The sequence below is a fragment of the Giraffa tippelskirchi genome, chromosome 3 (assembly GCF_054371585.1).
Source record: "Giraffa tippelskirchi isolate mGirTip1 chromosome 3, T2T-mGirTip1v1.2.pri, whole genome shotgun sequence".
NCBI classification, from domain to species: Eukaryota; Metazoa; Chordata; class Mammalia; order Artiodactyla; family Giraffidae; genus Giraffa; species Giraffa tippelskirchi.
In genome coordinates, this window is record NC_137277.1 from 8,447,154 (window position 1) to 8,569,049 (window position 121,896).

Consider the following 121,896-nt stretch of genomic DNA (forward strand, 5'->3'; position numbering starts at 1 on the left):
GGTGAGTGATCCCACCATCGTGATTATCTGTGTCGTGAAGATCTTTTTTGCACAGTTCTTCTGCGTATTCTTGCCACCTCTTCTTAATATCTTCTGCTTCTGTTAGGTCCATACCATTTCTGTCCTTTATCGAGCCTATCTTTGCGTGAAATGTTCCCTTAGTATCTCTAATTTTCTTGAAGAGGTCTCTAGTCTTTCCCAATCTGTTGTTTTCCTCTATTTGTTTGCACTGATCGCTGAGGAAGGCTTTCTTATCTCTCCTTGCTATTCTTTGGAACTCTGCATTCAGATGAGAATATCTTTCCTTTTCTCCTTTGCTTTTCGCTTCTCTTCTCTTCCCAGCTATCTGTAAGGCCTCCTCAGACAGCCATTTTGCTTTTTTGAATTAGGGCCCACCTTAATGACCTCATCTCAACTAATTATCTGCCTGCAATGCAGGACATCCTGGTTCAATTCCTGGTTCGGGAAGATCCCCTGGAGAAGGGAAAGGCTACCCACTCCAGTGTTCTGGCCTGGAGGATTCCATGGACTGTATAGTCCGTGGGGTCGCAAAGAGTCAGACTCGACTGAGTGACTTTCACTTCACTTTAACTAATTGTATCTGCAACGACCCTACTTCCAAATTACGTGCTGAGGCCATGGGGGTTAGAACTTCAACATGTGAATCTGGAAGGGACACAAGTCAACCCATAACCACAAGTGACACATTTTCTCTGGCCAAAGCCAGCCAAGAAGGCTACCTGTTAAGCTGAGTACTGCCCTGTCTGGGAGGGGATGGGTGTGCGCCCTCACAGGGCAGTCACACAAGGCTCTAATGAAATGCTGTTGAAAAGCAACCGATCTGTGGAATGTTCCAGGCAGATTAAATACACAGCATCCGAGAAGCCAAGTGGCTTGGAAAAATGCATTTACAGCTTTAACAAAAGATGGAGCAGTTGGACAAGCAAGCAAGACAGCACTAATTGGCAGCATCGTCCTGTTTTCTCCCTACAGTTGCCTCATGGATTTGTTTAAAAAAAAAAAGAAGAAAGTGTTGAAGCCTTGAAGTTAAACACTTTAAACAATGGGCTAATATTCTCAGAGACCAGCTTTTGTTCCACATACTGGGTTCTTTTCAATCAGCTGAAAACACCATCTCCCCGTGGGCAGGGGCATGGGAGATAAGAGGGAGGCACCGCCTTAAACGCTTCTAGAGCAATTTTCTCTCCTATCTTATCACCACCTTCAAGACGTGTTATTTTCATCTGAAATGTGGTTCCAATTTGGGGAAGAGAAAAAAAGCCTTTTCATCTCTCCCATTCCTCATTTTTTTTTTTTTCCTCTTTCTTCTGAGGGAAGCTTAGGGGAAGATTTTTCTTCCACTCGCCACGCTGTCGGAATCCCATAAAACACGCTGGCGGCTGGCGTGTTTTGGACTGATAACCCCCCTCCCATCCCACCACGTGACCCCAGCACGAGCTGTCACGGGGCCAGCGTGCGGACCTGGTGGGGGACCAACAAGGTTTGGCAGGAAGCAGCTGGGAGGCGAGCGAGGGGGGTGGGCAAGGAGCTGAGGGTCCCAAGTGTCCTTTGCCCACTGACACTCCCGCGAGCCCACTTCCTCTTCAGGCACCTCGGCCCCCTCTCTCCAAGGCTGCATCCATGTTTCACCCCCCCATCACCAACATAACTGCAAGGCCAGCTTGACCCTTCTGCTTAGGAAGCTCCTCTTCCTTGGAACCCTTGAAGCGCAGAATAAAGGAGATTCCCAGAACAACTTGATGGGTGTCTCTGGGAGGTCATTCTAAGGCAGTCAGCCTCAGGATGGTCTGAGCCGCAGGGACCTCGGAGAACTGCTCAAGGCAAAGGGACGGAGGAGGCAAAGGGACCCACCTGGGGCCAGTCCCACTGCCTCCGGTCTGCAGAGGCCATCTCCAGCAGATGGAGAGAGGGCACACATCTGGGGAGCGTGGAAATACTCTGCTCCCTGCAGCCATGACTGATGGATGGTGTGTGGCAGGATCCGGGTCAGAAGAACAAATGGGTGACGTGTCCCCAGAGTCAGGCTGTCACTGGGCCACAGCGCTGCAGGATTATGGAGAATAGAGTTTGCACGTGAGCACTGACATCTCCGTGGCAGCTTGGAAAATGAGAACTTCTAGTGAGACAAAAATTGGACTTGGGATTCTTTTATTGAGATTCCTTCCTTCATGCATACTATCTCTCCCTATCTCTTTTGTCCCTGCACATCCATCCGTCAGTTTCTCTCTTTGTCTCTCTCAAGCAGTAATTTCAAAATAACATGGAAGAAGAGGTGACTTGTGTTCTCATAGCTACAGGATGACTTCAAGACTTGAGGAAATTGACCCCTGTGGAAACTGACATCTGCTGCTGGTGATGACTCAGATCCACATGTTACCACTGGGTACCACTCGAGAGCTAAGAAGATGCTCCAGTAAGTCTCCCCCCTCCTTTACAGGTCGGCTTTGCTGGTGTGTTTCTATTTTAGAGTCAGGAGATGGGTCTCATGTGGGAATTATATTTCTCCAACCAACTGGTGTCAAGCTGGTTCCTGAAGCCCCCACAGTACTGGAGGCAGTTTCAGACCCCCATGTCTCTTTCCTCTAGTCCCAGGCCAATTGGAATCTGCAGACAATAAATACCAGCTACAGACATGTGGAACCTGGGAAAGGAGGTACAGGTGTGGGGTTAGGGCTCTGCTCCCCTCCAGGCTGGGCATTATAAAGAAGTTCTGCTTCACAGCCCAAAGCACCCACCCCTGCCATTCTCACCACCATCTCCAAACCTAAAAAACAACCACCTGGAAGGCCTTTATACTTGATCTTACCAAAAAGGCTGAGAAGCGATCTGGAAGGCCTTTAAACCCTTTTCACTTGGGGAAATGTGTATATCTTTGCATCCTCAGCCACTGCTTCCCTCTTGTGGAATCAAAAGAAAGTGGGGTGGGGGGAAAGGAAATTTAATAAACGTATAACCTCTCCCAGGGAACAAGGCACTGGGCTGCGAGCTTTACAGACGTTCTCACCTAATCCTCAGAACAGCCCTCAAGACAGGAATTGTTTCTAGTGTATAAAGGAGGAAGTGGAAGTTTTTGAGGGAGGGTGATTAACCTGGTCAAGGTCCCTAGGCTAGGCTGGGACTGACACCCCAAAGCTGATCCTCTTGCTTCTGTAACCAGTTATCCCCTAAAGCTGACGAGATCCCGGTTGCAGCAGAGGAAATTCTAGCTGTTGGGATTGTCCTTCTGTGTGATGTTTAGCCAAACTGCTGCTACGCTAAATTTCTCCATTCTCCCCTTCACCCTCCAACCACTCCATAGGGTCCTGCTTCCTGTTCCCATTTCCTAGCTCAAGCAAGGCCACCGAGTTCAGTTCTTAACACCTGCTCTGCGCTTTCTGCTTTCCTTGGAAAATGCCGCCCTCCAACCTCCTCCACTGACTTTGTGAGAACCACCCTCCCTCCGTGTCTGTGTCCCACCTGCGGTCCTGAACCTCCAGCCACCCGCTCAGTTCTGCACAGGCTCAACAGGGGCACATCACCCATGTGAACATTACCTGTCAGGTGTGAGATGGAGGTGGGAAATTGGTAACTGAGGCATTACATGATTCAGGGGAGCACGCATTTATTTTAGTTTTAAGTTTTTAAAAAAGAAATGCTTTTTAAATTTTTTTGGCCATACTGTGCAGCTAATGGGATCTGAGTTCCCCGACCTGGGATTGAACCCCAGGCCCTCAGTAACGAGAGCATGGAGCCCTAACCACTGGACTGTCAGGCAAGTTCCCACATATTTGTTTTAAAACCGTGCCTCTCATCTCCCTCCTAATACACAAATTAATACAATTTGGATCAGAGATATCAATGTAAAAAATGAAAGCATTGAAGCACTGGAAGAAAATCCTGGGTGGATATTTTTGTTTTCTTAATAAACTTTTTATTTTGTATTGGAGTATAGCCAATTAACAATATTTTGATAGTTTCAGGTAGGGATTCAGCCATGCACACACACACATATCCATTCTTTCCCAAACCCCTGGGTGTATACTTTTAGATTCTCATAGTTGAGAAAGCTTTCTAGGTGTGGTGGCTATAAATTCAAGTCAACAAATTCTTAAGACATTTAAAGAATGTAAAGACATATGTTAAGATTTTAAGACATATATTAATACATAAAGAATATGTCTCTATATTAAGACATACAAAGAATATGGCTTTATTTTTTGTGTGACTTAATTTGCATTTTAAGCAGGCTAGGGGAGCCTCGGATCTCCATTAGTTAAGGCTTGTGCCTCAAGTTCTAGGTCTTTAAACCGTGCTGGTGGAGAAGATAAAGTTCAAACTGGGAAATTTTAAGAAGAAAAGTAGGGAAAAGACCCAGAAAGGAAGCAAACATTTGGTTTCTTTGAGCTCAGAAGTATAAATTCTCTCTTTTAGCAGTATTTCCAAGGTTTTATGGGCTTCCCGGGTGGCATTAGTGGTAAAGAACCCGCCTGCCAATGCAAGAGATGCAAGAGACTCAGGTTTGATCCCTGGGTCAGGAAGATCCCCTGGAGGAGGGCACGGCAATTCGCTCCAGTATTCTTGCCTGGAGAATCCCATGGACAGAGGAGCCTGGCAGGCTATAGTCCATAGGGTTGCAAAGAGTCAGACACAACTGAATCAACTTAACATGCATGCACGCATGGTTTTATAAGCCACATGGATCATACATAACCTGAAGTCAAATCTTCAGAGTGGAAAGGGAACTGAGGTTACACCTCATTCAGGGGGGTTCCAGTGATAAAAGGTGTACACTAGGCCTCAGTGTGTCCTTGCAAACAGCCATCCAACAGAGCTCGCCTTTCTTCTTCCTTTGTCAAAAAAGGTGAAACTGGCTTGTAACATTCCCCCAGGGTAGACGAGCTGCGGTGGAGAGAAAATATGAGGACTGGAATCAGTTGCGTAGCTGGTTTATTGAGCATCTCAGACTCGGGGGCATAAACGTAAAACAGTTTTATATTTTCTCTAATCAATGCCGTCAGCTTGCACTTGGTCAAATTCTGCTTTCCGTCTCCTACCGAGAGCCCAGGCAGATCCCGCTGCTTCCCCGTCACTTTCAGTTATTACAAATCCTTCTGGCTTTAAATCACTACCTCACATCGTGCTCAAAGCTCTCAAGGGTCCCAGGCTCCCGCCCAGCCCAGCCGAGTCTCTGAGACAGGAGTGGAAGGGACTCAGTGCCCATCGACTCCGTCTTCGTCTGATCCATCTGCCCCGGGCAGCTTCTGCACTCAAGGTGGTCTCCATGGAGACCACCATTCCCCTGCCCCCCGAGTTTCCTAGGGTGCTGTTCAGACTCACTCTGGACATCAGCTCCATCCCCTTCTGAAAGGAACATCCACGTGTCTCCTCACACGCTTCCCCAGTGGTCCACTCGAGGGCAGCCTGGACAATCCCTGACTCCCGCCTCTTCTCAGGTCACTGTCATTGACATGGAACCACAGGAGTCAATGAGAACCTCTAGAGTGCCTTCTAGGACCTGTGAAGATACAGGTCGGGGGATCCTCTATCCTTTCTTCCTGGGCCGTCTCATCACAGTCCCCTCTTGCCCAGCCTTCACCAGCTGCTCCGGCCACATTCCTGCCCTCAGAGCGCTCCAGGTGGAAGCAGACATCTGTTTCTATATGTTTTACACACAGAACTCGAGAGGACACAGGCCGAGCTCCCCTGGGCACACCTCCTCTGCGCCCCAGTCTGTCTTGAGAAAGGAGTCAAGAAGATTGCAGATCCACAGGAGCCTGGCTGGGAGTGAGCTGCCGCGGTCTCTCCTTGTAGGGACCCCCAATTCAGAGCTGTCCGCTCAGAGCCCCACTTGTTGAATATTTGCTTACAAGAGAATCACTCCCTCTCTTGGTTTGGGTTGAAGCAAAGAGCACTTCTCTCGCCCTCTACTGGGATGACAGGACTGTAGAATAAAGTCGTAATGACTGCTCATAATTAATAATGATTAACCATCATAGAAAAAATACTTACCATAGAAGCCACCCCATACATCATTTCATTTCCCCAGAGGGAAATATTTTATTGTTCCATCCATCTTACGATGAAAAAGTTGAGGTGTAGGGGGAAATCAAACCATGGCCAGCGGGCCAGACCTAGCCCACCACCTGTCTTTCCATGGCCCACGGCTAGGAATGGTCTTTACATTTTTCAATAGTTTAAAAAAAAAAAAAAAACACCTTAAAAGCAGAATACATTGTGACAAGAATCATGTGAAATTTCAATTTCAATTTCCTGGAACTTCCCTGGTGGTCCAGTGGCTAAGACTCTGAGCTCCCAATGCAGGGGGCCCGGGTTCAATCCCTGGTCAAGGAACTAGATCCCGCATGCCACAACTACGATTGAAGATTCTACGAGTTGCAACGAAGACCCGGTGCAGCCAAATAAATAAATAAATTCTATTAGATCCAGCATCACTTATTTGTTTATGTACTGTCTGCGGCTGCTCCTGTATCACAATGGTGGGGTTGAAGAGTTGCATCAGAGACCGATGGCCTACAAAGCCCAAACTATTTACTCTCTGATCCTGTAAAAGAAAGTGAGTCACCCCCACCAATGTTTCTTTTTCTAACAGCTCTCTGGGGCGGCTGGGACCATCTCCAGGCTGCAGGATGGGTTTGGCTCGGCTCCACCTGCATCCTTCTGGGACTAGACTCCCTGAGTCTTCTTCTCAGGGAGATGGAGGACATGTAAACCAAACACACCACAGCCTGAAGCCGTCAGCTGGACAAGGCTCCTACACTCTGCTCACTCTAGCAGGATGGGCTGCAAAGCCAAACGGCCAATTCAGTTCAGTTCAGTCACTCAGTCATGTCCGACTCTTTGCGACCCCATGGACTGCAGCACGCCAGGTCTCCCTGAGTCTCACCAACTCCCAGAGTTCACCCAAACCCATGTCCATTGAGTCAGTGATGCCATCCAACCATCTCATCCTCTGTCGTCCCCTTCTCCTCCTGCCCTCAATCTTTCCCGGCATCAGGGTTTTTTCAAATGAGTCAGCTCTTCGCATCAGGTGGCCAAAGTATTGGAGTTTCAGCTTCAACATCAGTCCTTCCATAGCGGAGGTGATGGAATTCCAGTTGAGCTATTTCAAATCCTAAAAGATGATGCTGTGAAAGTGCTGCACTCAATATGTCAGCAAATTTGGAAAACTCAGCAGTGGCCACAGGACTGGAAAAGGTCAGTTTTCATTCCAATCACAAAGAAAGGCAATGCCAAAGAATGCTCAAACTACTGCACAATTGCACTCATCTCGCACGCTAGTAAAGTAATGCTCAAAATTCTCCAAGTCAAGCTTCAGCAATATGTGAACCGTGAACTTCCAGATGTTCAAGCTGGTTTTAGAAAAGGCAGAGATCAAATTGCCAACATCTGCTGGATCATCAAAAAAGCAAGAGAGTTCCAGAAAAACATCTATTTCTGCTTTACTGACTATGCCAAAGCCTTTGACTGCGTGGATCACAATAAACTGTGGAAAATTCTTCAAGAGATGGGAATACCAGACCACCTGACCTGCCTCTTGAGAAACCTGTTTGCAGGTCAGGAAGCAACAGTTAGAACTGGACATGGAATAACAGACTGGTTCCAAATAGAAAAAGGAGTACGTCAAGGTTGTATATTATCACCCTGTTTATTTAACTTATATGTAGAGTACATCATGAGAAACGCTGGGCTGGAGGAAGCACAAGCCAGAATCAAGACTGCCAGGAGAAATATCAATAACCTCAGATATGCAGATGACACCACCCTTATGGCAGAAAGTGAAGAAGAACTAAAGAGCCACATGCCCAAAGGGCAGCAATTTCTCGTTCTGATACTGAGAGGGTATAAAGAATTAGAAGCAAAGATTTCACCGACCACAGTGGCAGACCCATGATTTGCAGTCAGGGCTGTCAGAGTCTGTGTGCTCAGCTCTCTGCTACAGACTTCTGTCCTGAGCAAATTATTAGAGGCACCATAAAGAAAAAAGAATGGAAAAACCATGAAGAAAAAGTATGCAGAAAGATGTTATTACTGATCCAGGCTCATACTGCTTGCCACATGACAGACCAATAAATGGAGAGACGAGTTGTTGGGGCAAAGAATAGTGACTTTATTCGGAAAGCTGGCAGACCAAGAAGATAGTGTACTTGCACCACAAAGAACCATCTTGAGTCAGAATTCAGGCTTCTTTTATACTGAAAGGAGAGGGAGTAAAGTCAAACATTTCCAGTCAGCCTCTGGAGGGAAGGTGTTCATTTCTTCCTCCCTGCAGTCACTGACAGGTGGGTCTGGTCAGAACGTTGCCTATGAGCTAAACAAAGGTGCGTGCATGCATGCTAAGTTGCTTCAGCTGTGTCCGCCTCTTTGCGACCCCACGCATTGTAGACCGCCAGGCTCCTCTGTCCATGGCATTCTCTAGGCAAGAATACTAGAGTGGGTTGCCATGCCCTCCTCCAGGGGATCTTCCTGACCCAGGGATCGAACCCACATCTCCTGTGTCTCCTGCATTGGCAGGTGGGTTCTTTACCACCAGCACCACCTGGGAAGCCCCTAAACAAAGGTATTTTACCTTAGAGGTTATTACCTAGGAGGCAGGGTTCCCAAAGATGGGCCATTATGTGTAATTTAAGCTTGTAGGCAACATCCCTTTAGCGATGAACTCAGAATACAAAGATTCTTTCCTATTACAATATTTCCATCATTCTCTACCCAGAAGGGCTCTTCCTGAGCACCACCGGGTACCACCCAGCACATCACCGTGTATGAAGTCACCGGAAGAGACAGCCACTGTAAATAAAGTCAAAATGGCTGCTAAAGGCCCTTGGGAAGCCTCCGCAAGTGCTCGCAAGAGCAGTATATCCTTCAGGAATACCACTGTCGATAACTGAACGCATGCTGACAGGAAGTAGAAAAATTCTGAAGACTGTCATTTCAATTACCCAGCAGGCATTCACAGTGCAAGCTTCTTTCAGAGTCAGAATATAAATAAGTCATGTGTGTCTGCAAGCCCTTACAAATGAGAAGAAGGAGATGGGAGAATAAAACTTGACGATTACCCCTCTGCAAGTTTTTTTTTTCCCACCAAAGCAGGAAGTAGCAGACCCACTCCAGAGCCTCCTGGTGGTGAAATCTGAGGCCTCGCAGGAGCCAGGATCCATTAAGTATTTGTTGTGGTGAGTGACAAGGCTGGAAGCAGCATAGGAGAGGAGGATGAATAGATGCCCAGGCATCACAGCAACCTCAATGAGCCTCCCGTGGCCCGAAGTTGATTCTCCATATCATAATGGAATCAGACACTTGCCAAGAAATCAACAGGAGGGAGAAAGAGTTTAGAAAACACGCGCATGCTACTTGTCCTGCGGCTGCTGTTCTGAAAGAAAGACGGGAGACCAAACATGGTGAAGAATTCGACGTGTCGTAACACACGGTGAGATGGGGTAGGTTTTCTTTTCAAGCTCCACTGAGGATCAAAGAAGCTGAGAAATGGTGGACGTAGAGGATCTCTGAATAACTACATCAGAAATACAGTTCTTGATGAGACGTCTTCTCAGTTCAAATCCCTACAGTCATTGTCCTGAATTGTGCTCCAGACCAAAATCAGCAAGTATTGGGCAAGTATTTTACCTACCTACATAGAGGAATAAAAATTGTTTATCAAGAATGCATTTGTACCAGGCACAAACTGTTTTACAAACCAGTTCCATTTAACCCTACCTTCAAGGTGGGCCCAACTCAACCCCCAGCACACATGGAGAGACTCAGCCTGAAACAGAAAGGTTCAGTGACTTGCCTGAGGCAGCCCGCGCATCTTAATTTCTGATGCATTGCCAGGTAAATTGCTGTTATCTGTACACTTCCCCTGAAGAACTCAGCATTCGTATCATTAGCTAGAGCTATTTCTTTATATTTTTTTACTTTTGAGATAAAATTTACACACAATGAAATGCCCAGATCTGAAGTGCACACTCACTGTGTCTTGACAAATTTGTACATTGTTTAACCAAACCTCTATCACTCTATGGCGTGATTACATCCATATAGTGGTATTACCTCCCCCCAGAAAGTTCCCTTCTGTCTCAATAAATTTCCACTCCCAACTCCTGGAGGCGAAGATGTGATAATGTGCAGATGATAGACAGTATCAGGTCCATTAGTCTCAGCAGATCCTCCATCATCTGAAAGCATCTGAACTCACAGAGCAGGAGGCTGACTCCTCAGAGGTTCATGGAAGCCACCTGATGAGGAGTAACCTCCCGCAGCATAGCTGTGCTGTCTTCCAGGATTTGGGAGGTGCACCAGACTGATGGCAGATATGTGGTGCTGTGTCCACAAGTGCTGGAACACACAGGCACCACCCAGAGCTGTGAATACAGGAGCAAGAGTGATCGGAGCCATCTTGGAGCTGGCTGTCACACCTGAGTACAACCCAGAACAGAAGTACCAGTGAGTTAATGTCAAGAAGTCAACTTGGACCCATGGGAGACACAAGCCAGTGAAACAGTGCTTCCTGTCTGTCCTCCCGGGCAGACAGTTCTGAGATGCATTTCATAAGGCTCCTGAGAAGGTCCTGGCAAACCAGACGCCAGTCACCACCAGCAGTGGTTAAAACTGATGATGCGTCTTGAATTGGTTTTGACCTCCTCTCCTGTTCTCCACATCCCTCACCCTTGCCCACTGGGATTACTTCCCAAATAAGATTACTTCCCAAGCCTTTGTCTCTGGCTCTGGTGTGAATGCGTGTGTGTGTGTTGTGTTGAGTGGAGAGCAGAACAACTCAGACAACTCTGTAGCATTTGTTGTTGGCTGTTTCTTTATTCAGGTATAATTTTGTACACTAAAACACACAGCTCTTAAGTGTCCAGTTTGATGAGTTTTGACAAATATATATACACCCATGTAACTGACACCCCCCATCACTGTAGTCTTGCCAGCGCCCGAGAAAATCCCCTTGTACTTTTTCAGTCCAGCCCCAGCCCCCAGAAGCAACCACTATTCACATATCTATTCCTGTAGATTCGGCTTGTCTGTTTTGAACTTTATATAGATAGACTAAATAGGCCATATAGTCATTGTGATGGCAGATGGAAAAGAACAGAAAATTATTTGTCACTCTCTGACAAGAGGTCGGGTCTATTTCCCTTTCTCTTGAATCTGGCTGACCCCGTGACTTGTTTTGACAATAGGATGCTGTAGAAGTGGTGCTGTGATCTCCACGGCTGTGATTTAAGGAGTGTGCAGCCCTGGTGTTCTCAAATCTGGATGCCCGCTCCGGGGGGTGGTGCTGGCAGAAGTGCTGGCAGCAGCTGGAGAGGGGCCATGAAAGTCTGAAGCAGCGTGTAGGAGGTGTCCAACAGGACATCGAGACACGGGAGATGCAGCTAACAAGGTACTTAAAGGGTGCCGGAAATCCCTAAAAATAAGAAAGGTGAAAAATATGAGTCAAGCAGGCAATGGAAGGAGCCAGGAAAAAAAGAAGCAAAGTAAAGCTTAAGAAAGTGAGATAAAAGAAATAACAAAGGCGAATGCAAAAACTCATGAAATAGAATATAGAGAGCATCAACAAAACAAGTTTTTTCTTTGAAAAACTTAAGCCAAGAAAAAAGGTAAAAACCAGTATCAAGAATGGAAAAAGGGATCTAACTCCATGTGGAAGACAAAATTCCCTGGTGGTCCAGTGGTTACAACTCTACTCTTCCAATGAAGGGAGCCTGGGTTCAAGCCCTGGTTGGGGAACAAGGATCCCACATGGCTGCAGGTTGTGGCCAAAAGTGGTAAAGCATCTGCTTGCTGAAGCAGGAGACACAGGTTCAATTCCTGGGTCGGGAAGATCCCCTAGAAAAGGAAATGGCAACCCACTTCAGTCTTCTTGCCTGGGAAATCCCATGGACAGAGGAGCCTTGTGGGCTACAGACCATGGGGTTGCAAAAGAGCTGAACATGACTTAGTGACTAAACAACAACAACAACAACTATAAACAACTTTCTGTGACTACATCTACGTCTAGCTGGGGAGATGAGGAGGTATAGACAGCACCAGGCGGTGGACACAGCAGGAGGGCCCGTAGAGGCTGCGGGAGCAGAAAGGCACACCCCACTCCCCGAGAGGGGCTAAATTACAGTTTTCAAAAGTTGAACACAGCACTTTCACCCATAATATGGACATATATAAGTCATTGTTTCCAGCTCATTAATTAATGAGGGAGCTGATAAGATGTTAAAGTGAAGTCGCTCAATCGTGTCTGACTCTTTGCGACCCCATGGACTGCAGCCTACCACGCTCCTCCGTCCATGGGATTTTCCAGGCAGGAGTACTGGAGTGGGCTGCCATTTCCTTCTCCAGAGGATCTTCCCGACCCAGGGATTGAACCCGGATCTCCCACATTGTAGGCAGACGCTTTACTGTCTGAGCCACCAGAGAAGCCTGATAAGATGTTAAGACCAGCTGAAAGGAAAATCTGAAAATCAGCCATGTAGACAGGCAATCTGGAACACCAGACCGAATTTGCTAACAGAACTGGTCAATGAGGCAATAAAAGGTAATGTTTGAGGTCGTCTTTTCCAGATGACAGAAGCCAATCATATCCGTGTGGGATGAGATCCATTTGAATCATTGTGGACAGGAACTGTTTCCATTTTCTACAGCCCAATTTCTCCCCCATCTGAGCTGTAGAACAGCCTCTTCAAAAGAAGGACAAAGGTCCAGGCAACCCCTGGGGACGGGCTGCACCTGGCCCGCCCAGTGTCTCCTGGCCTATTTGCAAGTCTTGGGCAATTTCTGGAGACAGGGGATTCTCTGTTCACACCTGCAGGACAGCGAGTGCCTCGATCCAGGGCGTTAGAATGACCCATGCAATGTCGAAAGATCCGGATCCCAGGCCATACCCCAGACCCTTCAAAAGCTGTATCTCTTGTCAGTGGTGCCTGGCGACAGAATATTTATTTTTTGTTTACTTATTTGGCGGCACCAGGTCTTGGTTACAGCATCAGTTCAGTTCAGTTCAGTCGCTCAGTCGTGTCCAACTCTGAGACCCCATGGTCTGCAGCACGCCAGGCCTCCCTGTCCATCACCAACTCCTGGAGTATACTCAAACTCACGTTCATTGAGTCAGTGATGCCATCCAACCATCTCATCCTCTGTCATCCTCTTCTCCTCCCGCTTTCAATCTTTCCCAGCATCAGGGTCTTTTCCAATGAATCAGTTCTTTGAATCAGGTGGCCAAAGTATTGGAGTTTCAGCTTCAGCATCAGTCCTTCCAATGAATATTCAGTGAAATGAGTAGGTTTAATAGTGACGCACCAGCTGTCCCTGGGACACTTGTGAGCACGAGGTGGGTGGGCTGTGGGGCTGCCCCTACCTCTTTGGCAAGGGCTTAGATTGGGCACTTGGGGGCCTCGGTCCCCAATGGCTCCTTTCACAAAAAGCAGGATGGAGCTGATCTCCTTTCAGACTCCAGATACATTTTCAGCCAGGATCATGTCTCATCCCGGAGAACAACCTGGGGAGGCTGACTAGGAGGGCAGGGCTGGCCTCGACTGGAACTGGCCAGCTTTCCTGGCAGCCAGAACCCTGAGCGAGCTGACCAGAGGGTAGGAGGGGGGAGCAATGGCTGGTTGTAAGTCCTGCCCCTGGAATGACCTTGAAGGCATCCCAGATCCCTGCAGACCGTGATGGCAGTCAGGCAGTTGGGGACGCCCACTAGCATTTGTCCAGTGACCTCGAGCAAGCCTAAGCCTCTAAAAGAGCAGCACAGTAATACCTAGGCCCTGAGGTCACGCTGAAGATCAGATGACATCAAAGACGGGAAAGCCAGCCTCCACAGTATGATCTCACTCCCTCCGTCCCTGGACATCTGAAGAATCAGGGCAAAGGCTTGACTCGCCTGCAGGTCTCAGACAGGCCCCTTCCGTGGTGGCAGCCACACGTGACCACTGAGACTCAGAATGGGACTGGGGCAAACCTAGACAAGCCATGAGTGTAAAATACACACTGGGTTCTGAAGATCCAGTTTTTTAAAAAAGTAAAATGTCTCATTGATAATTTTCGTACGATTGCACATTGAAACTATTTGTGGCACATGCATGCACGTGCTTGCTAAGTAGCTTCAGTCGTGTCCAACTCTTTGCAACCCCATGGACTGTAGCCCACCAGGTTCCTTTGTCTATAGAATTCCCCAGGCAAGAATACTGGACTGGGTTGCCATGCTCGCCTCCAGGGGATCTTCCTGACCCAGGGATCGAACCCAATCTCTGTCCTGCTCTATGTTTCCTGCATTGGCAAGCACGTTCTTTACCACTAGCGCCAACTGGGAAGCCCATTTTTGACATACTGAGTTAAATACATTATTACAAGTAATTTCACATTTCACTTTTTTAACATGACTATCACCAACCTAAAATTTTTTGTGTGGCTTGCATTACATGCAGTACTGTCAAGAGTCCTCAGGGCCACCATGGGACTCTGTTCTGGCCCCAGCTCCTCGGTGTGTCCTGCCAGCTGCCATGGCTGCAGAGCCCCAGGCTGACTCCTTGAAGCCCACACTACACAATGGACCATAAGGGGCCGCAAACTAACCCAACACACCTGGGCTCCTCTGCCCCCACTCTCCCCTCACCATCCCCGAGGCCACCTTCTCTGCACGTGGGAGCAATTCTTCAGGAACTGCAGGCCACACTCTGCCCCATCTTTGCTTTGGAGACTTGGTGAATGGCCCTGGGGACTGAAAGGCCTGTTTTCCAAGAAGTTTCCACTCCCGCGGACTCAGAACTTCCCGGCCCTTGCTCTGTACATCCTGTTACGCTGGTGGTACCTTCCCAGCCCCACACCCACTTCCTCTCACAGGGCTGTGCAGAGGCTTTTGCCTTAGTTAGGGTTGCCAGATAAAATACAGAATACCTGGTGAAATCTGAATTCCAAACCAACAACAGAAATTTTTAAAGTCTTGGTATATCCCATGCAATATTTAGGATATACTAAAAAAAAAAAATTTCATTTATCTGGAATTCAAACTTAACTTGGGCAGCCTGTTTTGATTTGCTAAACTTGGCAGCCCTGCATGGACTACGTCTCTGGAGTGGGCTTTGGGTGTATAAAGAGCGTCCACTCTGGGTTTAGGGTCCGCCTCTGGAAGTTCTGTATCCCTAACCTCAAGGCCTCAGTTCTCTCATCTGCACAGTGGAGATGACAGTCAGGGTCCCCGCTTCATATGACTGCTGTGGGGATGAGATGAGATCGGCCACAGGAAACTTGGCCTGTCCAAAGTACTCCCCTGCCGTGAGGAAGAGGGGACACGGCAGCGGGCCAAGGTACAGCCGTCAAGCCACGGCAGGATGCTCTCCTCCCCGCAAAGGAGGTGTGCGGGGGATGTCAGGTACAAAGGGGCACACTGCCCATGACATTGCAGCATTCAAACTCAGGGACCTCAGGGACCCCAAGGGCAAGAGTCCTGATGGGTGGGTTCGAAAGGCAGCCTTTGTCTGCTGAACTCTGGGACTGCTCAAGCCCCCTGACTTCGGAGTGAGGGCAGACAGGGCCACTCAGAGAGGTGGCAGGGCTTTGCCAGGTTCTCCTGGGCCTCTCTGAACCACTACACTGGAAGAGATGAACGGAAATCACCCAGCTAAGCATCAGGCAGCCCGCCAAGCACTCCTGGGCTTGTCTCCTCTGGATCGTGACTTCTGCAAGTCGTATGGGGACAGAGGTGATGACACAGGAGGTAGGCTTGACAAGGCCAGTGGAGCAGCTTCTGGAGGGCCTTGAATGCCAAGTTAACTCTCTAGAACTCACATAACAACGTGTGCATCACGAGTGTTTGCCTGAACTGGGAGTCAGATGCACAAGCACTGACACCAAGCCACAGATTATAGCTTGGCCTGGACTGGGGACCTTCCTATAATGCAAAAAACTTACGACCACAACAGAAAGATGGCCTGAGAGTCTGATGATGGCACTACCACCATCACAGCTCAAAACACAGGCTGGTTTTCCTTCTCCACATCAACAGAGGGAGATATATTCAAAGACACTGGGACTTGGGAGAATCTCTGCTGGGAAGTATGGCCCCATCCAGTGCGAGCAGAGCCCCCACCTCTGTAACACAAAGCCCCCAGGCCCTGCGATGTGCACGCGCCCTGGGTGTGTGCTGGGGGTGGGGGTCCCTCACCCACTGAGAAGCCTGGGTCAGAGTAGGGTGCTCAGGGACTAAGTCACAGGTCCAGGGCACCAGCAGCCCGGAGGGATGTGACCTTGAGTTACTCTGGTCAGAAACTGAACTGCCCACTGTGCCCCCTGGAGGCCAAGGGCACACACTCAGCAGGTGGTCACTGAGTGCAAAAGCCATGACATGTATGAAAAGTCTCCTTGGGGTCTGACTCCTTTCATTTATATTCATACAAAACAGGATCTTAAGCAGTCAGCATCCAGAAATTATGTAGATAAGAATGAAATCAAACAAACTCAGAAAGTGCTAAAACACAACTACTATATTTCAGGCACAGAGAGAACCAGGCAGAAACAAGCTCAGCAGGTTTTCACTCGGCAAGCACACCCATCTCCCAGTGAACTCACCTGCAAAGAAAGTACAGTGCATCAGTTCTTCGTTCAGCTTCAGCAAGTCTGAATATTCAGAGAATTTAAAACTGTTTTAACACAATAAAACACACTTCAAAACCTAAAATCTACCTTCCACCCAGAACACGATGTGGCTGGTGCCCACCCTGCAGCAACCCAGCGGCCCCCCTCCTTCCAGGTCTACAGGCTCCATCTCAGTGACTTCCTAACAACAACCCCCCCACCACCACCCCAAGCTCACCCGGGCATCCACCCACCACCACGTGGGGCCCTCAGAAACTTGCCCATACCAGGCACAGTAAACCGCCCTCTGACAAAGCCCCCCGCAACTCAATACCAGCCCGTCTATTCCTACATTGTCCTCCCATTCTCTCTCACTGTGCAGTCCCCCAGTTTGGCCCCAACTCTTGAGCTCCCCAATCCTCTCACTTTCACTCTTCCCACCTTCTGTCACATTTCATCAGCTGGAAACGGCCTTCACTTCCTCACAGGGTTACATCCTGTTGGGTCCCACTGGAAACTCACCTTCCTGGGGTGTGGCACTTCCTGCTGTCTACCTCTCTGCACCCCACACCCCAGCACATCAGGGACCACGCTTTTCTTGACATTCCCTCCAAAGCAGAGAGGTAACACTTTGACCGCTGCAGGTACTTCAGTGTGTTGAAGGATCGCTTCTCCATCAGTGTGCTGACAACAAAACAGGCAAAGACAGGAGGAGGAGGAATGATGCTTCATGGAGTAGGCTGAACCACACCAAGGAAATAAAAATGAAAAGCAGTTCCACTAGTAGTTACTGTGTGAGATCCCCAGGAAAGACCAACAGGAGGGTTCTCTCCAGGTGGAACTCGTCTCAGCCTCTGTCCAGGAGGTGAAAGGGCTTGGGTGTCACGATTCCAGTAAGGGTGGCACTGTCCTTCCAGTAACTTCTTAGACCTGCACTGTCCCACGCAGTAGCCACTAGGTACACACAGCCATTTACATTTAAATTAAAATTTCAGGGACTTCCCTGGTGGTCCAGTGGTTAAGAATCCGCCTGCCAATGCAGGGGACACAGGCTCGATCCTTGGTCCAAGAAGAGTCCCACATGCCATGGACCAACTAAGCCCATGTGCTACAACAAAGACCCCGTACAGCCAAAAAAATAAATAAATAAAACAAAATTTCACTCCAGGATTGTGGCCACCCTACTGAACAGCACAGATACAGACCATTTCCAGCATCACAGAGTTCTGCTTGACTGCTGCTCTGTACACAGGGCTCTTTTTGACATAACAGTTTTTAGCACATTATCTTGTTTAAAACCCACACTGACCTCCTATTATTCTTAGGACAAAGCCCCAAATCCTCAAATGAGCCGCAGGCCCTGTGTGGCCTGTCCCTTCCCCACCTTTTCAGCTTCTTTTCACACCTTTTCCACTTTACGTTCTGGGCTACAGTGGCCTTTTCCCAGTTCCTCCACTAGCCATACTAGCTAGGCCACTGGACCTTTGCACATGCTGCCCTTGGCCTTCCCACCAAACTCCTACACATCCTTCAGAGCCCACTCAACGGTCTCATCCTCAGGAAAGCCTTCCAGTCTCCATCAGGTTCTTTGAGACACACATTCTTGTAAGACTGTGCTTTCCTTCAGAGCATTAATATCAGCTTGAATTATACTCTCTTTAGGGTTATCTCCCCAAACAGGCTGTAGTTTCCTGAGAACAAGGTCTGTAACATCTCTGTGTCCCTCACACTTAGCATGGTACCTGGCCAAGGTATCATAAAATATTGAATAAAACAAATATACATCAACACTGTTTATAGGCTTTCTTCTTTCAGCGAACGTTCTGTTTGCAGTATCATACATGATCATCAAACTGCTGCTAGAATGTTCACACCTGTTACTGCAAATTCAAAGCCCAGGAAAAAGTTCTCCTAGGAATTTACTTTAGGTCAGGGTCGGGCTGCCTGGTACAAGGTTGCACCCACAACTGGGCAGGTTCAACAACACAGGAGCCTCTCCCCAGACCATCAGCCTCGACACTGCGTCCCCACCCTTGACCTACCTGGATCCCCCAAACTGACGTCACTCCGAAAGTGCTCTACGCTCACCCGCAGAGGAGCCGCAAAGATTGCAATGTCTTCATCCAATCGCCGGGGGCCAGAGGGCTCTCATCTTCTGATAAAACCCTGGGGAAAGAGATGACTACCACGTGCTCTAGGAGGATACGTTTCTTGGATGTTTACACCCCCCTCCCCCCCAAAACTCATGCTGGCCTTCCAGCCTGAGATCCAAGGCTTTTCTAAGGGGTGCAGCGCCTCCTACTGTAGCCCCTCACCCCGATCCTGGTGCCTGCGTTTGACCTCTTCCGTCCAAGGCCCAATTTCTATGCTGGGAATGATTCCTGCAGTCCGGGTGCCGGGAGCTTCGTCAGCGCCCCAGGACGGGAACTGGTGCCGCGGACCAGCGTCATTCTGAGGGTTTGGGGTTCCGCCAGCGGGTGGGAGCGAGAGAGCACAGGCCCCTCCGACACGAGAGAACACATGACGGCCCTCCCTTCCCAATCTAGACTCAAAAGCAGGTCCGAACACGCACTTCCGGCCGTAAGTGACGGCTTACCACAGAGACGGCAGCTAGAAGATCTCCCTTAGCTCTGAAACTGGGTCCTCCATGGCCGTCTTAAAGGGGCCGCAGCCTCGAGATGTTAATGGAGAGGAGCGCCCTAGCCTGGAGCGGAGGGCCCTCGAGCAAGGTAAGCAGGACGCCAACTAGGTTTCCGGAGCGGAGCTGCATCCCGAGGCAGGGGACAGGTACAATGATCGCTCCTGTTTTCCTCCAGGTGAAAAGAGCCATCCTGCGGAGAAGGTGAATTACTCTCCCAAGTTTGCCCAGCCAGGAAGCCATCGGCCCTCTCTGTGCCCACAACTGGGCAGGTTCAACAGCACAGGAGCCTCTTCCCAGACCATCGGCCTCAGGACCCTGCGTCTCCCCCCTAAACCTACCTGGAACCCCCCAAACTGACGTCACTCCGAATATGCTGTAAGCAGCAATCTTGGAATCTGCCTTTACGCAGCGCAGGCACTCTGGTTAGCCACAGGCCGCCTCCACTCCCTACTGCTTTACACCGGTTGTTCACATGTATAGCACCTGCGGTCCCAGGAAGGTGCTTGAATTTGTGACTTGGGGTCTCCAGGCTAAAACCCCCAACTTACTGGCGTTCGAAGCCTTCAGAATCTAGCCTTGTTTGCCACCGCTCTCTCCCTTCCTCAATTACAGGGAACTTCTCACCGGGCTCCCTCAACTGCTAGCTCCGCCAGCCGCATCTTCCCGCAAATCTTGAAGGACAGGGTTTGTTTTTGAACGTGTAGCTCCTCACAGAGCCCCCACCTGGGTACTGCCCACTCCAGGTGCTGAATGACCTGGGAGGAGGTGAGGCAAGCTGTCAGACAGACTCTGTTTCACTGCTTACCACGTGGTTTAACCTCATGGGCCTCTGTTTCTCTGTACGTGATGTAAAAAGGCTGCAGCAGGTCCCAGCCTTCATTTAGCAGTAAACCTCTGTTTTTAGATGCAATATTTTTCAGAAATCCAGTAGTTAATACAGATAAACTTTTTAAAACCCAACAACAAAGAGACAAAAAAAAAAAAAAAACACCAACCATTTAGAAATGGACAAATAATTCAAACTTATCTCCAAAGAAGACATACAAATGGCTGATAGTCACGTGAAAAGATGGTCAACGTTGGGACTTCCCTGGTGGTCCAGTGGTTGGAAATCCACCTGCCAATGCCAGAGACACGGATTCAATCCCCGGTCCAGGAAGATCCCATGTGCCTCAGAGCAACTAAGCCTGTGTGCCGCAACTACTGAGCCTGCGCTCTAGAGCCCTTATGCCACAACTAAGGAAGCCCGGGCGCTCAGGGGCCCGTGCTGCACGACAAGAGAAGCCACCACAATGAGAAGCCTGTGCACTGCAAGGAAGAATAGCCCCCGCTTGCTGCAGCTAGAGAAAGCTGTATGCCACAACAAAGATCCAGCACAGCCAAAAATAAGTAAATAAATAGTTTTTGTTAAAAAAGGGTGGTCAGCATTGTTAGTCATCAGGGGAATACACATCAAAACCACAATGAGATGCCATTCATATCTAGTAAGATGGCGAGAAGCAAAAAATCTGAAAATGAGAGCTGTTGGTGAAGAACGAGAGAGAGGCCAGAGGGAGGGAGAAGCCAGATGACGATCAGGAGCTCAGTGTGGCTCTTTCCGTGGTGGCTTTCCTGGTGGGGGCGCCTGGTAATTTTCCTGGAGAAACGCCTGGGATGGGAGGGAGTATGCCTAGAATAGCAGGAATGCCTGGGCTCAATGGAATTTTTAGTGATCCAGAGATTTTCTTGCAGCCATGCAGGATCCAAAAGTTACTGTGACCTTCCGGGATGTGTCCCAGAACCCGGCAAAGATGTCGAAAGCAACCCAACGGTTATGAATCTCATCAGTAAATTGTCAGCCAAATTTGGAGGTCGAGCATAAAGCCCTTCTTTTATTTTATCTTTTGGGGCCTCTTTGTTTGTTTTCTCTAGGCATCGTACCCTTCTGACAAATAAAGCCCCTGCTGAAGGAAAAGCAACTTAGATCACCTAATGGATGTCTCAGTAATACGAACCAGTGTACCTCTGACCTTCTTAGGAAGAAAACTAGGATACTTTGAAGATAATTCTTACCCCTCTGCCCCAAATGCAACTAAAACATTTTTTCAATGGTTTGCCGTTAGGGTATTCATCAGATAATGTTCTCTTACTAGAAAGTAAAAACTTTAAACAATTGTTAAACCTTAAACATATTTAAAACCAAATTTTAAAAGAATAATAAAAAAAAATATGAATGTATGGAAAAAAGAAAAACTAGATAAAGTAGGAGATGCTCTGGGGGAACCGAGACAGCCCCGCGAGTCCCGGAGCTGGCCTGGTTCCAGAGGTTTCCCATAACCTCTGTGGGCTGCAGGTAGCTGAGACAGTAAAGGATCTGTCTGCAAGGCAGGAGACCCAGGGTCAATCCCTGGGCTGGGAAGATCCCTGGAGAAGCGAACAGCTACCCACTCCAGTATTCTTGCCTGGAGAATCCCGTGGACAGAGGAGCCTGGCAGGCTACAGCCCATGGGGTCGCATAAAGAGTCGGACAGGACTGAGCGACTAACACTTTCACAGCCCAGAGAGCAGAGGGTGTCACCATGGGACACCCCCAGGACTCTTGCAGCTCTTAGATCCTGGATCTCAGAGTGAAGGGGAGCCCTCCATAGAGTCAGACACACACCCCGGCCTTGGGGCAAGTTATGGTTTAGGGGAAAGGTTTGCATGAAACCCAATGCTAGAAACGCTACAGGGGAATAGGGTTCCCGGGAACTACTAGTGACACGTGACTGTCCAGATCATTCTGCACTATTCCCAGTGAGACAGGACGGAGGGTCTCCAGTGGAACAGTCTCTAGAGCACTGGAGATTAAACAAACACATCTTTGTGTCCTGTCCTATTTCCATCTGCTGAGATGCTACCTGGATGTGGGTTCTTTTTTTAATATATAATTTTATTTATTTATATTTATTTTTTACTATTCTGGGTCTTTGTTGCCGTGCAGGCTTTTCTCTAGTTGCGGTGAGCGGGGTCTAATCTTTGTTACGGTTCGTGGGCTTCTCACTGGTGGCTTCTCTTGTTGCAGAGCACAGGCTCTAGGCACATGGGCTTCAGTAGCTGTGGTTCTTGGGCTCCGTAATTATGATTCCAAGGCTCTAGAGCACAGGCCCAATAGTTGTGGCCCATGGGCTTAGTTCCATCCCAGACTGGGGATGGAACCTGTGTCTGCTGTATTGACAGGCAGATTTTTTTTACCACTGTGCCACCAGGGAAGCCCCTGGATGTGGGTTCTTAACACTGAAACTTCAGCCTTGGTCTGTGCTGCTGCTGCTGCTGCTAAGTTGCTTCAGTCATGTCCGACTCTGTGCAACCCCATAGACGGCAGCCCACCAGGCTCTCCCGTCCCTGGGATTCTCCAGGCAAGAACACTGGAGTGGGTTGCCATCGCCTTCTCTGCTTTGTCTATGACTGCACCTCAAAACAACAGTCTTCATTTTTTCTTTTCCTTTTTAACCGTGTCATGTGGCTTGCAGGATCTTAGTTCCCTCACCAGGGATCGAATCTGGATCCTGGCAGTGAGAGTGAGACAGGAGATAGATAGGCCCCAGGGTGAGCAGCTGGAATTCGTTCCCTGTGGACAGAAGCTCTGTAACAGCAGGAGCAAGAGAGGAGGCTGGGCCCTGTCCCCGATAAGAGATAAAAGACCACATATTCCTCATTCTTGAAGTCAAGGAGACCTCCCTGACTACACATACGCAGAAAGGCTCCTTAGAGGTCAAAAAGGGAGAAGGGCGCTTCCCCACAGTAAGTGATGCCAACCTACCCATGGGCTTATTTGCTAGAATCCATCTTGGTTGAGAGATGCACACTCATGGGAGGACCCTGAGATATGCCAAATACACGCCAGGCAAAGCATGATGATTGGCCAAAGGAAACCTGGAAGAAATGCTGCATAAAAGTGATTCAAACTACCACAAGGGCGCAACTCTCCCTCTCTGAGCCCGCCAGTGTGGCCATCCACTTGTACTCTTTTTCCTCCTAATAAATACTTTCCAGTTTCATTACTTTCTTTCTGTCTTTGTGGGAATTTATTTCTGCAAAGCCGTACAGGCCAGGGCCTTGTCACTAGCCCACTGGTTCCTTGTGGTCTGTGTGTGTGTGTGTGTGTGTGTGTGTGTTAGTTGCTCAGTCGTGTCTGACTCTTTGTGACCCCATGGACTGTAGCCCGCCAGGCCCCTCTCCATGGAAGAATATTGGAGTGGGTAGCCATCCCCTTCTCCAGGGGATCTTCCTGACCCAGGGATTGAACCCCAGTCTCCTGCATTGCAGGCAAATCTTTACCATCTGAGCCATCACGGAAGTCCTCCTGGTGGTCTAGTGGCTAGGATTCAGTGCTCTCACTTCTGTGGCCTGACTTCAATCTCTGGCTGGGAATTGAAACCCTGTTTCAAGCCGCTGCCGGCTGAGGCCACCCAAGATCAAAAGTGCCGAGTCCTAACCACTGGACTGCCAAGGGATTCCCATGACATCAGTCTTCATTAGTTCTCCTACACGATGAGTGTGCTGGGCACCTGAGTGGGTGGTGGAGGGAAACTTCGTGGAGAACACTTCGTGTGGCTGACGGCACACCCGCGTGTGGCTCCTGGAATGTCCCCCTGCTGTCTCCTGATCACTCCGTTACAGCCCCTTTGTGGAGTTGGCCTCTGCTGGTCAAGGTGTGGTGACAGCACGCTTATTTTCCCCAAAGAATGCATGTATGTATATATAATAAGTTGCTGCGTCCTATGGATGAGCCTTACCATTTATGATGTTTGTTCCTCTGGATTATGTAAGAGGGTTGAAGTAGGCAGGACTCCAGTCTTTCAAAAAAGATGCTACTTTAATAGTTGTTGTTTAGTCGTTAAGACATGTCTCTTTTGCAGCCCCATGGACTGTAGCCCACCAGGCTCCTCTGCCCATGGGATTTCCCAGGCCAGAATACTGGAGTGGATTGCCTTTTTCCTTCTCCAAGGGATCTTCCTGACCCAGGGATCGAATAATAGTAGCAATGCATAATTAAACATGTGGTCTCCAAGAAGTCATTTTTCTTATGTTAAAAATGGCCCTGGGACCCAAAAGGACTGTAGCAGAAAACAATAAAAAACGAGCTAAAGAGTGGTTCTATCAAGTCAAGATTTTGAGCTTCTTTCTTTGTCCACTAGAGGGTGAAATCATACACCAGACTGTACTCTCTTTTGTAATTTGGTATAGAGTTTTTTTGGATTCTGTGGGGGTTTCTTTGTTTTGTTTATTTATTTACTTTATTTTTGGCGTTGGTGGGGTTTTTTTTATTTTTTTTGGAATTTAGTCAAGATTTTATTTTACCAGAAAGTTATGCAGAAGACTAACCTGTGTGGTTGGGCTCTTTCTTAGAAATCTGCCAGGGTGTCCCAGCTGCACAGAGTCCCCGGGAAGCATTTGTCATGTCGTGGGCCAGCTGAACACCTGGCTCTTGGGGATCAGAGCACATTGCAATGAAGCTTTCTGGCGAGAGTCACTCCCGGTGACAGCAGGTGGTTCTACTCAGCATGAAAGATTTTCTTTGATGAGGAATCCAGTGCAACACATACCAGAATTTGAAGTCCCAGACAGGGTGTTAAGGGTTTAGAAGTATCTCTGGCCAGAACATTGCTCATATTTGACACTAAAAGGTACAAATCAAGACCGGAAGAAGTTTGTACAGAGCCAGCGTGGTTCAGATGGCTGATTACTGTCTGCTGGAAAAATGCTGTTGATCTGGAAAAAAAAAGTTACAACTCTGAAAGTGTAATTTTAAGTAGAGTACTACATGTTCTCTGGTTTATGAACCTGGTGACAGTTTTCTGATGGATTGAACAAATGTGGAACATTCACTGCTGGCTGAGTGAGGCCAGGACAGAAAGCAAGACAGATAACTCATCTTCGGGAGCTGACATTCTAGTGCAGGGGAGACAGTGAAATCATTAGAGTCCTGGGGTCATGTGATTGTGAAGGGGGAGTGGGGAATGGGGAGAAATCTGGGCTGGGAAGGAGTGGAGGGTGAGGTTTGCAGTTTCACTTGTTTTTTATTTATTCCCCACACATCCCCACACTGCTCAGCCTGTTGGATCTTAGTTCCCTGGCCGGGGACTGAATGCATGCCCCCTGCAGTGGAAGGAAGGAGTCTTAACCACAGGACCACTAGGGAAGTCCCTGCAATTTTAACTAGGGTATTCAGGAAGGGCCTGAATCTTTGATCTTTAACAAAATCCGAAAAGAAGTGAGTGGGTCACGGGACACCCTGGAAGAACATCCCAGGCAGAGGGAACAGCCAGTGTGGAAGCAGCCAAAGCCACCAGTACAATGGACGGTAAGAAGGGTTTATGAGCAGGACTGCAGGGAGCTGGGGACCAGGTCTTGTAGGATCTTGCAGGAAATTGTGAGACTTTGGCTTTTATTCCGATGAGTGTCAGTAGCTCACATGTTCTCTTATCTTTTAGGGACCTTTCCCGCTCCCCTGCCCCCAATAAAGTAGTTAATTTTAGATGTATTTCCTGTTCTTGTACTAACAAATTTGCCTGTTAAGCTGATCCCAGATCAGGGAGAGTTATCTTTGCCTTGGCAGCTGGAGGAGTCTTTCACTCTTGGCTCTGTTGAACTTTAACTTTGGTGTCCTGAGATGAGTGACGTGGAAAAATGTTTAAATGTGATGAGTAAAGTTCCTGGGACAAATGACCTTCTTCACAAATGAACACCCTTTGCCCCTCACCTTGTAGATGAAGTCAGAGGCGACCTGAATGCCTGCCCGTCTCATCAGCAAGGATCCTGGGCCCTGGTCGCTTGTGAATGCTTCCACCAGAGTTCGAGTGCTTTGTGATCGTTTTCTTGCCTGTTTCCACCTCATAGGAACTGTGTACTTGTCTCTTGAACAAAGTGTAGAAGTGTGTCATTTAAATCATTCAATTAAAGTGGCTCAGGTAGTAAAGAATTTACCTGCACTGCCGGAGACCTGGGTTTGATCCCTGGGTTGGAAGATTCCCCCTGGAGAAGGGAATGGCTACCCCCTCCAGTATTCTTGCCTGGAAAATTCAAAGAACAGAGAAGCCTGGCAGGCTACAGTCCTTGAGGTTGCAAAGAGTCAGACACGACTGAGGGACTAACACTTTCACACCACTTTCACTTGACCACCCAGAAAACTAGAAAAAACACATCCCTTTATGATAGTTACAAGTGTACAGGCCAGTTGTGGTTGTTCGTGGATACACATAATGAATGCATTGAAAACAATTAGTCATTCTGACTTTTTTTTTTTCCAATCAGTTTTGCAGCTACAGCAGAAAAGGAGGTCTTTATTGCAAATTTAATTCAAGTGGAGCTGAGTAAGTCATTGGAAGCTCACATGTCCCTTCTGCCTGTCAGCTGTGCAGTTGTGTGATGGTTACACAACACTGCTTTAGGACAGCAGCCACTGGCAGTCGGACATTGAGATTACTGTATGGAGTTAAAATAGGACTCCTGTTTTCTTTCAACAACAAATTCCTTGTTAACAAAACCAAGATGTGGGGTCATTTAAATTTTCTTTTAATTAGAGGGAAATTGCTTTGTAATGTTGTGTTGATTTCTCCCGCAGAACAACGCAAATCAGCCATAATTGCCAGGTGGCAAGGGTGGTAAAGAACATGCCTGCTGATGCAGGAGACGTGAGAGACACGAATTCGATCCCTGGGTCGGGAAGATCTCTTGGAGGCAACCCACTCCAGTGTTCTTGCCTGGAGAATCCCATGGACAGGGGAGCCTGGCAGGCTACAGTCCATAGGGTCACAAAGAGTCGAACACGGACGCTACTAAAGTGGCTTAGCATGCAGGCACCCATACGTATATCACCTCCCTCTTGAGCCTCCCCCCCTTCCCTCCCCCCACCCCTCTAGGTCATAACAGAGCATCAGGCTGGACCCCCTGTGTTATATAGCAACTTCTCACCAGCTATTTTACACATGGTAGTATATGTATGTCAATGCTACTTTTCTCCATTTGTCCCGACTCTTTTCCCCCATTGTGTCCACAAGTCTGTTTTCTTTATCTGACTCTCCATTCTTTGCCTGCGAATAGGTTCAATACCATTTTTCTAGATTCCATATATATGTGTTAATGTACAATGCTTGTTCTTCTCTTTCTAACTTGCTTCACTCTGTGTAACGGGCTCTAGGTTCATCCAAAGATGTGGGGTTTTCATAACTGACTTCCATCAGCAGCTATGTAAGCCACCTGCTCACGGGACAGAATTCCCTTAGAATTCCACCTGTGTGGGCTGTCCCCTCTGAGTCAAATTTCCAACATTTGTGGCCACTTGCAAACTTTATTAGGTTGTCACTTTCTGTCATGACGAATTACTGTAATGAGCTAGGGGCAAAGCTTCCAAAATCCCTTTCACTATTGTGCTGTCTTTGTTCCCAATTACTTGAGAGTTAATTACCTCTTTGTAAGTTAATAGGGAGAAAGAAAAAGAAGATATTAAGAAGTCAAAATGAATTAAAGGCCTCACTTCCTCTGGTCATGTTATATTTATATCAACACTGCTGAGTATTTTTTTTAGTTTAGTTTTTTTTTTTTTCTCCCCTGAAGTGCTCAATAAAGCACTAGTTTAAAAATTCATAGGCTGGAAAGGCTGACCCTGAACAGCAGTTGCCTGCTTCCCGCAGCCCTCTCCACTTGGCTTAGCTCCTTCCAAGTTCCCTTACCTCCCTGTTTCTTTCTTTTTTTCTTTTCCAACCACGTCTCATGGCTTGTGACATCTTGGTTCCCCCACCAGGGATGGAACTCACACCCTTTGCAGTGAAAGTGTGGAGTCCTAACCACTGGACTACCAGGGAATTCCCTCATCTGCCTATTTCTTCCTATTTTTTAAAAAATATTTATTCAGTACCTGGCATATTGCAAAAATTATCTTATTATTTTTTAAAATATCTATTTATTTACTTGGCTGCTCTGGGTCTTAGTTGCAGCACGTGGATCTAGTTCCCTGACCAGGGTTTGAACCCAGGCTCCCTGTATTGGGGGTGCCAAGTCCTGACCACCGGGGAAGTCCTTCCTCTCCCTGTTTCTGAATAACAGGTATGCTGCTCTTTCTGACTCACCTTCTTCATCCTGGCCTGCTGCCTTTCTTCCTCATGGATTCAGGCTGGGCTCTCACCACCTCCCCTCTGCTTCCCTCTGCCCCTCCTCCCAGCACAAGTATCTTATATCATCTCTGTTTTCACCATTCAGAGGTTACACCATTGTGCACGTGCAAAATTACTCTTAGTTTTTAATGTTCCCCTATAGTTGTCTCACCGTTTCTTTGGCTGAGCTTTCTTTGAACCTCTTGCTGATTCTTCCTACATTTACGGTAGCCTCTTAGCATAACTTGACACAAGCAGGTCAACCACAATAAGTAGCCTATGCATTCTAATTTTTAAGTACTTATTTATTTTGATTATTGTTTGCCTGCACCGGGTCTTAGTTGCAGCGTGTGGGATCTTCAGTCAAGGAACATGGGATCTAGCTCCCTGACCAGGGATCTTCAAATCTGGGCCCCCTGCATTGGAAGCATAGAGTCTTAGCCACTGGACCACCAGGGAAGTCCCTAATTTTTTTTTTTTTTTTTAGATGAGTGAAAGAAGACTTAAAACAATTTAGTTATAAGTATCTGTTAAAGTTTTATTACAATCTTGTAGGCAAGGAGAGAGGCCCCTGTAGGGCAAATCAGAAGTTGATTTTTTGGTTGCAACTAGAGATAATCATACTAAGTGAAGTAAGTCAGAAAGAGAAAGACAAATATCATATGATATCCATTATATGTGGAATCTAAAATATGACACACATGAACGTATCTATGAAACAAGAAACAGGGCTTCCCTGGTGGCCCAGTGGTTAAGAATCCGCCAGCCAATGCAGGGGACACAGGTTCAATCCCTGGTCTGGGAAGACGCTATGGGGCAACTAAGCCCATGAGCTGCAACTACTAGGAGCCCCCACACATGGAGCCCATGCTCTGCAACAAGAGAAGCCCCTGCAGTGAGAAGCTGGTGCACTGCAACCAAGAGTAGCCCCCGCTAACCACAACTAGAGCAGGCCTGCGTGCAGTGCAGCAAGGAAAGCCCAAGTCAATCGTTAATTTTAAAAAAAGAAACAGAATCATGGACATAGAGAACAGACTGGTGGTTGCCAAGGGGAAGCAGGTTGAGGGAGGGATGGAGTGGGAGGTTGAGGTTAGCAGATGTAAGCTTTTATATATAGAACGGATAAACAAGATTCTCCTGTATAGCACAGAGAACTATATTCAGTATCCTGTGATAAATCATAATGAAAACAAATATTTAAAAAAGAATGTAAATATAACTAAATCACCATGCTGTACAACAGTGATTAATACAACTTACAATAGTAAATCAACTATACCTCCATTTTATTTTTTTCTATCTTTTTAGTTTTTTAATTAATTTCTTTCTGGCTGCACTGGGTCTTCATTTCCTAAAGGAGATCAGTCCTGAATGATCATTGGAAGGACTGATGTTGAAGCTGAAACTCCAATACTTTGGCCACCTGATGCGAAGAGCTGACTCATTGGAAAAGATCCTGATGCTGGGAAAGATTGAAGGTGGGAAAAGAAGAGGACGACAGATAATGAGATGGTTGGGTGGCATCACCGACTCAATGAACATGAGTTTGGGTATACTCCGGGAGTTGGTGATGGACAGGGAGGCCTGGCGGTTGCAAAGAGTCGGATACGACTGAGCTACCGAACTGAACTGAACTAAACTGGGTTTTCATTGCTGCGCAAGGGCTTTCTCTAATTGTGGCGAGCGGGGGCTACTTCCTAGGTCGGTGTGCAGGCTTCTCATCATGGTGGCTTCTCTTGCTGTGGAGCACGGGTTCTAGGGTGAGCAGGCTCAATACTTGTGGCTCATGGGCGTAGTTGCCGCACGGCATGCAGAATCTTTCCAGATCAGGGACCTGGGAACCCGTGTCCCCTGCATTGGCAGAAGGATTCTTAACCACTAGACCACCAGGGAAGTCTTATGCTTCAATTTTTTTTAAAAAAGAAGCTCGTTTTTAGGTAGGTATATTTTATAAGAAAATATCACCATCAGGCTAAATACAATAAGAATCACTGGCTAAAGGTCCAGACAGTCAGGTGGGTGGGTAGATAACTGGCTTCCCAGATAATGCCTTATGAATTTTATCAGGAACGCTAATCTCTCCCCAGAAGGAGGGTATGAATTATATCAGGCTAAAAGCCTCTGTCTCAAGTCTGGTTTAGACTAATTTTTTAAAAAGAATAGTCCCTCTTTTTATCTTTTTGGCCTGGACATCATACTTGTTTTGGTTAAATACCTGACTTGACCAAGAAGGCCCATCTAGTTGTGTTTTTGTTGTAGGAGCAAAATGAAAGTGTCCTGGTTCCGTGCTGGTATTGTCCTAGTTGAGGATGGCATCACTGACTCAATGGACAGGAGTTTGAGCAAACTCCGGGAGATAGTGAAGGACAGGGAAGCCTGCGTGCTGCAGTCCACGGGGTTCCAAAGAGTCCAACATGACTGAGTGACTGAATTTGACACGAGGCAGCCAAAAGGCCCAGTTCTATTGGGGTTACTGGTGCACAGAGGCCTCAGTGGGGTCAAGTGGACTTTGGAGCTGGGTGGCACTGCCTTTGGACCACAGAACCACCACTAGTTCCATCCTGCGTGTGGCCTCTGCTCTTGCTGTTCCAGCCCCCGGTGGACCTTTCCCTCCACCTTCCTCCACCCGATGCTCCTTGTAATTCTGCTCTCAGTACCAGTCCCACCAGTGTCCCCTCCCCTCTCCTCCAAGCCAAGGTGGGGACCCCATGAGCTCTCTTCAAAGGCGTCGTTTTTGTGTGTTTGACTTTTAGAAGGGGTCTGCTGTCAGCCAGCCAGTCTGTCCCAGGGTGGTGGTGACTGTCTTGTTCGCCCCTCTATCCGCAGTGCCTGGCACAGTGCCTGAGTGTGCAGCCCACATTTGTGAGCGACAGGTGGACACTAGCCTGGGATCCTGGGCAGGCACCAGTCCTCACTGAACCCATGCCCTCCTTGTAACATGAGAGGTTTGAGCAGGTGACATCTGCAAAGCACTTGGGACCTACTAGGCCTGTAATAAATTATGCTTATCATCCTCTTTTCATGATATAATATCTACTTTTCTCTTTTCATTATATAATATCTTTTTATTAGAGAACATTCCAGTTAAACCTCAAAAAGACTAAATGAGGGGACTTCCCTGGTGGTTTAGTAGTTAAGAATCCACCTTCCAATGCAGGGAACATGAGTTCGATCCCTGGCCCGGAAGCTAAGATTCCATGTGCTGCAGGGCAGCTAAGCCCACACGCCACAATTAGAGAGAAGCCTGCTGGCTGCAACGAAAGATCCCATGTGCTGCAACAGAAACATGACCCGGCTAGATGAATAAATAAACTTTTTTTTAAAATGACTAAATGAGGGTAATTTTTTTTTAAACAATGGATTTCACTTTTTAAAAAATTATTCATTTGCACCAGGTCTTAATTGCAGCATGTGGGCTCTCAGTTGTGGTCTGTGGGATCCAGTTCCCTGACCAGGGATCAAACCCACATCCCCTGCATCGGGAGCATGAAGTCTTAACCATTGGACTACCTGGGAAGCCCCCGAGGGTAAATTTTGACAAAGATTCTTCATTTGACCAAACTTTCCTCGGGCCCGGACCATCCCCTAGGCCAGTGTCTGCACCTCCCTGTAAAATCTAGTTTTAACAAAAGTCTTGCTGAGTCACTTTAATCACCGCCCCCCCATCTTGATATGTGATCAGATTCTTGACCCTTCACCAACTCCCAGGTGATGTCTGACCCCACCCCCATCCTGCCTGCCTTCAGTAAGAAACCTGTTAGGTCAGTTCAGCCAGAACCCCCCTTGTTCCTGACATAGTTTTTGCTTTTAGTAATTTTCCATACACTCCCACTTGCCCACACTGTATTCCTAATTGAGCCTAGTCTCTCTCCCCCACTGCAAAATCCCCTTGCCATGGTCTCATACCCACCGTGATAGTCTGGAATCAGTTCTCTTAACTGTGTCTAACAAGGGTTATTGAGTATTTTTTTCTTTAACAGTTAACAGTAAAGACATGAACTCCAGTGTCAGGGATGAAAAATGTTTATACTACCCTCTTAGGTTTATTACTTGGGGTCCTGCAAATTAAAGACCATTTATTGAGAGAAAAGACAAATTTTTAAAATTCACCCAGGTATGCAGGAGTTCATGAAAAATGTGACTCAAGGAGGTGGTTAGAACTGGGGGCTTGTAAACCAGAGGATGAGATGGTTGGATAGGACGTGATAGGTTCAAAGAACATGAGTTTGAGCAAACTCCGGGAGATAGCGAAGGACAGGGAAGCCTGGCGTGCTGCAGTCCATGAGGTGGTAAAGAGGTGGACCCAGCTTAGAGAGTGAACAACAACAAACCATCTTAAAAGGGAAGGGGCAGGGGAGGGGAAGAAGGACAATTATGGGAAAACAAAGGACTTTTTCGGAAAGATAAATGGGCCTTTAGGAGAATAGACTGGAGCTATGGTAGTTTGGGAGCTTTTCGGGTAATAGCAGTGGTAAAGAACCCACCTGCCAAAGCAGAAGACATGTGGGCTTTGAGATGTGGGTTTGATCCCTGCGTCAGGAAGATCCCCTGAAGAAGAGAATGGCAACTCACTCCAGTATTCTTGCCTGGAGAACCCCATGGACAGAGGGCTACAGTCCATAGGGTTGCAAAGAGTCAGATACGACTGAAGCAACTTAGCTTTTGGGAAATTCTCATTTGGGTGTGGATGTCTCTTCTCCAGGAAGAGGAGTCAGTCTTCCCAAGTTGTGATTGGAGCCTGGGGAGGGGATTTGTGACTATTGAATTCTTTAAGGGAAGTTCTGCTTAGGCATATAAGGGAGACTTCAGAAAATAAAACAATAACAAAACTCTTATTCTGGATCCCTTCACCAACCTTTTTCTTTTCTAATTTTGGTACAAATCAAGGAAATCACCCTCTACTTCCCTCTTCCCAAGGAAGAGGAAATTGAAATGACGCAGATCCGCTCTAGAGGCAGGTGGGGTCAGGCTCGGGGCCCCGATCTGAGTGTCCCCATGCTATGCCCTCACCTCCCAGCTGCTGACTCACCTGTGAGTCCTTGCTTGGTAACAGTTCCACTCTGCGAATGGTCATCAGCTCGTGCGTCACCTACAAGGGTTCATTTGTTCCCCTAGTCGTGCATTTACCATCGGAGGATTGCTTACCAAGTAGAGGGAAACAGCTGCTCTGTGTGGGGTTTTAATGACTTCAGATTCTGGAGCAGAAATAAAGAATCTTGTTTATTCAACCAGCTGCACTGTAGACCCATAGGGGAAGGTACCAAAAGCCACAAACCTAAGACAGCTTCCACCTAAGGACCACTTAGGGCTTCCCCACTGGCTCAGTGGTAAAGAATCTGCCTGCAAAGCAGGAGACCCAGGAAACAGGGGTTCGATCCCTGGGTCAGGAAGATCCCCTGGAGAAGGAAATGGCAGCCCACTCCAGTATTCCTGCCTGGAAAATTCCATGGACAGAGGAGCCTGGCGGGCTACAGTCCATGGGGTCGCAAAGAGTCAGACACGACTTAGTGACTCAACAACAACAAACAACCCCTTAGCCCACACCTGGCGCTGGGCACCAGTGCTGTAGCACCAGCATTTCATTTACACCTCGGAACAGGTCGCTGAAACTGGATGGTTCTTTTCTCTGCTTTGTAGAGAGAGGGCCTAGGACACAGGGAAAGCCTCGCAGCTGGTGAACTTGGAGCTTGAATGAGGGCCGTGTGCAACTCTCACAACCATGTGAAGTGAAGAGAGTCTCGTTTGTTTGGTTTTAAGCCAACCAAATGTAAAGATATTAACAGTATTTTATTTTAAATCTATTTATTTACTTATTTATTTGGCCGCATGGCATGTGGGATCTTAGTTCCTCGACCAAGAATCAAACGTGTGCTCCCTTCCGTGGATGTGTGGAGTCTTAAACATGGGATCACCAGGAAAATCCTGAAAGTCTATGTTCTGTCTCCCTTCTGTACCATTTGCTTTTCGTGCCTGGCATTAGAAGCCTATACTGTTCCATATATTCTAAAAGAACCGAAATAATCCAGAAATGCTTAGTACATACTCATTTCCAGCCATCAGAGTCCCCAGTTGCACTCCAGCTGAGCGGGCTCTTATCCACTACATTAGCTAAACGCAGAAAATGCCAATATCCTAATATGCACATTTTTGGAAAGTGGCGTCATAATTTATCAGCCTACAAACATTTTCCTTGGAATACTCTGGGCTCCCCTGTGTTTCTCGATTCCGTGGTTTCTGTGCCAAGAATATATTAGCTGGAACCAACTTCAGGCCAACTGCTTCAGTTTTAACTTTTGCCATGTTACCCAGAATAGAGGTGTGGACTTGTTTACTCAGTTTTTGCTGAGGAACGTTCTTTATCTTCCAAGGAATACAGGGAAGCGTTCCTGTCTAGAACACAAGGTTCTGAACAGTGGCTTGTCGGCTGGAGGAATTAGACAGTTGACTGAGCTCCGAGAGGAAATACCTTCTTGGTTGCTGGGTTGCAGGGAGAGGAAGTCGCCGTATTGGGGAACTGAAAAAAACAATTGTTTCAGGGACTTCCCTGGTGTCCAGTGCTTCCACTGCAGGGGACACAGATTCAAACCCTGGTCAGGGAACTAGGATCCTGCATGCCTCATGGAGTAGCAAGAGAAAAAAAAAAGAAAGAAAACAATTGTTTCAGCAGAGACAGTCTTCAGTGTCCTCCAGAAAGCCTGGGCCTTGCAAGGATCTATTAAAGAAGAGGGTCCAGTGATCACAACTTGTGAAGGTCCAGCTAGAACGCAGTGTGTGCGTGAATTTTCATCCCCGGTCCACGTACTTCCCTGAGTAAAAGAAACCTGATGCATCTTTGATAATTAATTCTTAAAATTATCCCCAAACTGGAAGCAACCATTGACAAAAGGGGAAAATGGATTAAACTAATTATGGTCCAACTGTATGGCAGAAAGTTACTTTTGATATTTTGATGAGCGAGGAAGAAAACAGGTTTTAGCATACTGCATGGTTCCATTTACAGCTCTGAAGTGGGTAGCCTATCCCTTCTCCAGCGGATCTTCCCGACCCAGGAATCGAACTGGGGTCTCCTGCACTGCAGGCAGATTCTGTACCAACTGAGCTATCAGGGAAGCCCCCATTTACAGCCACAGAGCCCTAAATCAGGCAAAAGTATTAATCTATGGTGACAGAGGTCAGAAAAGGGGTTATCTGGGGGAGGGGTACAGGCACTGCGCCCCTGGAGTAGGAAGTGGCACCTCACTCCAGTATTCTTGTCTAGGAAATGCCATGGACAGAGGAGCCTGGTGGGCTACAGTCTATGGAGTCACAAACAGTTGGACACAACTGAGTGACTGAGGACGCAGGCAAGTATACACGCTGGGCAGTGGAAAGGGAGTTTGGGGAATGCAAAGCGTTCTTTCTCTTGATCCACGGGCTGTTGAGTGCCTACACAGGTGAACACAGACCTCAAATCTGTGCTTTTCACTATGTGTAAATTTGTCGTTTAGTCACTAAGTGCCCAACTCTACTGTGACCCCATGGATTGTAGCCCGCCAGGCTCTTCCGCCCATGGGATTTCCCAGGCAAGAAAACTGGAGAGGGTTGCCGTTTCCTTCTCCAGGAGATCTTTCCCACCCGGAGATTAAACCTGTGGCTCCTACTTGGCAGGCGGATTCTTTATCACCAAGCCACCTGGGACACCCCGTGTGTAAGTTAGATCACAATAAAAAAGGGAGCATTGTGCACATACTATGTGGTTTCATCTAGAAAGTTCATGAACAAGAAAACTAGGCCATGTGTAGAAGTCCAGAAGTGCCGCGTTTGGGGAGGGAACAGGACAAGGGGGCTTCTGGGGGGCTATCGTGTTCGAGTTCTTGACTGGAGCTGTGGTCATACAGGTGTCTTCTCTTTGTGATCGTCAGCTGCGTATCTGTGATTCTCCATTTGGATGCTGTCGTTCAATAAAAGATTATCTGAAAATATTCATTCAAAATATTATGTACAGTAGGGTCCGTTTTGGGGGGGGTTGAAAATACATATGCAAAGGAAAAACCTAAGAGGAGGGGTGCTGTGTTCATTTCCTGTGGCTGCTATGACAAGTTACCACAAACTTATAGCTGCCTAAAGCAACACAAATGTATTGTTTTGCAGTCCTGGAGGTCAGAAGTGTGACTGGGGTGTCACTGAGCTGAAATCGAGCTGAAGGCAGACCCCTTGTGATTACACTGGGTCATCTGGATAATCCAGGTTAATCTCCTTTTCTTAAGGTCATCTGATTAGCACCCTTAATTTCATCTGCAACTTTTATTCCCCTTTGCCATGTGACCTAACAAATTCACAGGTTCTCGTTTTGGAGGTGGATGTCTTTGGGGGCCCTCCTTCTGCCATCCACAGGCATACAATACAAAGTTAGAATGTTAGTTTCCTTATCTATTATCTTCATAAGTTTTCCTGGGAATACAGATACTGATTCTGAGATGGGAAGAATTAAATCTCAGTTGTCTATATGGATGGTGTCTTTCCAAGGTGTGGTCAGTCTACCTGCCAGGACAGTCTTGGCTGGTAATAGTGTACCTGAGTCTTCAACGTTTGAAAGGATGAGTCAAAAACCACAAAAGGTGTGTGTGTGTGTGTGTGTGTGTGTGTGTGTGTATAACTAGATCACCTTGTTGTACACCTGAAACATTGTAAATCAACTATAAAGCTAAAGTGTTAGTTGCTCAATCATGTGTCTGACTCTTTGCGACCCCATGGACTATACTAACCCTGCCAAGTTCCTCTGTCCATGGAGATCTCTGGGCAAGAATACTAGGGTGGGTTACCATTCCCTTCCCCAGGGATCGAACCCTAGTCTCCCACATTGCAGGCAGACTCTTTACCATCTGAGCCACCAGGGAAGCCTACTTCAATTTAAAAAAAGAAGAAAAAATTATAAAATTACAAGGCAAAAACAAAAAGCAGTTAAGTCTTGAGCAGATCACCGCCCTTGGAGATTTTTCTGTTCCTTCCAGGCGTGCTGAGCAATCTTCTTATCCAGAAAAACAGCTTTTCTGCTTAAAGTTTTGATTGAAAATTTGAAGTAAAAGGATGTTTTATTATGGAATTTGGAAAATATGTGAAACAAGCGAATTCCATTTTGGGGATGGAGTATTGGTAACTTACCCATGGTACCTTAACATTCCTTTCCCTGGGGGGTTTCCTGGTCATGTTCTGTGAGGGGCAGTGCCACCTCTGCCCACAGGACCACAGAGCGTGTGAAGTCAACTCAGGTTTCTTCCAAGTCACCTCTTTGCATTCCTTGCCAGCTCTCCTCTCTTGTGTACTTTCTAGGTCACAGGGTGAATGAACCCCAAAACACATCTGCAGTCACAAACTCGATAACGAACAAGTTAAGAAATGCCCACCCAGATAAGTTTGTCTCTCTGCTCACCCACCCCTGAAATACTGCCAGTTTGAGGTTATCACTGCCTTTGGGGCAAACAACAATTCACAAATGAGGATCCTTAAGGTCTAGTGCTTCCCAAGGAGTTAACACATGAGACACAAGTCCTTAGTGTTCCCACCTTCTGCCATAGTTGCTCCCAACTCTGCTATAACAAATACAGCCTCTTACCCTACTCAGAGGCCTAACATTCTCCTAGGCACATGCCTTCTGGTCTCAGGAGAGAGATTCCAGATGCTAAATGTGGGTGCAAACAAGATCAGCAAAGGTTGTCCTGGGTGGAAAGGAGATGTAAGGGTCAGCATACCACCTCCACCCAAGTGACATCTTTTTTTACAAAGCTATTTGTACTATGGTCTTTCCAATAGTCATGTATGGATGTGAGAACTGGACCATAAAGCAGGCTGAGCGCTGAAGAATTGATGTTTTGAATTGTGGTGCTGGAGAAGACTCTTCAGAGTCCCTTGGACTGCAAGGAGATCAAACCAGTCAATCCTAAAGGAATATTCATATTCCTTTTCATATACATTGGAAGGACTAATGCTGAAGCTGAAACTCCAATACTTTGGACACCTGATGCGAAGAGCTGGTTCATTGGAAAAGACCCTGATGCTGGGAAAGATTGAGGGCAAGAGGAGAAGGGGGCGACAGAGGATGAGGTAGTTGGATGGCATCACCGACTTAATGGATACGAGTTTGAGCAAACTCTGGAAGACAGTGAAAGACAGGGAAGCCTGGCGTGCTGGAGTCCATGGGGTTGCAAAGAGGTGGACATGACTTAGCAAATGAACAGCAACAATTTGTGTGACCACCTGGATATCTGTGATAAAAGACAATATCCTAGGGATCCTAGGAGTCCCTCCTCCCAACCCCCCCATGATTCAGGAGTCAGATACAAACTTGAAACAAGAGATGATGAACCCAGAACATCTTCTGGCTGTGAACCATGGGAATGTGGGTCCTCTCGGTTCCTAGGTGCAGAGCTGTGCTCTTGTCTTATCTTTAGCCATTTATTTTACTTTGCTATTTTAAATTAAAAAATTTTTTACTTTATATTGGGATATAGTTGATGTATGCAGGTCAGGAAGCAGCAGTTAGAACTGGACATGGAACAACAGACTGGTTCCAAATAGGAAAAGGAGTACATCAAGGCTGTATATTGTCACCATGCTTATTTAACTTATATGCAGAGTACATCATGAGAAACGCTGGGCTGGAAGAAACACAAGCTGGAATCAAGATTTCTGGGAGAAATATCAATAACCTCAGATATGCAGATGACACCACCCTTATGGCAGAAAGTGAAGAAGAACTAAAGAGCCTCTTGATGAAAGTGAAAGAGGAGAGTGAAAAATTTGGCTTAAAGCTCAACGTTCAGAAAACTAAGATCATGGCATCTGGTTCCATCACTTCATGGGAAGTAGATGGGGAAACAGTGTCAGATTTTATTTTTTTTGGCTCCAAAATCACTGCTGATGGTGACTGCAGCCATGAAATTAAAAGACGCTTACTCCTTGGAAGGAAGGTTATGACCAACCTAGATAGCATATTTAAAAGCAGAGACTTTACTTTGCCAACAAAGGTCCGTCTAGACAAGGCTACGGTTTTCCCAGTGGTCATGTATGGATGTGAGAGTTGGACGGTGAAGAAAGCTGAGCGCCGAAGAATTGATGCTTTTGAACTGTGGTGTTGGAGAAGACTCTTGAGAGTCCCTTGGACTGCAAGGAGATCCAACCGGTCCATCCTAAAGGAGATCAGTCCTGGTTGTTCATTGGAAGGACTGATGTTGAAGCTGAAACTCCAATACTTTGGCCACCTCATGCGAAGAGTTGACTCATTGGAAAAGACCCTAATGCTGGGAAGGATTGGGGGCAGGAAGAGAAGGGGACGACAGAGGATGAGATGGTTGGATGGCATCACCGACTTGATGGACATGGGTTTGGGTGGACTCCGGGAGTTGGTGATGGACAGGGAGGCCTGGCGTGCTGTGATTCATGGGGTCGCAAAGAGTCGGACACGACTGAGCGACTGAACTGAACTGAACTGAACTGATGTACTATGTTGTGTTAGTTTCACGTGTACAGCAAGGAGATTCAATTCTATGTATACATGTATCTATTCTTTTGAAAATCTTTTCCTGTTTATTACAGAATATTGAGCAGACTTTCAGCCACTTATTTTAATCATTCACTCCAGAAAACTGCCCCCTGGCAGCTCCTGTCTGGGTCTGACCCTCCACCAGTTTCAAATGAACTGGTAAACACAGATGTGGGGTTTTGACACTGGGAGCCATCAGTCTGAGCACACTTGCAGCTTCTGTCTGTCCTTTGGGTTTGCTGGTGGCAGCTTAGTTGGCTTCGGGTGTCTTCACCAATGATGCCACTTGTTTCAGGCCCTTTTGGGATCAGATAGATGCTTGCTCTTGGCTGGGGGATGGGTACTGGGGGAGAGGTGGATCTTGGGGCCTTTTCGGGTGGCTAAAACCCTTTCCTGATGTTACCTACCTCTAAGAAAAGGGACATTTTGCTCTGACTACCTTGTGAGTTGTTTTTTCTTTTTAGATTTTATTTCTTTATTTATATTTGGCGGGGCTGGACCTTCACTGCTGCGCGGGCTTTCTCTAGCTGCAGAGAGTGAGGGTTACTTTCTAGTTACGGCGCACGGGCTTCTCATTTCAGTGGCTTCTCTTGTTGCGGAGCACGGGCTCTAGGCACTCAGGCTTCAGCAGTTGCGGCTCCCAGGCTCTAGAGCACAGGCTCAGTGGTTGTGGCACATAGGCTCAGTTGCTCTGCAGCATGTGGGATCTTCCTGGACCAGGGATCGAACTCGTGTCCCCTGAATTGGCAGGCTGATTCTGAACCACTGGACCACCAGGGAAGTCTTACCCTCATGAGTTAATTGCAGCCAAAGCTGCGTGTTCTCTTGCTTTTACAACCCATTGTCTGCTAAGTGAAAAGGAACAAAATCAGCACTGGAAGAGATTGTGGGAGATGTTTTCCAAGACTCTTAAGAGTACTTGGCCAAATCAAGCAAGAACACTTATATTGAAAATCCTCTTTATCAAGGCTGGTTTTGAAGTCAGTTCATTGTGTGGCAAAGAAAATGAAAAGAAAGGACTGGAAAATTTGGACTCTTACACATTTTGAAATGCTACAGAAATTCGCATGGCTGTTTTGGGCTCTGGCTGCTGGAGGAAGTTTGTGTGAGAGATACGTGTGCCAGCAAAATCTTATGAGAGCTTCAGTAACAGTGTGAGCAAAACCAGATCAGAACCTAGAGGAAGGAGGAATGAATTCTGACCTTTGCATTTGAGGGATGAGCTGGAATTTCAGAGAGCAGAGATGGGGAGAGACCTTTCAGATGGGAGAGAATCAAAATCCTACAGAGGCATGTGCTCCTGGGACAATGAGCTCTCAGGCAGCACCACGGGCCATGTTTTCAGCCCTGGACTCTTGGGACTCAGCAAAACTAAAATATCATATTTTTGTCATCATTTCCATATTGTGCTTTAAGAATCTGAGAACTAGCATAGGCAGGCATACTGTGCATGCCAAGTCACTTCAGTCGTGTTCAACTCTTTTTGACCCTAGGGACTGTAGCCCACCAGCATCCTCTTTCCTTGGGATTCTCCACGTAAGAACACTGGAGTGGGTTGCCATGCCCTTGTCCTGGGGATATTCCTGATCCAGGAATCGAATCCGAGTCTCTTATGTCTCCTGCTTTGGCAAGTGGGTTCTTTAACACTAGCGCTACCTGGGAAGCCCAATATAGGCATAAATTTGCTTAAAAGTCAGGGAGTTTTATATGCGAGACAGAATAAGAGACACAGATGCATAGAACAGTCTTATGGACTCTGAGAGAGAAGGTGAGGGTGGGACGTTCTGGAACAATAGCATTGAAACATGTATATTATCATATGTGAAACAGAACACCATTCCATGTTCGATGCATGAGACAAATGCTCAGGGCTGGGGCAATGGGATGACCCAGAGGGGTGGGATGGGGAGGGAGGTGGGAGGGGGGTTCAGGATGGGGAACACATGTAAACCCATGGCTGATTCATGTCAATGTATGGCAAAAACTACTACAATATTGTAAAGTAATTAGCCCCCAACTAAAAAAAAAAAAAAAAAAAGTCAGGGAGTTTGACTTGGGATTTGAAGGGACATTTTTACCAGTAACAGCACGTTTGAACGATTACACAGACCTTTCTGCAAACTCCTTCCATTCCTCTGAGGAGCTGCCTGGCAGGATACCCGGTAACCGACTGAAGAATTCCTCATCCCATTTCATTGAACGCTGTGTGTGTGATGGGGTCTGGTTGGCAAGTTCAGTTCATTTCAGTTCAGTCGCTCAGTCGTGTCTGACTCTTTGCGACCCCATGGACTGCAGCACGCCAGGCCTCCCTGTCCATCACCGGAGTTTACTCAAACTCATGTCCATCGAAGAGAAGGCAATGGCACCCCACTCCAGTACTCTTGCCTGGAAAATCCCATGGACAGAGGAGCCTGGTGGGCTGCAGTCCATGGGGTCGCTAAGAGTCGGACACGACTGAGCGACTTCACTTCCACTTTTCCCTTTCATGCACTGGAAAAGGAAATGGCAACCCACTCCAGTATTCTTGCCTGGAGAATCCCATGGACAGAGGAGCCTGGTGGGCTGCAGTCCATGGGGTCGCTAAGAGTCGGACACGACTGAGCGACTTCACTTCCACTTTTCCCTTTCATGCACTGGAAAAGGAAATGGCAACCCACTCCAGTATTCTTGCCTGGAGAATCCCAGGGACAGTGGAGCCTGGTGGGCTGCTGTCTATGGGGTTGCACAGAGTCCGACACGACTGAAGCAACTTAGCAGCAGCAGCATGTCCATTGAGTCAGGGATGCCATCCAACCATCTCATCCTCTGTCATCCTCTTCTCCTCCCGCCTTTAATCTTTCCCAGCATCAGGTTCTTTTCTAAATGAGTCAGTTCTTTGCATCAGGTGGCCAAAGTATTGGAGTTTCAGTTTCAGCATCAGCCCTTCCAATGAATAGTCAGGACTGATTTCCTTTAGGATGGACTGGTTGGATCTCCAAGGGGTCCAAGAGTCCAAGGGGACTCTCTAGAGTCTCTTCTCCAACACCATAGTTCAAAAGCATCAATTCTTCAGCGTTCAGCTTTCTTTATAGTCCAACTCTCACATCCATACATGACTACTGGAAAAACCATAGCCTCGACTAGATGGACCTTTGTTGGCAAAGTGATGTCTCTGCTTTTTAATATACTGTCTAGGTTGGTCATAACTTTTCTTCCAAGGTGTACGTGTCTTTTAACTTCATGGCTGCAATCACCATCAGCAGTGATTTCAGAGCCCCCCAAAATAAAGTCTGCCACTATTTCCACTGTTTCCCCATCTATCTGCCATGAAGTGATGGGATTGGATGCCATGATCTTTGATTTCTGAATGTTGAGCTTTAAACCAACCTTTTCACTCTCCTTTTTCACTTTCATCAAGAGGCTCTTTAGTTCTTCTTCACTTTCTGCCATAAGGGTGGTATCATCTGCATATCTGAGGTTATTGATATTTTCCCTGGCAATCTTGATTCCAGCTTGTGCTTCATCCAGCCCAGCATTTCTCATGATATACTCTGAATATACATTAAATAAGCATGGTGACAATATACAGCCTTGATGTACTCCTTTTCCTATTTGGAACCAGTCTGTTGTTCCATGTCCAGTTCTAACTGTTGCTTCCTTACCTGCATACAGGTTACTCAAGAGGCAGGTCAGGTGGTCTGGTGTTCCCATCTCTTTCAGAATTTTCCACAGTTTATTGTGAGCCACACAGTCAAAGGCTTTGGCATAGTCAATAAAGCAGAAATGGATGTTTTTCTGGAACTCTCTTGCTTTTTCGATGATCCAGCAGATGTTGGCAATTTGATCTCTGGTTCCTCTGCCTTTCCTAAATCTAGCTTGAACATCTGGAAGTTCACGGTTCACGTATCATTGAAGCCTGGCTTGGAGAATTTTGAGCATTACTTTACTAGCGTGTGAGATGAGTGCAATTGTGCGGTAGTTTGAGCATTCTTTGGCATTGCCTTTCTTAGGGATTGGAATGAAAACTAACTTTTTCCAATCCTTTGGCCACTGCTGAGTTTTCCAAATTTGCTGGCATATTGAGGCAACACTTTCGCAGCATCATTTTTTAGGATTTGAAATAACTCAACAGGAATTCCATCACCTCCACTAGCTTTGTTCGTTGCGATACTTCCTAAGGCTCACTTGACTTCACATTCCAGGATGTCTGGCTCTAGGTGAGTGATCATACCATCATGATTGGCAGGTAGGAGGGGTTTTTGGACCGTGATTCCAGGCTCACTCAGTCATCTCTGACTCTTTCTAACCCCATAAACTGTAGCCTGCCAAGCTCCTTTGTCCATGGGGATTCTCCAGGCAAGAATACTGGAGTGGGTTTCCATGCCCTCCTCCAGGGGATCTTCCCAACCCAGGGATTGAACTCAGGTCTCCCTCATTGCAGGTGGATTCTTTACTGTCTGAGCCACCAGGGAAGCCTAAGAATGCTGGAGTGGGTAGCCTCTCCCTTCTCCAAGGGATATTCCTGGCCCAGGAATCGAACCAGGGTCTCCTGCATTGCGGATTCTTTACCAGCTGAGCTACTGGGGAAGCCCCCAACACCTCATCTTTGAAAAAATAAATTTTCAGCATCCTTCCATCTGCCATAATTGTTTATCTCTGGGTCTGTCGAGTACCACCTACTGGATAGTCTCTAGTCTGCATTCTCTGCACTAAATGCTACTGAAATAATCTGTATGCAAAGACACTTTTTAGGTGCATACAGCAACCCAACCAACATCTTTGCAAAAGATTGGTAATTTTAAAAGCCCTAATAAGCTATTCTCATCAGCTGAAAGAATGTTTTGACAGCCTAATGGTGATCGATGTGCTCTACAGCTTTTAGACAGAGGTGATGAATTAGAGAGCAACTTCAAGAGCAAGCCCTGGAAGAGAATTTTCCCCATGGAGTTGGCCTGTCACCAACAGATTGCCCAAGAAAATGCAGTCCCCTCTTGGCCCTGGCCATCTCCCACAGGAAGAACCATGCAGAAGGGCTGAGTGCAAGAAAGTCCTTCATACCAGTGGAGTTGGGGGGGACGGGTTTAATTTGGGGTGTCAGATCTTTGAGAATCCCGTAAGGCTATCATCCAGTCCTTCCCCCTTCATTCTCATCACTCTCGGTGAGAATCTATGTAGAAAAGAGAATGAGGGACTTCCCTGGTGGTCCAGTGGCCATGACTCCATGGTCCCAACGCAGAGGGCCTGGGTTCAATCCCTAGTTAGGGAATTGGATCCCACGTGCCACGACGAAGATCAAAGATCCCAAGTGCTGCAACTAAGACCTCACACAGGCAAATTAATTATTATTTTTTTTTAAGAGAATGGTCTGGCTTTTTACAATGGGTCTTAAAATGACCCAGGATGGGAAGAAGATCCTACAAACAAGACCATCCCCAGAGATGGCCAACACCCCCTGCATAAGCCTGGTTCTGACGTTCTCTTGAACGATGACCTGAAGGCCTAAGGCTTGAAGGCCAACAGCAAGGCGACTGTTTCATCTTGATCACTTCCAAGGTCAGCTGGATGGCAGGCACCATTTGATTTTCCCAGTGTGACCATATTGCCTAGGTCAACAGTTCCCCCTGGCTTATTTTGATCACCCCAGAAGCTGGGGGTGTGTGGCTGCTTAGGGCCGTTGAGGCTGGGAACAGTGGACAGTTCTTTAGAAGGGTTTGGAAGTGCTGCTTCTCCCTGTTCAGTCTTTAGTCTACAGTCTTCTTAGGGACTTCCCTGGTGGTACAGTGGCTAAGACTACATGCTCCCAGTGCAGGGGGCCTGGGTTTGATCCCTGATCAGGGAATTAGATTCTACATGCTATAGCTAAGGGCTTGCTCATCGCAACCCATCGCTTGCTCATCAAAGATCCTGAGTGCCTCAGCTAGGACCCGGTGCAGCCAAATAAATAAACACTAAAAAATTAAAATAAAATAAAGCCCCTTACCCAGGCTGGCTCTCAGTGGCGGGGGGCTGGGGGGAGTTGTGAGGGGGAATCCACACCTACAAAGAGGTGTTGTCTCCCTCTTCTCCTTGAGATTTTACAAATCAGTGATCTTAAAACCTATTACCCATAGATTGACAAGGACCTACTATATAGCACAGGTTATACCTTATAATAACCTATAATAGAAAAGAATCTGAGAAAGAATATATATGTATGTGCGTAACTGAATCACTTTGCTGTATACCTGAAACTAACACAGCATTGTACATCAACTATACTTCAATTAAAAAATTAAATTAAAAATGTATCACCCAACCAGGTCACTTCTGAGAGTGAAAAGGGATGTTACTGGTAACTCCCTTGAGTCAGTAGGCATCAACTGAGACTGTCTCAGGCCAACAGGGATGTCTGATGCCCTAATTATAAGGGACGGAGAAGACAAGGAATGTGACTCATTAATGAGGCCTATTAATCTCTACCCATATAGTACTGTCCTTTGAGCCTCACACATTCCGAGTGACAATGGACACTTTCCTGTTATGTAATACCACCCCAGGCACCACCAAGTCCAAAGATAACAAAGGACAGAGCGTTTTCAGCCAAGGTCCAGGAATGAGAGCCACTGAACAGCAGGAGAGCCCTGGCCTCAGCCAGAGAAGCAGTCCGCGCTTTCCTAAAATCAAGGTTATAATTAGGCAGCCCCGAAGCCTCCTTCCCGTAATTGTTCTAATGTGCATGCAGGCACTCAAGTACCTAGAAGCTGCCATCTATATTTAGCTGCCATTAGCATTGCCTCTGCACAGCATTCCTATCTTATTAAGCAGGAAGCACAGGCTTTGACTGGCAGTGTAATCCTAGAGGGGTTAGAACAAGAAAGAATAAACTAGTACCTTCCAGTAACCATCCCACCATGTTCAACAAGAGGACAGCAGCTCTGGCTTTGCTGGCTTTATAGGCAGGGTCCCAAGAGCTACCTCTGAATGCAGTGATGGGGAAGACAAATAGTCCAGAAGATCAGTAAGTTGCCTTTCCTTAGAGGTTATAAGTGATTTCAAGGCTTCTCTCCTACCCTGGAACAAATATCTGCTTCTTTCAGGAGCTAAAAGTAAGAGTTTCAAATCATGTCATTAGCTGGAGGAAAACCTCAGAAAGGAGCTAGTATTCCCTTGGAGGGGCTTCCTTGGTGGCTCAGCGAATCTGACTGCTAATGCAGGAGACACAGTTTCCACCCCTAGGTCTGGAAGATCCCCTGGAGGAGGAAATGGCAACCCACTCCAGTATTCTTGCCTGGGAAATCCCATGGAGAGAGGATCCTCATGGGCTACAGTCCATGGGGTCACAAAAGAATTGGACACAACTTAACGACTAAATAACAACAATCCCCTGGAAAAGCAGACTGTGTTATTGTTGCAGATAACAGCTCTCTGGTAGGACAAAAGGCAGCATGTCTTTTATCTGCCTGTCAGATAAAGAGTCAATATTCGATGAAATTGTTTATGATGAGTGAATGCAAAATAGCATCTACAGTAGCAGACAATGAATGACATCTTCATTTATAAGACGAGGACGGTGGTCTGGCTTGCCTCGAAGGGTTCTTACTCTCCAGCAGTTCATACCCCGATCATGCGTGTAATCACTGAATTACATAAGCCAGCCTGTGCTCACACCCACCAGCTCCCCTTGCTCCAGAAGCAAAGACTGGGATTATTAGAAAAATCCGAGCCAGTACAGATATGTTCTGATCTGGTTTTCCACAGAAAGGGCAGTAGCTCAAAACAGCAGGAACAGGACTTACGTGGCGGTCCAGTGGTTAAGACTCCGCACTTCCAATGTAGGTGCCGAGGGTCTGATCCCTGGTCATGTGGGTCAGGGTTTGATCCCACATGCCACAGCTTCCCCGGTGGCTCAGTGGTAAAGAATCTGCCTCCAATGCAGGAGATGCAAGAGAGTCTCGGGTTCAATTCCTGGGTCAAGAAGATCCCCTGGAGTAGGAAATGGCAACCCACTCCAGTATTTTTGCCTGGGAAATCCCATGGATGGGAGTCGGACATGACATAGCCACGCAGCCAAAAAAAAAAAAGGCAGGAAAAATTTCAGGACTATGATGGTGGGAACTTTTACATCCTGCTCTGACCCTCAGGCTGCATTTGCCCTTACTCATAATATTTTCCTTTATTGCACTGGATACAATTTCAGCTCATTTGTTATACTGCCTGAGATTTCATGAATCGGAGATTAGAGGTGACAAACGTAGGGAAAGAAAATGTTTTCTTTGACTCTCTTCGAGCTCCTTGCTGGGCCTGAAAATTAAACTGACAAAGATGGATGAACGTATAGAAAAGCATACAGATATACGTAATGCAAATTTTATGTAACAGTGAGAGACTTCATATGGAAATGAAGACCCGAAAGAACAGTTAAACCTGAGTATTTTTTTGCTAGGTTTGATGGGGTGGACATCTGTATAGGAATTTGTCATTTTTGTTTAGTCACTAAGTCGTGTCCAACTCTTTGTGACCCCATGTGTATCCCGCCAGGCTCCTCTGTCCATGGGATTTCCCAGGGAAGAATACTGGGGTGAGTTGCCTTTTCCTTCTCCAGGGGATCTTCCTGACCCAGGGATCGAACCCATGTCTCCTGCATTGGCAGGAGGATTCTTTACTATCTGAGCCATCTGGGAAGCTCCTTTGAAGCAATGGTGACAGGTCAAAGAGTATAAAGTGAGTGGTGGAAACTTAGCAAGTCCTGTTTGGATTCTTCCTGGCATCCTTTTGTCTTTGTAGAGAAGGGTGCTCCTTTCCTCTGGGTATATAGAGAGGGTACCACTTCCATAAGGGTGTTATGACCTGTCTTGGGGAGAAGTAGGGGAAGACCAGCGTGAACTTCCTGTTTCTGCCATTTTCTCAAATGCCTTCAAATTAAAATATTTACTATACCAAGGGGCCATATTATGGGGGAACATGTTCTGAACCCCACATCCAAAGCATCTTCTTAAAAGGGCAATGTGAAACACCCATTAAACTTGTGCCCCTAGGGACTGTTGAATCACGTGACTTTGCCTCTCACATTTGAGCTCAGGCAGGGGGATGTATTAATAACTGGAGCATCTCCCAGTGCTATCTCTGATGGACAAGGACAGAAGCACAGAACTTCCGAGCATGCATCCTTGGCCTGCTCCCCGCCCAGAATCTCAGCTCCCCCCAGGTTTTGAGCCTTCTCTCCCCATTCTGATCGTAATCAGACTGCAGGTATCCCCTTTCCAACGCAGAAATGTAAAACCTTCTGGGGTTCAAATGGATGATTTAGATTCAACTAATCACATGCTTCTGCAGGAGAGGTTGACTCAGAACTGACGCGTGGAGATGGAGACAGGAAGCAGTGCCTCATTTTGCTGGTGTGGATTGTGGCAGAGAGAGCCTGGTTCTGGAGACTGAGCCGAGTCGGCAGCTTCCTGATCCTGGACAGGTGGCAGCTCTCTCGCTGAGCCAGGGTGACTCGGGGAGTCTGTTGTTCCTGGAAGCCTGCCTGGTGCCTGCAGCTCTGGTCCCCTCAACAATTCTGTGCACTCTCCAGCCCTTCAGAAACCCCCTTTGGCTTGAACTAACTAGAGTGGATACTGTTGTCCCCAGTTAACCCCCTGGATAATACAGATGGAGTTAAGATGGGATGGGAGGGAAGCGGGGGGTGGTGAGGGGATGGTGAGGTGGGGGTGGGGGGAGTTGGTAGGGGGTGGGAAGAAATGTTCCAGATGTAGTAGAAGAGTCTAGAAAGAGATGTGGAAAGTTGGCAAATATTTCAAATAATGGCTATCATTTACTGTGTCTGTACCATGTGCTTTATTTTCAACCCTTACAACTGTGTCAGGCCTTGTTGTTTAGTCGCTTAGTCACGTCCAACTATTTTGTGACCCCATGGACTGTAGCCCACTGTAGCTTCTCTGTCCATGGGATTTCCCAGGCAAGAATGCTGGAGCAGGTTGCCATTTCCTTCTCAAGGGATCTTCCTGACCTGGGGATCAAACCCGCATCTAATACATGGGAGGCAGATTCTTTACCACTGAACCACCAGGGAAGCCCACCTGATAGGCATTATTATGCCCATTTTACAGCTGAGGAAATAGGCTCAGAATGGTTAAGCAACCTGTGTAAGGTCACATAGCCTTCAACAGTGAATCAGAAATTTGAACCCAGATCCTTTGTGCTCAAGGCTCCAGATCTCTCCACTGTTTCCCTTTGCCCAGATCAGCTCTGCCCGCAGAAAGGAGGAGAAGGGAGGTCCTTTCCTTTTCCTTTTACTCCATTTTGCTTCCCACTCTCAGAGCCCAGATGTTCTGCAAGCCTGAGTCACTCTGCAGTTTTCCTGCGTATGTGCTCAAAAGGTTAGGTGGGCAATTCATTCTCCTGGAACAGCACTTACATTAGAAAACACTGACATAGTGGGGGAAATTTCCATAATAGACGACAAACTGCCAAAAGTCCATCACTGAGGGGCTGGGGTTACAGCAGCTATATTCAACAACTGTGCGATTTGAATTTTTTCCAAACAACAAGTGTGTGCCTTTTGTAGCTATACATCACAATTAGCACCCCCAACAAATGATGGGAAAGCAGCAAAACATAAATTGCCGTTGTTACCGGATGATAGGATGATTGGGGATTTTTATTTTCTTCTTTATGCGTTTCTGCATTTAAAACATATTTCTAAAATGAGCACGGACTCAAGTTACTTCTAGCTGCAAAGAACAGAAAACCCTTCCTCAAGCTGGATTGCACAATGCGGACATTGACAAGTGCACGTGATGGGAGGTCTAGCAGGAAGGGAGCCCCAGGCGAGAGGTACATTCACCAACGACCTGCTCTGCTCCCTCCATCTCTCCTCTCTGTGGCCTGCCCCCCGACCGACCCGCTCCACCTCATCAAAGGCTGCTTCCCCTCGTGGGCACAGCGCAGCTGTCACAGTCCCAGGAATCAGAGTGGACATGGCAGTGTCCAGACACAGAAATAGGCCCATTTTGTTTTGGTGTCTCCTTTTCAGACTGCAGGAGCCCTTCCCAAAACCCCTGACAGACTTCCCTGGGGGCTCATTGGTCAGAACTGGGTTACCAGCCCACTCCCAACCCAGTCCCTGGGAGAAGGACTGCCTTAGACTCTCCTGGTCTACCTGCTGGAGCTGGGGCAAAAGCCAGCTTCCTCTGAAGCCCCCTGCACATGGAGGACCGTGGGTGCCTGAACAGAACCTGGCTTTGGAAAGGAAGACATGGTCAGCAGATGCTGTGTAGACAGTCTGCTGTAGCATATACTATTTTATAATGTTTTAAAAATCACATTGATATTTAAAATTTTTAAATTACGCTTGGACTTCCCTAGTGGTCCAGTGGTTAAGAATCTACCTGCCAGTGCAGGGGACACAGGTTCGATTCCTAGTCCAGAAGGATCCCACGTGTTGCAGGGCAACTAAACCCATGCAACCCAACTACAGAGTCTGAGCCCTAGAGTCCATGCCCACAGCAAGAGGAGCCACGCAATGAGAAGCCTGCATACCACAACCCCCACTCTCTGCCACTAGAGAAAGCCCTCGAGCAGCAAAGAAGACCCAGCACAGCCAAGTATTAAATAAATAAATGAAATAAATTACCTTTGCTGTGGTTAGAACAGCGGTTGAGGACTTTGGCAGGAGCTGTGTTGATGGGTCTCCTCTGTTTATGAAAGCTTTCTGCTCCTTCTTGGAGAGCAATCATGGCCTAAGCAGGAACAAAAGCCTTCTTCTCTTTCTGCTTCAGGGTATTGTTTTTTTCTGGGGACATCAAGAACTGAACAGGTCCCAGCCAGTCATCATGGGGCCTGGATTTCCTCAGATGTGTCTATCACTTAGGGCACACCAGCTGGACCACTGACTGGGGCTCCTTACTTTGCTAATAAAGTTCTTTTCTTAAGGTGTCATGGCTCAAAATTAAGTTTTGCCCTTAACCATGAAGAGTCCTAAGCTTTTATGAGAAATTATTTGATGCAGACTTCTTAGACATCCAAAATTTTTTAAATTTATTTTATTGAAGTACAGGTAATTTACAGTGTTGTGTAATCTCTGCTATACAGCGAAGTAGCAAAGTGATACGGTTGTATATATACATGTGTATGTATGTATATATATTCTTTTTCATATTATTTTCCATTACGATTTAATCACAGGGTATTGAATGTAGTTCCTTGTGCTGTATAGTAGGACTTTATTGTTTATCCATTTGATATATAATAGCTTTCATCTGCTAACCCCAAACTTCCAATCTATCCCTTTCCCATCCCCTTGGTGACCACAAGCCTGTTCTCTATGTTTCTATTTTGTAGATAAGTTCATTTGTGCCGTTATTTTAGAATTTACATATAAGTGATATCATATGATATTTGTCTTTCTCTGTCTGACTTACTTCACTTAGTATGATAATCTCTAGGTCCATCCATGTGGCTGCAAATGGCATTATCTCATTCTTTTATATGGTTGAGTAGTATTTTATTTTATTGAGTAATATTATATATATATATATACACAATGAATGGATTAAGAAGATCACATCTTCAGACTTCTTAAACATTTAAGGGCTTGGCCAAGATGAATGAAATGGTCCTGAAGATGACTTGGATTCCAGCATCGAAAATCTGAGGGCGGAGATATGAGGAGCCACTTGTGGTTACCTTGGGTTTTCCTGCATCCATAACTTTCTCAGCATTGCTTGCAGCAAGTCTGAACCAGCTGCAGAGAAGTCATCGGTTCCTTTCAGGCTGTTGTACAGTAGTTAAACTGTTTAATGCAAGCGACAGAGAAATTAAGACAGAGGGCTCAATGTCTTCTATCAGAGAATAAGCTTTGCTTTATACTGAGACCCAAATTGACTTCAAAGTCTTTGGTGCTTGAGGCATGAAGATAAGCAGATTCAAAGAAAAAGATAGGGAAAAAAACTTTCCATTATTTTCACCAAGTTAAGGGTAACTTTATAATTTCATTCAGCATTGAACTTTATCAAGTTTTGTTTTTTTTTTTTGCCTCCATTACATCATGTTCTAGGCACTCAGGAGCTCGATGATTATAAATCTCAGAACAATGAGCGGATGGAAGAATAAATGGAACTTTAAAAAGTCATACAGGTTATTGCCACTGGCTATTTAAAGAATTTATGAGTCAAGCCTATTTGACTGCTACAGAGGCCATACGGAAATACCTTAAGGCCAGATACATTCCTGGTTCGTGGGCACAGCAGAATGTCCTGGGATACACAGGTGCCTCTGTCCATCACGTGCTCCCACATGGTCAGTCGGACTACACCTGGGCATTCACATGCCTACGTGCTTAGGGATGACGGGCTTTTCACCAAGACACCTGGGCATTCAGGTTTTGATCCTGGTGAGCTGGAAAAAAGAGCAGAAACACAAGAACTAGGGGTGAAGCAGAGAGAGGTTAATGCAAGGGAAATACTCCAGTGAGTTTTGGAGTGAGTGTTAGGGTCACAGTCTGCCCTAGAAGTTACTTACCATCTGTGTGCCTTGGTGTCCCCACCTGCAAAATGGGCTCTTATGAGGACCCATGGTGTCGCATGTAAAGTGCCTAGCACACCAAAGGAAGCTGTTATTAAACAGTAACTAAATTAAATAGAGCACCATATTCAATTACTGGACTATAGCCCACCAAGCTCCTCTTTCCATGGAATTCTCCAGGCAAGAATGCTGGAGTGGTAACCATTCCCTTCTCCAGGGGATCTTTCCCACCCAGAGATCAAACCTGGGTCTCCTGCATTGCAGGTAGATTCTTTGCTGCATGAGCCCTCAAGGAAACTCAATGCAGGATAAATTAAATAGGGCACCATATTCAGTTACCATAGCAGGTGAGAGGTACCACCCCCCTGGCTCCAAAGATCCGAATTCTCTGTAGAAATGAAACAAGCAACACTTCTAGTACCTCCATTCCCCTAGGTGTGGAATAAGCCTAGGTCGCCAGCATCTCAGGGGTTCCTAGGAAGCTCCCCTGAACTGTCAAGAGGCTGGTCTGCAGAAAAGCCCTTTGTGTTGCCAAACGGGTCCCAGGAAGTGAGCTCCTTTGCAGATGAGCATGGTGAGCCTCTGAGCAAGACCCAGCCCACATAGAGGCTGCTCTGGAAGGCCAAGGACAGTAGGGTCTTTGTTCTTTGACTGTATCAGAGCCTGGGCCCTAAACTGGACAGTAGTTCTGCCTTGTCCTTCCTTTGGCCTCACTTTCCTTAGAGGCCACAGCTGTTGGGGATCAGGCAAGAGCACGTGCCTTGGGGTCCTGGTGCCCCCCGCCACTCTGTGGGTTGCAAACACCTTCTTCTCACCTTTGGGCCGAAATGATGGTGGAAGGGGAATGAGCAGTAAGTGCCCCCATCCCTCTAAGTAGACTTCTGTTCTAGCCAACTGCAGAGGGTGGAATGGGGGTGCCCCCAAAAGATGTGTCCAAGTCCCAACCCCAGGTAGCTGGGAGACGCCCTGATTTGGAAATAGGGTCTTGGCAGATGCAGTTGAGCGTCTGGAGGGGAGAGGCAATTGTCATGGATTTTGGGGTGCCCTAGTAGCTTAGATGATAAAGAATCTGCCTGCAATGCAGGAGACCCAGGTTCAATCCCTGGGTTGAGAAGATCCCCTGGAGGAGGGTATGGCAACCCACTCCAGTATTCTTGCCTGGAGAATTCTATGGACAAAGGCGCCCTGAGGGCTATAGTCCATGCGGTTGCAAAAAGTCTGACGCAACTGAGTGACTAACACTTTCAACACTTAAATCCAATGACTAGAGTCCTCAGAGAGAAAGTAGAGACAGGTTTGACATTTGGAGAAACACAGGGAAAAGGCAGATGTAGAGACAGGAAGACACAGATGCAACCCTAAGGTATGGGATGCCTGGGTCCCCGAGAAGCGGGAAGAGGTAGGACACAGCTGCCCCTGGAGCCTCAGGAGGGACACAACTCTAGCTGGACCTTGATTTTCCTCCAGAACTTCTGGCATTCAGATCTGGGAGAAAATGAATTTCTATTGTTTTAAGCCCCCCATTCTGTGGCAGTTTGCTATGACAGCCCCAGAAAACCAACACATCAGCGCCAGGTGCTTCCTGAGTCCATGTGGTGAACCTGCTTTGTAAAGTGCAGAGGTATCCGCTTGGGTCCCTCGGGGGTATGGAATGAGGGCAAGCAGGCTCCTGGTTTTGCATCGGAGTGGTTGTATCTTTCTGGGGAGCAGCAGAAGGCCAGCTGGTGTCCCGGAGGCAGCCAAGGGTCATGCCCTGGCAGGAGCATGGTGCCTGTCAGAGGTAACAGCGGGAGCAGCGCTGGCAGGCACGTCCCTGTTAGCATCAGTCATGCATTCACACTTTGGCATTTGGTACAGTGAGCTCTGTGAGTCTGGAGGGTGGCAGGTACTGTTGTGTCCAGCCAAGCAAGACGATCATCTCTGCATGTATCCCCCGATCTCTTCAAGTCCGAGGTAATTTTAGCAAGTGGTTTCCCAAGAAAGACCCCTGTATTTTTCAGCATGTTTGTCTTTACAGCCATTCAAGAGAGGACTGTTCTTTTGAACAATACTTTTCATATTCTTTTTCTATTTGGGGGAAACTGAAGATGGGGAAGTGTTAAAAAGTGTTAGTCACTTAGTCAGGTCTGATTCTTTGTGACCTCATGGACTGTAGCTCGCCAGGCTCCTCTGTCCATGGAATTTCCCAAGCAGGAATACTGGAGTGGGTAGCCATTCCCTTCTCCAAGGGATCTTCCTGACCCAAGGATCAAACCCAGATCTCCTGCATTGCAGGCAGATTCTTTACTGTCTGAGCCGCCAGGGAAGCCCAAAGATGGGGAGGGACTTCTCTAAATAATAGAGGACGTAAGCAACCACAGTGGTAGGTAGGAGAATAATGATCTGTGCTTAGAGAATATTCCAGAGGCAGAGCTGTGAAGGATGCCTGGTTGTGGGCAGCATTTGCAAACAGCCTATTTCCAAAATGGTTCCACAAACATTTTCTTATCCAGGCTTAGCAACCCTGTGAGATACAGTTTTCTGACACCAAATTGCATCAACTTCCAATTTTAAAAAAAAAAGTGTTTCTTTTTCCCCTTTAGAAAAGAAAATTTGTTTTGGGCTACTGAGATGGCACACAGGATCTGCCATGGTGGGAAGTGATGGGAGATGGATTTTTGGCAGGTGTGAAACGAGCAGAAGGGTGATTCTCAGCAGGAGGTCACAGAATAACCTGGAAGCAGAGCTGTAAGATACGTGGCTGTGAGATACACCCCCAAATAAATACTCCCCCCGCATATAGGCGGCGCTAGTGGTAAAGAACCTTCCTGCCAACGCAGGAGACATAAGACACCCCGGTTCCACTTGTGGGTCCGGAAGATTCCCTGGAGTAAGGCATGGTTATCCACTCCAGTATTCTTGCTGGAGAATCCCATGGACAGGGGAGCCTGGTGGGCCACAGTCCATAGGGTCGCAAAGAGTTGGACATGACTGAAGCGACTTAGCAGGCAAGCACACACCACAGACAAAAAACCGTCGGGGGACAGGAGATTTGGGGGTCTGAAGTGGCTCTGTCTATCATCCACCTCAAGGAGGAAGTGGGGAGTTCTGGGTCCTGACACCCCCTGTCTGTCTCTTCCCTGTGCGCTCCAGTCTCCATCCACAGAACTGAAGGTGGAAATACTCTCTTCCCTATTTAGCCCTGGGGGAAATGATTTACTAATCGGATTTGGGGTGCTCTGCATCGTATCCTCACCAGGTCCCCCCTTGTTCTGTGGCCTTTGGTCTGTCCTTTGTTAGTGCTCCTTTCTGCCAGGCGACCCCATTCCACCCCAGCTGACCCAAGGTGGAATAGCCAGGGGCAAGTTGCTGACTTGCTAATCTAAGTCCCCATCTGATCTATGAAAGCACCACACAGCTGCACCCGGGTAGGAGAAGCAAGGACAATATTTTTTGAAAGAAACAAACCCAAAAGAAGTCTGATTGGGGTGCCTATTTTTATTCCTCTGAGCTGGAAGCTAAAAGGCCTCAGGTCATCCTTTCTTGTCCTAAATCTCATCGGATGAGCGCTACGTTTTCAGGGCACACAGCTAAGCAATTCTCTTAAGCTGGGCTGCTTCTCTAAGCTCCATGTCCTCACTTGGTGACACAGGGGACAGCACAACAGGGGGAGGGTTTGAGAGCATCACTCTCAAGGATGCATCAGCTCAGTGTAGGGGCTGGAGAGACATGTTTAACGCTCTCAGAATAAAGGTTTAATTTAAGACTCATCCTTTCAACCCAACCAGTATTTAATCTGGAAGATGCCAAGTGCAGAGGCAGAAGAACATGAGTGGATGTAATCCCAAGAACCAAGCAACGTACAAGTGGAGGGGAGAGGAAGACCCAATTCTTTAAAAAGTACCTTTTTCCTCCACTACCCCCTCCCCCCCACAACCGGCTGCCACGCGCTGCATGTGGGATCTTGGTTCCCCAACCAAGGATGAAACCTGAGACCTCTGCATTGGACGCGTAGAGTCTTAACTACTGGACCACCAGGGAAGTTCCATCTGTGCCTTATAATGAAAGTGCCAGGTGTACAGACACAGAGGAGAAGAAGAGGCAAAAGGAAAGGCTTTAGGGAGGGGTTACAGAGCTTACTCGATGGACATGAGTTTGCGTAAGCTCCAGGGGTTGGTGAGGGACAGGGAAGCCTGGCGTACTGCAGTCCATGGGATTGCAAAGAGTTGAACACGACTGAGCGACTGAACTGAACTGAACTGAACAGAGCTGACTTAACAGGCTGTGTTGTCACTGTTTACTTGTCAGTCCCATGCAGTAGGCTGAGCCCCTTGAAGGAAAATCTGTTTTTATAGAGAGGATCTTCCCACACTCCTGTGCTAAATATGGCGTCTGAATAAATTACGGGGCTGAATAAATGTTTGCTGAGTTAACAAAGGAATGAATAAGTGAGCAGATAAAGGGGAGATGAAAGTAAAATCATTCTGAACAAAAGAAAGATTTACAGAAGATCTCGGATGGCAGGCTTTGAAGCTAAAATCTATCTCTGTTGCCAGTGTTAGATTTTGAGCAAATGAGTGAAGTCTGTGTGTGTGTGTGTGTGTGTGTGTGTGTGTGTGTGTGTGTGTGTGTGTGTTTGAAAGAGAAATTTGCCAGTAGCATGGAGAGTGTCTTGGAAGAGGGAAGACTTGGAGGAGGGGAAAGCCAATTAAGATATGGAGAGCTTTGCCTCTCCAGATTGAAATGAAATATTTTAGAAATACGTAAGGCCGGATGATAGCTTTTGCAGATCCGTCTTCTTGGCTTGAAGTTTTCCCAGGTTGGGAGTGATGCAATGATATTAGCTCAAAACCACGGGATGACTGCCAGGGCTCAGTGAAGAAACTGTGCCTGTAGGGTAACCTATATTTTTTGTACTTTTCCAGGCCGGAAACTTTGCCAGATGGTCCACGTCAGGAGAAACTGTCATGCCTTGCAAGGTTGTCTTTTACCCTTTTACTGCCAAATGAGAAAGTGATCTCTTCCAGAATTGGAAGAGACCTGACATGCCCCAGGATCTGGCCAAAGTAGAAAGTGCATATGCCAAGGTGGGCAGGGCCACCAGAGAATCAGAGCCCAGTGCTCTCATTGTTGTTTAGTCACCAAGTTGTGTACAACTCTTTTGCGACCCCATGGACTGTAACCCACCAGATTCCTTCGTCCATGGGATTTCCCAGGCAAGTATACTGGGAGTGGGTTGCCATTTCCTTCTTCAGGGGACCTTTCCGACCAGGGATCAAACCTGCATCTCCTGCCTTGGCAGGAGGATTCTTTACCACTGAGCCACCAGGGAAGCCTAAGTGCTCTCAGAACAGCCTAAATATTCCACTGATCTTGAGATTTAGTAACGTTCAAAGGAGTCGTTCAGACTTACCTCCTATTTATTTCACTGTTGTGGGCAAGAGGTTGGGCTCAGCAGGCTGAAATGTTAGCCAAGACAATCACTTGCCTCCCAGTGTCCTTTCTGCAATGGCCCTTCCTTTAATCTATATCCCCAATCCTCTTAGGTGTCAACAACTTCCTGATCTTTCCTTGAGATGACTCTTGATATAGTGCTAAGATGGATGGAGAAGATGTGGTCAGAGGGACCAGTAACTGTGTGCCCAGCTCAGGTTAGTCCTGTTGGGGAAGATGTAATGGGCCAGAGGGCCTGTGTCCAGGTTGTAGATGCCACATTCTGTTGTCAGCCAGAGGTGACCACCAGGAATGGCAGGTTCAGACTCAGGCTCCTAGTGGGGACTCAGCTGAGCTACCCAAAGGAACCAGAGTGTCTTGCTGTGAATGCCAAAGCTTGGCCATCCTCTGTCTCCATTCCAAAGGCATCTGATAAATGGCCTATACAAAGCACCCATCAGGGCTTCCATCCACCAAGTAAGAGGGACACAGATACTCCTCAAGCTAGGAACTCAGTCAAGATGTTTCAGAGACTCTCATAATACGACCTTAGAGAGTCTATCTGAGGAAGGGAGCTGGTGAGCACCGGAAGACAGGAGCAGCAGGATGGTCTTTGCTGGGGCACTGCTGCTGCGCCAGGCCTGTCCTTTGCTCTGCTTGTCACATACACACAACACTACTGCACATACACACCCTACTTCCAAGGAAGCATCTTTCAAGGAAGGACGTTTGGTCTTCATCCTCTCCTCCTGCTCACCTCGAGTAGAGGATACATCATGATGATGGGAAAGCAGCAAGACAGAAGGAACATATGTCCCTGATGATGAGACTAGAGACCACCTGCACCCACATTCAGCTGGTCTTGGGGGAGTCAGCAGTTGACAGTGATCAGGGAGGTGTCATTCCCATCCTGGACTTTTCTGGAATTGATTCATGTGCAAGGGACACAGACTTCTATCTTGTCAAGGCACTTTTACTTTGGGTTTTTCGTCACTGGCAGCCAAACCTGATCCCGATATACTTTTCCACTGCTCACCTTTACGCCTCACCCAGCGTCTGACACATAATAAGAACTCTTTGCACGTGTGTTAAAAGGACTGGATCTTTCTGCTTAACTCTGCAGCGTGGTGTTCAGTGCCGTTTCTTATAGATTTTGGATATCTGCCCAATGGAACTGATTTTAAAACAATCAAACACACCATACCGTATGCATCTAGAGGAGTGTTGCTCCCTTCCCAAGTCTATTCACCTTGGGAATCTGTTCATGTATCTTGATGATACTGCTTAAGGATACGGTTCATGTATCTTTTTTTTTTTTTAAACCACCTTCTGTCACTGTACGTGCACAAGGTTTCACTGGAGACTTATCCCTGGTTTTGCTGTTGGGATTGTGCGACCCAAAACTGGACACTGAGCCCTCTGGATCAAAAGACTGGTTCAGGGATGGGCATGTAATCTAGGTCAGGCTTGTGGGATGTTGCCTGACCAGGGATTGAACCTCTGTCCTCTGCTTTAGCAGGTGGATTCTTAACCACTGGGCCACCAGGGAAGTCCATGTGAGGATTTCTACAATGTGGATTTTTCAAGAATGTAATTTTATGTGTGAAAAAAATTTTCATTGAAGTATAAATAATATACATACAAAGCACACAAATTATAAGTGTATGGCTTAATAAATTCCTCAGTCTCTTTTGATCTATAGTGTGGCCTTTACCCTATTTTTTTCCATTGTACTTTTATAAACAATGTATTTGTCATGCAGCATTTCCCATGATGAATGCTTGGCTGATGATTTCCCCATTGGTGTCATTTAACATGTTGCTCTGTTCTCTATTTCCTGTAAATTGGTGGTTGCATCTAGAGCCTTATCAGATGAGGTCAATTCTGAGGTGAGACCATTTCATAAGAGCTATTGTTTACTGGGTTGTCTCTTTCTCCCAGCATCTTTTGAAGGTGGATGTGATTTTTACAAACAGGCAAAAGCCAGTTCCTAGATGAGTCTAGTAAGCAAGGTAGGTGATCATGTTGGAAAATGATGGTTTGAGTTGAAAAACAAGGTATGATCAAGTAATGAATGATTTTCTTGTGTGACTGGTAAACTGGCCCTGAAGGGAATTCTAAAACAGTTCCAAAAATGTGCTCTGCTCTGGCAGCGTCCAATGCACAGCCACCCAGGGTGACTAATGGGAACGGAACAACAGTGACATTGATGGAGAAACTGTAAGTTGGCTATAAAGCCAGCCTTGTTGTGTGGGTGGACGTGCGTGCTGTCCCTCTCTAGTCATTAGTTCTTCTTAAGAACCCCCAAAGGTCTCAGTGTGTATCACACTTGTGCTTCGAAGTTGGAGCTCTAGCTGAAACGCCAGATCCGCTTGGCTTAGTTCCATTGCACAGCCTGGATGTGTTGACAAGATGATGCTGCTGGGTCCCACCCAGCCCCTCCCCAGCCCTGGCGTTTGCCTCATCTGCATTACTCGGCGAGAATGTGGTCAGGGCACTGCAAAAGTCAACAAAAAACGAGGAAGCTCGGAGAGCCTCCTGCGCAGATCAGACCAAGGGCAGGGCCTCTGGGCAGAGGGCCTAGCCAGGGCCGTGGGTACCGGCAAAGCCGGAAGGCCCCAGCTGTTGTGATGCCTCGCAGACTTCCCAGTTTCAAGTTAGCTGAACTCCCCTGGGTTCCAACTCACCGCCGGTTTTTTTTTTTTGTCTCGGCCACCTCCGCCTGGCTACTCGCGGGCCCCGCCCCTTACCCAAGGCACGCCCCCTGACGCAATCCTGGGCGGGGCCATACCCCTCAGGCCCGCAGCGCTTCTGGGCGGACGCCGGCTCCGAGCACCGCCCATGTCCGCCCGGCCTGGAGTCGGCGCCTGCGCAGTTCGGCTGGTCCCGTTGTCAGCCCTCCCCCCCTCCCTAGCAACCGTCCTCGCGCCCGCCTCCGCCCCTCGGCCGCCTTCGCGCACGCGCTCGCCTTCCGGCCTCCCGGCCCCGCCCTCCCCGTCACCCGTAACAACCACTCGAGCCTCGCCGGGCCCCTCCCGCTCCCGCCCCCGCCGCCCCCCGGGCCCACTCCCCGGAACCGGCGGCGGAGCTGCGGCCGGCCGGCAGTGGAACGGCGACCGCGCCACGGAGCCGCCGGCATGAGCGCCCTCGGCCGCCCCGCGTCCCCGGCCCGGCTTTTCTGACGAGAGGTAGGCGCGCGTCTCCGCGGCGGGCTCCGAGCGCGCCCCCCGGCCCGGCCCCTGCGGGCGGCGCGGGGCTCTCGCGGCCGCCTCCCAGCCTAGCCCACCCTTCCCCGGCCCCTCGGCTCCGCTCGGCTCGCCTCAGCTCCGTGGCCCGGGTCGGGAGCGGGCCTTCCCCTCGCCCCGTCTTACCCCACCGTGAGGCTCCTACAGTATTGGGTCGCCCCCTCCCCGCCCCCATCACCCCCGATCTTCCCACCCCAGAGACCCCCCTTTCTGGAGGAAGCGGAGTTGGGGTTCCCAGCCGGCTCCCCTGGTGCATCTCCCCGGGTCTCCCTGGGACTGGGGGCCCGAAAAACCGCCGCGCCGGGACTCCCCCCCCCAGATGGAGCCGAGGGCCCGGCCGCCCCTCCATCCTGCTTGGGGTGGACTCGTTGAGTCCGGCCATTGGCTAATTTTAAAGCACCGATTGTCATGCAATAGAGGGCTGCCCTGGTCCACGGTGCCGCTTGGCCGTTGTAACTCCGGATTCCCACGTAGGACGTTGGTTTGGACCAGAGCATCCAAAGCTGGGAACTGGCAGGAGTTCAGAAGCTCGGGAATTACCAGGTTCTTGAGCGTGGTCGCTTCGGGTTCTGCCAGGCAGTGGAATCCCGAATGGGTGTTACGGAGTCTTAACTGCGCATTCCTCTTTTTTTTTTTTTTTAAACATTCTCTCCCCATCTCTACAGCCCCTTTACATACCCAGTAAGTATCCTCTCCTTCTATGGGAGATACCCTAAAATTAATTTTCCTAATTAAAAATTTAAAAGGTTATCGAATTCCTGCCGTGCACCAGCATTACCAGATTGGCAAAACTAAATAGAACCCTATCCCAGCGCACCAGGACCTGCCAGTCCCAGAGTCAAGATTAATGACGGTATTCCAGTTCATTGTGGTGGATTCAGGAGTTTTGGCTCTAAGTCTCCTGATTTTAGAGCTGGAAGTCTTACAGTGTTATCTCACTGTGAACTTCACTTCACAGAGGTGGATCTGAGTCCCGGGAAAGTCAAATGACTTGCTTGAGGTCACCCCGAGTTACTCTTTAGTAGTTTTTCATACTGCCAGATATAGCTGTTTGCTGCCAGAACCTGGTCTTTCTGAGAGGTATGTGAAACATACCAGAGGAAGTTCCAGATCTGTTTAAATGTAGTTAATATGGGTAGGAATCGTGTGAAATAAAATATACCTTTGTAGTTTTTTCTTTTGTTACAGCTAGACTTTGGGCTCCTTGAGGATATTCCGTTTTGTACTTTTGAATATCCTCTCATCGTACTCAGCATAAAATAACTTTCTAATGATTATCCTCAGCGGGATAGGTAGGCTCTTTGGATTTATTTTTCTTCCTCCCTTTTAAATAGGGAAGTGAAGTCCCATAGAGGGCTCCAAATAAAAGTGTGTTTTTCCGAAAAATCCAGGTAGGCTGGGGCCAGCCTCTGTATGTGCCCCTGGCAGAAGGATTCTTGACGGGTGAAGTAGGCTTGAACACTCAGTTGTTTGCTGCCTGATATTACAGCTCTTTGAGGCTGAAAAAGTCAGTGGAGCTTCTAGCCAGAGGGCTTGGAGTGTCTGCCATTTGAAGACTGGTCCCTGAAGTTGTAGCCTGCGCAGTTAGAAAATGGAGATGGACAAGTTTCCTTTGAAAACAGCTTTTGAGGAGTATCTCATAATTTAAGACACAGTAGTAGTTTTCTTTTTTCCACTTGTATTTTTGTGTGTCCTGGGCTTAATATCTTGAAGTGCCACCATTTTTATTTGGCTTCTCATGGAAGTTGAAGAGAAAATGATTCAAGAGCTAATTGTATGGGTTATTAGAATGATTGAATCACGGCATTTCACTTGCTGGAAAGGACCCAGGGCAGCCCTGGGAGAGGCAGTGAGGCTGGTAAGGTTAATTGAGTCCTCCAGCCCTCAGACCAGCGCTGTTTCCCTCACTCCACTTGGACTTTCTTCACCTTTTCTTCCTGTCTTCCTGCCTTCCCTTGCCCTTGTATAATTAAGCATCATCTTTTGACTTGTGTATGCATAGAATTGTGACCTATTGAGGTTCCTTAGACTGTAGTATGTTGTGTAAATGCAAATTTTTTCCACATCATGGTTAATCACAAATGTTTTGTGTTTTGCAGGTGTGAAAGGATTGCTGTTTTATCGCAATCATGGTGCAAAAATACCAGTCACCAGTGAGGGTGTATAAACACCCCTTTGAACTAATTATGGCTGTAAGTACTTTTCAGTTTACTCTCTGGCTTCTTATCTTCTTAGGTGTTCATATTTGATTATCTGTTGCTCCACTTTTACGTATTCTATTTTTATGCTTAGGAACTTTATCGAGTTTGTGAAATTGCTTTTAAACTGCAAGTCTCTGAAAATCAAAATCTGCATCTCTGTTTTCTTTAAAAATTCATCTCAGGGTTATGTGTGAATTTCAGTTAATTCTCCTTTTGAAAATACGGAAGTGGGATTGTGACTAAATAATTCTTCCTCTGGATTTTGCTCCTTTTTCGTTTAAGTAGAAAAGGGATGTGAAGAGTGGTTTTTTTCTTCTGCTGCTCATTTAGATTGAGGGTGAATTCACTATAAGAAGCTGAGCACTGAAGGATGGAGCTTAATTTACAGGATTCTAAGGACTGTGCTGAAATGAGCTTCCTCCACTAATATTAAATTCTTGAGTCATATTAGAATTCCACAAATGGGGTAATTAAAAGTCTTAATTTTCTTTGTTATTTACCTAAAGAGATTGGCTCAAAATAATCATTTCATTAGAGGCCAAAAAAAAAACACAACACCCCAGACAAACTTTTTCCAGTCTCTTTTAGATTACTGTAAGGTATTCTTTCCCTTGGCCTCAGCTCATGCACGTTTTCAGCTGGTCAGAACTCTGGACCCAGTTTGACTTTGTGACATCTCTTACTGCCTTCTTTCAGTTTCTAAGGGAGCAATTCTTTTCGCTAAGAGTCGGGCATGGCTTAGCGACTGAGCACCACAAATCCTTTTCCTTTCCTGTCTCTTTTGTGTCACCTTTAAGGTGTAATGTATAACTGGGGGATGCCTTGGTCCAAAGTGCCAGGCTGAACCAGAACCTTTCAGCCCAATGAGAGACCCTCAGCTCCTCCTGGTCCCTTGTAGTTAGCCCCTATTTTGACTCTGAGCAGAGATGAATTTCTGAGTCTGTTCTGTGTACAAAAACTCAAGTGTTTTTGTATCTGGCTGGCTGGCTGCTCAGCATCCTTTGTGAGATTTATCCAGATCAATTTAGTTTTGGAAAACAAAACTCAAGTCCTCTCAAGGGAACAATTTAGATTTAGGGCGTCTGTTTCTTAAATTGAGGTGTAATTTGCAGACAGTGAAATGATCACGTTAGGTTTACAGTTTGATCAGTGTTGACAGAAAGTGACATGGATCTCTGTCAAGATGCAGAACCATTCCCTCCTTTACCTCAGAAAGTTCCCTTGTGCCCCTTCTCTGTCAGGTGTGAGATTTGTGTGTGTCGAGGGGGGGCAGGGAGTATTTTTTACTTCTGTATTTTCCTTCAGTCCTAGGACTGTTCAGTGTTTTATGTTCATGGCTTACCAGGAAGGCTTGCTTCCTGTTTTCCGGGTTGGTCGTTTGGTCCTAAAGAGCAGAGATCCACTGTGGCCTGAGAGGAGGGGATATTGTTGTTGGAACACATGCTATGTGTGATGGGATCGTGCAGAAATCCAGGAATGCGAGCTTGCAGGGGCTGAGCTCCAGGAACCTGGCTTGGCCGGGGGGGGGGGGGGCAGTGTTCCCAACAGCAATTGTCCCCAGAACTTCACCCTTCACCCCGGGACTCGGCCTTCACCACTGGCTGCTTCACGCTCTCCTACCTTCCCCTCTCCTGTGGCTTCAGCTCACATGCTTTTTCAGCTGGTCAGAACTCTGCCCCCAGTTTGACTTTGTGGCATTTCTTGTTGCCTTCTTTCAGTTTCTAAGTGAACAATTCTTTTCGCATTTCCTAGTTCAGATTCTAGAGATACTTGATCTGAACCTCCCCGCCGCCCACACTGGTTCCAGGATGCTGGCTGGCCTGTGGATTCCTTGTGGGGCTTGGTCACCTGTCCCTTTCTGGTTGGCAGGGGCTGGTGGTGCTAGGTGATTAGTGTGAGGCAGTGGAGGACAGTGAGCCTGGGAGATGCCCCAGGGTGGAGGGGACAGGCACGGGACTGGTGCCTTATGTTTTCTATTATGTTAAGGATGATTTTTAAATATTGCTGCAACCCTGATCATTTGAGGCAAAGGCTAGTCTCTTAGGCAAACACTTGATAATAAAGAGGTATTTTGCTTGCCTAATGTTCAGCTTCCTTATTTTCCTTTCTTTATGGTTTTCAAAATGCTATAGTTTGCCTTGTCACATTTATGCAGGAATTTACAGAAGAATTTGAAATTGAACTTCTCTGCCACCCCTCAATCTTTTAAAATTAACTGGTTTTTTACTCGCTTCTGTTTTAAGCAATAGTAAAATTTTTTGACTTGTAAGAAATTATTTTTTAATCTGAAAATGAAATATATTACCCTTTTCCTTCCAGAGTTAGGTAGAAACTAGAATGTAAAGTCTAGTGATTTTTGTGGTGTCCCTTGCATTTTTCTCACTGTAATTGTATGACATAAAATCCTCAGTGTTTTCCTTGCTTTATTTTTCTCTTATTGAGGAAAAACAGAAGTACAAGAGTTACTCTAAAATATTCTTTTCAGTTTATTCAGAGTGAGCAAAGAGGCATTCAGTTAATGCAAGAACAGAACTATGATTTGGACAGAAATATTTTTGAGAACCTCTAAAAGTGACTGTGCTTCAGTAGTCAGAGCACGTGACAGTGACAGAAGTATTTGTCAGGTGGTCAGATTGTGGTATTCACAGGTGGATACGAGTCCTGATTTACAGGGTCCTGTGATGACTGTGGAAGGAAACGCCATGCCGTCCACTTAAAGCCTCTGTTTGTCTTAACCAAGAGTTTTGTTGTGATTTAGAATTGCCAGAATATGGGGTGGGAAGTGCCTATGTCAGTAGTAAGTACATGGTAGGTATCAAGTATGTTAATTATTTTGATTTAATGACAATCTACCATTTGTTTTGGGGTCAGTATACGTGGTAGAATTAAAAAATCATCTGAGTGTTAATGGTAAACAAGCAAAACTGAAGTGAAGGTGTTTCAGCAGGCATTTGTGGCATCTGAGGGGCTTTCTGTTGTCAGATGTGAGCCCAGAAACAATGGTTGGCGCTTCGGTGAGTTGAGAAGCCCCCCAGCTCAGCCCCTTTTGAGGGTGAGGAGTCTGAGGCTCAGAGAAGAGAGAGCTTCCGCAAGTAGTTGGGGTAGAGTTTGGTGTTCTTTTTATTAGAATGTGTATCCTGGAATGTTTGTGGAGGGTTCTTGTCCTTGAAGAGTGACCTTTCCAGTCTCAACCAGAAATGTTTCCCGGGGCTGCTCTGCCCAGCCTGTGGGAGGAGAGCTTAATCCGTGAAGGACATTCCAGTCACTTGTGCCCTCTGGTACATCTGTGGTCTCCCCTGGCCTAGTGAGGTGACCACTGAGAAGGGACTTGGGTGGCAGGTGTGGTTCTGAGATGCTTGGATTTGAGTGTTTCATTTGGAAAGTTCTGAGGTAAAACACTGATTTCAGAGCGTAAACATTTTCAGGTCCGGCTTCCTTCCTCCTGGCATTCATGGCCTTTCACAAGTGATACAGAGGAGAGTAAGTCCATGGAGCAGAGTTCAGTGTGGGGTGTAAAGGGGGGTCAGGGTGTAGGCGAGACCAAGGGAGAGGAGGAACCGGGAGCCGTGCCTCTGTGGTCACGGCAGGGAGGCAAGGACCGGTCTCTGATGCTTTTCTCGGCTGGGACAGCTGCCCCTGGACTGCTGGAGCACGTGATGGCAGAGGCCCCGCTGCTAATCTTGTGCAGCCCCTTTTTATTTATTAATTTCTTTGGCTGCCCTTGGTCTTCCTTGCAGCATGCAGGATCTTTAGTTGCGGCATGGGAACTCTTAGTTGCAGCATGGGGGATCTCGTTCCTTGACCAGGGATCGAACCCCGGGCCTCCTCCATTGGGAGCGTGGAATCTCAGCTACTGGACCACCAGGGAAGTCCCAAGCCCTGTTTCTCCTCACCCGACAGCTCTGCTCACGTCCACTCCCCGAGTTCCTTGTTCTCTCCATCCTGTCGTGCGCTCCCAGACCCCGTTGGCCATCTGGATCCCTAGCCACGCACCTTCTAGATGGTGCCTCCCTCTCCTGAGCACCGCCTTCAGCCCAGCCTTCGGAGGGGGTGCCAGAGTTGTCCTTTTCTCACTCACACATTCATCCCTTTGGGCTGTCTTGCGTCCTCCTGCCAGACACAGTTTCTACCTGTCAGCCCTCTGGTGAAGTGATCACTCTAATCTGTCACATCTGTTCTAAACTGCTTTGCATTTTCTCCAAGGCCCTTGATATCCTACCTTCCCTGTTCAAGCTTATTTCATAATTATCCCGACTTCCCAGCGTGAATGTTTCCATCTATTCTGTGCTGTCCCTGTTTGCCACTGTGTCTTTTCCGGCCCTCCACCCGCTTCCTTTTGACACTTCCTTCCTTGCCTTAGATGTTCACCCCATCTAATCTTGATCTTGACTGGCCCACCCCTTTCCCTGATGGCAGCTAAGAAGCCCTTCGTGTTTCTCTCCCTCACCTCTCACTGCTGCTTGACGGGGCAGTCAGTGGTAGGTGGGTAGTTTCTTTTCTTCTCCAAGGTGCCCAAGTATTGCTCTTAACTGTTGTGTATGTTCCTCAAGGGCAGAGGCTTTGTTTTCTCCCTTGTCCCCTCCAGTGTTGGTACCAAGCGCACGTAGGCACTCAGATATGTTTGATCGGCTGCTGTCCCATTTGTTCGCTTGAGCTTTCCGTGTGAGGACTTGGGAGGTAGGTCTGATGGTTGAAGCTCAGATCTGTGATCTGTCCCCAGGCAGGGGCTCTACGTTTTCTCCATGGAAGAGAAGTAGCATGCTGTGATCCTTCAATTAGCCAATGCCTCCTGGAGGAGCAAAGCCCTTTTGTGATGAAGTTGGCTTTTTTTTTTTTAACACCTTCATAAATTATGCAGAACCCATTTGACAAATTTTGTAGTAGTTTAAGTGGTATGCTTTTACAGGTTGAATAACCAAAAAGCCCTCTTTTTCAGCGTGCACTTGCTGACCGAGTGGCTCCCACAACAGCGTTTGCTTCTGTTCCTCTCATATTTTTGCTTTCCTTTGGTTTGTTTTGTTCTCTGTTTTTTTCCCTTCCTTTCCTCTTTCCTCAGATATCTCTTGTCTTCCGACCGAGACTGGTGGATGAAAGGAGAAGGAGATTTGCTGTGATACTGGATGCAGAGTGGGGCCCTGACTTGCTCTGTAACCTAGTGACTAGGCTGGTCACTCGTGTAGACTTTTATATGTAAACTTTACTTCATCCATTCAGTTTATGCATCAGGACAGTTGGGGAGATTTGTGGGGGACCCTGGGGTGTGCTTGTGTATTGCAGCGCTGTCTAAGGAGGGCTCTACACCAAATGCAGTCCAGTCTGCTCTTTCTGAGGTGAGGGCAAGGTGCGCAGAAATCTGAGAGGTAGACCCCACCCCCACCCCCATGCAGCCGTTTCCGGGCTGTCCCTCTGTCCTGCTGGAGCCCATCTGGCTTTGTCCACTTGCTCCGAGGCAGGTGGCTGCCCCCTGAAGCCCCATGTGCTCACCCACCCCTGCTCCTTGCCCGAAGATACCGGGAGCCCCTGTCCCCTCTTCCCTGATTTTGTTTTCTTCCGCTGACCTGAGTCCCATGCATATTTGGTTTGTACCTTTATTTTAGTTATGAAATACTTTGATTCCATCTTTTGTTTTTCTTTTCAAAGCACGTTCTCTGCCTTTCATCCTAGATTTTATCCCTGAGCCTTTTTATGCTTTCCAAGTTTCTGACAATCAGGTGTGTTGTTGAAATACATCTTTTTCATTAATGGAGGTATAGTTATACCTTCAGTCAGCCTACTATGCAATAGAATTTATTTTTACCCAAAGGAATAAGCAGTCTGCATTTGGGGGTCACCAGCTTAAAAAGTTTTGTTCAGTCTAGGAGTGGAGAGAAACAATCCAGTTTCTCTGTTGATACATTAAGGATCCTGGTCAGTTTATTAATAGTGAGGGAGATTGTACTCTTTTCATTTATCAAGTTTTTGAATGCCATAGTGTAAATTCTGTTCCATTTAATAAAACCTGGAATGTGGTCAAATTTACTTAGCTTTGACAATGAGCAATCATAGTGTGCTTCCATCACACACTATTTTGTACAGAATCAGGCTTTTTCTCTTCTCCTAAACCCACTCTCCCACTAAACCCACTCTCCCAACACATTATCCCTCCTGAATTATTTTTAAGGTGCTAAGGTGAAGACAGGGGATATTTCAAGTAGGGGATATTTCAAGAAGAAATAAAGCAGGATCTGATTCAGCTTCTTGCCTTCTTGAGTTACCTCTTTTTGTTAAGAAAAAAAAAGAAAAGGGTAAACCTTGTATTATAGAAACTTCAAGTATGCAGAAGTAGAAAGGAAGGTTTGATAAATGCCTGCTTGCCCATGGCGTAGCTCCAAAAGCATCAACATTTTGCCAATTTGTTTCATTTATTCTTTCCGCTTTCCTCCTGCTAGTATATATAAAAAGCAGATTTCAGGCATCTTGTTAATTCATCCTGAAACATACCTCGCACTGTAAAGACTTTTTTTTTTTTTTAATGTATTTATTTAGCTGCGTCAAGTCTTTCATTGGGGCACTTGGGCTTCTCTCTAGTTGTGATGCACTTGTGGGATCTTAGTTCCCCATTCAGGGGTTGAACCCACATCCCCTACACTGGAAGGTGATTCCCAGCCACTGGACCACCAGGGAAGTGCCAGGACCTTTTTCTTTTTAAAAGGTAACCACCATGTCATTATCACATGCGAGAAGAGTACTAATAATTCCTTGACATCATCCAGTGCCAGATCCGTGTTCAGACTTTCTCTGCTAACACAATGTCTTTTTTTTACCTTCTTTGGATCCTCCTTCAGATAAACCTTAGCATTCAGTTATTATGTTTCTTCAGCCTCCTCTGTTCCCTCACATCCTCCTCTCCCTTTGTTTCCCTTCGTGTCATCGCTTTGTTACAGAAACTGGGTCATTTGTCCTTTTCAATTACCTTAACATTTGCTGATTTAATTGTTCATTACAGCCAGTTGGCACCGGGAGGAGGCACAGACCTCCAGTCAGTCAGTTCAGCTACTTTTTAGCAGTCTTGTCTAAACATTTGCTGATATTGTTGATAGATTATCCTTTGTAATTTTGAGTTGCAAATAGGATGCAAAGCATTTCTCAAATTAAACAGGGTCTTTCCAAACCCACTTTGTTGATCCTGTTCATAGAGAGCAGTTGAAGGGAGTTAATTTATTGGCAGATCTGACTAAGAGGCTCCCTATGTGGCGTCCGTGGTAAGCGCTTGGGGACCACCAAGGTGCAAGGAGGGGTCCCAGACACTCTGGCCTGTCCTTTGTTTGTGCTTCCTGCTTTACAGTCCTGGATGGGGATGTCAGTCTGGTTTGGGAAGTGCCCAGAGAGATTCACAGAAGACAGAATTTTTGATGGGCAGGTGTGATCATTGATCTTTCTTGATTTTTAATCTGTATGAGTGAAAACAGTTTTATATACTTCTAGTGGCATAATTTTACATGTTGCAACAGAAGGCATGTATTGCATTAATGATTCCCTTGAAAGGTACAGTTTGATCTTGAGAACACTGGCCTTGTTTTATTTGTTATTGTTTTTTTAAAGAAAAGTCTTTGCATGTATGTAGATTTATGTAATTGTCACCTTGTAAGATAATTGCTGTATATATCATGATGTGTGCTGAATCCTTTTTCCGTTCAGAAATCTGCTATGTGTATTTCATAGCTCTCTCCTACATGATTTGCACTAGAATATTCCTAGTGCACTGTTCACATGCATAGTGCGAGTCAGAGTGATTGATAAGCTTCTGGTTCCTAAATGTCACGCGTGTTTGACTGGATGGCTGGCGGTAGTTCTCTTCCTCCTGGGTCTCTGGCCCTCCCTCTAGTCACCCTTGCTTTTCTTACTCAACTCACCTCCTTGCCGCCTTGGGTACAGATGGGCTCTTCCTCTAATGATAACTTGTTTTGCTATTTCAAGACCCCCTAGTTATTCAACTAGTTTTGTGTTTTCTGGACGTCACAGTTTTAACTGGTGGTTAATGCTGTTCTGTGAATATCCAGCTCTCTCACCCGACATCCCTTCCTGGCCAGCCTCATCTAAACCCGTGGCTTCAACCGTCAGTTTATAAAGCAAAGCTCTCAGGGCTCCCCCTCAGCCTACACACAGGCACGTCCAGGCGTCTAGCCAGCTCCGTGCTTGGAGAGCCCCACCTGACCATCCCAAGGCAGACTTAGTAGGTCTGAACAGTGCCCACCCTTCCTCGTGCCCACACAAAGAGCACACCCAGCAGAACACACGCAAACACGTTAAAAACAATACAGTTGCTCTGAAAAGCCCTGCCTCTCCTCTGAACTGCTGCTTCTGGGGAGTGCTTCTGAGCCTCAGACCCGGAGCCCAGGACGCCTGGCAGCCCCCACCCCTCCAACCTCTGTGGTGGCCGGGCCCTTGCCCGTCGAGGGTGTATGTTGATTTGGGTCTGAATCGGCCCTTCTGACGGTGTGGGCTCAGCCTCCATCACAGCTTCCTTCACGTCCTCTGGGCCCTGCATCCCAACCCTGTCTGTCCCACTCGCTTTTTCTCAGGGTTGCTGCCACCGAGTCTCCCAGTTGGACATCTGACCGCATTGCTTGCTGGTTTAAAATTCTCAAGTGGCTGCACCCCACCTTCAAGATGAATTCAGATCCTTAGCTCCGTCCTGGCTTCTAAGCCTCCTCATAGCCTCGTCTCCACAGGCGAGGCCCCCACGTGCTCCCCAGTCGCGTCTCTGGGATCGCTGGCCGTTCCCCAAGTGTGTGTCTGTTGCTGGCTTCGTGCTTGGAGGGCCTTTCTCCGTCCTTCGCTCACCGGTCAGATCCGGTTCTCGGTGGAGTTCCCGCCCTGTGCTCTGGTGTCTCCCTGTCACCTGGCTGGTCCCTGCAGCTTGTCACCTCTCCTTTCACACAAGCACCTTCAGGGTGGGAACCGGAACGTTCTGCTTTTTCTCCCGAGCCTACAGAGAAGCCTCAGAAATGGATTTGTCTGAAGAATAAGTGAGTCCTGAGATGCACACTTTCACTTCTGCCATTACATCTGCTTCTGGCAGTGAAAATTTTAACAAAAGGTCACATTGGAACATATTCTTTTGGTTGAATTTACTACTTATACTGTGTTTTGAAGGAATCTGATGCACATTGGTTTTTGAGTAAAATAGAGTTTATGTTCAGTGAACTGAAGCTTATAATTACTATAGTTGTCTCAAAAACGTGTCCTGGTTTATGTATTACTTAGTGTTTGAGTGGCTTTTTTCCCATAGTGATGAATTGTTCAGCCACTAAGTCATGTCTGACTCTTTGCGACGAAAAAACCTCCTTTCTGTGATTCTCCTAGAGAACATAAAATTCATTTAAAAATTCTTGACTCTGATAGAATGGTATTCTAATTTTCTTTTTGCCATCTCTACAGGTTTAAACCTGAGAGGTTGGTTACTACATGATCCTTTTTCTTAACGAATAAGTTACTCTGTGACCTTAGGTAATTCTAATCATAAAATGTGTTTCTTTTCCTAGTTTAGCGCCTGTATATGTCTTTTTTTTTTTTTTTTATAAATTTATTTATTTTAGTTGGGGGCTAATTACTTTACAATATTGTAATAGTTTTTGCCATACATTGACATGAATCAGCCATGGGTTTTAAAAACCAAATTCAGAACTAAAATTTACAAGGTATATATTTTAAGAAGTAAATTGGCTTGAGACAGTTGTATTGCAGTATTTATGCTATTAACATTTAGAAAGCTCTTCCCCAGACACATCCTATCTTTATTTCATTTAACACAGAGTTGGTCTGGGATGCAAATTCTGACGGTTCAAAATTCTCATTCTCGGCTGCATCAGGATTTCCAGGGCAGGCCCAGCAGTCGGGTTTCACAAGCCCCAGTTCTGATGCCTGCTCAGGTTGGAGGACCACTGGTTCGGATGTCCTTAATTTGATTTCTACCAAATGGAGTGGGAAGAAAGAAAATTGGTTTCAGTTATAACTTTTTCTTACTTGAAAATCTTCGAAAGGATAGATTCTTTTAACAGGTTGTGTAATAGAGACTTGTTAATTATACTTTCTTGAGAAGTATTTAGCGTGTACTAAAAGGAGGCTGTTTGCTCTATGTGCTTCTCCAGACTGTTCTTTGTGAGTTTGTTTAGTGATACCAAAACTGCATTAACAAGCATGTGCCTGTCTTAACTGAATTATTTGTGTGGCTTTATTTGCTAATTTTCAGGTGGAGTATAAAAAAAGATTTATACTCTTTTTTTCATGTGGTAAAATATACATAAGATTTACCATTTTAACTATTTCCAAGTGTACAATTTGGCTTCCCTGATAGCTCAGTTGGTAAAGAATCCGCCTGCAATGCAAAAAACCCCAGTTCGATTCCTGGGTCAGGAAGATTCACTGCAGAAGGGATAGGCTCCCCACTCCAGTATTCTTGGGCTTCCCTTTGTGGCTCAGCTGGTAAAGAATCCGCCTGCAGTGCAGGAGACCTGGGTTCAATCCCTGGGTTGGGAAGATCCCCTGGAGAAGGGAAAGGCAACCCACCCTAGTATTCTGGCCTGAAGAATTCCATGGACTGTATAGTCCATGGGGTCGCAAAGAGTCGAACACGACTGAGTGACTTTCACTTTCAAGGATGTTCACAGGTTGTATGACCATCACCACCATTCATCTGCAGAACATTCTCATCTTCCCAAGTGGAGACTCTGTCCCCATTAGACACTGACTCCCCACCCCCACCCCTTTCTACTTTCTGTCTCTATAGATTTGACTATTCCAGGTACCTCTTATAAGAGAAATTACACAATATTTATCCTTCTGTGACTTGCTTATTTCACTTAGCATATTGTCCTCACAGCTCCTAACATGTCAAAATTTTTTTCCCTTTTTAAAGTTGAATAATTTTATGTGTGTGTGTGTGTGTACACACATATACACTACGGTTTGTTTATCCATTCTTTCATCGGTGGACAGTTGAGCTGTTTCCACTTTTTGGCTGTTGTGTTTACTGTTTAAAGTCTAGTTGACTATTATATCAGCCAAAAATAAGTGCACATCTCTCTACTTTTTTTTTTTTGTCTTTGAATTCAACCACTGTATTTTATTCCACCTGTTCAAGATACAGCTTTAGTTTGCATCTCACGGTTGCCTTTGCCGTTAGTTCATAACAAAGAAAGAACAGCATCTCAGAGCAGGTGTAGAATGGTGAGTTGGGGGGATGCACTGTGGGGGGTCTCCCACCATAAAGGAAGGGATGTGGTAAAGAAAACAGAAATGAGCACTTCAAGGTCCGTGAGGCATGACTTGTATAATAGGCGTTTAATCAACGGTGCTTGGTAGATATTTTCCTGATGGATTAAACCGACTCCTGCTATCGGCCTACTGACGATGGCGCTTTTATTCTGGTTCATGAGGCTGGATAATATTTCCATAGCTCATTACATTCTTTTATGTGGGCAAACACATGGCATCTATAAAAGCTGACAGCTGCAAGTCCCTGGAACACCAAATGCTCTTCTGAAGTCCACAGACTCATTTTTTACACTCTGGAAAAGTGAAACAGCACTCTGCCAAATGCAACTTCATTTGAAGAAGAATATGCAAAACTGCTATTTTTATTGTCACATATACTCAGTTTGCTCTCTATTAGACAGTTTTATGGATTAGGAATAGTTTTGGAAAGTTCTGGCATGTTTTGAATTCTGTTGGATCATGGATCAGTCACTTGACTTTTAAGTAAAAAAACTAAGAGAAGAGAAACCCTTCGTAACACTCCAGACATTCTTGTTTGCCTAGGGCTTGAGTAATTGTGGCCTGTGAAACATTTGTCCTTCAAGATTTATTGACAGTAACAGATATCTTAAGTATAAAGATCTGCTTAAAGATGTGTGTACCTTCTGTGTTTTCTGACTAGTATCCTTTAATTTTCTAACTGAGATTAGTTAATGTTGTCCTTTTTATTTTGATATACTATTATCTTCTTCATGCATTCATCTGTTGATGGACATTTAGGTTGCTTCCATGTCTTGGTTATTGTAAATAGTGCTGCCATGAACGTTAGAAGTGTCTTATCTTTTCAAATTATAGTTTTCTCCAGCTACATGCCCAGGAGTGGGCTTGCTGGATCATACAGCAACTCTTGTTTCTTAAGGAACTTCCATCCTGTTTTCCATTGTGGCTGTACCAGCTTACATTCCTACCAACGGTGCAGGAAGGTTCCCTTTTCTCCACACTCTCTCCAGCATTTGTTATTTGTAGACTTTTTAATGAAGGCCAATTCTGACTAGTGTGAGGTGATGTCATTGTGGTTCTGATTTGCATTTCTCTAATAATTAGCAATGTTGAACATCTTTTTATGTGCCTGTTGGCCATCTATATGTCTGTGAAGAAAATTAGGTCTCTTGAGGTCTTGTGCCCATTTCTTGACTGTGGTTGTTTGCCTAACAATACTGTTTGAACGGTTGAAACCAAATACAAAAAGAATAGAGGTGGAATTAATATGTAAATGATGTGTTTGAGCCAAGTATAAGCTAAGTTCCTTTGCAGACAGGAAGCTGTACAAATAAAGACTTAAATAGAGAGAAGCGGTAGGAGTGGCGAATCACCAAACAGCGTCCCTTGGTGAGGGCCTGCCAGGTTTGAAAGCAGCTGTGCCCTGCTGCTCAGGCCCATATTCATGTTGAAGGAGGACTTCGTCTTCAATAACTTGTCATCCTTCTAGTTAAACGTATATTGTGTTAGTTTGAGTTTTATAATGGTATGAGTTTTTGCCTAGTTTGTACATATTTAAGTAACATTATAATGAAAAATAACTGGTCAACAGTAAGGATCCAAGGAAACTTCCATCTTTTAAAAGGGGTTACTCGAGCCATTTCTCTTGAGTTAGAGGTTTGGCTATACTTTCACGAATTCCAGATCCACCAGCTCCTTATATTGGGTTTTGTTTGACACGCAGCCAAGGTTGAAGCCAACCAGAGGTTGGAGAGGGGGATAGACATTCAGTTGAGTGGCTTGTTGGCTCAGCCGTTCTCAGTGGTAGTGGGCAGCCCTTCCACACGGTAGGCCATCAGTGATAGCTCTTTGACAGTTGTTTTAATTGAGTGTTGGTTGGTGAGGCTAAGAGAGGAAACGTGGGATGGCAGTGTCTTCAGCTTCCGGGTCTGACTTAGAGCCGTGGAAATGGACATTCTGCTTCATCACCCTGCGGGAGAATGGTGGGGGGAAAAATGTCCTTCTGTAAAGTTTGTGATTCTCATGGTCATGTTTCTTTTTCATGAAGGAAATTTTAGATTGTGAATAGTCCTCAAATACAACTGTATTATGTTTTGAACTTAAAGCTTAAAACTTTTAAGTCTGTTTCATTGGAGATTGTTAGTCGTATAACCAGAGGCAAAGTAGAGCAGGAGCCATAGAGGGACAGGAAGCAATTTCCAAACAAGTTCTGCTTTCAGGGGTCTTCTTATCTCCTGGAGGAGAGTGGTAGGGCAGGGCCTCTGCGCAGGGTCTTGGGCACCCCATGGGCAGCAGAACCCAGTGTAAAGCCCATTGGGGAGACCTGGTTGCTAGGCCCCCGGGGGGTCCCAGAGCTGAACCACTGTTAAAGAAACACTTTACTGCTAAGTCCGACTCTGTGCGACCCCATAGACAGCAGCCCACCAGGCTCCACCGTCCCTGGGATTCTCCAGGCAAGAACACTGGAGTGGGTTGCCATTTCCTTCTCCAATGCATGAAAGTGAAAAGTGAAAGTGAAGTCACTCAGTTGTGTCTGACTCTTAGCGACCCCATGGACTGCAGCCCACCAGGCTCCTCCATCCATGGGATTCTCCAGGCAAGAGCACTGGAGTGGGGTGCCATTGCCTTCTCTGAAAGAAACACTTTAAGAACATCTAAAAGATGCGGGATTAAGGATGAGCTTGTATAGGGTGCAGTGTGCTACTGTCTCATTCATGGCTCACACTTACTTCGTGGGGCAGGCTCTTCTCCCCACTCTGCCCCCTTTACTGAGATGTAATTGACATATAACATTGTGTGTGTTTGTGTGTGTGTTAAGTCACTTCAGTCATGTCCAACTCTTTGTGACCGTATGGACTATAGCCTGCCAGGCTCCTCTGTCGGTGGGCTTTCCCAGGCATGAATACTGGAGTGGGTCGCCATTTCCTTCTCCAGGAGATATTCCCAACCCAAGGATTGAACCCGTGTCTCTTATGTCTTTTGCATTGACAGGTGGGTTCTTTACCACTAGTGCCACCTGCGAAACCCTTAGTGTTTGTTTAAGGTGTGCAGTGTAATACTTTATGTACATTGTGAAGTGATTACCATAAAAGTTGACATCCATCACCTCACAGTTACACATTTTTTTCCCTTGTGATGATAACTTTTAAGATCTCTTAGCAACTTTCAGATGTACAATACAGCGTTGTTAACTATAGTCACCATGCCGGATATTACATCCCCAGGACTTACAACTGGAAGTTTGTACCTTTAGAGGTAGGCGTTTCTCTTATTCCACTTTACAAATGAGGAAACAGATTTAAACTGCTTGCCAAGTGACCGTCCTACCCTGACTGCCTCGCCCACTGTCAGTGGTGAAGGTGCCATGGTTCTGCGTGGCCGCACACATGCCCAGACCACCTGCAGCTTGGCTCACCTCCACTCAAACCCAGATCTCGCTTGTCAGCAGGACAGCCCACAGACCCTGGGCTTTTCTGACTTTGGGCAAAGCCAATTTGCATCCTTTGCTTTGCGGTTCCTCCCCAGTCCTCCTCCCCCAGCCTCTTTCTCCCTCCTGCCTGCTCTGCGTCTGACCCAGTTCCCAGCCAGGCAGTAAGCTTCCCCCTCGTGCTCCGTCTTGGGTGGCTCGCAGCCATTCTTCCCCTTTTCTGTAACAGAAGGCTGGCGCTTGTAGCTGGTGCCGCTGAGATTCAAGTCAGGGCTTGCCGATACGTGAGCCCAGGCTCTCCGTCGGCTCTGCCTTCTGGCTCCCTGGTTGGTGCCTGCATCCTGAAGTGACAGTGCTCGGGCGAGGATGGAGAGGAGGCTGCGGGCTAGCTGGGTCCAGGACCTGACAGTTGGGTGGCGGGAGGGAGTGGCTCGGGAGTTGCTAGGAGCTGGGAGTTTAAAATAGTCTGAGGCCATGCGTGCTGGTGCACTTGGGTAGACAGTTGTACAAGGTTACCCGGAGAGGGCTTTGTCCTTGAAATAGTAGGTGACTCTCCAGGGCTGTGGGAATAGTCTCATGTTTACATTCACTCAGGCCGAGATGGGAGCTGAGCCATTGGTTTCCTGAGGCGAGTTCTTTCGCATCCAAGTGTATTGTGTTTCTTCATTCTGGGGAACATGTTACTACCATTAGCGTTAAGCCTGATTCAGGGCGCCCTGTAACCAAAACCTTTCAGAGAGCTTCTTGTTTCCTCAGCAGCCCCTCTCCCCCCATTTATTTTATGAAAGTTCTCTTTACAGCTTTGGTCATGTTAATCTTCAGGACCATATCTGCTTCTAGCAACTGAGTTCAGTGTAGAATTAATGAGTTATATAACTAAATCAATATATTCATTGTATTTTCTTCATACTACAGAGGGAATATTTTACTCTCAGTCCCTCAGTTGGAGTGATATCATATCTATCTTTATTTCTGTTAACTTTTTCTTTTTCCTTATAGAAGGAAAGAGACCTCTATGATATTATTCACACCTGGTTCCTTTTTTTTCTTTTTTTAGTGGGCTAATTATAAACTTAAAATGGTTTCCAGCCAAGTCTCATGATATTTACATCTTGTGTTTTTAGGGCCATAGAAGATACAGTTGTCATTTTAGCCTGGTGAGCAAGGATTTTGAGGGTGAATTTTTTTTTTTTTTGAAGCCATTCACATTAGATTCTCTTCCTCTTTCTGTGCCAAGCTAAATCAGTTCCTGGACTGTGGGTGGCAGTGTCTTTGCTTAGTGATCAGACACCTTTTTCCTCTTTTTTTGAGTATTGTACTTACTCTGTGTCAGGGCTGCCAAACACTCTTCCGTTTTCTTTTTCTTAATCTTCTACAATTCTGCACATCAAAAATGAAGAAACTAAGATGAAACTGAAGATGAAGAAGATGAATTACTCAACGATGCCGAGTAAGCTTCGCAAGGTGCTCTCTGGGATTGTAGCTGGGTCTTCTCTCCCAGGGCCCGTGCCCTGAGACATGGTGCTGCTCTGGGTTCAGATTCCCGGACTTGACTTCTCTCAACCTCTGTTTCCTCATTTTAAAGTGGGGAGAAGCTCATTTCCTAGGAAGAGTCTGCCTAGTACGTGCATTAACCGTTGTGAACCCACTTGCCGTGCGGCCGTGGAGGCTCCCCCTGGGCAGTGGTGCTGGGGGGGCTGCTCCTGCCTTGTTGCCCCCCTCCGTGAGGGCGGGGACGGCCCTGGTCTTTCCCTCCTGCATCCTGGGTGCCCGCTCTGCAGTGCCTGTCATGGGAGAGGATGTTGAACAAAGGATGTTATGAATTTCTCTAGGTTCTTCTTAGAAGAACTTTTAAAAAAATTTTCCAATAGCTCCGGTAGTTTAATAGGCTTTTACCTTTGGCCAAGGTGTTACTTGACTCCTTTTTTTTCATATTTAATAGATTATACTTTTTAGAGCAGTTTTAGGTTTACATTACAGAAAATTGAGCAGGTAGTATGGAATTTCTGTATACCCCTCTACAGCTTCCCCTGTATTAATATCTTGTGTGGTGTGTTTCTTTCATTGGTCAGCCAGTGTTTATATGTTATTAACTAAAATCTATCGTCTCCGTTAGGATTCACTGTGTGTTTTACAGGCCTTTGTGTTTTGACAAATGTCTAATGTCCCGTGTCCACCAGGACAGTGTCCTTGGAATGGTTTCTCTGCCCTAAAACTCCTCTGTGCCCCACCCTTCATCCCTACCTTCTCTCCCCAACACTTGGCAGCCCTTGGTCTTTTTATTCTCTCGGTAGTGTTTGTTGCCTTTTCTAGTTAACGGAGAGTTGGGATCATACAGTCTGCAGCCTTTTCACATAAGCTTCTTTCAAAGCTGTCATCATGTAAGTTTTTCCCACCTCTTTTTGTAGCTTGATGGTTCATTTCTCTTTATTGCTGAATAAGGCTCCGTTGTGTGGATGTACCACGCACAGACTGTTTATCCATTCACCTTTCATAGGACATCTTGGTTGCTTCCTGTTACTGGCAATTATGAATAATGCCTTGATGCTGCTTTCCTTTTAACTTAACCTTGAGTTTTCCTGCTGTGCTGATGATGGCAAATCAAACTTCTTTATCAGGAAATGCTGGTCACTATTAGAAATGCTTCCCAGAGTTGGTCTGCCCATTAAAACTATATGTATTTATGTTTTTATTGGTTTTTCCCCACTTTATTGAGATGTAAATGACAAATAATAAACTATATCTTTTAAAGATATATAATTGGATGAGTTTTGACATGTGTGTACCTATGAGACCATCACCATAGTTAAGTTAGCATTGTGAGTCAGCCAAGAAGATCAGAGCAACTTCTTGAACTTGAAATGTGGCTAGTGAGACTGAGAGACTGAATTTTAATATTGTTAATTTTTAATTAAATTTAAATAGCCACGTGTGGTTGGTGGCTGCAGATTATAGAAGAGATGGCTCTAGAGCGCATCTGTTCGTTGAGTGGAACCGTGAGAGTTACCCTCCTTATTCACATTCATGCTTTCCTCTCCTCTCCTCCCCACTTCTTTCTTGGGTTAAATGTACGTAGTCAGATTTGTGTGCATAAGTTAGAAGTGCATTTGTTGAGACCCCCTTGTGTAATAGAGAGCAGTTAAGTACAAGTGACAGTCCATTGGCCTTATGATCCTTTCCTTTTTTTTTTCAAGGTTTTATCCTTCATGGTTTTGACTGGTTGGCATTTAAAATAACTCTTGAGTTTTTGTGGGAAAATAATTGAATGGACCCCGTTACAGTTAATCACTTAGATCAGGTGTGGGCACACAACGGCCTGCTGTTCAGTTCAGTTCAGTCGCTCAGTCGTGTCTGACTCTTTGCGACCTCACAGACTGCAGCACGCCAGGCTTCCCTGTCCATCACCAACTCCCGGAGATTACTCAAATTCATGTCCATCACATCGATGATGCCATCCAACCGTCTCATCCTCTGTCGTCCCCTTCTCCTCCTGCCTTCAGTCTTTCCCAGCATCAGTTTTCCCAGCGTCTGTTTTTGTACACCAGCTAAAATAGGTCTTTATGTTTTTTAACGGTTGGGAAAGATTCAAGACTGTTTCATGGCATGTGAAAAGTATATGAAATTCAGATTTCAGTCTCTATAAATACAGTTTTATTGGAACCCAGCTTTATTCAGTTTGTTCACATATTGTCTGTGGCTGCTTCTGTCCTCAAAAGGCAGAGTTGAATATTTGTCACAGAGACTGTCTGGCCCAGAAAGCTGAAAATATTTACTGTTTGGCCCTTCACTTATGCGAAAAGTTTGCTCACCCCTCTTAGATTTTTGAAGGCCTTTATGCAGAAATTGGAAACTTAACTTGAACACCGGACCTTTTGTATTTGATAGAAAGTTTGATAGTAGAGGGTAATCAGTTGGATTGAAGCTCATTTGTTTTCATTTGAAAAATACAGTTACTGGTTTATTTGGCTCCCTTGAGTCTTAGTTGTGGCACCTGGACTCTCATTGTGGCGCACAGGCTTGGTAGTCGTGGTAGTTGCTGTGCCACGTATGGGATCTTGGTTCCCTGATCAGGGATCAAACCCTTGTCCCCTTGCATTGCTAGGTGATTTCTTAACCACTGGCCACCAGGGAAGTCCCTGTTTGTATTTTGAATGATGTATTTATAAGCAGAGGAATTTGTGAATGAATGAATACAATTTAGAGCCCTTGGAGCCACAGTTCCCCAAGTGTGTTCAGAGGCACCCCAGAGCACTCCCGGGCTATAGGATAGTTTCAGTTTTTGAGGAAGCACCGTGATACTCCACATTTCGTAAACACTGCAAACTCTTAGCTCAGGGCAGTTCACAGTTTCGGGATCACACTGCACTTCCTTCGATGGTGTCGCATCTTTGTGCGGCTGGGGTTGTGGTGGTTGCTGTGCTAGAAGAGTCAGTGTGCAGCAGGAACTCAGGGCAGTGGCAGCGTGATTCTACGAGGAGCACACACGCATCCTCAAATCACTCTCGCTGTTTAGGACTGAAGCAAAAAGAGTTTCTCCTTCAACTTAGTAAGTGTACTGTTTTTCAACTGATTACTAAGTTATTAAGCCCCAAATGCTTTTTAAGTTGTTTGGACCCCAAAATCTAATAAGTGGTATTTCCTTTGGCCTTGGGGCACCGTGAAAAAGTTGTTGAGATTCCAAGGGTACCATGAACCAAACTTTGGAAACCTCTGACATTCTGCACCAAGTGACAGACAGTGCTTGAAGGACAGGTGACTCCAGATAACCCATCAGAAATGCCGTGCATGGTCATCTTCAAGGTAAGAAACCCGCTGGCAGTATGGAGCCCCCAGGCTGCTGTCTGAAATGTCAGTCTTGAGATCTTTCAGAAACACAGCGCAGTTTAGACAAGTACGAGCCGTAGTTTTCTGATCTAAATTAACATGCACGGGATGCAGTTAGTCAAACACACTCGTTACCCTTTGAGTTTTATTTGAAAATCCAGTAGCTCTGTCAGTCTGTTAAAGTGTGTTAACAAAAGTTCTTAGCCTTTAACAAAAACATTTCACGTTTGGAACCCTTGGAGCAAAGGAGTAGATGTGAGTAAAAGGAACTGGGATGTGTTGATGCAAAATCCCTCAGCGTTTCTTCCAGGGCCTGCCCGTCCCCCTCTGGTGTGCCGAGTGATACACGATGAAATGGCTCCTTTATCAAAAGTAAACAGAGCTGGTTAAATCATTGTGTGCTAACTGTGAGGGTAGGTGTTGGGAGAAGAGGATGTGTTCCTGGTTTAAAAAAAAATTGTCTAAAATATTTGTAGGTGTGAGCGTTTTGGTGCATTCTGTGTGTGAGCTGTGCTCTCACCATCTGTTCTTTCAGCCATAATTGTGCCTTCCGCAGTCGTCACACAATCACATTTCAGTGAGAAGTTTCTAGCAAAGAAATCAACCTCCTTTGTTGGGTTGCATAAGTCTCTTAAATGCCCTTTCCTTAGACCTATAGCACCTTGGGTTGAACTGAAGTCTTTTTCAGACTAAATACTACCTCTGGAAAAAGTGTGTTATTGGGATCATGGAATCTGAGGTTGTGTAAGATGAAATTCATAATTTAAGCTTCAGATATGTTTGATCTTAGAGGGAAATGGCTTGGGGCACGTTAAATTTTTATATGTATCTTTTTAGTTTTAGTATATTCTTTATATTTTCTCGTTTGATCTTACTAGCAGGTTTCAATCCTGTTGTTATGACTTGATATATTGGTCCATCTAAAGACTGGGACTTGAGGGAAGTGACTTTGGGATAAATGCAGAACTTCCCTAATATGGTTGTGTGTGCCATTTTACCATGGTTCCTTTGCTCGTCTTGTACTGCTTTGAAGATAGCTAATCTGATTGGGTTGTCAGTAAGTAATTGGGTGAATGAAGTATATGTTATGACTAACTGAATTAGTTAGTCTAACAGAGAAGGCAGTGGCAGTACAGAAGGCAGTACCCCACTCCAGTACTCTTGCCTGGAAAATCCCATGGACGGAGGGGCCTGGTAGGCTGCAGTCCAGGGGGTCGCTAAGAGTCGGACACGACTGAGCAACTTCACTTTCACTTTCCCTTTCATGCGCTGGAGAAGGAAATGGCAACCCGCTCCAGGGTTCTTGCCTGGAGAATCCCAGGGACGGCGGAGCCTGGTGGGCTGCCATCTATGGGGTCGCACAGAGTCGGACACGATTGAAGCGACTTAGCAGCAGCAACTGAACTATAACTTTTCCTCCAAAGGGCACAGATATCCACAGATTTGGGTTTTGTTACTATCTTGTTAAGTGTGAGCAGTTATTCACAAGTAGCACCTGGTTTGGAACCTCAGTTTAGAGGTGGAGCTCGAGGGCCCACCCAGGGCGCGGTTGTGACAAGGTACAGCGCAGGGCCCGGGGTCCCCTGGTCGTTTCCATGATCTGTAATTGGCTTACATGGGCCCGGGGTCCCCTGGTCGTTTCCATGATCTGTAATTGGCTTACATGGGCCCGGGGTCCCCTGGTCGTTGTCACTTTCCATGATCTGTAATTGGCTTACATGGGCCCGGGGTCCCCTGGTCGTTTCCATGATCTGTAATTGGCTTACATGGGCCCGGGGTCCCCTGGTCGTTTCCATGATCTGTAATTGGCTTACATGGGCCCGGGGTCCCCTGGTCGTTTCCATGATCTGTAATTGGCTTACATGGGCCCGGGGTCCCCTGGTCGTTTCCATGATCTGTAATTGGCTTACATGGGCCCGGGGTCCCCTGGTCGTTTCCATGATCTGTAATTGGCTTACATGGGCCCGGGGTCCCCTGGTCGTTTCCATGATCTGTAATTGGCTTACATGGGCCCGGGGTCCCCTGGTCGTTGTCACTTTCCATTATCTGTAATTGGCTTACATGGCCATCTTGCGTTTGAGTTTCAGCCACAGACTCATCCAACTTGGCTGACTTTTGGTTCTACTCCTGTTCCCCCCAACCCAGAATGTTCCCTTCTCTGCAGGTTGCTTCTCTAAAGCTGCCCGCCCTTCAAGACCCCCTGCAGACATACTGCCTCCGCGAAACCTCTGGAGCCACCAGCAAGGGCGTTGCTCATGCCCACTCCGTGTTGCTCACCTCTCCTTGGGGGCCAGCTGCTGCCTTGTGTACAGTCAGCATGTCCCTATGTCTTCCACTTGTGTGTTCTCTAGAACCTTGGCATAGGGTTGCTTATACAGGCCCTCTTTACATATGTATAATTTGAGAGGCAGAATTAATAGAAATATAAGTCTGAGCGACTTGGGTCAATTTGTCACATTTTTTTGATGGGTTGTATATTTTTTTGAGCACCAGCAACCCGGGTTCAATCCCTGGGTGGAGAATATCCCCTAGAGTAGAAAATGGCAACCCACTTCCAATGTTCTTGCTCAGAAAATCCCGTGGACAGAGGAGCCTGGTGTACTACAGTCCACGGGGCTGCATAGAGTTGGACACAGCTGAGCAACTAACAGTTCATTTCATGACTTCAATTTCTAAGATTCTTCCAGTGTAAACCCGACCTGTTTATGAAGGTCACGTCTAGTGCCATAGGATAGCCAAGTTTCTCCATAGAAAGCAGCTGGCTTAGTTTGTTGGCTAAATTGGGTATGAACAGAGTTCAATTTAAAGGTGAGTTCTTTAAATGGAATTTCTTTCAGATGGGTTTTCCTGGCAGAACGCAATATTAAGCTTATTAATTCACAGGTTGAAATGTCTTCACTAAAATATGGTTTTCTTTAGCACAGTACTAGCTTTTAATATGTCACAATTGCATTCAAAGGTTGGTTAAAAACTGAAAGTACTGTTGCCAAGCTCCCAAATTGCAGGCTCAGAAATCCCTTTTGAAAGAGGAAGGGTGGGTGTCGGAAGGTAGGAGGGAGCTGTTACCAAGAAGCGGCCCTCCTCTCAGAGGCGAGTGGAAAAGGCTGTAGTGCTGCTTTTACCACCGCTGTGTTAGACAAAGAGAGCCAGCAAATGACTACAATGGTTATTTTTCTTCCAAAAGTAATTTTTCCTTATAAGAGTTAACATCAAAGAACATGCCTCTCCCTCTGAAGCAATTACTTCTGGAAGAGTTACTTTCCTTCAGCCTTTCTTGGTTTTTGTATTAGATAAATATTGAGTATGATTAGGAAATGACTTGATAGTACTGCAGATAGTTGGCAAAAAAAAAAAAAGACATTTGAAAGTTCCCTCCGCTCTTGTTTCTGATGCAGTGATTGGAACCCGGCGATGGTTGAAACGCAGGGTTTTTCCTCACTTCTGGAGATTTCCTCCTGCAGAAACAAAATTGAAGGCCTGCAAGTGTGGGCTCTTTGGCCCAAACAGAGTTTTAAAAATAGGGTGACTTCATAAAATAGGGATTTAAAAACCAGAAGCTTGAGTTCCCTGGGCCTGTGTCTCACCTCCGAGTGACAGCAAGCCGCCTGGGGAGGAGGCCCCATGAGGAGGGCCCCCTGGACTGCACACCTGACCTCCGCCTTGGGCTAGGGCTGTGGGCACACCTAACCGTGTATACAATTTCATGTATAAAATGTGACAGTGTTGTATTTAATCAGTTATGTGCAGAGGCTCTGTTGGTTTTCATGTGAATTTTTCCTGTTAATATTTTTTCCAACTTTCTATTTTGAAAAATTTCTATGAAAAAAGTTGATAAAGTGTAGTGAGCACCTGTACACATTTCACGTAAACTAACATGTTTGTTTTATTTTGTTCTTTCCCACACACACGTTTTTTTTTTCCATAGAACCACTTGAAAGTAAGCTGTGTATATCTTAACACTTTTGCCCTAAGTACTGAAGAATAGATGTTCTCCTATGTAACTGTCATTATCACAACTGAGAAATCTGACACTGATAGAATACCTGCTGCTTAATATGTAATACATGGTCGCATTTCCCTAACTATTCTCTAGAGCTGTGTTTATTCCAGTCCAGGAGCCAGGGCAGCATTGCATTCGATAATCCTGTCTCTTCAGTTATCTTAATTCTAGACATTTCCCTGCTTTCTTTGTTCATCAAGACATTGACAGTTTTTCTTTTTTTAATTTTTGGCCACTCTCATGGCGTATGGGATGTTGGTTCCCTGACCAGAGATTGAACCCACGCCCCCTGCATTGGAAGGCAGAGTCTTAACCACTGGACCCACCAGGGAAATCTGACAGATTTTCTGTTTTAAAGGTCTGGGCTGGTGGTTTTGCAGAATATTCCATAAGTTGGGTTTGTCTGGTTGTCCCTCTTGATTAGTGTTAGTTCGCTGTTTGCATCCTGAGGACTCACGTTTGTGTACTGCTTCCAGTGCATCCATCAGATTGTCAGGTTGTTCCCAGACAGTCATTTGGTGAAGGTGATGTCTACTAGATCTTTCCATGACAGCGGTTCTATTGTGCCTTTGTCACTCATAACCAGCAGGACCATAATTTGAGGCTGTGGTGTCTTCCAGCAGCCCCCTTTCTGTAGCATCCCTTGATGATCCTTGCTTGAATCAGTTATTATAAATTGATGGTTGCAGAATGTGGTTTTTCTAATTCTGTCATTCCTTCTGTGATTATTAGATGATCATTTTCTGTTAAATTTCCTTCCCTGCCCATTTTTCTTAAGTATTTCTGTATGGTTTATAATGCTTTATCACCTTTTTTCTCTCTGGTGCTCCAGTTATCTGGAGATTGACAAGGGGAACCCATTCGGGCTGGTTTCCCGTCAGTCATTGAGCACTTTCTTGATTTCTGGTAAGAACTGTTTCAGACTCACCTTGACCTTTATTTGCTCCAGACTTGTAATCAGCCTTTTCTCCAAGGAGCACAGCTTCCTTTTTAGTAGGGAGTGGTATTTGGAAAATAGGAACTGGATGCCAAGTTTGCTTATTGCAGCTGAGGTGTCATATCTTCTAGGCCCTTCCAGATAGAGCTAGAATGTAAATGCTTTTAATAAAATATTTTAATAGAATTAAAATGCTTCTAATTTTCAGAGCTTCAGAAACTTTATAGGTTTTAATTTGTGCTGAAAAACTAGGGTGGTGGTGGTGGTGGTTGTTTAGTCACTAAGTCGTGTCCTACTCTCTGCGACCCCATGGACCGTAGTCCTCTAGGCTCCTCTCTCCATGGGATTTCCCAGGCAAGAATACTGCTGGTATCCTAAGCAATTTCAGAGACTAAAGTTTTGTCAGTTTCCTTCAGTCTTCCTTTCCCTTAATCCTCTAGAAAGTTAAGAGTTTTCTGTGCTAACAGTACACAAAATTCAATAGCCTCACACATCTCCTAAAGGTAAGCCAGGGTAAGTGAGCATGGAAACAGAAAGCTCAATTCGTTGATTTATTTAGGAAGCTCTTATTCTGCATTTCAAAAAATGTTTATTGAACAGTGCCTCTGTTGCAGACATTGAGTAAGGTCCTTCTTCTGGATAATCAAAGAGAAGTAGGACTTGGTCTCTGCCCTGTAGCCGAGTGTCATCCTGCCACCAGAGGCAGGGTGACATGTGGAGGGAGGAAGCTGGATGCTTACTAACCACTCCACACGGACAGAGCTTTGGAGAGGAACATGCCGACTCCTGTATTAGTGGCTCTTTAGCCTGAATACCTCAGATACCATCTGGTTGGGGCATACCGAGGTGAAAATGAATGTCTCTGCAAATACGAGTCTATGTGGAGGGATAGATTTACAGGGAATGGAAAGTTTTTTCTGTTTTAAATTCAGGGCTAGCCTGTATAGGTAATGCCTTATGCTGACCACTCTATTTCAGGAATTTAAAGGCTGTTGTGGGTATTTTGCAAATGATATAATAGGTACTTAAGTGGTAGAGAACCGAGCGTAGGTTGTTTCTTGCTAAGGACTTACTCTACCCTTTATGTAACTTTAGAAGCATGTTTTTTTTGAAGCCCTTGTAGTCTCAGTTTCTTGACATGTCATAGTGCTGGAATGTACAAAGCCATTTTTTTTAAATGTAGGAAAATTTAGAAGTCAGTTTAGACAGTGTCAGTGTGTAGAACAAAGGATACTCAGCAATTTTTTTTTCTAGAATTGTTTGTGTGTGCAGTACCTAATACTAACAAATTTTAGGGCCTCATTGAAGCCTAAATTATCTGAGGTATGATCTCAGCAGTTGAATAAACTTCTTAAATGTTGTTTATTATAGAAGGCATGAAGAGAATTTTCATGTGATTTATATGCCATGATAGCAGATACGGGATTCAGAATATATTTGAATGAAGGGGAGTAGCTAAGTGTGAAGAATGTATTTTCAAATCCGAAAGTAAAAACATTTAAAAAGCAAATACAGTTGGTCACCACGTAAGTTCTGCCTCCCTTCCAAACCATCTGGTCACATGGTGGCATCCCCTCCTTTCCCACGAGGAGGGCAGCTCCAGGAAAGCAGGGCCTTCTGTTGGTCCCCCCCCCCCCCACATGCACCCACCCTGGGGGCCTGGCCACGTGGTTGGTGCTGAGCAGGAGCATGACAGTCACAGTGCAGCTCACCAGTTCCTTCCTCTGCTGGCCGTGGGTCCCTGTTCTCTTTCCTGAAAATGTTCTCTCCTCATCACTGACTGTGCACAGACCTTTCCACGCTGAGGCCCAGTGTTTATGCCTCCTCTCCCTTGAAGCCTTCCGAAGCCTCCATCCCTCCAAGCTGTTTATTCTTTTCTCCTTGTGCCCTTAGAGCACTTGCCTGTTCTTAGGACACTTGTGTGTTTCCCTGACTGCATTTCCTGGACTGTCTGCTTCCTCTTCCCCTCCCTCGCATGTTGCCCAGCCTTGTAAATAACGTGGACAGCAGGAGTGCAGCATGCATGTTTCAGACTGGGGAAACTTTACAATGTGATGGAGAGAAGATGAGATACATACAGAAAAGGAGTCACTTGGAATGAAATGGTCATGAGCATCCTGGGTGGAGGAGCTGCTCAGTTGCTCTGGTGTTTCATGGGGTCTCTTGTGATCGTTGTGGAACTTCTCCAGGAAGGCCAACTTCTTTAGTCTGATGGTGCTCTGAAACTGCCCCCACCTTTTTAGAGGTAGAGTCAGGGCAGTGTGTGCCATGTCCACACTTGGATTAATCTTTTCAGCACCATAAATTTCTTCCTCAGACCCGTGCGTGGTTGTCGTTAGTTTTAAGACGGGATGTCTCAGTTCCCCTTGTCCTGTTTCTCCTGCAGCCAAAGAGGGGAGTGGCATCTGTCAGTTACGTCACAGTGCCTTTCCTTATGGGGGAGCAGAACCGAGAGGCGAGCCCTGGGCTTCGTTTTTCGGGTTTCGTCTCGCTGCCGGACACTTGTCGTCCTGTGTGCTGTGGTTTCCTGCTCGTCCACACGTGTGAGCCATTGGGTAGCTGCAGTTCTGGTGTGAATTCAGCAGTATCTTTAGATCAGTAATCTTCACGAATGGCTATGGAGCAAGCTAAATCTGGTGCCTGTGTGCATTTTCTAAAAGTTTGGATGAATTATATAGCAAATCTTCTTTCTTTTAAGTTATTGTATTTTGAAATAATGATAGACTTATAGGATATTATGGCATATTATTCCCAAGAAATATTATGGAGCGATTCCACATGCTCTTTACTCATTTTTTCCTGACAGTAACATCCAAAGAGACTGTCATTCAGCATCACAACCAATATGATGGTTCAGCATCACATCCAAGATATCAACACAATACAGCCGAGAGACAAAGTGTCTCCCAAGGGTTCCCCTCCTGTTACCCTATTATAGTCACACCCACTCCCCTCTTGCCCCCTGGCAACCACTAATCTGTTCTCCATTTCTATAATTTTGTCATTTCAAGAATGTTACAGGACTTCCCTGGTGGTCCAGTGGTTAGGACTCTGTGCTTTCACTACTGAGGGCCCACGTCTCCTGTTTGATCCCTCGTCCTGGAACTCAGATCCTACAAGCTGCATGGTGCAGTCAAAAAATAAGTTTCTAAAAATACGTTACAAACATGTTTAAGTTAATAATCCATTTAAGTATGGGGTTCATCAGGTTCCTTTTTTTCCCCTATGGATGTGTAATTTCTCCAATAATATTTGTGAAAAGGCCATCCTTCTTCCATTGAATCGCTTCAGCAGCTCTGTTGGGGGAAGACCAGTTGGGGCACATCTGTGTGGGTCAGTTTGTGGCTCCCTGCTCCGCCCACTGAACTCTGGGTCTTTCCCTCCACCCATGCGTACAGTCTGGATTCCTGTAGCCGCACAGTGAGCGTTCATACTGAGATGGGAAGGGGTGCTTCCCAACTTAGTCTTTTTTTTCAGAATTGCTTTAGCTATTTTCGTTCTTTTGCCATTCCGTGTAAGTTTTAAAGTACTCTTGTCCATAAGTTGCAAAAGAAAATCTTGCTGGGATTTTAAAGGAATTATGTTAAATCTCTATATCCATGTGGGGAGAATTGACATCTTTACTGTGTTGAGTCTTCCAGTCCATGCACACAGAATGTCTTTTTCTTTTTTCAAATAATGAAAGTTTAAGGTGTAAAGATGAAGGTAGCTGTGATGTAACTGTTGGTGTGTATGAAGAGATGCCTTTGTTCCAGGGAGACCATCAGTGCCAGACTGCCAGGCTGTATCTTTGTTCAATTCCTTTTTTTCAAAATTGTATTCACAGGCCTATGAAAGGAGGTTCCCGACATGTCCTTTGATTCCGATGTTTGTGGACAGTGACACTGTGAATGAATTCAGGAGTGAAGATGGGGCTATTCAAGTTATAGAAAGGCGCTGCAAACTGGATATAGATGCTCCTCGACTGCTGAAAAAGGTAACTGGAGAGGGCGCCTGGAGAGGCAGCCCCCCAAACCCAGAATGAGTTTGCGCTGATCGCTTCTGGTGTACTTGGGTGTTCTTCTTTGACCCTTTTTTCTTTCTGTTTCTGTTTTCAAGATTGCAGGAGTTGATTACGTTTATTTTATCCAGAAAAACTCACTGAACTCTCGGGAACGTACTTTGCACATTGAGGCCCATAATGAAACGTTTTCTAATCGGGTCATCATTAACGAGCACTGCTGCTACAGCGTGAGTAGCTGCGCCCGGGCGGAGGTGGGAGGTGGGGGTGCGCTCTTCTGAGAGCTGTCCGGCCCTCGCGTTAGGCAGTGCGTGTCTTTGTCTGAGAGGGCAGTTCTCCGTCACACAAAGCCACCAGTTTCTGATGCGTGGGATCAGCAGGATGGCACCTGGGGTGTCCTGCGGAATGGACTACATTGTTGTGGCAGTTAAGGTGGCCAAGTGATGCCCTGGTTTGTTCTTTAATATGAGTACGCCACGTTGTTTCTGGCCCATGCTAACCCTTCTGAAATGTGTATCCCTCTGAGATTGGATCTGAGTGCGTTTATCTGCCTTTTGCCTTCCCTGCTCACCACCCAGAGCAAGAACTTCTCTGACCAGAGTATTGGAATAACCCAGTAGGTCTCTCGCTTCCACCCTCACCTTCCTACAATGTATCCTTGACACTGAATCCAGAGTGATCTGTTTAAAGTGTGTCAGACCACGTTATGCTCTCTCAGGGCTCAGAGCTCTGCAGTGTCTGCAGTTCACTCGGAGGAAAAACCCATGAGCCTCACAGTGGCTCACGAGGCCCTGTGTTTTCTCTTACTCTCTCCTCTGTGTCCTGCCTGCCTCATGCGCAGGCCTGCCCGCCATCTCACGGTCTCTGATCACGGCGGCGTGCTTCCCAAAGGGCCTCTGGTCTCTCTGCTCCCTCTACCCCCAGACCTCCACGCGACGCCCATCCTTACCTCCTACGGGCTTCGCTCAGATCTCCCCTTCTCGATGAAGCCAGCCCTGAGCATCCTATTTCGTTCTGTAACCTGCCCTCCAGTCCTTTTAACCCTGCTACCAGCTTTCCTTTTTTCCATACCACTTATCTTCTAGCAGTGACGTAACTTCTTACCTATCATGTTTATGGCCAACTGTCAGTCTTCTGCTAGACTGTAACTTTCACAAGGCAGGGATCTTGGTTTTGTTTGTGATAGAGAACATTACTCGATGAATATGGTGAATGAATGAATAAATGAATGACGCTACCAAGCATGACAATAAAGCTCTCCTTTTAATAGTCAATTTTAGAATATTTTAGAAATATCATTTGAGCCTTTTCATAATTCTGAATCTCTCTGTAATTTTTCCATCTGCTATTTTCATGATAATAACATTGATAGTAAAATGAGTGTTTTTTTTTCCCCTTGGTACCATTGAACTGAGGAGCAAATGATATTCTCAGTTGTCAGTAAAATTAATGAAAATACTTTTTCTTTTACCTGCAGGTTCACCCTGAAAATGAAGACTGGACCTGTTTTGAACAGTCGGCAAGTTTAGATATTAAATCTTTCTTTGGTTTTGAAAGTACAGTAGAAAAAATTGCAATGAAACAATACACCAGCAACATTAAAAAAGTGAGTGTCCCTTGGGGTTTTATGGAGAGGGGTGGGCAGGAGTCTCTTGAGATGGTCCACGCTGGAGGTCTCTTCGGGAGGCTGGGGGTGGATTAGTCAGGGGTCCCAGCGAGTGAAAGGGGGGTTTGGGGCCACAGATCGCGCTGGTTGCTGTTGGAGGTCAAGGGCGAGTGAGCAGCCGCTGGCTGTGGCGCTCCCTGCTCGGAACTGCGGGGAGAGGTGGGGACCAGAGTCGGGCCCACTAGGGGAGGCCCTGCTGTCCTGAAAAGGCACTTTGGGGGAGGCCTCTCGGGTCCCAGGCCTTGGGAGGTGAGGTGTGTCTTCCCTGGAAGAAGCTTCCTTGTTTTCCTGCTGCTGCTCATCAGCGTGGCATTTTGGTGTCGAATGTATCATATGGGATTAGGGGGTGCTTTCCCAAGGCTTGTTTTCAGTGCTGCTGGAAAGCATTTGGCTTGAGACACAAAGCACATACTGTGTACCAGGGTGGTTAAATCAGTGCTTGTAACTAGTTATATAAAAAATGCCATCTGAGACACGATTTCCTAGACCTCTAGAGAAGAGGAAGTAAAATTATGGGGGAAAAAACAAAACCCACAAAAGCATTTGGCTTTTCTTTTTCCTATTTGTTCTGTAGTCACTCAGTTTTCATCATGGTTTTCAAAACCCATGAAGAGTGAGTAACTTGAAAGCTCAGTATAATAGTATTAACCTCAAAACTGGCTTTGCTCCCAAGGGCAAGGAAATCATCGAGTACTACCTTCGTCAGTTAGAGGAAGAGGGCATCACGTTCGTGCCCCGCTGGACTCCACCTGCCGCCGCCCCCTCTTTGGAGACGTCCTTGTCCTGCAAGAAACCAGCAGCGTCACTGACTGTCGTCGTGCCTGACCCCGCACTCAAGGAAGGGCTGGGCAGCGAGCCCCTCGGCACCCCGAGCGGGGCACCTGAGCCCACCGCAGGGACCCCAGACGGTGAGTCTGCGAGGGGCCTCGTTCTGGGGGCAAGACTCCAGGCTGACCTGGAACCCTTGCCTCTCGGGACATGTAGCTATGACACGAATCAAAAATGGATCTTGTTACTATCCCCTTGCCTCTGGCTTACATGACACATTCATTTTATTTTTTAATTAGAATGAAGAAACAAGAGTTTTTTAAAAATGGGCAAGAAGGGGTTGGCACAGTTATAGCATCAGCATACCCATTTTCGGCTTCCTAGATGCCAGGCATTGTTCTGAGCACTTTGTGAATGTTTGCTCGTTCAGTAATAGTCCCTTTTAGGTAAGAAATGCTTTTGTCTTTATTTTATATGTGAGTTAATAACTCAGGCTCAGAGGAACCAAGTGACTCTCATGGAGACACAGCTGTAGGTGGCAGGCTCCACGCCTTTCTTGTGTGTCACACACACACACACCCTTTTTAATTGCTCAGTGTCATGCCCATTGTAAAGTGAGACAGTACAACAAAATTCTGCCCTCAGAAGTTCTGTTGAATCATTGGCATTTGTTTTTTCCTGCCTTCTCTGTGGCTCAGCTTTGCCCTCTGAATTAAATATTATTAAATATCGATAACAGCCGTGATATCATGATTAGAGCTGATACTTGGCAAATAGAGGTGACCTGGTGGCAGCTGGGTGTGTCGTGGAATGGGCACGTTTGTGTGTGGCTCTGCAGTGACCGGGTTTAAAGACAGTCATTGGGGGTCCCTTGGGTGGCTGTTAGGGTCCACTGTCCCCCATGGCTCATTTCTCTCTCAGACTCCAGGACCACGTGGGAACGTCACCGAGTGGGGCAGTTTGGAAGCCTTCAAGCCCCAACGTTCTTATTGTTAAGAATGTCCCATAATTTATATTCCAGACAAACTAGACGCAGACTACATCAAGAGATACCTGGGTGACCTGACTCCACTGCAGGAGAGCTGCCTGATCCGGCTTCGCCAGTGGCTCCAGGAGACCCACAAGGGCAAAGTGAGCATCTGCCCAAGTGTGCATGCGTGCACGTGTGCAGGGGCGCCATTGTTCAACCTTGGATACCTGGTCCTGTTCCAAGTGACTCAATGTGCCCGATGGCCGTAGGTGGGAATGTCCCTCCTGTCAAAAAGTCACTGGATCTGTGACCCCATGTGCGGCGTCTGAGTCCTTTGTAGCAAGTTAGGATGCCCTGCTGTTTATAATTAGCTGTGTATTTGTAGATGTTACAGAGAATGGTCTTAAAAACAATTACGTGTCAAGTTACAAAGCAATGCTGCTGCTGCTGCTGCTAAGTTGCTTCAGTCGTGTCCGACTCTGTGCGACCCCATAGACAGCAGCCCACCAGGCTCCGCCGTCCCTGGGATTCTCCAGGCAAGAATACTGGAGTGGGTTGCCATTTCCTTCTCCAGTGCATGAAAGGGAAAAGTGAAAGTGAAGTTGCTCAGTCGTGTCTGACTCTTAGCGACCCCCTGGACTGCAGCCTACCAGGCTCCTCCGTCCATGGGATTTTCCAGGCAAGAGTACTGGAGTGGGGTGCCATTGCCTTCTCCGTACAAAGCAATATTGTATTCCAAATATTCATTCATTTTACTTTTCAGAAGGTTTGGAAGTAGTTCACAGGTCATTCAGAGATTAGAAGTGTTGGGCTTGGGGACTTCCCTGCTGGTCCACTTTAAGGTTGGGGCTTTGCCTTCTGGTGCAGGTTTGTCCCTGGTATGGGAGCTAAGATCTCACCAGCCTTGTGGTGAAAAAACCAAAATATAAAACAGAAACAGTATTATTACAAATTCAATACTTAAAAAAAAAGGTCTGCTTCAAAAAAAAAAAAAACTTAAAAAAATTACCTTGGCTTTGATTTCAAGGATTTTGGTAAGTAGCCTCATAAGGAATTAGATTTTTTGTAATCTAACGGGGGACCAATGTGGGACAGAGGCAGATCCGTGTGTCTGGGTAGTTCCTGGCCTCCTACGCTGGCCTGCTCTCTAATTCTGTCGGTCTTGGTCTCCAGCGTCCAACATCCAAGGACCGTTTGTATCTATTTGCAAGAACACACCCGCTGTGGTCAGGGCTGCCACTGTTGAGCACTGACAATGCCTTAGACTCTGATTTAAGGTCTTTATTAACTCCTCTCAATGGCCCTATGAGCTGGTGCTATTTTTATCACCCCTGTTGTGCACACACAGAAGTTCAGTAACTTGCTGGGGGCCTTAACGTCCAGTGACCGCTGGGATCAGGCTTTGAAACCAGGCCACTTGCTACTCCCATTAATGGTAGTCCTTTCTGAGAGGAGACCATGCCATCTCAGTGCTTGATTTTCCCAGGAGGGGGACAGTCAGGGGTGCCAACTGCACGCCCCATCACCTGTGTACCAGCAGCATGGGCACGTGGCCTGGGACGAGGACAGCTGGTGCACGGGAGACCCAGACACGGTCTTGGCCTTCTGTTTTACTCAGGGAATCCTGTCAAACTTGTCAGCTGCCAGGAGCGGAACCTGGAGAAGGTTCCAGTGTATCAGGACACCAGCACCACTGTTAGAACCAACAGCACTGCTCTTGTGCTCTACATTTCTGTTTGCGTGTAATACATACACCGGAAAGGGCACACATCATAGAAGCTGGTAGGTTAGCTCAGTGCATCAAAGCAGCTGGTGCTTAAGAAATTACTTACGCCTTCACTCTCCTTTGCTGAAACTAAAACGGGAATAGTCTAAAGATTATTCAGACTAATAATGCAGATTTTCTAAAGCATTAAGGAAGGTATTTCTGGTAGTGGCTAATTTTAAATAGTATAATAATACAGCTTGCTGTCAGTAAGAAGTGAGACTTTTTAGAGTCTTATTCCCTTGGTAACTTGCTTTTTCCCCTTAGCAACTTTTCACATTGCTTAGAAACATCTCCTCTCAATAGATCCCGAAAGATGAACATATTCTCCGGTTCTTACGTGCCCGGGACTTCAACATCGACAAGGCCAGAGAGACCATGTGCCAGTCTCTGACTTGGCGCAAGCAGCACCAGGTGGACTACATCCTCGACACCTGGCACCCCCCCCAGGTCCTGCAGGACTACTATGCGGGCGGCTGGCACCATCACGACAAAGGTAGCCAGGAGCCTGGCATCGGGACCCGCGTTGAGACGCGCAGGGCCCTAGGGTGCACTGTCCCTCCCCTCCCCGTGTGAACGAGCGGACGCTGCCCTGGGGCTGCCCCACCGAGGAGAGAGGGAGGGCCCGAGGCCGCTCGCTCCCCCCACCCAGCCGCTGGCTCCCCTTCGTTCATTACTAAGGTGGAGTTTGTTTGACTTATTTTAAAAAAATTTGAAGGCGGAGTTTTTTCAGGAGCAGACTGCTAGTAAAGGTACTCTTCAGTGACTTAACCCATGCAGTATCTGTAACAGCGTGTAGCCACGTTTTGTACATCAAGACAGGATAATTTTTAGCTCTACCTGGGGAGTGAACAAAACGTAAACCAAGAGCGGCATCCCTGAATGAATGACCGGGTGTGGGGCCATCTGATCAGATGGCTCACACATGACCCCTGGCAGGACAGGCTTCCTGGCTCAGTTTTGGTGGCAGGCGGAGTGGTGTTACTGGACTGGGCCCTGCAGTGGAGATGCGGTCAGTGCGTGGTGGTAGAGCCAGAGGCTGAGCTCTGCTGGGCTCCCCTCATCCCGGGTGGGGCGACTCCGGGGCCCTGCTAATGACCTGCTCCGTCCGTTGGCTTTTGTTTTCTCCTTTTACAATTCTGGTGGGAAAAGACCGGGTGGGCCTCCTGTAGGCACTGCCAGCTGCTGCTTCTCAGAGCAGGAGAGCGCGTGGGGCCCCATTGGCACGCAGGGGCGCCTGTCCCCCAGTTCAGGTCAGGAGCAGCGCTGACGCCGCCTGTCCTTGCCCTGCAGACGGCCGGCCCCTCTACGTGCTCCGGCTGGGGCAGATGGACACCAAAGGCCTGGTGAGAGCCCTCGGCGAGGAGGCCCTGCTGAGATACGTGAGTGCTGCCCGCGGACACCGCGGGGCTCCGCCGTGGCTTCACTTCCTTCTCTGTCCGCGGGTTTGGGAGAGGACTGCGGTCCCGTCGCAGCAGCATGTATCGCTTTCATAATTGGAAGGGAGGATCTATTCATATATTTTACAAACTTCAAAAGAGGGCCCAAAAGTTAAGAAAATGTTTTTCACGGTGGGGAAGCACGCACACAGCCACGGGCACAGCCACTCAAGAGGACGCGGGGGCGCGGGCCGGGCACCGACTCCCGCGCTCCCAGCCTCGCTGTGCGCTGGGGCCGCCTCGGGTCAGACCTCTCGGCAGTGCTCTTTGTGCCAGCACCGCGTGGTCCAGGCTCTGAGCGTCCTTTGTCAGGGCTGTGCCTCCTTCCCTGTCTCCCCATCCCCTCCCAGGCAGCCTGCAGTGTGGGCAGTCATGAAGAGAAGAATATTAGCCTTAACGTAGAAACAAGCAACCTTAAAAGGCACATGGAGAAGCCATCATCCTGAATTACCCACTGTGGGCATTTTGTTGCCTCTTCTGTGGTGCCCACCACGGTGCGTGCACCTCCGTGGGTGCCTCCACACGCGTGCACACAGGTCTGTGGGTGGACCGCATCTGTCGGGGAAGAGCTTGTTGCTCCAGCTCGAAGGGGTCCCTTCAGCCAGACTTGAGGCCGCTTGTCACACTGCCCTTCCTTAGCTGGTGCGTGAGGCCGACAGTGTCGCCACTCAGCCGACACTCCCCTCCGAGTCTTCCACTGGACGTGGGTCAGCAGGTCGTGCCCTTGCCGCCTGCCTGGTCACCCCTGTCATCTCGGGGAGCTGTCCCCTGGACCACAGAGGACAGCGCCCATTGCCTATGAGAGAGCGAGCTGCTGCTTCCATGATACGTTTTGTGCATACGACTGTGTCAGGACGTAGATGACGTTTGGCTTACACGCCTCCCTGAGGCACACAGTGTTACTGTCACCCATGCAGCCGGATGCAGCCGTGTCAGCCCCTTAGACTGACGGGGGAACGTCTCTGGCCCTTGTACACAGGTTCTTTCCATCAACGAAGAAGGCCTGCGACGGTGTGAAGAGAACACGAAGGTCTTCGGCCGGCCTATCAGGTAGCTGCGTGAGCCCGTTCTCCCTTCTAGCTTATTGGGAACAGGAGTCACATATTTCTAGTTGATTTTTAAAAAGCCAGAATTGCTTTGGTTTTTAGGGCCAAGTCTAAGTAGTTACTGTTTTCCGTAGTGTTCTAGGGGGTAGGACAGACAGACGTGCAGGACGTGAGCTGTAGTCGGCGGCGAGGCACGGCTGCTGGGCTTTGGTGTTCCTGCCCCAGGCCTTGCTGTCCTCGGTCTGCGTGGGTCGGCCTGTGGTACTTTCATGGTCCTTGGGAGTCCGGGGTCGCAGGTTTTTGCTCTTTTTTTAGGTGTTGAGGAGGTGGGACAGAAAAAAATGATTCTCTTCTCTTAAACCAAACCTGCAGTTATGTGGACTGTTTTGAAGATGGGCAGTGGTTCAGAGGTGGGCACTGCGAAGGGCCTGGATGGTTGACCAGCACATAAGTTCCAGCAGGGCAGGGACTCTGAGGGTTTTGTTCACTCCTGTGTTCCCAGCCCCTGCCGCAGTGTTTGACTCAGTAACGATGGTCAAAGACCAAGGTGCCGCCATCCAGTCACACATGTATTTAAACGCCGTAAACACACCCCGCTGGGTCAGTAGAGGGGACTCAGCAGGTCCAGGGCAGCATGTGGCCTCCCTTGCTGGACGGCCGCACCTTTGATCCCGGTCCCCTAGCCTCGGTGGTTTTGGTATTTCAGGGATTGGTCCTACTACACGCAGCCCACGTCTTAATACAGGCAGATAGCAGTAGAGTTCATTACACTGTAATTTTTAAAACCCAGTATATTTTTGGAAACGGACACTACTAACTGTATAGAACATCAAAAAAGGAAAGCCAGTCACTCTGGGCCGTGGTTTGCCAAGTGTGCGTGCGCTAAACAGATAGATCTGTCTCACCTGCAGCTCCTGGACCTGCCTGGTGGACCTGGAGGGGCTGAACATGCGGCACCTGTGGAGGCCGGGCGTGAAGGCCCTGCTGCGCATCATCGAGGTGGTGGAGGCCAACTACCCCGAGACGCTGGGCCGCCTCCTGATCCTGCGCGCCCCCAGGGTGTTCCCCGTGCTCTGGACACTGGTGGGTCTCCTCGGCGGGTGATTGCCCGGAAGGCGTGCACGCGTGTGTTCATGTCCCTGTGTGTGTCTGTGACTCCAAGTCGTATAACTAGTTAAGAAACAAGACAAGCATGGAGAGATCAAAGTGTCTCAGATTATTTAAGGGAAGAAAGTTCTCCCGAGTGTCCTCATGTCATACACTTTGGACTTTACAGAAAGAGCGTATCAAACTTGAATTCCTCCCTGCCCCCCCAATATCAGTGTGTAATTTTAACCCTTGAAGTACAGACATGCAGTATAACTGCATGGTCTTTTCTAATTGCTTATAGGTTAGTCCATTCATTGACGACAACACCAGAAGGAAATTCCTCATTTATGCAGGAAATGACTACCAGGGGCCTGGAGGCCTGCTGGATTACATCGACAAAGAGATCATTCCGGATTTCCTGAGTGGAGAGTGCATGGTACGTACGTAGGCAGGTAACATGTCTGACTGCTCACGAGGGCAGGGAAGGTGGGTGTGGTTGACACAAATGATTTTCAGAACTTTTCGTCTGGATTATTTTTCTTTCAGTTTTGGGGTTTTGGCTGACATCTGTCTGATCCTGGGTTAAACTAAACAGCCATTTAGGTAATTTTTGATAACACACACACATTCTTCATTGTTAAATACTAATGAGAGCTTGTTTTAAAATCTGTGTGATTGCAGCTTGCTTTATGCGCTCAGCTTTGCGTGAATTAGATTCTTTAACCGTTTTAGAGCAGCTGTGCATTTCTTTAAAACGTTACAAAATCAAATTGATTCTCCAAAAAGTTGCCCTGTTGATAATGTCAGGAACACATCCTAAAAGGGGTAATTAAGGGAGCTCGTCCTCTTGTACGTAATGCAGGATTTGAAGTACACTGCGTTGCTGGGTTAGCAGGCAGATGGTTCCACTTCTGCCCTTTTACTGTGATGAGTGGGGCGTGTGATGAGTCAGAGAAGTTTGGCTCCTTGAAGACCGTATGGCCCCGGGGGCAGGGCAGCCTGATGTGAGGGCCAGGAAACAGAAGGCTGGAGCGGTCCACTCCCCCTGCTGACATGGCAGGTGACGCCCACAGGGAGTCCACTCCCCTTCACAGTAGATAAGCCTGTGCGATGTGGAGGTGCGGCCACCCTGGCAGGCTCACGTGTTCACCTACGGTGGGAACCTGGGGGGATCTTGCGGGATTCTTAGAGTTTAGAGCTGAACTCAGTCCTCGGGCCTTCAGTCCCGCTCTGAGGAGTCCCAGATGGAACCACAGTGCAGTGCAGAGAGCTAGTGAGCCAAGGGACCCCCACCCCCCCCACCCCCAGTGCCCCTGAGATTAAAGCCTGGGGTCAGATCTGTGGAGACAGGCGCAGTGTATCAGGGCACGGCTCTGTGAGGTTGCTTCTTCCAATTGCAATGAAAGCAGCGGGGCTGGAGTAGGCGGAGACTCGACTCCCCTGCACCGTGTTCACAACAGTAAGAGTCCCATAAGAGCAGAGATCTCCCTGCTCAGGCTCTTCAGGCTTCGTCTCGGCTCTTCTGTGCCACCATCGGGCTGGCGTCGAGGAGGCAGCGCTCGCCTCTGTCTGACGCCGTCCAGCTCGCCGTCACTGCAGCGGCCTCCCCGTCCTGCTGCCCTGCCCGCCTGAGATGGCCATGCTTCTTCCCTGTGTGGTCACTTCCCAGGGCAGATAACACAGGAAGTGCTTGGATTTTAAGAACTCGAGGGTTAAGTTGTTATATCCGGGTCAGTTAGGACATTCATGAATGTGCAAATTCTAATTGAGCCTGTTTAAAGCAAATTCAGAAGGTGCCGCTCTGTATTGGTTTTTTGGCTGGTGTTGTGGACTGATCGATTTGACCTGGGGTAGACACTAAACTTTCTCCCTTAATTGTATATCTTGCCCATACTTGCATATGATAGAAATAATGCCCGTAGCTGTAGAGAATAAAACTCTTCTTAACGTAACGTTTTTCCTTTGCAGCACAATATAAATACCCGGCGGTTCTTACATAAACCAGCTTCAGTAACTGGATGCTGTCCCACACACGTACTACTGTGAATGTTGTGGCACATCAGCTTCAGCTTGTTCTCATTTACTTAAAGCGAGACACATGTGTTTAAGTGGTTTTTCTCAATTATGTTGCCTAAGTAGTGCAGGATATTTTACGACATGGCCAGTGTTGCCCATTTCCTAAGCTGCGCCGCGGAGTCGTGCGTGTCAGGCCGGCGTGTGGCACTGCTCTCACGGCCGTGTTTACGTTTCCAGTGTGAGGTGCCGGAGGGGGGCCTGGTGCCCAAGTCCCTGTACAGGACTGCGGAGGAGCTGGAGAATGAAGACCTCAAGCTCTGGACTGAAACCATCTACCAGTCCGCCAGCGTCTTCAAAGGGGCCCCGCATGAGGTAGGTGCCATGGGGTGGTCTCCCCTCCCCACAGGGGTTCTTCTGTGGGTCTCCCCAGTAGGGGGTCGTTTAGGAGAACCAGATGCTTTTTCCCGTCTTGGTCTTTAGGTTCATGTTGACACTTGGTCTGCAGTTAAGGTAGCTGTCGATGCTGGTGAGCAGGCTCTCGCAGAGCAGAGCTTAGCTGCCTTTGGTCAGGGCCCCCAGGAGGAGAGTAGGCAGGCGTCTCCACGTCCGGTTCACCCGAGACCCTTGACACGCGGGGGTGCCTCGCAGGTCTCCTCCTAGGGGGAAGTTTGTAACTTCTCAGTTTATCGTTTTCAGTCAGCAGGACCAATTGCATTTTCTGTTTTTTCTTGACTGGGTTTGGTTATTTGTTATTTTTTAAGGAATTTGCCTGTTTTTCTAGTCTGGTGGAGCGAGGAGAAACTCACACGTGTGCTGTCACGTGGTGTGTGAGCAAGAGTGTGCCTGTTTTCACACACGTGTGCGCTCTGGTGTCATGAGCGTCTCTGCACTACGTGGGCTTAGTGCACTAAGTGGGCTCATCCCATCCTGGGCTCCGGGCCGAGGTGTGTGGCTCAGGGTCATGGGATTGAGCCGCCAGCCGGGCTGATGCTGTGCTCCCCCTCCATCCTCCTGGCCGCAGCGTCTCCCTCACCACCGCCCGCGCCTCCTGGGGTGAGTGGACACGATGCTGTGGTTTGAATGGGCAGAGACAGGCTTGAGGTGCCTTATTCACAATTGCGTCTCAAGGATTACTTGTATTAATTTCTTATTTGGAGGCCAGCAGGCTCGAGGAGGCTGAGTTCCCGTCTTTCCTTAGGTCACGGTTGCGTCGTCCCGGGTAGGGAGCTCAGTGTGCAGTGTGTTCTGGCGGGTCACAGGGTTACCTGTGAGAGGGTTTCCACGTCAGAACACCAAACACTTGGGCTCTGCTTTGGGGGTTCAGTAGGGCACACATCAAGGACGGGGGTCTCGTGAAACGAGGACTGAGTTCCTCGTCCCTGCGGTGGATGCAGGCGTGAGGGGCTGGCCCGCAGAGGGCCGGCGTCCCAAGGAGCTCGGCCCGTGGAGCCCGCGGTGTTGGTGTGGACAGGGCTTGTGTGCGTGCGGAATCTGCTCTTCACAGAGCCAAGGCGTGAGAAGTGGCGGCGGGGGACCGGAGGACTGCTGGCCAGGAAGCTGACACGCCGCCCGCAGGGCTCAGCGAGCGGCTTCCAGGGCGGGTGGGGCGCGGGGCCTGGCTTCAGCTGAGATTTTTTAGTGACTACATAACTTTCTACAGCTGGTTTTAATTCTCACAGTAATATTTGGAAACTATAACTTTGATCATTCCCTGCTGGGAAGCTGTATGGGTGCTGCATGAAATTCCGCTTTTAGATTGGCACTCGACACCCGGGGCCTTCCCCACCCAGGCCACGTGGCTCCCTCTTCCCACCCAGCCCGGCGGCCAGGGGCAGAGGCCCTTCAGCCTGCGCTCGCCTCCCCTCCTCCCTGAGGGGGTTCTTCCTTCCCGTCCCTCCCGGCCTCTTTACTCTGGGACCTTCCCTGTGCCCTTCAGCCCAGAGCAACCCTTGGAACCGCTTCTGTGGTGTCGAGTGTTATTTCTGTTTTGTATTAAGGCCTTTCTTACAGCCAGCACCCGGTAGGTTAGAGTGGCGTCTAAAGCTCAGGCTGCAGGTGGAGCTGACAGAGCACAGAGCGTGGCCCGTGACATGTAGCAGGTCGAGTGAGGAGTCTGGCTGAGGAGGCCCGCGGCTGTGACCCCCTTGCCTCAGCTGAGCGGCGATCTGGGGGGCAGTGGGGATGTGCTGCCACGGCGTCAGCTCAGAGGCTCATGTTCACCGTGGCGGGCTGATGCAACCAGCCTCTCCTTCCAGATTCTCATTCAGATTGTGGACGCCTCTTCGGTGATCACGTGGGATTTTGACGTGTGCAAAGGGGACATTGTCTTTAACATCTATCACTCCAAGCGGTCGCCGCAGCCGCCCAAGAAGGACTCCCTGGGGGCGCACAGCATCACTTCCCCAGGAGGGAACAACGTGCAGCTGATAGACAGAGTCTGGCAGCTGGGCCGGGACTACACCATGGTGGAGTCGCCTCTCATCTGCAAAGAAGGGGAGAGCGTGCAGGTAGGGCCACCTGAGCGTGCCCACAGCCTGGCTTTTCTGTCTGGAGAAGGAGGTCTTAGGGTGGTGGCCGGGCGGTTCGATGTGTCCTCTTACAGTCAGGGTGATTCAGGAAGCCGAGTGACTCTCAGAAGAACTCAGAGCTCAGCAGAATCCGTGACTTGTGTCTAAAGCCATGAATTATTCCTGGAGATGTATTTACAGAAGCAAACGGAAGGAAGGAGAGGGCAGTCAGTGCACAGGCACAGCTGGGATTCAGGTGGCTGCTGAGATGACCTTTGACCCAGCGGCATTCGTCTCCTTCAAGAAAATCACTCTGAATAGAAGTGAGATAAACAAGGACAAAGGGAACTGTTACCTGTCATTACATTTCTTTGCAGTGTTCTATCAGTTCATTTAAAATGTTGGCTAGTTATTCCGAGTGCCTGAGCTCAGAATGGTAGCTCTCAGGAGCTTCTGGCCTTCATATTAGATGCATGATTTTGCTGCCTTCACACTTTTCAGGGATAAGCCTGTCAGTGTTTTGGTGGTCTTAGAAGCACTGAAAAAGAGTATTCACTTTTAAAAATAATGAACATTTGAAGCTGTATCGCACAGTCTTTAGTTACAGAATTAGGGGAAAAAGCAGTTTTCACAGATTGTCATTCTACTTTAGACTGACATCCTTTTAACCCAGGATATGCTGGTAAGGTCACTGGAAGCACGTCAAAGTGTTGGCTGGTCTAGGAAAGCTTTTTAGACTCCACCCCCTCAAGGGTAAGCAGAGGACTCCCCGGCAGCTCCCACCCTGTGGGCGCCTGCTTTCTCCTCTGCAGGTGGAGACCTGGGGACCAACAGCCTCTCAGGGTCCCTCCCCGGGCTTCCCCAGTGCCTGGCAGGGGCCTGGTGGCAGGGCCCACCCCTGGAGGCAGCGTGGGACTGGCCCCGATCATGAACCAGGATAGCTGGCCCCTCCCCCATCAAGAGGGTCAGTAATCGATGCTGGCTCCGAGTGGACAGAGATGTGGTCCCCTCGGCGTCTGTCCCCGTTGTGGGGGCTCCCAGGAAGCAGGTGGTCCTCAGCTGTGCCCCTGACTCGCTCCAGGGCTCCCACGTGACTCGGTGGCCAGGCTTCTACATCCTGCAGTGGAAGTTCCACAGCACGCCGGCCTGCGCCGCCACCAGCCTGCCCCGCGTGGACGACGTGCTGGCCTCCCTGCAGGTCTCCTCCCACAAATGCAAAGTGATGTACTACACCGAGGTGATCGGCTCCGAGGACTTCAGGTACGGGAGGCCGGGTTCCGGGCCGGGGCAGCTCATGACATCACGCAAGGTGGTGGGGGACCGCGGGGAGCGAGAGGGCAGGGTCCAGCCGGAAGGCAGTGGGCGGCCCCCGTGGTCCTCACGCCTCCCCTCCCCGTGCTGCTTACAGAGGCTCCATGACCAGCCTGGAGTCCAGCCACAGCGGGTTCTCGCAGCTCAGTGCCGCCACCACCTCGTCCAGCCAGTCCCACTCCAGCTCCATGATCTCCAGGTAGTGCCCAGTGCGTGGAGGGGACGGCCCACCACCTCGGACCGCCGCCCGCCCGCCACCGAGCGGCCACGTTGTGTGAACTGCTCTGGCCCTGTAGGTAGCAGATAGCTCTGCAGATGGTAAACATAGTCTCTGACCCCGAAGCTGTCTCGACAGGTAGTTGTAACTCTCACTCGATAGCCATAGATTTTGTATACAGTGTGCACAAAATCCAATCAGAGCACAAGGGCTCTCTTCAAAGAAAAGTAGTTTATATACCAATTAAGAGGTTGACTTTGTCTCAAACATGGATGCAAAAAAAACGATTCCAGCCACCTCCTCACTGTCCCTTAGTGGATGAAGTCCCTCCACCACCCGTCCGAGGTGACCTGCCTTCCTCCGTGGAGCAGAAGCTGCCAACCGGTCCCCAGCCCGCAGCTGGCCCCCGCCGCCTCCTGCCGGTGGTCAACACGCTCCGAGGACGGTGACCGCCCTCCAGGTTCCTTTTCCTCTGAGTAGTCGCCACCTAACCGGAAGGACTCAGAGGGAGCCTGTGGGTGTCCCGACCCAGCTCTGGGACCAAACAGACCCGCTGTTGTAAAGTGGGGGCTGGGGGCTTCGGGGACTCCCCATGACGCCAAGAAGAACACCGCCATCATTAAACATTATTTTCTCTCTCCTCCCTTCACACCTTTCGGTACTTTGAGAGCAGCCTTTCTCTGCCCGTGAACTGGGCCGAGGGCGTCCTCCTCCTCTCCCTCCTGGTGTGCTGGTCTTCCTCCCTGCATGGGTTACTAACTCCTGAGCTCCTCCGCGACTTGCCGCCCTGGGCCCCGCACAGCCTGGTAGCGTCAGCGCCCAGGCGGTCCTTCTTGTCACTGGAGGTGTTTCAGGGACAGTGAGGCCCACTTGCCATTTTGAAACTGTCCCGTGTTCACTGTAGCTGACCAGCGTTCTCACCACGTGGCCGTGTCAGGACCGCCTGTGGCCTGGGGAGCCCTGCTTTGTGAAAGGAAGCTGTGGATGTTGTGTGCACGCAAGCATGTGTGTCCGGGGGTGGGTGTGTGGCAGTGGGGGGTGGGGTGAGTAGAAACAAAGGATTCAGTGTCCTCGAAGCAGATCAGAGTATGAAGTTGGTTTGCTTTTAATTTTTTCTTTTTGATTCCGATCACTGAGCCTGGTCTACCTTTTTATTGGCCCATCATTTTCTCAGCTTTTTATGGGAAAAGCAGGTTCTCTGTGAGCCTGTCCAGTTGTTGCTTTGGGTCAGTCTCCACGATGAATGAAGGTGTGTCCCCTGATAGTGTGTATGGCAGAGGCTGTGCGTTTTAAGAATCTGGGCCAGGAGCCAGGCGCCATCTTCAGCATGAGATGGCCTCAGAAATCCCAAGTTGCATTGTTAGGACTCTGCCCTGGAGGCATTAGGTGGGTGTCTAGGAGGTGGAGGTGGTGTGGACCAGGGTGTGTCCTAGGGGCAGGGTCAGGAGGGCTCGGAGGAGCGAAGCCGTGCTCCCCCGTCTGCGGTGCTCTGTGGGTGCTACCTGCTGAGATTCCCGCCTCTCCCAGGGCCGCGGGCCTGTGTGGCACACAGCCACTCCTTGGCACCTAGAGGCTTGTTTCCAGAAAGCACAGGAGGGCTAGTTAGTGGATCCACGCTGCTTCCTGTCAGTGCTTCCTGTTTCCAGATTCTAAGGACCTGAAGATGGTCCCCTCTCTCTCTCTTTCTCTCTCTCTCTCTGTCTCAGATGGCGATTTTGCTGACAGCTGCCAAGAAAACGCTTCACTGGACAGTTCACCTCAGCCCAGGGATGTTTGTAGAACTATTTGAATTGCAGCCACCCCCTCCCCCAGGCTGAAGACCAGTTCTCTTTAAGTTGACTCAGAAGTGGCACTATTTTATCCCCAGAGTTGACTGCGTCTTTAAGAGTTCAAAGCACATCCCTACATCCCTTCCAGGGTTCCCTCCTGAGTACAGCCGCCCTGTTCTCCTCGGGAGGGGCTGTGGGGCAGGCAGGCGGGGTCACGCGGTTGATCCCGTCCCTACTTCAGTGCCCTGCACCCTGTTTCAGATGCTGCTGTCATTCCACCTTTTTTCAGCACTAACAATCTTTCTGGTTTCCCCTCTATTACTAGTGTCTTAATTCACCTTCTTTCCTAATTTCATTATTTACGTATCAAATTCTGTAAATGTTTTGTAAACATATTACCTCACTCTTGGTAATACAATACTGATAGTCTTTAAAAGATTTTTTTATTATTATCAATAATAAATGTGAACTGTTTAAAAAAAAAAAGTCTTTTTCTTATTGTGAGTGGCAACCTCCTTCGAAGAGTATGAAGTTCTTAGGAGACTAGAGATTACAGGAAGGGGAGATGCTGGAGCCAGAGGCTGGCGCCGATTGAGGCTCAGGATGTACAGCTCAGTGGCCTCCCCCACCCCCCATCAGAGAACAGGCTGCAGTTCTCCTCAAACTCCAGGAAGTCAAACAGGACTCAGGCTGGACACCCGATACCATGTTTCTCTTTTACATATATACTAAATTAAAACGGTTGACTAAAGAACACTCCCCAGAACACATGATCAGGTGGATTAGGTCTACATTACAGGTAATGCAACTGAACATGATGATAGTTTAACATGGAATGTCAAATCAGTATTTCTCATTGTACAAAAATGTTTATGTAGTTGACAGGCAAGAAGACACGTATGATACTTTGCATTTTCAGTTACCATCTGTGATGAAGTTTAAAAAGGCCTTGGAAGAAACTAGGAGGTTTCTTTACTAACAAAATAGGCCCTTTCATCAGGTGGCCAATGTGGACCTGGACCTTCAGAAACCTGGGCTGCCTTGTCCCTGGCGCCTGCATTTGGGCTGCAGGGTGGGGGTGCCCACAGGGAGTGCCCAGGCCTCAGGGCGGGGCAGGGAAGGCCTGCAGGTGCCCACACGCCCGCAGCCCGGCCTGGGTTGTGAGCCTGCCCTCTCCCTCCCCCCAGCATTCGAGACAAGATGGCTCCGGTTAGCAGCGCCTGTGGCGAGTACTGCTGACTCAGCCAGCCTGTCCCCGAGGGGAGGGAAGGCTTCGCCACGAATTCCTGCTCTGCTGTCTCCTGGGCCCACTTTACAAGCCATTAGCATAGCGGCAGGTTCTCACAGTGGCGGCCGGAGCAACATGAAAAGCAGGTGGGGCTGGCAGCACCTGTCCCCTGCCACCCGTCCCTGTCCTCAGAGCTGCTGAGAAACGGGCATCCTAACAGTGGGCGGCGGGTTTTTGTATCAGGCCACCAAGTTGTAACATGTCTTGACCCGCATTGATGTTATATATGTGTGAATAAGTATATAATGTGTATGCACACTCCAGGGGCTTCCCCATTGACTCAGTGGTAAAGAATCTGCCTGCACTGCGGGAGACCTGGGTTCAATCCCCGGGTTGGGAAGATTCCCTGGAGGAGGGCATGGCAACCCACTCCAGGATTCTTTCCTGGAGAATCTCCATGGATGGAAGAGGCTGGCGGGCTACAGTCCATGGAGTCATAGAGTCGGACACAAGTGACTGAACACGCACGGGTGCACACACACACAGGTATACCCTGCTTTTCCAAAATTCGCCTCACACCATTTTGCTTTTATGAAAGACCTACATTAACACCTTTTGAAAAACCTGTATGCAGGTCAGGAAGCAACAGTTAGAACTAGACATGGGACAACAGACTGGTTCCAAATAGGAAACGGAGTACATCAAGGCTGTATATGGTCACCCTGCTTATTTAACTTATATGCCGAGTACATCATGAGAAACCCTGGGCTGGAGCAAGCACAAGCTGGAATCAAGATTGCCGGGAGAAATATCAATCACCTCAGATATGCAGATGACACCACCCTTGTGGCAAAAAGTGAAGAAGAACTAAAGGGCCTCTTGATGAAAGTGAAAGAGGAGAGTGAAAAAGTTGGCTTAAAGCTCAACATTCAGAAAACTAAGATCATGACATCTGGTCCCATCACTTCATGGCAAATAGATGGGGAAACAGTGGAAACAGTGAGAGACTTTATTTTTTGGGGCTCCAAAATCTCTGCAGATGGCAATTGCAGCCATGAAATTAAAAGACGCTTACTCCTTGGAAGGAAAGTTATGACCAACCTAGACAGCATATTAAAAAGCAGAGACATTAGTTTGCCAACAAAGGTCCGTCTAGTCAAGGCTATGGTTTTTCCAGTGGTCATGTATGGATGTGAGAGTTGGGCTATAAAGAAAGCTGAGCGCCGAAGAATTGATGCTTTTGAACTGTGGTGTTGGAGAAGACTCTTGAGAGTCCCTTGGACTGCAAGGAGATCCAGCCCGTCCATCCTAAAGATCAGTCCTGGGTGTTCACTTGAAGGACTGATGTTGAAGCTGAAACTCCAATCCTTTGGCCACCTGATGCGAAGAGCTGACTCATTGGAAAAGACCCTGATGCTGGGTAAGATTGAGGGCAGGAGGAGAAGGGGACGACAGAGGATGAGATGGTTGGATGGCATCACCGACTCAATGGACATGAGTTTGGGTGGACTCTGGGAGTTGGTGTCGGACAGTGAGGCCTGGCTTGCTGCAGCTCATGGGGTCACAAAGAGTCGGGACACAACTGTGTGAATGAACTGAACATTAACACCCATTTTCAGTAACAGAAATCCGAAGAGGATTTTTGCTTGTGTGAGAAAAGGCAGAGTGAAAGTAGCCTTCGGTGTTGGTTTTGCAGCAGCACTTACAGAAGCCGCGCACCTGAGTAGTGAGAGGTCTGCCTCCACCAAGCTCCTTCCCAGAAACCACACTTAGCATCTCAACATGCAGCCGCCGTAGCTGTGAACTGTGTCTCTGAGTGTCTGTGCTTTATCTCAGTTTATTCTGTGCATCTGTTACCAAAGCATACCCTAAAGTAATTGTTTCTTCCCTTAATGCCATTTCGACTTACCAAGGGTTTCATAGGACCACTGTACTTTCAGATAGTGGGGAAAATATGCAGAAGCATGGAACGATGAGCAACCCAGAAACACTGAGAATCCCTAGCACCTGGATTATGGTCTTTCAATACCTTTCCTCACTAAAGAAACAAGCCATTCTTGGAGAAATGGCTGATTCTAGGTCTGGTACGGGAAATTTACAAGATGAGCTGGAGACATCTTGTCTCATCAAAGAGGAAAGAAGTGATCAAAGACAGTAGGTTCATAGCACAAGGGCTCAGGAGGTGACTTGAGGCTTTCACTGGTCAGGAATGCAACACTTTGGGGAACTTCCCTGGTGGTCCATTGGCTGAGATTCTGTGCCCCCAACACAAGGGGCCTGGGTTCCATCCTTGGTCAGGGAATTAGATCCGACGTGCTGCAACCAAGAGTTCCTATGCCGCACCTAAAAAAGGTCCTGCATATCACAGCTAAGACCTGGTGCAGCCAAATAAATAGAATGGAACACTTCAGATTACAATCAACTTCCAACCCACTGACTGTGTTAAAATCCATGCGTTCAGCATCTTCAGCTGCTCAGTTCAGTTCAGTCGCTCAGTCGTGTCCGACTCTGCGACCCCATGGACTGCAGCACGCTAGGCCTCCTTGTCCATCACCAACTCCAGGAGTTTACTCAAACTCATGCCCATTGAGTTGGTGATGCCATCCAACCATCTCATCCTCTGTCGTCCCCTTCTCCTCCTGCCTTCAATCTTTCCCAGCATCAGGGTCTTTTCCAATGAGTCAGTTCTTCACATCAGGTGGCCAAAGTATTGGAGTTTCAGCTTCAGCATCAGTCCTTCCAATGAATATTCAGGATGGATTTCCTTTAGGATGGACTGGTTGGATCTCCTTGCAGTCCAAGGGACTCTCAAGAGTCTTCTCCAACACCACAGTTCAAAAGCATCAATTCTTTGGTGCTCAGCTGCTAAGGTCACAGAAAGAGACAGCTGCATATTATGTTCCTCTGGAGACCTGCAGCCCTGTGAGTTCTTCAGCCTGTGCCAGGCTGCCGATTTGTAGGAAGTATAGAAGATGGGCAACAGCTGAACTGCACTACGGGAAACAAGTCAAGAGGTTTGGGTTCTTCAACAGATAAATTGTGAGGGGAAGAAAGGAATGGAGGTGGGGGAGTCCCGTAAATTAAAGAGATTTTCACTTAACAAGCAGGACCAAACAGTATTAACTATATCTTACAATAGAAAGGTTTGTTGTTTTTTAGTTAGGGCTTTAGGTGGGTTGCTTTCACTACAAGGAAAGTAACACTGGTTCTTTCGTTGGGAATCTCCTCCTTTTACCTGGACATTCCTGGTGGCTCAGACAGCAAAGAATTTACTTGTGATGCAGGAGAGTCAGGTTGGGTCCCTGGACTGGGAAATTCCCCTGGAGAAGGAAATGGCAACCTACTCCAGCATTCTTGCCTGGGAAATCCCATGGACAGAGGAGCCTAGTGGGCTGCAGTCCATGGGGTCGCACGTGGCCACAGCTGAGCAACGTAACACTTTTGCTTTCCTTTTACCCAGATCGCAAGGTGGAGGCTGCTGGCACCCATGGCTCAAGTTCTGAGCCTGGGGACATAACCCTGCATTTGTGGTGTCCATGCCCAGGACAGCAAAGCAGTGCCAGCCAGCTGGCAGCAAGTGACAGCCGGGCTCCTGGGGTCTTCCAGGAGAAAACCGGAGGCCAGTCCCTTTAAAGTTCTGCCCCTTGCCGAGAGCTGCCTATGACCCATCCTTTTCTTTTCCTTCAAATAGAAGCCACCAGACTTTCCCACTCCGACCTTGCCTTTGGGCTTAAGAGCGCGGTCAGTCACCAGGACCCGTTTTGACAGCGACAGAGAGCCATTTATGAGCCCTGGGGTATCCAAATTACTGAGCCTCTGTGCGCCAGCCCCAAATGCCCTGTGTCAAAGTGAGACACAAGAGCAGAGGAGTCTCTGGCCTCTTTCTGGGAACCTCAGAGAGGCGAGTGCCTGGCTGCAGAAAGTAGGACCCTTCCAGCTGCTTCCGTAGAAGGATCTAGATTCCCATGGAATTGTCGGGCTGCCGAGTCCTGCTCCTTCCCTTTTGCAAGGCTGGTCTGCACCCCTGCTCAGAGTCCCTGCATTACAGTCAGAGTGAAACCCACTCTCAGCCCCCAGCTGGAGCCCCCTTCCGGCCGCTGAAGGTTAGTCACGGCTCCATCCAGGGAGTTGCGTCCGTGGCCGCCACCTTGTGGCCATGAGGAAGATGTGCATGCCCGTCACCGAGTTGGGCAGCGAGCCGGTCTCTGCTCCTTTCAGCTCTGCTCCTGGAGTCCCAGCCACAGGAAGAAACTCTCCAGCTCCCACGTCTGCTGAAATCTTGCCTTGGAAGAGGTGTGATGGTTAATTTTATGGGTCGATTTGGCTGAGCCGTTCTGAGTGTGTCTGTGAGGGTGTTTTTTTAGATGGAATTAACATTTGAAGGGGTAAACTGAGTAAAGCAGATGGGCCCCATCCAATCATCTCAAGGCCTTGAACAAAAAGACTGACCCTCCCCCAAGTAAGAGAGGATCCCCCCTCCCCAGTGGCCTTGATCTGGGACACTGGCTTTCTCTCTTTTGGGCTGGACACTGGCTCTTCCTGAGTCTCCCATCTGCTGGCCTTCAGAAAGGAGTCAGGCCGTCAGCTCTCCTGGGTCTCCAGCTCGCCCACTGCAGGTCCCAGGACTTGTCAGCCTCCATTATCACATGAGCCAGTTCCTTACAATAAGCCTCTTTCTGTACAAAGACATCCTATTGTGTATATACATCCTGTGGAACCTTGACAGATTGCAGGAAGTTTGCTCCAAAGTCCTGGCATTGCAAAGGCTTTGATGTTTACCAATAACAACAACAACAAAAAAACTGATTAATTTGGAATCATGTCTCCTTGGGATGTGTGTGTATGTGTGTGTGTTTTGGTTTGGGTTTTCCCCATCAATAGGCTTAACCTTCTTTATTTTATGTAGAATGAAATTCCAGGCTGTCAGAGCTGGGCAAAGAGCTTAGACTGATCTGAAAGTGAAAGTCGCTCAGTCGTGTCCGACTCTTTGCGACCCCACGGACTATACAGTCCATGGAGTTCTCCAGGCCAGAATACTGGAGTGGGTAGCCTTTCCCTTCTCCAGGGGATCTTCCCAACCCAGGGAGCCAACCCAGGTCTCCTGCATTGGAGGCAGATTCTTTACCAGCTGAGCCACAAGCTCTTACAGCTTAAGAAGGTGCAGCCCAGAGGAGGGAGGGGGTGCTCCCTGAGCAGCAGCTGTGAGTTCAGCCAGGAGCTCCCACAGGCCCGATTCTCACCCACTTGCTGTCGCAGATGATAAAATGGGAGGAAGCAGGTTATCTCCTCAGGTCGCTGTCAAGATACAGCCAGCAAGTGGTTATCAGAGCGGGTCTGCCAGTGTGGGGGTGCAGTACAGCTGGGATGCGCCGAGGACTTGGGGACCCAGCCGGGGCCCAGGTCTGAGGAGACACCAGTGCCTGCAGGGGAGGGTCCACTGGGAGAAGGACGAGCCGGGCATTGATGGACAAGCCACCAAAGGCACGATCAGAAGGGGAGGAGGGACACAAAACAAGAAAGTTTGCAGTACCGTCTCTTCCCATTTCAGGGAGGAAGTGAGACAGACACAGGGGTGGTTAGATGTCGCTGACTGTCCCCCTGCTCGGCCGCCCGTGGGAACGGAGGACAGACAGCCTGCTGTGGAGGGAGGTGGCTGCTGGGGACAGCTGCTCCCAGGCCTTCCAGCACCTTCTCTCCAGCAACCCCAACCATCACCCTCTGTGCGGGGCTCAGCACAAGGCCCGGGGTGGGGGCACAGCTCCCTCACTCACGCGGGAGGAGGTGTGTGCTTGGCCCACAGCTCTGTCCCCGCCGGGGCCAAGGACAGCACCTGCCTCAGGGCAGACACCCCAAAATATCAATGGAGTGAAATGGGGTTCTCCTCCCTTCTGGCCTCGTGTGTGCTAAGTCATCACAGTCGTGTCTGACTGTGCGACCCGATGGACTGTTGCCCGCCAGGCTCCTCTGTCCGTGGGGATTCTCCAGGCAAGAATTACTGGAGTGGGTAGCCATGCCCTCCTCCAGGGGATCTTCCCCACCCAGGGATTGAACCTGCGTCTCTTAACGTTTTCTGCATTGCCAGGCGGGTTCCTTACCATAGTGCCACTGGGAAGCCCCAGGTGGAGGCTGTTCTCCATCAGACAACGTGAGCGAGGACGTTTCGCGGCTGCGGCATAAAAGTGCATGTGATCCAGTCTGGACTCACTATACACTCAGCACTGGGACAGTCAGCCCCGGGACAGTCAGCCCCGGACTCAGCTGACCGTGGCTGGTTTGAGCCACAGGTGGGCGAATCTGAGGACTTGAAACCCGCAGCTATGGAGCCCAGGTATCCCCTGGATGCACTGTTCTGGGTGAGGGGCTTTCATCCTTGGGATCTGGGCTCCACAGGGGTGCCTGGAGCCACTCCCCTACCCCAGAAATCAAGGGACACTGCTCATGTTTCCTTCTGATTTTAAGAGAAATTAAAATATATTCATGGGCCCCAAGAAGAATCCTGGGCCGGCCTCCAGGGCCTGGTGGGGAAAGTGGCCCTGGCCCAGCAGTGGGGTGGCCCCGAGGGCAAGGTGAGGTTTCCTGAAGTCCTGGGTCAGGAGCCGCCCACTGACAGGTAAACCTTGAGCCCTGCCCAGGAGCCCTGTCCCTGCCAGTGCTGCTCAGAGAGGATGTCACCACCCTTGTACCCCCTCGGGCATTGGCGTGTGTGGGCATGCATATGTGTGCGTGTGTGAGTGCTGGGTCTGTGTTGACACTGCAGAGGTGTCTGGGGGATCCATGCAGTATAGACGGTGTGGGAGAAGCCTGGAGGAGGGGCAGGGTCCCTGGTGGTCAGTGGGCAGGGGTGGGGGTGATGCTCAGCTCCCTGGGACCTGGTCACCTGGTTTCAGAACCGCTCTCTGCTGACCCACAGACAGACAAGCAAGTGGGAAATCCTTTGTGTTCGGAAGCAAAATAGAGAAAGTCTGAGTTCCGCTCGGGAAACTGAGTGAGGATGGGCATCAGGTGTGTCTGTGACCAGGCACCTGCTGCTGTCTTCTGCCCTCACCTGTGCCTTGATTCTGGGCCGCAGGACTTGGCTGTTGGGGACAGGGACACGGTACCGAGGAGATGAGTTGCCTCTGGACAAAGTCAAAGGGTGATGGCCCGTGTCCAGGACGGACTGCATCCCTGAGTCACCATGGGAAGTGGCCTCTGCCTGCCTCTCACTGGACTTGGCGTGAGTGGGAGTAAGTCCCTACTGCACGTCACATCAGGGTTTATCGGTCACCACTGCAGAAAGGGGCTTGTCCTGACAAATACAGGGATGAGGTCAGAGGCGGGAGGAGGGGCAGCTAGGTCCCCAAAGGCATTATGGGTCCTGCGAGGCCACCAGCTTTTTGGTTTAAACACTGAATAAGATGGGGCAACTGTTAATCTTTATGAGGTCAACTCTATTTTCTTTTCCTTAAAAGATTCTGGGTTTTACATCTTGCTTAGAAAAGGTTTCTCCATGCTAAGTTCTCCTACGTTGTTGGGGAGTTCTCTAGTGGCCTAGAGGTTAGGATTCCACTAGGCCTAGTGCAAAGGGCCACTGGGGTGGCTCAGGTTCAATCCATGGTTCGGGAACTGAGATCCCGCAAGCCACACACAGCATGACAACAACAACAAAAATTTACCTGCCTTCTTAAGTTGCCTTCATGGCTTTATTTTTTTTTTTTAATATTTAAATCTCTGATGCATCAGATGTTGGTTTTTTAAAATTAAATTATTTTTGTTTATCCTGATGCTGAAGCTGAAGCTCCAATAAATTGGCCACTTGACTAGAAGAGCCAACTCATTGGAAAAGACCCTGATGCTGGGAAAGGTTGAGGGCATGAGGAGAAGGGGGCGACAGAGGATGAGATGGTTGGATGGCATCATTGACTCAACGGACACGAGCTTGAGCAAACTCCAGGAGATAGTGGAGGACCGGGAAGCCTGGCGTGCTGCACTCCATGGGGTCACAAAGAACTGGACACGACTGAGCGACTGAACAACAGTTTCTGTTTGTGCTGGTCTTCTCCCCAGGCTTTCTCTCGCTGCAGAGAGTGGGGCCTGCTCTCAAGTTGCAGTGAACAGGCTTCTCACTGTGGTGGCTTCTCTTGTTGCAGAGCGCAGGCTCCAGGCTCCCGGGCTCAGGAGCATGCAAGCTCAGTAGTTGAGACCTGCTGGCCCCAGGGCATGTGGATTCAGTAGTTGGGGCTCGAGGGCTCTAGAGCACAGGCTCAGTAGTTGTGGTGCATGGGCTCAGTTGCTCTGCAGCATGTGGAATCTTCCTGGACAAGGGATCGAACCCATGTCCCCTGCATTGGCATGCGGACTCTTATCCACTGAGCCACCAGGGAAGACCCGATGTTGGTTTTTGTGTAGTGACTTTTGATTCATCCTCAGTGACTCTCTAGATTCAGCAGCTGCAGAACCAAGCTCACTTCCAGCTTTTTCAAACCCTTATGAGAAATCCTTTAGGGACTGGTGCCGAGTGATGGGTAGGAAGGATGTGGAGAGGTGGACACTAGCAGGTCCTCACAGAGGGCCAGGGTCAGCTGAGCAGCCACCTATAGACAATCAGACAACAGCAAGTGTTGAAAAATCACAGCCCTGGGACATTGCTGGTGGTCCAGTGGCTAAAACTCTATGCCCCCAAGGCAGCGGGTCCAGGGATTGATCCCTGGTCAGGGAACTAGATCCTGCATGCTGCAACTGAAGATCTGGCATGCCACAGCGAAGATCGAGGCTCCCACGTGCTGTGACCTAGATCTGTGCAGCCAAATAAATAAATACATTTTTTATAAAGAAAGGAAAAAAGGAAAATGGATGCCCTGATTCCAGGGGCTCCAGTGTTGACCCTGGACACATTCCATACCCAGCAGCCACGGTCAAGAGCGCCCTCGTGTGGACACAAAGGCTGCAGTATTACCAAGTCAGCGCTGAGGCCAAGAAACATGTGGGACTTGAACCTGCATTAAAATAACCAACCAGCTGTGGTCGGAGAACAAGTGATTTCTCTTATTGCCTCATTTTAAAACACTTCATTATGCATCCCAGGAAGCTGTTTGGTTTGGAAAATCACAAGAGGAAGCTGCAGAGAAAACGCAAACTAGAGACAAGTAGGGAAAGCTTTGCCTGGCTCTTCCCTGGAACCCGGCTCGGCTCTGCTGGGGGTCAGTTTCTAGGGGTCAGTTTGGGGTTTCCGGAGTGGGTGGCCATCTCCTGGGCAAGGTCTGACTTCCAGGACAGATCTGAAAGGGGAACACAGATTTTTATAAAGGAAGATGAATGTTGGCTCCACTGCCTCTGGAAACGGGCAGAGAATATCTATTAGGTTAAAGGGACGTCTGCCTGTCTCTGAAGCTACTAGGAGATAACAGATGAAGGCGGATGGAGCAGAGAGGGGGGTCCGGGCCTCAGTTACTCCACACTCTGAGGAGCCCTGAGATGATGTTTTGACCCCAAGTTCCCAGGGTTCACAGTCACAAGTTCCAGGTTTGGCCGCCAACATCTCACACCTCCGCTGTTCCCAGAGCCAAAGGGAACCCATTGGAATGTTATTGTGTTCCCTGGACAGAATCAAGGACGGGGCAAGAACTGGGCAGTGGGCCTTCTCCACCTCTCCGCTTGAGTCCTGCTCGGCCAGGGCTGGCCTTGGCCCTCTTCTGTCATCTGGACAACCAGCATCAACTTTGGCCCCACTGACATCACGAAAGTGAACGCGTTAGCCACTCAGTTGTGTCTGACTCTTTGCAACCCTATGGACATAGCCCACCAGCCTCCTCTGTCCATGGGATTCTCCAGGTAAGAATATTGGATCAAGTAGCCATTCCGTTCTCTAGAGGATCTTACCGACCCAGGGATTGAACCCGGTCTCCTGCATTGCAGGCAGATTTTTTACCGTCTGAGCCACCAGGTGGAATTTAGGGCGGGTTCATTCTTTGCGGTGGGGGCTGTCTAATGCACTGTATGGTGTTTGGCAGCATCCTTGGCCTCTACCCTCCAGGTGCCAATAGCAACCCTCAGCTGTGATAACCAGGGATGTCTCCAGACCTTGCCCACTGTCCCCTACGGGGGCAAAACCATCCCCAGTTGAGACTCACTGTTCTAATCCAACACTCTCATGACTGGAAGAGTGTGAGGTCCAGAGAGGTCAAGACATTTGCCCAAAGTAACACAGCAAGTCCATGAAAGCAGAGCTGGAGCTCAACCTCTGGCCCTGCACCCGAAGATTGGTGCTCTGCCCATTGCAAATACAGCAGCATCTGTGAGGAGCACAGTTTTAATGAAGGGTGCAACAAGAATTCCTCCAAAGTCCAGTTCTCCCACGGCAGTCACTGAGACTGCAGACGCCCAGGTTGGGCAGAAATGAACCTCCTTGGCTGGACCAAGGAGCCAAGTGGATTTGGATTCCAGGCCCCGACACAGACTCTCCCCTGCCTGGTCCCACACAGAGAACACAGCCCTGCAGATCCGGGCCTGGACATCTGGACCAGACAGTGACGGGCTCACCTCCAGATGATGCCCAGATAAGTTCCAGCTGTTTCGTTGAGCCTCATGGACCATCTTCATTGTCACTCTCATCAGCAAGATCCAGACATGACCGCAGTCTCCTCAATAAACACCTTCCCAGTCGACCAGATCAGATTTGAAGACGTGCTCTGGGAAAAGGCTGCTGACAGGAGCCCCCGGCCAGAATCCTCTAGTAATGCCAGATTCCCTTGTGATTACTTCCTGATTTTGTTTAATAAATGAAATTAGACACGGTGTGGAATTTCCTAAATCACAAACACATTTTTTCGGGGGACAGCGATAGAAGTGTGTACGTGAAGTGTGAGGCCTGAGTTCACCCAGAACAGGGCCCATGAATCCGGTCACGCATTTGACTTTGTCGCCCTGGGGTCAGCGGCCCCGCACGTGACATGCATGTTGGAGGGAAGTTTCCTGCAAATGAGAAAAATGTTGCTTCTGTTTTCAGCCTGTCCTCTGATACCCTTGGAACAGCCTCATCAGAGCCAGATGGGGGTTTCTCATCTTCCTCCAGGTGAGTCCCACAGCCTTGGACAACTGCAGACTAAGCTGCGGGCACCCCAGAGTCAGGGGGCCAGCAAGGACTCGGCGACTGCAGGCCTCAGCTCTGCCACAGGCTGCCTGCCTGGCGCTGGGGAAGCTGTGGGACCTCTTTAAATCTCAAGGTTTTAAAGGCATGATGGAACTTCCCTGGTGTCCAGTGGCTAAGACTCTGAGCTCCAAATTCAGGGGGCCTGGGTTCGATCCCTGATCAGGGAACTAGGTCTCACACGTCCTGCTATTAAGAGTTTGCAACCCATAACTAGGGTCCAGCACAGCCAAATAAACAAATTAATTAATTAAAAATAAAGTGCATGGTGTGCTTTGATGGCATTGAGCCTGGCACGTACACAGCAAGTTGTCTATAAACATCAGCTACTGCAAGGCGGCCAATGATGATGATCACG

General features: G+C 47.8%; 1 protein-coding gene, 3 long non-coding RNA genes and 1 other non-coding gene across 6 annotated transcripts; 2 read left to right on the forward strand and 3 right to left on the reverse strand.

The window, feature by feature from the left end:
• Positions 1-10,810: 10,810 nt before the first annotated feature.
• LOC145540651 (uncharacterized) lies at positions 10,811-19,143 on the reverse strand. The gene is made up of 5 exons (XR_014078448.1): positions 18,903-19,143; positions 18,630-18,753; positions 17,110-17,271; positions 16,582-16,629; positions 10,811-11,428 (listed from the first exon to the last, which is right to left on the reverse strand). It is a non-coding gene; the product is annotated as an uncharacterized LOC145540651 (long non-coding RNA).
• Positions 18,409-18,595, reverse strand: LOC145544008 (small Cajal body-specific RNA 16). The gene has a single exon (XR_014081234.1).
• A 107-nt stretch (positions 19,144-19,250) lies between the features above and the next one.
• LOC145540652 (uncharacterized) lies at positions 19,251-20,643 on the forward strand. The gene is made up of 2 exons (XR_014078449.1): positions 19,251-19,316; positions 19,404-20,643. It is a non-coding gene; the product is annotated as an uncharacterized LOC145540652 (long non-coding RNA).
• Positions 20,644-61,825: 41,182 nt separating this feature from the next.
• Positions 61,826-109,671, forward strand: SEC14L1 (SEC14 like lipid binding 1). 2 transcript variants are annotated; one of them, XM_081575584.1, is made up of 17 exons: positions 61,826-61,941; positions 64,098-64,190; positions 92,449-92,598; positions 92,721-92,852; positions 94,100-94,228; positions 94,962-95,196; positions 96,078-96,187; positions 98,098-98,287; positions 99,085-99,173; positions 100,210-100,280; positions 101,188-101,359; positions 101,667-101,801; positions 103,619-103,753; positions 105,637-105,888; positions 106,970-107,148; positions 107,297-107,398; positions 109,123-109,671. In XM_081575584.1, the coding sequence occupies exons 2-17, from the start codon at positions 64,128-64,130 to the stop codon at positions 109,136-109,138; spliced, it is 2,160 nt and encodes a 719-aa protein (XP_081431710.1). In that variant the 5' UTR covers positions 61,826-61,941; positions 64,098-64,127; the 3' UTR covers positions 109,139-109,671. The 2 variants fall into 2 exon arrangements, with proteins under 2 accessions (XP_081431710.1, XP_081431711.1); XM_081575585.1 differs by lacking the exon at positions 61,826-61,941 and adding an exon at positions 62,451-62,679.
• On the reverse strand, positions 82,462-87,041 carry LOC145540654 (uncharacterized). Its single transcript, XR_014078450.1, has 2 exons — positions 85,722-87,041; positions 82,462-85,285 (listed from the first exon to the last, which is right to left on the reverse strand). It is a non-coding gene; the product is annotated as an uncharacterized LOC145540654 (long non-coding RNA).
• Positions 109,672-121,896: the final 12,225 nt, after the last annotated feature.

Excerpts from the sequence above, each read along its gene's own strand:
- SEC14L1 (XM_081575584.1), top strand. The coding sequence starts at position 64,128 with ATGGTGCAAAAATACCAGTCACCAGTGAGGGTGTATAAACACCCCTTT. Across the intron at positions 94,229-94,961 it reads ACACCAGCAACATTAAAAAA|GGCAAGGAAATCATCGAGTA; the intron begins GTGAGTGTCCCT and ends TTTGCTCCCAAG. Across the intron at positions 100,281-101,187 it reads GTCTTCGGCCGGCCTATCAG|CTCCTGGACCTGCCTGGTGG; the intron begins GTAGCTGCGTGA and ends TCTCACCTGCAG.